General features: G+C 35.8%; 1 protein-coding gene, 2 long non-coding RNA genes and 1 pseudogene across 4 annotated transcripts; all 4 read right to left on the reverse strand.

Moving 5' to 3' along the window:
* Window positions 1-634: 634 nt before the first annotated feature.
* On the reverse strand, window positions 635-26,914 carry LOC142240400 (uncharacterized). 2 transcript variants are annotated; one of them, XM_075312114.1, is made up of 5 exons: window positions 26,754-26,914; window positions 17,517-17,724; window positions 17,253-17,439; window positions 17,069-17,185; window positions 635-1,640 (listed from the first exon to the last, which is right to left on the reverse strand). In XM_075312114.1, the coding sequence occupies exons 1-5, from the start codon at window positions 26,895-26,897 to the stop codon at window positions 677-679; spliced, it is 1,620 nt and encodes a 539-aa protein (XP_075168229.1). In that variant the 5' UTR covers window positions 26,898-26,914; the 3' UTR covers window positions 635-676. The 2 variants fall into 2 exon arrangements, with proteins under 2 accessions (XP_075168229.1, XP_075168230.1); XM_075312115.1 differs by lacking the exon at window positions 635-1,640 and adding an exon at window positions 4,902-5,928.
* A 16,878-nt stretch (window positions 26,915-43,792) lies between these two features.
* LOC142239964 (uncharacterized) lies at window positions 43,793-100,488 on the reverse strand (annotated as a pseudogene).
* A 2,533-nt stretch (window positions 100,489-103,021) lies between these two features.
* Window positions 103,022-104,295, reverse strand: LOC142240500 (uncharacterized). Its single transcript, XR_012723295.1, has 3 exons — window positions 104,220-104,295; window positions 103,919-104,149; window positions 103,022-103,845 (listed from the first exon to the last, which is right to left on the reverse strand). It is a non-coding gene; the product is annotated as an uncharacterized LOC142240500 (long non-coding RNA).
* An 8,231-nt stretch (window positions 104,296-112,526) lies between these two features.
* On the reverse strand, window positions 112,527-113,800 carry LOC142240502 (uncharacterized). Its single transcript, XR_012723296.1, has 3 exons — window positions 113,725-113,800; window positions 113,424-113,654; window positions 112,527-113,350 (listed from the first exon to the last, which is right to left on the reverse strand). It is a non-coding gene; the product is annotated as an uncharacterized LOC142240502 (long non-coding RNA).
* Between the last annotated feature and the right edge of the window lie 30,379 nt (window positions 113,801-144,179).

Below are 144,179 nucleotides of genomic sequence, written 5' to 3' on the forward strand. Positions count from 1 at the left end.
GGATTTTCTGCCAACTTTTCTAGGGCCCATTCACTGAAAATTCGACGTTGTGGCTCATTAGTAAGTCTATTCATGATGAAATGTCAAAGCATACTGAGCATCTTTCTCTTTGACACCATGTCTGAAATCCCACGTGATCTGTCAAATACTAATGCATGAAAATCCTAACCTCAAAAGAATCACCCTTTATAATGCAAATAAAATATTAGTACTCTTGGTCCTAATGAAATTCTCAGCCGACATTGCGATGCCCCTTCGTTCGGCGTTGAAATCACACTAACTTCCGAACAAACTAATTTATCGGCTTGAAAACTAGCACAATTAATTGCTACTTATATAGGTCGAATGGAATTGCAAGTCGGCTATATCGGACCACTTTTGGGCATAGCCCCCATATAAACCGATCCCCAGAATTGAAGTTTGCAGCCTCTTGGAGGAGTAAACTTCAACCGATATGCTTGAAATTTGTTACATATGCTTCTAAACCAATTCCCAGATTTCAAATCTCTAGAAGGCACATTGTTCAGAAGATAAAACTCACTACATTGTATCGCATCCATATAATAATTTATGGTATAATAATGACTCCAGATTTCATGTGACATTTTGTAGTAGGTTTAAAAATCAAAAACTCTTAAACTTAAAAATTTCGCATTTCTTTATTGAAAAAAAGTAACTATTTTTTGGCAATATCATCACTAATTAAAGATTGCAATATTTCCCTGGCTTCACGTTTCAGTATCTTTCCATTGTTATTACATGGTAGATTTTGCACAAAATACACACCATTATGAAGTTGTTTTTGTGGTTCCACTAAACGTTCCCGCACATAATTCACTATTTCATCGGCAGATAAATTCGAATCTTTCTGGCGCACAACAAGTGCTCCGGCAACATGACCAACATATTCATCAAAAATACCCACAACACAACAATCGACCACCTCTGGCAATTCTCTTATGGCATTCTCAATTTCTCCAGGCCAAAATTGTAGACTACGATATTTCAAAATATCCTTTTTGCGGTCAACAACAAAAAGGTAATCATTTTCATCCATATAGCCCAAGTCTCCAGTATGATACCATCCTTGTGAATCTAAAGCTTGGCTGGTTTCCTTGGGATTGCCATAGTAGCCGGCCCATTTGAATTTAGGTTTCACAACAATTTCACCGACTTCTTGATGGCCCAAATTTTTGCCTTCATCGTCAATAATGCGTAATTGAACATTTGGTACTATTTTTCCCACAGAGTTTCCACGCTCGAATCCCATATTTGCCGAAATACCTGTCATCTCTGTACAACCATAGCCAAAGGTAACCACACAATTGGGTACAGTATTTCGAAAATTGGTTAGAGTTTTTGCCGATATATAACCCCCACCGCACATTAGAAATTTCAATGTTGACATTCGGTCCGTAGTGAACTTTGGACATTGTGTTAGGAGCGGAATGTAGATGGGTGGAATTATAGCAGCATTTATTTCATATTTCACGACAAGCTCTACAAAATATTCCGGACTAAATGTTTTTCGGCTAATGATGCGAGTACAACTGGTATAGCAGTTGTATAAGAAACTTAAAACTCCAGTTGCCCAATCCATACCACTGGGACAAAAGTATATAGATTCACCATTCAAAAATCTGAAAAAGAAACAACAGTGCAGGAAAATTCAATAAAACAAATATATGAAGTTTGTTCAGGGACAAAAATGGGTGTTTTTGTATGCTACGGTGTAAAAATATATTTTTGAGAAACAATTTTGTTAAACGTCGGGTAATCATATAATGTTCGTATACTAGTATAGGTTAGGTTAGGTTATGTGGCAGCCCGATGTATCAGGCTCACTTAGACTATTCAGTCCATTGTGATACCACAGTGGTGAACTATACTAGTATAAAACTTTTGGAACATATATGTTAATGTTAATTAAACCATATTATGTTTGGGGGATTCAATTTCCTAAAATATAAGTTTGCGTACAAATATATAAAAATTTTGAAATTTCTCGTTAACATAAATATGTTTACAAATGTCAGAGAGAGAGAGAGAGAGAGAGAGAGAGAAATTTCTCGTTAACATAAATATGTTTAGAAATGTCAGAGAGAGAGAGAGAGAGAGAGAGAGAGAGAGAGAGAGAGAGAGAAAGAGTAGAGCTTCAAATAAAGTCGACGATGGAGAGAGTTGAGAGAACGAAATTTAAGACAAACTAAATTTTCTTTTGAAGCTAAAATATTTACTTGTGTTTTTTTATACCCACCACCATAGACTAGAATGGTGATAGGTGTATAATAAGTTTGCCATTCCGTTTGTAACACATCGCATATCGATGGGAGCTGTATCCAAATTTTAACCAAATTTGGCACACATTGCTAAAATATTAATACTACTCTCAGTGCAAAATTTCCGATGGTCCTATGAATTTAAATCGGGCGATGGCAGCTATATCTAAACCATTTTGAACGTCATTTAGTACACTTGACAATACCATCAGTTGTACTTTTTGTGCAAATAAAGGAAAAAATCTGGCCTCAGCGGCCAATCAAATCCATATCGACCGAAAGACATATATGGGAGCTATATTTAAATCTGAACAGATTTAAAAAAAAATTGGCACGTATAGCTAAAATGTCACTTCTACTCCCTATGCAAAAGTTTAGGTAAATAAGTGTAAAAATTACGCCTCTGCGGCCATATGAGTTTATATCGGGCGAAAGATATATACGGAAACTATATCTAAATCTGAACCGATTTCAACTAAATTTGTCACAATTGAAAACATTTAAAATTTTGACAAAATTTTCTATCCCAATAAAATTTTGGTAAATTATTTTTGGCTCGAGTGGTAATCGTGATTTATCTATGATTGGGGATCGGATTATTTGGGGGCTATATATAATATAGATCGATACGGACCAATTTTGGCATGGTTGTTATCGGGCATACACTAGCGAAATGTACCAAATTTCAACCGAATCGCATGAATTTTCCTCCTTCAAGAGTCTATATATAATCGTGAACCGATATAGACCAATTCTGGCATTGTTGCCAAATTTAAACCGGATCGCATGAAATTTGCTTCTCTTAGAGGCTCCGCAAGCCAAATCTGGGGATCGGTTTATATGGGGGCTATATATAATTATGAACCGATGTGAACCAATTTTTGCATTGTTGTTAGAGACTATATACCAACACCACGTTCCAAATTTCAGCCGGATCGCATGAAATTTGCTTCTCTTTGAGACTCCTCAAGCCAAATGTGGGGATCGGTTTATATGGGGACTATATATAATTATCGACCGATGTGGACCAATTTTTGCACGGTTATTAGAGACCACGTACTAACATCATGCACCAAATTTTAGCCGGATCGGATGAAATTTGCTTCTCTTTTAGGCTCCTCAAGCCAAATCTGGGGATCGGTTTATATGGGGGCTTTATATATTTATAGGCCGATGTGGACCAATTTTTGTATGTTTGATGGGGATCGTTTTATTTGGGGGCTATATATAATATAGATCGATACGGACCAATTTTGGCATGGTTGTTATCGGCCATACACTAGCGAAATATACCAAATTTCAACCGGCTCGGATGAATTTTGCTCCTTCAAGAGGCTATATATAATTTTGAAACGATATGGACCAATTCTGGCATGGTTGTTAGAGACCATATACTAACACCACGTACCAAATTTCATCGGAATCGGATGAATTTTGCTTCTCTTTGAGGCTCCGCAAGCCAAATCTGGGGATCGGCTTATATGGGGGCTATATATAATTATCGACCGATGTGGACCAATTTTTGCACGGTTATTAGAGACTATGTACCAACACCACGTACCAAATTTCCTAGGGATCGGATGAAATTTGCTTCTCTTTAAGGCTCCGCAAGCCAAATCTGGGGATCAGTTTATATGGGGGCAATATATAATTATGAACCGATGTGAATCAATTTTTGCATTGTTGTGAGAGACCATATACCAACACCACGTTCCAAATTTCAGCCGGATCGGATGAAATTTGCTTCTCTTAGAAACTCCGCAAGCCAAATCTGGGGATCGGCTTATATGGGGTCTATATATAATTATTGACCGATGTGTACCAATTTTTGCACGGTTATTAGAGACCATGTACCAACACCACGTACCAAATTTCATCGGGATCGGATGAAATTTGCTTCTCTTTGAGGCTCCGCAAGCCAAATCTGGGGATCGGTTTATATGGGGGCTATATATAATTATCGAACGATGTGGACCAATTTTTGCACGGTTATTAGAGACCATGTACCAACACCACATACCAAATTTCATCGGGACGGATGAAATTTGCTTCTCTTTGAGGCTCCGCAAGTCAAATCTGGGAATCGGTTTATATGGGGGCTATATATAATTATGGACCGATGTGGACCAAGTTTTGCATGTTTGTGAGAGACCATATACTAACACCATGTATCAAATTTCAACCGGATCGGATGAATTTTGCTCCTCCAAGAGGTGTGCCAAGTTTCAAGTCGATAGCTTGTTTCGTTCGGAAGTTACCGCGATTTCAACGGACGGACGGACATGCTTAGATCGATTCAGAATTTCACCACGACCCAGAATGCAACGGCTTTTGAAATGATGGACATCCGTCTTATGACAAGCCCATGTTAAATTTATCGCCTCTGCGTCAATTTTGCACCACTTCCGCATTCAAAAAAGAACATTTTCACTACTTTTATGTCGACGCTTTGTTTGCTGGGGACAGACGGACAGACAGACTTACATTGCTAAATCGACTCAGAATTGAATTTTATGTCGATCGGTATACTAAACGATTGGTCTCAGACTGGTATTTCTTGGCGTTACATACAAATGCACAAACTTATTATAATGACAAGAAATCTTTGTATTCACCACAATATTTTTGTTTCACTGTTTAAACTCTTAAACAGAAAGTTTCACATTTCTTTATTGGAAAATATTAACTAGTTTTCGCTTAATCATCTCTAATTAAAGTTTGTAATATTTCTTTGGCTTCACGTTTTAGAACCTTTCCATTGTTACTGCACGGTAGATGTTCCACAAAATAGACACCCTTGTGAAGCTGTTTTTCTGGTTCCACTAAACGTTCCCGCACATAATTCACTATCTTATCGGCAGACAACTTGGAATTTTTCTGTCGCACGACAAGGGCCCCAGCAGCATCACCAACATTTTCATCAGAAATACCCACAACACAACAATCGACCACCTCGGGCAATTCTCTTATGGTATTCTCAATTTCTCCAGGCCAAAAGTGTAAATTACGATATTTCAAAATATCTTTTTTGCGATCAACAATAAATAGGTAATCATCTTCATCCATGTAGCCCAAATCTCCAGTATGATACCATCCCTGAAAATCTAAAACTTGGCGTGTTACCATGGGATTACCATAGTAACCGGCCCATTTGAAGTTAGGTTTCACAACAATTTCACCGACTTCGCGATAGCCCAAGTTATTGCCTTTGTCGTCAACAATGCGTAATTGAACATTTGGTGCTACTTTTCCCGCTGAGTTTCCATGTGCTCCTCCCACATTTGCCGAAATCCCTCCAATCTCAGTACAACCATAGCCATAGGCAATCATACAATTGGGCATTGTATTTCGGAAATTGTTCAGAGTTTGTGTCGAAATACTACCCCCACCGCACATTAGCGCTTGCAGTGTGGACATTCGCTCCGTAGTGAACTGTGGACATTGTGTTAAGAGCAGTACATTGTAAGGTGGCATCATAGCAACATTAATTTTATATTTTGCTACAAGTTCTAGAAAATACTCCGGGGAAAATGTCGTACGACTAATGATGCGGGTACAACTGGTGTAGCAGTTCATTAAAACACTTGCCATTCCTGTCACCCAATCCACACAGCTAGGGCAATAGTACACAGATTCACCATTCACAATTCTGAAAATATAAAAAGAAAATAACAATGCAGGAAAATTTTATGGAAAAAATGCTTTTCAGATCATTGGAGACACAAACTCCTACGATTTTTTGCCTATTACTCGAAAGGGCTCGAAAATTACTTCGGAATTTCAAGCACTTTGAAAACATATACATGCCGTAAAGCGCTATATTTAACAAGTATATACAGCAGTAAGTTCGGCAGGGCCGAATCTTAAATAACCACCACCTTGAACCAAATATTAGGGTTTCCTTTGAAATTTCAGGAGGGTTTGAGGACTTGAGGACACTTCCCGAAGATAAATTTAAAGATTTCACCTATGAGGACTATATCAGATTCTGGATTTATAAGAACCATTTTTGTTTGAGTTTTAAAGGAATCATTAACATCTCTTGTAAGTGTGCAAGAAAATTATAAAATAACGTCTTGATTTGAAATCTTAAATCTGTAGAAGTAAAATCTGGAAATTTTACATTGAGTTTCAAGCAATTTTCATGCTCAGTGCGCTTTCTACACCTTCAAGAAGTGAAGTCGGTCTATATGGAGGCATTACCAAATGGACCGATAAAAACTTAATCCGATACACGTTTTTGCGAGCCTAAAATACAAGAGTATTTACAATTTCAGGCAAATCAGATAAACACTACGGTTTCTAGAAACCCAAGGAGTTAAATCGGGAGATCGTTCTTATGGGGCTATACTAAAATATGGACCGATACTCACCGTTTTCGGCACACCTCTGTATGGCCCGAAATACCTCTAGATTTCCAATTTCAGGCAAATAGGATAAAAACTTCGGATTCTAGAAGCCCAAGAAGTAAAATCGGGAAATCGGTCTATATGGGGGCTATACCAAAACATGGACCGATGCTCACGATTTTTGACACACCTCTTTACGGTTCTAAAGTACCTCTCGATTTCCAATTTCAGGTAAATTGTATAAAAACTGCGGATTCCATAAGCCCAAGAAGTAAAATCGGGAGATCGGTCTATATGGGGGCTATACCAAAATATGGACCGATACTAACAATTTTTGGCACACGTATTTGTGGTCCTACAATACCTCTAGATTTCAAATTTCAGGTAAATTGAATAAAAACTGCGGTTTATATAGGCCCAAGAAGTAAAATCGGGAGATCGGTCTATATGGGGGCTATACCAAAACATGGAGCGATACTCACCATTTTTGGCACACCTCTTTATGGTCATAAAATACCTCAAATTTCAGGCAAATTGGATAAAAACTACGATTTCTATAAGCCTAAGACCCCAAATCGGGAGGTCGGTTTATATGGGGACTATATCAAAACCTGGACCGATATAGCCCATCTTCGAACTTGACCTGCCTGCAGACAAAAGACGAGTTTATGCAAAATTTCAGCACGATTGTTTCATTATTGAAGACTGTAGCGTGATTACAACAGACAGACAGACGGACATCGTTATATCGTCTTAGAATTTCTCCCTGATCAAGAATATATATACTTTATATAGTCGGAAATCGATATTTCGATGTGTTACAAACGGAATTACAAACTTATTATACCCCCGTCACCATTCTATGGTGGTGGGTATAAAAATAAAATAAATTTTATTGTTCACAAGCAAAAACATTAAATTTTAAACTGAGTACAGATTTGTTCGAATTGGTTACTTTTGGCACGAATTATGTTCGGCAAAGTCATCACACGCTGCATGAAGGTTGCTATGTCCCGGCCCAACTCCGGCGAAGCGCCATCTTGGGATGATGGACACTTTAGCATTTTCAAGCGCCAACCATACTCTCCAAAATGCCATAGGCGCAAAAGTCGAACGGATTTAGATCCTAAGATTTTGGTTGCCACTGTGCGGTAGAAATGAAGCGAGAAAATTCCTTTTTATGTCATTCTTGGTTGACGCGTGTTGAGTGTGACTCAGGTTGGAATGATCATCGTCTGCGGCCGAAATATTTGTCTTTCTAGGGCTTCAATACTGTCTTCAGGACAGTATTTATTTTGACCCCATGGCCGATGAATATGAGCAGAGAGCCGTTACGTTGGCCCATACCTTTACCATCGGCAAAACTTGAGTTTGCGGATGTCAATTTTCAACTGATCTTTATGGCAATTAAACCCCAACAAATATCCCACGGATTTCGATACAAAGATTTGGGTGGCCTCTGTGTGGCAGAAATGAAGCGAGGAACTTCCTTTTTAAGCCGTTCTAGGATGACGCGAAATGTTATCTTTGGCACGAATTATGGCCGACAAAGCCATAATACGCTGCATGAAGGTGGCTCTGTCCCGGCTCAATCAAAGGTAAGAGCCATCCTGTGATGATCAACACTTTGGTATTCTTGAGCGCCAACCTAACTCTCCAAAATACCACAGACGCAAAAGTCCAGATTGAGATATGAAGATTTTGGTGACCACACGCAGAGAAGGAATATGATCACCTCAAACATGTTTCAAGAGCAAAATGTTATTTTTGTATGGTGACCATGTAACATGTTTGTCACTAAAATGTTATTTTCTCGTCAAATATAATCTGCTTGCCGAAATCAGATAGTTGCGATAACCATGTTACATGTTCACCACCCAAAAATAACATTTTGCTCTTAAAACATGTTTGAGGTGATCATATTCCTTCTCTGGGTGCACTGCGCGGTAGAAATGAAGTGAGGAAATACTTTTTTAGGTCATTCTGGTTGATTGGCGTGTTGAGTCCTGATGGAATATCCATGATTTGCGGATGAAATATTTGTCTTTACAGGGTTTCAATACTGCCGTTAGGACATTTTCCTTATAATATTGTTTGTCTTTATACCCTTCACCACTACTGTGGTACAGGGTATAATAAGTTTGTGCATTTGTATGTAACGCCAAGAAGGAAAAGTCTGAGACCCATCGTTTAGTATACCGATCGTCTTAGAATTAAATTCTGAGTAGATTTAGCGATGTCCGTCTGTCTGTCTGTCTGTCCGTCTGTCTGTCTGTTGATGTATTTTTGTGTGCAAAGTACAGCTCGCAGTTTTAGTCCGATTGTCCTAAAATTTGGTATAGGGTCCTGTTTCGGCTCAAAGACGATCCCTATTGATTTTGGAAAAAATCGGTTCAGATTTAGATATAGCTGCCATATATATTTTTCACCGATATGGTCATAATTGGCGTGTATATCAACCGATCTTCCTCAAATTCCGTACATCCGGATATTTTATGAGTCTCGAAAAACTTGCAAAATATCAGCCAAATCGGTTCAGATTTAGATATAGCTTTGCTCCGATTTAGTGAAATTTAGTGAAATTTTGCACAGGGAGTAGAATTAGCATTATAGCTATGCGTGCCAAATTTGGTTGAAATCGGTTCAGATTTAGATATAGCTCCCATATATAGCTTTCACCCGATTTACACTCAAATGACCTCAGAGGCCAATTTTTAACTCCGATTTATTTGAAATTTTGCACAGGGAGTAGAATTAGCATTGTAGCTATACGTGCCAAATTTGGTTGAAATCGGTTCAGATTTAGATATATCTCCCATATATAGCTTTCGCCCGATTTACACTCATATGACCACAGAGGCCAATTTTTAGCTCCGATTTAGTTGAAATTTTGCACAGGGAGTAGAATTAGCATTGTAGCTATGCGTGCCAAATTTGGTTGACATCGGTTCAGATTTAGATTTAGCTCCCATATATATGTTTTCTGATTTCGACCAACATTTTCCTTGTAAAATCGCCACTGCTTAGTCGAAAAGTTGTAAAAATGACTCTAATTTTCGTAAACTTCTAATATATATATCGAGCGATAAAGCATAAATAAACTTTTTCGAAGTTTCCTTAAAATTGCTTCAGATTTAAACGTTTCCCATATTTATACCCTTCACCACTACTGTGGTACAGGGTATAATAAGTTTGTGCATTTGTATGTAACGCCAAGAAGGAGTAATCATAGACCAACCTTTTAGTATACGGATCGGCTTAGAATTAAATTCTGAGTCGATTTAGCGATGTCCGTCTGTCTGTCTGTCTGTTGATGTTTTTTTGTGTGCAAAGTACAGCTCGCAGTGTTAGTCCGATTGTCCTAAAATTTGGTATAGGGTCCTGTTTCGGCTCAAAGACGATCCCTATTGATTTTGAAAAAAATCGGTTCAGATTTAGATATAGCTGCCATATATATTTTTCACCGATCTGGTCATAATTGGCGGTATATCAACCGATCTTCCTCAAATTCCGTACATCCGAATATTTTATGAGTCTCGAAAAACTTGCAAAATATCAGCAAAATCGGTTCAGATTTAGATATAGCTCCCATATATAGCTTTCGCCCGATTTACACTCATTTGCCCACAGAGGCCAATTTTTTGCTCCGATTTAGTTGAAATTTTGCATAGGGAGTAGAATTAGCGTTGTAACTATGCGTGCCAAATTTGCTTGAAATCGGTTCAGATTTGGATATATCTCCCATATAAAGCTTTCGCCCGATTTACACTCATATGACCACAGAGGCCAATTTTTAACTCCGATTTAGTTGACATTTTGCACAGGGAGTAGAATTAGCATTGTAGCTATGCGTGCAAAATTTGGTTGAAATCGGTTCAGATTTACATATAGCTCCCATATATATGTTTTTCTGATTTCGACAAAAATGGTCAAAATACCAACATTTTCCTTGTAAAATCGCCACTGCTTAGTCGAAAAGTTGTAAAAATGACTCTAATTTTCCTAAACTTCTAATACATATATATCGAGCGATAAATCATAAATAAACTTTTTCGAAGTTTCCTTAAAATTGCTTCAGATTTAAACGTTTCCCATATTTTTTTTACTAACATTGTGTTCCACCCTAGTGCATTAGCCGACTTAAATTTTGAGTCTATAGATTTTGTAGAAGTCTATCAAATTCTTCCAGATCGAGTGATATTTAAATTTATGTATTTGGGACAAACCTTTATATATAGCCCCCAACACATTTGACGGATGTGATATGGTATCGAAAATTTAGATCTACAAAGTGGTGCAGGGTTTAATATAGTCGGCCCCGCCCGACTTTAGACTTTCCGTACTTGTTTTTTACTAACATTGTGTTTCACCCTAGTGCATTAGCCGACTTAAGTTTTGAGTCTATAGATTTTGTAGAAGTCTATCAGATGTATGTATGTGGGACAAACCTTTATATATAGTCCCCCAACACATTTAACGGATGTGATATGGTATCGAACGTTTAGATCTACAAAGTGGTGCAGGGTATAATATAGTCGGCCCCGCCCGACTTTAGACTTTCCTTACTTGTCTTTACTATATGGATTGTCTTCTTTACTATATTTTCCCTATAATAGTCGACAATTGGTTTGATCCCACTTTTAATGAATATGAGCGAAGAGCTACCATCGGTCGTCCACACCCTTACCATCAGCGGTGCTTGAGTTCTGATGGGCAGTCGAAGGTGTAAATTGTCAGCTGACTTTGTGGTAAGTAACAAATGTCCAACGAATTAAGATACGAAGATTTTGGTGGCCATTTTGCGGTAGAAATGAAGAGGGTAATCTTCTCTGTAAGTCATTCTTGGTTGACGCGTCTTTGCTAGCTTTGGGCAGGAATTGTGGCCGACAAAGCCATCACACACTGCAGTAAAGTGGCTCCATCCCGGCGAAGCGCCATGATCGTCACTTTGGTATTTTTAAGTGACAACCTTAACCGCCGAACTAAGATCTTAAGATTTTGGTGGCCACTGTGCGGTAGAAATGAAGCGAGAAGCTTCAGTTTTAAGCCATTCTTAATAGTGTAATGGTGCTGAGTCCTGCAAGAATGACCATGATCTATGGCCGAATTGTGTATCTTTTCAGGGCTTCAATACTCTCTTCAGGACAGTATCGAATATTATTTCCCGATAATATTCGCTATTTATTTTGATACCACGGTTGTTTAATATGAGCGGGGTGATATTGTCGGCCGTTACGGCGGTTCTTGAATTCTGATGGCCAATCGAAGATGTAAATTTTGACCTCACCTCTTTGGCAAGTAATCCCGATCATTTTGATTGTTCAGAAACTGCTCAATTTGGAAAGGCTTCTCATCGGAGAAAAACAAATTCGGGAACTGGTCACTTTCGTGCGAAGCTAAGCAACACCTTGACTTTTTTCAGTTTAACTTTATTTGTGCATTGGCGAGCTCTTTCATATTTTGGAAGTTCAATGGCTGTAATCCAAGCTCATTTTATTAATATGTAATTCATCCATTATCGCGATATGTTCATCTAAAAAGGCCAAAGTTTCTACCAATGAGACGTATATTTCGTACAAATCTGGCCTTCAGTTTTTTTTGGTACAGTTACTGTGTTTTTTTCACTTTCTTCCAATTTTCGGATGCTAAAGGGCTGTACACGGATAGAAAAATATGTTTTTGATGTGTTCGGATGTAAACAACATATGTTTCGGGCTGAATGTTTGAAACACAATATATACTCGTACATGTGCAAAAATAAATAATCCCAAATTATCATAAAATGTTTTTGATAATATATGATAAATGTTTATCATAAAATGTTTATGATTAGAATATATTATGTGAGAGATTCAAATGAGAATAATTGGTAGTGGTTGTCAAACTGCTTGTATATTGTTTCGCAAATGTGTGCTTGTATGAGTGCATGCACTAGGCTTCCTTAAAAATTTGATCTACTTAAATCTAAATATTATTAAATTTGAATATTAAAATGTATATTCGGAGTAAAGGGAGCGATAAAGAGAACAGACATTTGGAAAAACATGAGTATGGGTTTTTACTTTAAGAGCCGCATTTTATGTATGTGTGTATTTATGTGTTTTGTTTACCTACATCTACATTAAGTTTTTCTTCTTGTGGCGTAAAAACAAATAATAACGTCCGAGGAGTAAGTCAAAACGTTCACAAAAAGGAAATTAAACAAGTATATACGGCCGTAGGTTCGGACAGGCCGAATCTTATATACCCTCCACCATGGATTGCATAGAAACTTCTACTGGAGACTGTCATCCACAATCGAATAACTTGGGTTGCGATAACACTAACCTAACACTAACCTAATTTGTAAGTTAGTCCATACGTGGTATATATTAAACAAAATTTTCTATATAAATAAAATTTTGACAAAAATTTCTATAGAAATAAATTTGTGACAAAATTTTCTATAGAAATAAATTTGTGACAAAATGTTCTATAGAAATAAATTTGTGACAAAATTTTCTATAGAAATAAAATTTTGGGCAGATTATTTTTGGCTCGAGTGGTAACCATTATTATGAACCGATATGGACCAATTTTTATGTGATCGGCATATAAAGGGTGATTCTTTTGAGGTTAGGATTTTCATGCATTAGTATTTGACAGATCACGTGGGATTTCAGACATGGTGTCAAAGAGAAAGATGCTCAGTATGCTTTGACATTTCATCATGAATAGACTTACTAACGAGCAACGCTTGCAAATCATTGAATTTTATTACCAAAATCAGTGTTCGGTTCGAAATGTGTTTATCGACAAATTTTGTTCAGCGATGAGGCTCATTTCTGGTTGAATGGCTACGTAAATAAGCAAAATTGCCGCATTTGGAGTGAAGAGCAACCAGAAGCCGTTCAAGAACTGCCCATGCATCCCGAAAAATGCACTGTTTGGTGTGGTTTGTACGCTGGTGGAATCATTGGACCGTATTTTTTCAAAGATGCTGTTGGACGCAACGTTACGGTGAATGGCGATCGCTATCGTTCGATGCTAACAAACTTTTTGTTGCCAAAAATGGAAGAACTGAACTTGGTTGACATGTGGTTTCAACAAGATGGCGCTACATGCCACACAGCTCGCGATTCTATGGCCATTTTGAGGGAAAACTTCGGAGAACAATTCATCTCAAGAAATGGACCGGTAAGTTGGCCACCAAGATCATGCGATTTGACGCCTTTAGACTATTTTTTGTGGGGCTACGTCAAGTCTAAAGTCTACAGAAATAAGCCAGCAACTATTCCAGCTTTGGAAGACAACATTTCCGAAGAAATTCGGGCTATTCCGGCCGAAATGCTCGAAAAAGTTGCCCAAAATTGGACTTTCCGAATGGACCACCTAAGACGCAGCCGCGGTCAACATTTAAATGAAATTATCTTCAAAAAGTAAATGTCATGGACCAATCTAACGTTTCAAATAAAGAACCGATGAGATTTTGCAAATTTTATGCGTTTTTTTTTTTAAAAAAAAGTTATCAAGCTCTTAACAAATCACCCTTTATAACTATAGATCGATATGAACCAATTTTGACATGGTTGTTAGCGGCCATATATTAACACCACGTTCCAAATTTCAACCGGATCTGATGAATTTTGCTCCTCCAAGAGGCTCCGGAGGTCAAATCTGGGGATCGGCTTATATGGCGGCTATATATAATTATGAACCGATATGGACCAATTTTTACATCGTTGTTAGAGACCATATAGTAACACTAGGTACCAAATTTCAGCCAGATCGGATGAATTTTGCTCCTCCAAGAGGCTCTGGAGGTCAAATCTAACACTACGTACCAAATTTCAGCCGGATCGGATGAAACTTGCTTCTCTAAGGGGCTCCGCAAGCCAAATCTGAGGGCCGGTTTATATCGGGGCTATATATAATTATTGATTGATATGGACCAATTTGTGCATGGTTGTTAGAGACCATATACTAACACCACGTACCAAATTTCAACCGGATCGGATAAAATTTGCTTCTGTAAGAGGCTCCGCAAGCCAAATGTGGGGGTCGGTTTATATTGGGGCTATACGTAAAAGTTTCAAGTCGATAGCTTGTTTCGTTCGGAAGTTAGCGTGATTTCAACAGGCGGACGGACGGACATGCTTAGATCGACTCAGCATTTCACCACGACCCAGAATATATATATATACTTTATGGGATCTTAGAGTAGATTAGGTTAGGTGAGGTGGCAGCCCGAAGTATCAGGCTCACTTAGACTATTCAGTCCATTGTGATACCACATTGGTGAACTTCCCTCTTATCACTGAGTGCTGCCCGATTCCATGTTAAGCTCAATGACAAGGGACTTCCTTTTTATAACCGAGTCCGAACGGCGTTCCACATTGCAGTGAAACCACTTAGAGAAGCTTTGAAACCCTCAGAAATGTCACCAGAATTACTGAGGTGGGATAATCCACCGCTGAAAAACTTTTTGGTGTTCGGTCGAAGCAGGGATCGAACCCACGACCCTTGGCATGTAAAGCGGACGTAGCAACCACTGCTCCACGGTGCCCAACTAAATGTACATTTTTGTTAAATAAAGTTTGTTTAATCGGTTCGTGGGCGCCGCAAGCTATGCTATATAAATATAACTTATATGGATAATTGTCTTTTCATGACAGCTACATAGCTCAGTGGATAGTGTGTTAGCCACGTACCAAATTTCAACTGAATCAGATGAATTTTGGTCTTCCAAGAGGCTCCGGAGGTCAAAATCTGGTGATCGGTTAATATGGGGGCTATATATAATTATGGACCGATGTGGACCAATTTTCACATGGTTGTTAGAGACCATATACCAACACCATGTACCAAATTTCAGCGGGATCGGAAGAAATTTGCTTCTCTTAGAGGCTCCGCAAGCCAAATCGTGGGATCGATTTATATGGGGGCTATATATGATTATGGACCGATGTGGACCAATTTTGTGAATAGGTTAGGTTAGGTTAGGTGGCAGCCCGATGTATCAGGCTCACTTAGACTATTCAGTCCATTGTGATACCACATTGGTGAACTTCTCTGTTATCACTGAGTGCTGCCCGATTCCATGTTAACCTCAATGACAAGGGACCTCCTTTTTATAGCCGAGTCCGAACGGCGCTCCACATTGCACTGAAACCACTTAGAGAAGCTTTGAAGCCCTCAGAAATGCATTACTGAGGTGGGATAATTCACCGCTGAAAAACTTTTTGGTGTTCGGTCGAAGCGGGAATCGAACCCACGACCTTGTGTATGCAAGGCGGGCATGCTAACCATTGCACCACGGTGGATCCCTAATTTTGTGAATGGTTGTTAGAGCCCATATACTAACACCACGTACCAAATTTCAGCCGGATCGGATGAAATTTGCTTCTCTTAGAGGATCGGCAAGCCAAATTTTTGGGGTCCGTTTATATGGGGGCTATACGTAAAAGTGGGCCGATAAGCCCATTTGCAATATCATCTGACCTACATCAATAACAACTACTTGTGCCAAGTTTCAAGTCGGTAGCTTGTTTCGTTCGGAAGTTAGCTTGATTTCAACAGACGGACGGACGGACATGGTCAGATCGACTGGGTCTTAAAGCAATATTTCGATGTGTTACAAACGGTATGACAAAGTTAATATACCCCCATCCTATGGTGGAGGGTATAAAAATCGGGCTGCCTCCATACCTAACCTATACTCACCTATGGGTGTTTCAAGATGCACCACTTCTGTGCAGGAGAAAATTTCACACGAGCCAGTTGAAATTTGGTACGCGATGTTACTATTTACATGCTCTCAAACAAATATGCACAATTTGGTCCATATCGGTTTCTTAATTTATAAAGCCCCCATATAAACTTGAAAGAGCACATTTTATACGATCAATAGTTGAGGGTACATAAGATTCGGCCTGGTCGAGCTTTGGGTCGTGTTTACTTGTTGAGCAATCGAAGCATTGATTTGACCGGTCATCCGCCGTATAGGCCTGACATGGCAGAGAATTTTTCCTTTCTTATCCTGTACGTAAAAAATAAAATGAGAGGTTTTCTACACTGAAGAAACGTTTGATGCCTTCAAAATGCGTATTTTGGATATACCTCAATCAAAGTGGCAAAAGTGCTTCGACAATTGGTTCAAACGCATGCAAAATTATATAAACCTTAAAGGTTGAGTAGCATTCCATGCGTTAATGCGTCAGTTGATTGAAGAGTTGAATTTTCTCTTTGAAAGTAACAGTTTTGTTAGAGTGCTTCATAACTCAACCCTTCCATCGACGCACGGATTAATGCATGATATGTAACTCAACCTTAATGGGGAATATTTGTTCTCTAATTGCGAAGTATAAAAGGCAACCCTCGTATAGTGGTTCAGAGAGTCTTAATCAATACCTGTACGATTTTGTCTGTCTTACTTATATTTTCTCTTAAGTTGAAACTCACGGATTTTCAGGAATTAATTTATGGGCTGACATAGTAACCGCTTTTGGTAAACCCGTGGTGCCTGAAGAGCACAGAACTGCTACAGTTTGATCGGCTCCAAAAGTAAGTTTCTCGGGTCTGTAAGAAAACAACAACATATTAAAAAACTAAAAAAAAACAACATCATAATAAATTTAAAACTCACTGATAAAGATATTCCCCGTCGGTGGGCTCCAGTAGCTCCATAACCGATGGAACTCCATCAATGTGATCGATCAAAGTGTAAATTTTAGGCTTAAAGGATAGGGTGGACTTGCGTATGATCTCATAATTAGAACCATCACAAAATATAATTCGAGGTTTAGTTATGCCAAAGCAGTGAGTAGTTGCAGCTATCACAATGAAATATTTATAAATGTAAAAAAAAAATTGTTTGAACATATTTTCATTTTCCAATAAATGCTAATACCTTCTTGGTAATTTGGATGTACGGTATGGAAGGGTGTACAGTTGAAAAGGCAACCCAATAATACCGGGCTGAGATAGGTGGTATTTTTTGCAGAAATTCCCACGATTTCTTCGTGACGAAAACCGGCCTTTTTCAAGTATTTGGCAATTCGTATGGCAAAGTTAAGCATTTCTTGGTTGGTCAAGGTTTTACCATCGACATCGTCAATCTGTGAATAAAGTAGAAATTAAATATGAGTAAGGAGGAATGAAATTAAGACACTACCGACAACAACAGTTTTAGAAGGAGTTATTTTAGTATCTGGTGCTTTTTATAATTGTCGATCTATACACCCTCAAAAAAATCGCTTCTTTAACATATGTTCCAAACATATTTTGCAGGAAGCACATATATTATTGAATACTGCCAAAACATTAATATGTTTGTTTTATGTGAACATATTATATGTTTGTAAGCATTTTGAGCCCAAAAATATTATATGCTTGGAAGAATTTTTCCCAAAGACGATTGTGCTCATTGCCCAACATACTTGTAATTTTCAATTCCACGAAATATTTTAGTTCTTGGCACCTTTTTCTGAAATACAAATAATGTTGAAGAAATTATTCACTTTTATAAAGTTTTTAAATTTTACCTTTCGCCTGTACGGAGAATCTAACCGAGGACCATACAGTTTGTAAGCCAACACACTATCCACTGGACTACGTAGCTGTTATAGTCACCAGTAGATAATTATCGTTATAAGTTACATTTATATAGCATAGTTTGCAGCGCCCACGAGCCCATGCAAACATAACATTATTTAACAGAAACATACATTTGTTTGCCACGTGGAGCCTTGCATGCAAAGGGTCGTGGGTTCAATGCCTGCTCCGACCGAACACTTTTTTTTAATTTACACATTTATATTCATACTATTTTATAATGAAACTTCGAAATGTGGATTATTAATCATTTTACTGTCCCAACTCTAAAAAGAGTATAGTGCCCTTTCGTTATTTTTATGGAGACCCCTAATTTCTTTTAACGAACCAAGAAAAAAATTGTGTCCATAATGCCAAAATGATAAACAAATCACATGTCTACATATACATAAAATGCTGCTCTCAAAGCGAAAACATATGCTGTTTGTTTTTCAAATGTCTATTCTCTTGGTTCCGAATGTCTCTTCTCTTTATTCAAATTAAATAATATTTAGACTTAAGCATATCAAATGTTTGGCCTTATCATAAAACAGTTTTCCAAAACAACATACAAGCGGTTTCACAGAAATTGTTATCTTTTGATTCTTTCGCTGTGTTATGTTGATATCTTTCGTCAACTCTCCCGGTTTCCATCTCTCTTTCTCTATACTCTCTCTGTCGCTTTGAATAAAATATCACAACATATGTATGTTTAGTCGATATTTGTAAATATATATAAGTTTGCATTCACACATATGATTTTTATGAAACATTCATGCCCCAAACCTAATATATTCTAACATATTAACATAGATGTCCCAAACATTTAGTGTTAGTTTAGGAATATTACATGTTTGCACTTAAATATATTGTGTTTTAAAATTGTGCCCGAAACACATTTTGTTTATATCGGAACATATGAAAAACATATTTTTCTAACAGTGTATGGACCACTACCGTCAATGCGTGGGGGTTGGAGACCATATACTGACATCGCGTACCAAATTCCAACTGGATCGAATGAAATTTGCACCTCCAGGAACTCCGAATAGGGATCGCTTTATATGGGAGCTATATATTATTATTGACCGATATGGCCCAAGTTTTTCATGGATTAACACCAGGTATCAAATTTCAACCGCTTGGAATGAAATTTTTTCCCCCAAGAGGCCCCGCATGTCAAATCTGGGGAACGGTTTGTATGGGGCCTTATATATATTTATGGACCAATATGAAACAAAATTTTTGCTTGATTGTTAGAGGGCACACTGACATCACATACCAAATTTCAACCGGATCGGATGAAATTTGTTCATTCAAGAAGCTCCATGAGCACGGTTGCCACAGTTGGTAGATTTCTACCAAAAATGGTAGATTTTTTATTGTTTGGTAAAATGGTAGAATAATTTATGTTTTGGTAATTTCAGGCAAATTTGATGAAAACTATGGTTTTTATAAGCCCAAGACCCCAAATCGGGAGGTCGGTTTATATGGGGACTATATCAAAACCTGGACGGATATAGCCCATCTTTTTATTTCTATACAAATAAAATTTTGACCAAATTTTCTTTAGAAATAGAATTTTTGATAGTAATAAAATTTTGAGAAAATTTTCTATAGAAATAAAAATTTTGACAAAATTTTCTATAGAAATAAAATTTTGTCAATATTTGCTATAGAAATATAATTTTGAGAAAATTTTCTATAGAGATAAAATTTTGAGAAAATTTTCTATACAAATAAAATTTTAACAAAACTTGCTATAGAAATAAAATTTTGACAAAATTTCCCATAGGAATAAAATTTTGACAAAATTTTCTATAGTAGTTCTATAGCCGTTGCAATGAATTTGCAGTTTTACTCCGACTTACATGGAATTTTGCACAGAGAGTAGAATTTCGTGAGGCCATAGATTTCATGTCCTTAAAATACGAATGCGAATTTTGCTTAGCATAGAAGACGCATTTCCCTGATATAAAGTTTTTTCTAATTTATTGAGAATAGAAGCAAATTGGTCTTAAATTTTAAATAAAGTTAATAAGTAAGATAATTTATATCGGTTCATTTTTATGGGGGGTACCCCATAGAATTTAGCTATATTATCCGGTGTCGATTCCGGAGTTGAGGCTGATGAAAAATGCTGGAGTCGGAGTCAAATCCGAGCAAAATTGGTTCGATTCTACAGTCCTGGGACGGATATTAATCATTTCAACAGCCGTTGCAATGAATTTGCATTACTTCTTAAGGTGTGATGCGATTTCAGTGTTGTTTTGGATGTGAATTAAAAAAATTGTATGATATTTTGCAAAATAATTGGCTTTATCATTTTTTTCGACAAAAATATGTGTACCACTCTATTAATTCTTACCACTTTATTAATTCTTACTCCTATTTGAAACAAAACAAATAAATTAAAATTACCCATTAAAAATATGAAAAATGCGAGTTATAAAAAATGAGAGATCATTTTCGGAAGTGCTTCAAAAGTTGTGCCACGCAAACAAGTTGGTTACACGCAAACAAAAAAAACAAAACAAGTATATACGACCGAAAAATCGGCCAGGCCGAAGCTTATGTATCCTCCACCATGGATTGCATAAAAACTTCTTCTACACAGAAAAAAATATTGTCGTGAGGTCAAAGATTTCATGTCTTTAAAATACGAATGCAAATTTTGCTTAGCATAGAAGATGAATTTCTCTAGTATAAAGTTTTTTTCCTTAACCAAAGGTCGATAAACTTTTCAATGAAGTCGTGTTGTCCTTATAATTAAGTGACTTGATTTAAAAATCGATATCATAACATGAAAAAAATGTTTGGGGTAAGGTCAACTTGACTTTAATAATTTAGAAAAAATCTTTAAATTTAATGAAATTGTCTTTAAATTTGTTGTCTTTTTGCATCTTGACTAGAAAGCAAAAAATCTTTCAAAGACTTTTTTTACTTGAAACGCAGCATAATTTCGAGTCTTCATTTGGAAAATAAAGTCGCCGTTAACTTGTTTTTAAAGGACTTTGATAGCATATGAAGCTGAAAAAGCGAAAAATTAAAATTTGCTTCCTAGAAGCAAGTACACAAAACCCGATTTTAAAAGAGAATTGTGTCTTAAAAGTATCCTTACTTGTATTCTCCGCTTCTTTGGCTCGGAATCAATACCAAATTTTTTAAAGTAAAGACAATATCTTTGGAACCGGGTATGCTTTTTTTTCAGTGTAAACACAGCCATCCACAATCGAATTACTTAAGTTGCGGTAACGCTTGCCGATGGCAAGGTATCATAAAACCTCCTACCACCGTCTTCTAAATTGTATGTAAGTCCATACGTGGTACACTGAAAAAAATGCATACTCGGTTCCAAAGATTTTGTCTTTACTTTAAAAAATTTGGTATTGATTCCGAGCCAAAGAAGCGGATAATACAAGTAAGGATACTTTTAAGACACAATTCTCTTTTAAAATCGGGATTTGTGTACATGCTTCTAGGAAGCAAATTTAAATTTTTTGCTTTTTCACCTTTTTTCTTTCATATGCTATCAAAGTCCTTTAAAAACAAGTTAACGACGACTTTATTTTCCAAATTAGGACTCGACTTCTAGTAGAAATTATGCTGTGTTTCAAGTAAAAAACGTCTTTAAAATAAAGTGTTGAAAAACATGTCCTATATTTGAACGATTTTTTGCTTTGTAGTCAAGATGCAAAAAGACAACAAATTTAAAGACAATTTCATTAAATTTAAAGATTTTTTCTAAATTATTAAAGTCAAGTTGACCTTAGCCCAAACATTTTTTCTTTCATGTTATGATATCCATTTTTAAATAAAATCACTTATTTATAAGGACAATACGACTTCATTGAAAAGTTTATCGACCTTTGGTCAAGGAAAAAAACTTTATACTAGAGAAATGCGTCTTCTATGCTAAGCAAAATTTGCATTCGTATTTTAAAGACATGAAATCTTTGACCTCACGACAATATTTTTTTCAGTGTATATATTAAATCAAACAAGTATATACGGCCGTAAGTTCGGCCAGGCCGAATCTTATGTACCCTCCACCATGGATTGCGTAGAAATTTCTACGAAAGACTGTCATCCACAAATTTCAACTCACGTGGTTGTTAAATATCATATACTACCACCACTTACCAAATTTCAACCAGATCGGATGAATTTTGCTTCTCCAAAAGGCACCGGAGTTCAAATGTGGGGATCGGTTTATATGGGAGCTATATATAATTATGGACCGATATGGACCAATTTTTGCATGGTCATTAGAGATCATATATTAACATCACGTACCAAATTTTAACCGAATCGGATAGATTTTGCTCTTCCAAGGGGCTCCGGAGGTCAAATCTGGGGATCGGTTTATATGGTGCATATATATAATTATGGACTGATATCGACCAACTTTTGCATGGGTGTTTGAGGCCATATATTAACATCACGTACCAAATTTCAACTGAATCAGCTGAATATTGGTCTTCCAAGAAGCTCCGGAGTTCAAATCTGGTGATCGGTTTATATGGGGGCTATATATAATTATAGACCGATATGGACCAATTTTTGCATGGTCAATAGAGACCATATACTAACACCATGTACCAAATTTCAGCCGGATCGGATGAAATTTTATTCTCTTAGAGGCATCGCAAGCCAAATTTGGGGGTCCGTTTATATGTGGGCTATACGTAAAAGTGGACCGATATGGCCCATTTGCAATACCATTAGACCTACATCAATAAAAACTACCTGTGCCAAGTTTCAAGTCGATAGCTTATTTCGTTCGGAAGTTAGCGTGATTTCAACAGACGGACGGACGAACGGACGGACGGACGGACATGCTCAGATCGACTCAGAATTTCACCACGACACAGAATATATATACTTTATAATTCAGTTTGACAAAATTTTCAATAGAAATAAAATTTTAACAAAATTTTCAATAGAAATAAAAAGTTGACAACATTTTCTATAAAAAAACTTTGACAAAATTTTCTATAGAAATAAAATTTTGGTAGATTATTTTGGCTCGAGTGGTATGGTTATGAACCGATATGGACCAATTTTTGTGTGACTGGAGATCGCTATATATATATATATATATATATATATATATATATATATATATATATATATATATATATATATATATATATATATATATATATATATATATATATATATATATATATATATATATATATATATATATATATATATATATATATATATATATATATATATATATATATATATATATATATATATATATATATATATATATATATATATATATATATATATATATATGGACCAATTTTGGTTGTTGGCGGCCATATACTAACACCACGTTCCAAATTTGAACCGGATCGGATGAAGTTTGCTCCTCCAAGAAGCTCCGGAGTTCAAATCTGGAGAACGGTTTCTATGGGGGGCTATATAAATTTATGGACCAATTTTGGCACGGTTGTTAAAGATTATATACTAACACCATGTTCCAAATTACAACCGGATTGGATGAAATTTTCTTCTCTTAGAGACTCCGCAAGCCAAATCTGCGGATCGGTTTATATGGGGGCTATATATAATAATGAAGCGAAGTGGACCAATTTTGCGTGGTTGTTAGAGACCATATACCAAGATCATGTACCAAATTTCAGTCGCATCGAATGAAATTTGCTTCTCTTTGAGGCTCCGCAAGCCAAATCTGGGGATCGGTTTATATGGGGGCTATATATAATTATAGACCGATGTGGACCAATTTTTGCATGGTTGTTAGAGACCATATACCAAGATCATGTATCAAATTTCAGCCGGATCGGATGAAATTTGCTTCTCTTTGAGGCTCCGCAAGCCAAATCGGGGGATCGATTTATATGGGGGCTATATATGATTATGGACTGATATGGACCACTTTTGACACGGATGTTAGGGATCATATGCTAACACCATGTACCAAATTTCAACCGGATCGGACGAAATTTGCTTCTCTTTGAGGCTCCGCAAGCCAAATCTGAGGATCGGTTTATATGGGGGCTATATATAATTATCTACCGATGTGGACCAATTTTTGCATGGTTGTTAGAGACCATATACCAACATCATGTACCAAATTTCAGCCGGATCGGATGAAATATGCTTCTGTTAGAGGCTCCATAAGCCAAATCTGAGGGTCCCTTTATAGGGGGGCTATACGCAATGGCCCGATATGACCCATTTGCAATACCGTCCGACCTACATCAATAACAACTACTTGTGCCAAGTTTCAAGTCGATAGCTTGTTTCGTTCGGAAGTTTGCGTGATTTCAACCGACGGACGGATATGCTTAGATCGTCTCAGAATTTCACCACGACCCATAATATATATACTTTATGGGGTCTTAGAGCAATATTTCGATGTGTTACAAACGGAATGACAAAGTTAATATAACCGCCATCCTATGGTGGAGGGTATAAAAAGATCGATCAAATACGTATATAATTCAGTTTGACAAAATTTTCTATAGACATAAAATTTTGACAAAATTTTCTATAGAAATAAAATTTTAACAAAATTTTCTATGGAAATAAAATTTTCACAAAATTTTCTATAGAAATAAAATTTTGACAAAATTTTCTATAGAAATATAATTTTGACAAAATTTTCTACAGAAATAAAAATTTAACAAAATTTTCTATAGAAATAAAATTTTAACAAAACTTTTCTATAGAAATACAATCTTAACAAAAATTTCTACAGAAATAAAATTTTGACAAAATTTTCTATAGAAATAAAATTTTGGTTGATTATTTTTGGCTCGAATGGCAACCATGATTATGAACCGAATAAAATTTTAACAAAATTTTCTATAGAAATAAAATTTTGACAAAATTTTCTATAGAAATAAAATCTTGACAAAATTTTCTATAGAAACAAAATTTTGACAAAATTTTCTATACAAATAAAATTTTGGTAGATTATCTTTGATTATCTTTGGCTCGAGTGGCAACCATGATTATGAACCGATATGGACCAATTTTTGTGTGATTGGAGATAGGCTACAAATAACTATAGACCGATATTGACCAATATTGGTATGGTTGTTAGCGGCCATATACTAACACCACGTTTCAAATTTGAACCGGATCGGATGAATTTTGCTCCTCCAAGAGGCTCCGGAGGTCAAACCTGGAGAACGGTTTATATGGGGGCAATATATAATTATGGACCGATATGGACCAATTCTGGCACGGTTGTTAAAGATCGTATACTAACATCATGTTCCAAATTACAACCTGATTGGATGAAATTTTCTTCTCTTAGAGACTCCGCAAGCCAAATCTGGGGATCGGTTTATATGGGGGCTATATATAATTATGAACCGATGTGGACCAATTTTTACATGGTTGTTAGAGACCATATGCCAACATAATGTATAAAATTTCAGCTGGATCGGATGAAATTTGCTTCTATTTGAGGCTCCGCAAGCCAAATCTGGGGATCGGTTTATATGGGGGCTATATATAATTATGGACCGTTGTGGACCAATTTGTGCATGGTTTTTAGAGACCGTATACCAACATCATGTACTAAATTTCAGCCGGATCGGATGAAATTTGCTTCTCGTTGAGGCTCCGCAAACCAAATCTGGGTTTCGGTTTATATGGGGGCAAGTTTCAAGTCGATAGATTGTTTCGTTCGGAAGTTAGCGTGATTTCAACAGACGGACGGACGGACGGACGGACATGCTCAGATCGACTTAGAATTTCACCACTACCCAGAATATATATACATTATGGGGTCTTAGAACAATATTTCAATGTGTTACAAACGGAATGACAAAGTTAATATACCCCCATCCTATGGTGAGGGTATAAAAAATAACGTTTGGAAAACGTGTACTGTTGATGGCTATAGCGATAATTGTCTATTGATGATAATAGCTACGTAGCCTAATGGATAGTGTGTTGGCTTACAAACTGTATGGTCCCCGAAACGATTCTCCGTCCAGACGAAAGGTAAAATTTATAAAATCGAAAAATCACTTCTACGTTATTTGTGTTACGAAAAATGCGTTAAAAAATAAAAAACATCGTGGAAGTGGGTAAGATGTGGGAGATGATACAAATAGCCGTAAGAAAACTTTTTGGGTCAGTCTTTAGGCTATTGTATTTGTATATCTTGTAAAAGAATAAACCTTAAACACAAAAAGTATATTTTTTTCTTCCAAATAAACTTCCTTACAGGGAAAAGCAAATGAGAAACCATTTTTGTTTGTCTAAATTTTCGTTTGGGAGGGAAGATTTTTTTTCGCGCGTACATACGATTCTTCCTGTCCGAACTTTCGGCAAAATTTACTTGTTTCTTTTAAGGTAAGGATTTCCTATGTCTATATAATTTTTTTATCAATAGCATAAATTTTGCTGTATTGCTTTTGAACAAAATTTTGATTTCTTTATATTGTAGTACCACCTTGACTTTAAAACCGACTGACATTCTAATGGTGATGATCGATTATCGTTTTTAATATTTTGCAGTAGGGAAAATATAACACAGAAGGGAAAATAAACTCACCTGGATCACTTTATTTGGTCTCAGTTTCATTTGAGAAAATAAAATTCGACCAATAGAGTGATATTCAATATTGTGCAGGGGTTCTATGGTCGCCCCACTCCATATTTTATTGACTTTGTCATATTTAGTTGTGAAAAAATCCATTACTGCTGCCACTTAGCTGTGCTTTCAAATCAAAACTAAATCCCCTAAATAGTTGAGTTATTTCATATCAATGACCGCAAGGTCTTAAGCCTATTGCTGTAGTTATCTTATCTGGAAATTTATTTGTTAGTAAATTTTGTTTGGTCATCATTACAATAACGTCAAAAAATTGTTGATATGGAATGTCATGCCCTCCGATATTTTTCAAAATTAAATTTTAATTATTACACAAAAAAATATCACACGTTTTCATATCTTTCGTAATATGTTGTCTAAAGCAAAATTGTTCATTGTACGATCAACGTTTATGTCGGATATGGATTGTTCCCAAAACGTAGAATGATTTTGAATTTTTCTAAGATATCAAGTATGAAAGATCTACACACAAAAAAATGTTTACGTGAATTCAAAATCGTTGATCTTACCTTACGGATTTAGGTACTGATTCCGAGCCAAAAAAGCTGCTTTTTTTTGAAATAAAGTATTTTATATAGTTTCACTCCGATGCATTGTTAGTAGTATTAATATTCTATCTACGCATACTGAATTTGATTGAAATATTCCTATAGGCGTACACCCAAAAAAATGTCTGATTCAATCACGAAATTAAAATTGATCCAATTAATTTTTTAATTGGAATGACTTTCAATCACGAAAATGATAGTATAAATCACAGTTTTAATTTCAATTATTAACTGATTCAATTAAAAACAAATAATTGATGTTAATTGTAAAATTCAATTATTATACCCACCACCATAGGATGGTGGGTATATTAACTTTGTCATTCCGTTTGTAACACATCGAAATATTGCTCTAAGACCCCATAAAGTATATATATTCTGGGTCGTGGTGAAATTCTGAGTCGATCTGAGCATGTCCGTCCGTCCGTCCGTCTGTTGAAATCACGCTAACTTCCGAAGGAAACAAGCTATCGACTTGAAACTTGGTACAAGTAGTTGCTATTGATGTAGGTCGGATGGTATTGAAAATGGGCCATATCGGTCCACTTTTACGTATAGCCCCCATATAAATGGACCCCAAAATTTGGATTGCGACGCCTCTAAGAGAAGCACATTTCATCCGATCTGGCTGAAATTTTGAACATGGTGTTAGAATATGGTCTATAACAACCATGCAAAAATTGGTCCACATCGGTCCATAATTATATATAGCCCCCATATAAACCGATCCCCCGATTTGGCTTGCGAGGCCGCTAAAAGAAGCAAATTTCATCCGATCCGGCTGAAATTTTGTACGTGATGTAAGTATATGGTCTATAACAACCATGCAAAAATTGGTCCACATCGGTTCATAATTATATATAGCCCCCATATAAACCGATCCCCAGATTTGACCTCCAGAGTCCCTTGGAAGAGCAAAATTCTTGCCATTCGGTTGAAATTTGGTACGTGATGTTAGTATATGGTATCCAACAACCATGCAGGAATTGGTTCCTATCAGTCCATAATTATATATGGCTCCCATATAAACCGATCCCCAGATTTGACCTCCGGTGCCTTTTGGAGAAGCTAAATTCATCCGATCTGCTTGAAATTTGGTACGTGGTGGTAGTATATGATATTTAACAACCATGCCAAAAGTGGTCCATATCAGTCCATAATCGTACATAGCCCCATATAAACCGATCCCGAGATTTGGTTTTGGAACCTCTTGGAGGATCAAATTTCCTCCGAGTGAGTTGAAATTTGGTACATTGTGCTAGTATATGGTCGTTAGCAACCATGCCTAACTAGGTCCATATCGATCTATAGTTATATATGGCCCTCAGACAAATCGATCCCCAATCACGCAAAAATTGGTCCATATCAAGTTCATAATTGTATATAGCCCCCATATAAGCGACCCCCATATTTCAATTCTGGCTCTCTACGTACAAAAAGTCCATATCGATTCGTAATTATTTGTAGACTTAACTATACATAACTTTTTTGTCTAATATATACCATGTATGGACTAAATCACAGTCTTTCGTAATCGCAATCCATGGTGGTGGGTACATAAGATTCGGCCTGGCCGAACTTGCGGCCGTATGTACTTGTTTCTTTCAATTTGAAATGTAACTATATTCAATCACTTTCGTAACTGACTTAGTCTTCGGAGTTTGATTAAAAATTTATTTTTATATTTTTAATTAAAAATTTTAAAAAATTCCAATCATTAACTTAATGTTTCTTAATTGTATCAATTAATTATACCCTAAACTACATAGTGGTCAGGATATAATGAAAATGTACCTACCAGAACTATTGATTTTAGACCCCCATAAGATATTACCAATAGACTCAGAATCCCATCCTGAGTCGATCTAGCGCTTGGTGTCTGTCTGTCCATGTGTTATTTGTTCACAGGATTCCGGTCGCAGTTATTAACCGATTTTGACGAATTTGGAAGAAATCGGGTCAAATTTAGATATAGCTCCATACAACAAAAAAAAAATACCCCAAACACTTTTTGCTTCAAGCATATATATTTTCAGGATTGGTTCAAACAAAATATTGTTTGTATTGTTCAAACATATTATGTTTCACCTTAGGGCATACACTGGTAATAAAAAATTTTAATGAATTTGTTTTTACTTCCATTATTTTACTTGTTGTATACTCTCGAGGTCTCTCTTTCTAAACATTTCCAAAATTAATTTCCAAATTAATATATGTTTGCATCTAAGCATATTATATTTACAAATATTTTATGTCCCAAACATAATATGTTCGAACATTTGTATATAGTTCCCCTATATACTTATCTCTCTATTTTTACAAATATGATCATACCGTTATTTATTTACTGTTTACATTCAATTTCCCGCACATTATTTCGGTAGGATACCCACTAATCGATGTAACTCAAAATTGATATAAGACATCCTTGTAAATTATCATTCATATTGAATTCAGGTATAACTCACAATTATGTATGTATATATGTAACCAAATTATTAAAAACAAGTAAGAAAAGTCTAAAGTCGGGCGGGGTCGACTATATTATACCATGCACCACTTGGTAGATCTAAATTTTCGATACCATATCACATCCGTCAAATGTGTTGGGGGCAATATATAAAGGTTTGTCCCAAATACATACATTTAATAAATATCACTCGATCTGGACAGAATTTGATAGACTTCTACAAAATCTATAGACTCAAAATTTAAGTCGGCTAATGCACTAGGGTGGAACACAATGTTAGTAAAAAAAATCTGAAGCAATTTTAAGGAAACTTCGCAGAAGTTTATTTATGATTTATCGCTCGATATATATGTATTAGAAGTTTAGGAAAATTAGAGTTATTTTTACAACTATTCCACTAAGCAGGGGCGATTTTACAAGGAAAATGTTGGTATTTTGACCATTTCTGTCGAAATCAGAAAAACATGTATATGGGAGCTATATCTAAATCTGAACCGATTTCAACCAAATTTGGCTCGAATAGCCACAATGCTAATTCAACTCCCTGTGCAAAATTATAACTAAATCGGAGTTAAAAATTGGCCTCTGTGGTCATATGAGTGTAAATCGGGCGAAAGCTATATATAGGAGCTATATCTAAATCTGAACCGATTTCAACCAAATTTGACACGCATAGCTACAATGCTAATTCTACTCCCTGTGCAAAATTTCAACTAAATCGGAGTTAAAAATTGGCCTCTGTGGTCATATGAGTTTAAATCGGGCGAAAGCTATATATAAATCTGATATATCTAAATCTGAACCGATTTCAACCAAATTTGGCACGCATAGCTATAATGCTAATTCTAATCCCTGTGCAAAATTTCAATTAAATCGGAGTAAAATATTGACCACTGTGGTCATATGAGTGTAAATCGGGCGAACGATATATATCTATATCTGAACCGATTTCAATAAAATTTGGCACACTTGACTATAGTACTAATCGTTCTTCTTGTGCAAAATTTTAAGCAAATTAGGGTAAAAATCTGGCTGGGAGCTATATCTAAATCTGAACCGATTTCTTCCAAAATCAATAGGGTTCTATTCTGAGCCAAAACACATACTTGTGCCAAATTTGAAGTCGATTGGACTAAAACTGCGACCTAGACTTTGATTACAAAAATGTGTTCTCGGTCAGACGGATATGGCTATGTAGACTTAGGAGCCCACCCTGAGCATTTTTGCCAAAGACACCATGTGTATACCTCGTCTCCTTCTGGGTGTTGCAAACATATGCACTAACTTATAATACCCTATTGCAGAGTGTAAAAATTTTACCATACCATCATTTATTTAAAATTTAGCACCAAATATCATGACTATCTGTTCAGACTTTTTTAATATTCTCATAAATTTGCACCGCTTAATGTTCTAAAACGCGGACATAGAATATAGAAGTGTCACGCATCAGCAACATAGTGTGAGATTTACAAAGTTATGACTATGACAATTGATACTACTAGATTATGCGCCAAATGTCGCGCACAATGTCTATAGCGATATTATTGATAAATTGTCTATAAATACAATTGAGACTATGCTAATTGACCATAACATAATTTCATGCTTATTCAGGGCACAAAAATATAGTCAGGAATTTTATAAATTGAAGAGTCTTTGAAGTTTGTACAAAGATAATTGAGTATAACAAGATTGAGCATTGTGCTCTTATCAAGAGAAGACAAATGTCAAGGTGTAGAGGGCTATGAGAAAAAAATTGTTTTATTTATCAATTTTTTCCAAAGCAGCTCTGCCCAAGAATAAATTTAAACGGCAATATTCACATAAAACCATAATGAATATTTGCTTTAAAATACACATACGTTTTATTTTAATTTTCTACAATCGTTTTGGTACTGCTTTTGTGGGTTTTTATTCAGAAATTTATGAAAAACACAAATGTTATGATATTTTCCGACGCAAACAGCAGTACATTTGACAGACACGTCGACGCAAACTTAATGATATTTTTTTGGCAGAGTCCTCTGGTGCTTCAGTTTTGCTATGACAAGACTGCATCTTCTTCTCAATTATCTTTGGTTTGTATCTGTGTCATGGTTGCCACTCGGGCCAAAAATAATCTGCCAACTTTTGGAGGAAATTTTACCAAAAACTTTCAAACAAAAAAACAAGTAACTAAAGTCAGGCGGGGCCGACTATATTATACCCTTCACCACTATGTAGATACCATCTCAACTCCCTCAAATTTGTTGGGAGTTATATAAAGGTTTAGATTCCCATATACAAATATTTCAATCATAACCGATTGGGAGAAGCATTTTTAAACTTCTACAAAATCTCTTGACTTTAATTTTAAATCGGCTAACGTCCTGAAACGAAACACAATAAAGTAAAAAAATATGGGAAATTTTCTCAAAATTTTATTTCTATAGAAAATTTTGTCAAAATTTTATAAAAATTTTATTTCTATAGAAAATATTGTCCAAATTGTATTTCTATAGAAAATTGTCTGAAAATGTTATTTTTATAGAAATTTTTCTCTAATTTCATACCTATGGAAAATTTTCTCTAAATTTTATGCTTATAGATTATGTTTTCTAAATTTTATATCTATAGAAAATTTTCTCTATACTCTGCGTCACAGAGTGGAACAGTTAGTCCATATGTTTGCAGCACCCAGACATATGGTGTCTTTGGTAATATTGCTCAGCGCCGGCCCCTGAGTCGATCTAGCCATGTCCGTCCGTCTGTCTGTGAACACACTTTTGTGTTCAAAGTCTAGGTCGCAGTTTAACTCCAATCGCCTTCAAATGTGGCACAAGTTTCTGTTTTGGGTCAAAAAAGAACCCTATTGATTTTGGAAGAAATCGGTTCAGATTTAGATATAGCTCCCATATATATCTTTCGCCCGATATGGAATTATATGACCCCAGAAGCCAGAGTTTTACCCTAATTTGCTTGAAATTTTGCACCAGGAGAACAATAACTACTATAGTCAGGTGTGCCAAATTTGATTGAAAATGGTTCAGATTGAAGTATAGCTCTCATATATATCTTTCGCCCGATATGCACTTATATGGACCCAGAAGCCAGAGTTTTACTCCGATTTACTTGAATTTTTGCACTAGACGCAAAGAAAAAACCGTTTGGAAAACTTTATTCGTTTGTTTTGAATTTCTTCGAAAATTTTGAACTTTTATCACCAAAAATATTCGTTTCTTATAAAATTTTTATTTTTTCAATAAAAAACAAGTACATACGGCCGCTAGTTCGGCCAGGCCGAATCTTATGTACCCACCACCATGGATTGCGTAGAAACTTCTACGAAAGACTGTGATTTAGTCCATACATGGTATATTTTAGACAAAAAAGTTATGTATAGTTAAGTCTACAAATAATTACGAATCGATATGGACCTTTTGTACGTAGAGAGCCAGAATTGAAATATGGGGGTCGCTTATATGGGGGCTATATACAATTATGAACTTGATATGGACCAATTTTTGTGTGATTGGGGATCGATTTATCTGAGGGCCATATATAAGTATAGACCGATATGGACCTAGTTAGGCATGGTTGTTAACGACCATATACTAGCACAATGTACAAAATTTTAACTCACTCGGATGAAATTTGCTCCTCCAAGAAGTTCCAAAACCAAATCTCGGGATCGGTTTATATGGGGCTATGTACGAGTATGGACTGATATGGACCACTTTTGGCATGGTTGTTAAATATCATATACTACCACCACGTACCAAATTTCAAGCAGATCGGATGAATTTTGCTTCTCCAAAAGGCACCGGAGGTCAAATCTAGGGATCGGTTTATATGGGAGCTATATATAATTATGGATTGATAGGAACCAATTCCTGCATGGTTGTTGGATACCATATACTAACATCACATACCAAATTTCAATCGAATGGCAAGAATTTTGCTCTTCCAAGGGGCTCTGGAGGTCAAACCTGGGGATCGGTTTATATGGGGCCTATATATAATTATGGACCGATATCGACCAATTTTTGCATGGGAGTTTGAGGCCATATATTAACACCACATACCAAATTTCAACTGAATCAGATGAATTTTGGTCTTCCAAGAGGTTCCGGAGGTCAAATCTGGTGATCGGTTTATATCGGGGCTATATATAATTATGATGCGATGTGGACCAATTTTTGCGTGGTTGTTATAGACCATATACTAACAGCACGTACAAAATTTCAGCCGGATCGGATGAAATTTGCTTCTCTTAGCGGCCTCGCAAGCCAAATCGGGGGATCGGTTTATATGGGGGCTATATATAATTATGGACCGATGTGGACCAATTTTTGCATGGTTGTTAGAGACCATATACTGACACCATGTACCATATTTCAGCCGGATCGGATGAAATTTGCTTCTCTTAGGGGCCTCGCAAGCCAAATCGGGCGATCGGTTTATATGGGGGCTATATATAATTATGGACCGATGTGGACCAATTTTTGCGTGGTTGTTAGAGACCATACACTTACACCATGTACCAAATTTCAGCCGGATCGGATGAAATTTGCTTCTCTTAGAGGCCTCGCACGCCAAATTTTGGGGTCCGTTTATAAGGGGGCTATACGTAAAAGTGGACGGACGGACATGCGCAGATCGACTCAGAATTTCACCACGACCCAGAATATATATACTTTATGGGGTCTTAGAGCAATATTTCGATGTGTTACAAACGGAATGACAAAGTTACTATACCCCCCATCCTATGGTGGTGGGTATAACCAACAACACATTCCGTTTCGTTTATATCAAGCACTGTTCTTTTCTAACTTTAAGTCTTTAATAAGACACATTTTACAGTTCATAGTAAAAATTTAATATAGTAGTACGTAATATTGAACATCTTTTCGGAATTTTCCGAACATATCTGGAATATATGTAACAAAAAACATGTTCGGTCGAAGCAGGGCTCGAACCCACGACCCTTGGCATGCAAGGCGGACGTAGCAACCACTGCTCCACGGCGCCCAACTAAATGTTTTCGGCTCATGGGCGCCGTAAGCTATGCTATATTAATATAACTTATATAGATAATTATCTATTAATGACAATAACAGCTACGTAGCTCAGTGGATAGTATGCTGGCTTAATTGCATGGTCCGCGGTTCGATTCTCCGTCCAGGCGAAAGGAGAAATTTTAAAACTTTATAAAATCGAATAATTTCTTCTACATTGTTTGTATTACAGAAAAAGGTGCTAAGAACTAAAAAACCTCGTGGAAGTGAGAAAAATGTGAGGGAAAATGAAATTAACCAAAAAAGATTGTTTTTTGAATTAGTCTTTATGAAATTGTTTTTACATCCTGGAAAAGAATAAACGTTTATCACAAAAAGTATACACTTTTCTCCCAAAGAAACTTCTTTACAGCGAAAAGCAAATGAGAAACGAACTTTGTCTAAAATTTAGTTTGGGAGGAAAGAATTATTTTTTTGTGTGTAGGAGTATCATTAGTACTCTAGTTAAGTGTGCTAAATTTTATTGAAATCGGTTCAGATTTAGATATAGCTCCCATATATATCTTTCGCCCAATTTTCCGTCATATGACCACAGAGGTCAAAGTTGTAGTCCGATTTATGTGAAATTTTGCACAGGGAGTAGAATTAAAATAGTAAGTATGCATGTCAAATTTGGTTGAAATCAGATTTCTATATAGCTTCCAAATATATGTATTTCCGATTTGGGCAAAAATGATAAAATACCCACATTTTCCTTATAAAATCGCCACTGCTAAGTCGAAAACTTATAAAAGTGACTCCAAATTTCCTTTATTTTTAATACATATCTACACCGAAAAAAAAGTTTACTATTTTTTATGAAAAATGAACTAACCCATAGTAAGAATGACCATGATTTGGCGCCAAAGATTTTTTTCATCTAGATAAGTTCATGATTTTCTTATAAATTAGTTCATGTATTGCATCGTATTTTAGTTCATTATTACTATGCTGTGGGAAGAATATAGTTAAACTAATTCAAAATATTCCTGCTATCCGGAAAAATGAACAATTTTTTGGGAAACTTGTATTAAGAAATTGGTTTGAAATAAACTGTTTGTCGGTATAATTTTCAAAAAAGTAGATAAATTGAGGAATCAAAGGTACAACAAGCCTGTATACAACTAAGAAATTTTTCGTACAAAACAAGTCAATTTTCTATAACCACCAGTATTTTATTTCAAAAAATTATTATTATATTACACAAAACTATGGCTTATGATATACAATAAAAGAAATATTTTTATTCGTACGTTGGATTCAGTTACTTGTCGGTAGTTAGTAATTGCTTATTCAAAAGAGTAATATTCAATGTTATTAGGACTAACTAATTAATTTAAATTTCCATGTTTTCTATCCATATGAAAGATATATGCGGCATAAGTTGCTATATTCATTGAATTGTTGTCCAATTTCATCGATTTTGGCTAACTTTTGTTGGGCGGATTTGTCTTATAAGCATCTGAAATTGCAAAGTTATACAAAATATAAGACAAATATTATCGAATTCTATTGTTCATATTTTTAACTTACGGCTTTCAAGAGTATTTTCTAGAGTCAATAAAGATGTCAGCTTAGTTAGCATTAAACAGTAAGAATACTCCAAACAATTACCATTACAAGGCCTGTCTACCTGCAAATAAAAATAAATATTTTTAATAAATTGAAATTTTGGTTTTATTAAAAACGGACAAAATACCGTTTATAGAAAAACTTACCACATTGAAAAATCCATCCAGTAGGTACATTATTAGAATCACATCCATGAACTAATGGGGCGTTATTGAAATTATTCTCAGAATATATTTGAAATAAAAAATATTATAAAATTAGACATAATTTCCACTTTTCAGTATAGCATTTAATATTTAAGGTGGATATTAATTTCGAGTTTAGCGGCTAAAATCGAAATTTTCATGATAAGTTTTCTTTAATAATCCATTATAAAAAAATAATCTTTATAAAAAACTTGGTTTGGGCTATTCTCCATCAAGTTTTATGTAAATTTGTATCGAAGACGTATAGTTTTATACTTTTCTTAGTGATTTTTTTTTTAATTTTAGCGGCTAAACTCGAACTTAGTACTCACCTGTAGGAATTGCTGTAACATAAAAAATATAGATTCAAAAACAATTGTTACATCTCCAACCTGTGATCCAGATGTAGAATAAATATAAATCATCCTATTACCACTCATGTTGTATATTTTTTATGTAAATCAATTAAAAATCCGCACTAATTTTAAACTATTAACAGAAATATACAGTTCCTTAATCTGTTATTTGTTTTTTATCAATAAAAAGCGTTTTTGATTACTCTAACATCACATCATTCACTTCTCAGTTTCTAAAATATATTTTCATTAATAAACACCAATACCGCACGTACAATTTTGCAAAATTAAATCCACGTGTGCACTTCATAAATGCATCAACAGAACTGAATGCAGCAATAAAACTCAAAGACACAAATAGTCATAAAGGATACATACCGTAAAGAAAAACAACTCCACACACACACACATCCCTTTCTGATCTTGCTATTGCAAAAAAACAACTCTCACCACAAAAGATACCAACAACACACAAGGAACATTCCATTGTCTCTAGAATCAAAACAACCAACAACAGCATAAATGACGCAATAACAAACACAAACAATCATACGAGATATACACAAAATGTCTCTAAAAACTCCCTCGCATGATGCACTCACATTTTCCAGTAGCACGTTTATTGATTAGTAGGAATTCTATCTATAAGTTAAGGTAAAATATATACCAAATCTATGAGGAATCTATAAAAATTATATACACCTGTCAAGGATTATATTAACTAATTTTTATTCTATTTTAACTAAAATTTTCAATGTGAGTAAAAACACTCCAACATATAATAAAAAGGGAAATAATCTGTAGGTAGTCATCGTACGAATCGGTAATGTCGTTAAGTTAATTTTTACTACAAAAAATTTTTTCCATACAAAATTTTGTCTTAGTAAATTGTCCACATTTCGTAGTAAGATTTTTATATTGCCCATGTATTTTTATAATAGAATCAACGATGCATTAACTACTGTGTTGGAAATTTATTTAAGGAAAAATCCTTCCCATTTCGTAGTTAGTGAACTAAAAAACATTTACTGAATTTTTATAAGTTTTGCTTTAGCTAAGTTAATTTTCGTTGTGGTTACGAAAAATGAACTATATTACAGTAAATTTGTTGAACTATGTGGAAGTCAAAATGGTCCTTAAATTTACAAGACACTTTTTTTTCTGTGTATCGACCGATAAATCATAAATACTTTTTGCGAAGTTTCCTCAAAATTGGTTCAGATTAAAATGTTTCCCATATATTTTTACTAACATAGTGTACCATCCAGGGTATTAGCCGATTTAAATTTTAAGTCTATAAATTATAAATTTTGTTCAAATGTAGTCAGATATAAATGTATGTATTTGGGACAAAAACCTTTATATATAGCACCCAAAACATTTGACGGATTTCATATAGTATCGAAAATGTGGATCTACAAAGTGGTGCAGGGTATAATATAGTCGGCCCCGCCCCACTTTAGACTTTCCTTAATCGTTTTTCAATAGACAAGTTTTTCAAAATTTTATTTCTATACAAACGTTTCTCAAAATTTTATTTGTATAAAAAATTTTCTCAAAATTTTATTTCTTTAGAAAATATAGAAAAATTTCTAAATTTTATTTCCATAGAAAATTTTGTAAAAAAAAAGTATTTCTATAGAAAAATTTGTTAGAATTCTACCAACTGTGGCAACCGTAATCTGTTTATGACAAGAAATACTAGTAGACTACTTGTGCCTAATATTTATTAACATTAAGTTCTGTTTTTTTAACCTGCCCCATTATAACTTAGTACATATGTTTGCAACGCCCATAAGAGACGTGATAGATACAGGGAGCCTTTGACAATAACGCTAGGTTAGGTTACGTTAGGTGGCAGCCCGATGCATCAGGCTCACTTAGACTATTCAGTCCATTGTGATACCACAGTGGTGAACTTCTCTCTTATCACTGAGTGCTGCCCGATTCCATGTTAAGCTCAATGACAAGGGACCTCCTTTTTATAGCCGAGTCCGATCGGCGTTCCACATTCCAGTGAAACCTCTTAGAGAAGCTTTTGAAACCCTCAGAAATGTCACCAGCATTACTGAGGTGGGATAATCCACCGCTGAAAAACTTTTTGGTGTTCGATCGTAGCAGGAATCGAATCCATGACCTCGTGTATCGGCATATGAGTAAAGTCTAGGTAGCAGTTTTAGTCCAATCATCTTCAAATTTTGGGCAAACATCCAATTTGGGTCAGATTAGAACCCTTTTGATTTGGGAAGAAATCGGTTTAAAATTAAATATAGCTCCCATACTGTTAGAAAAATATGTTTTTCATTTGTTCCAATATAAACAAAATGTGTTTCGGGCACAATTTTTAAACACAATATATTTAAGTGCAAACATGTAATGTTTCTAAGCTAACACTAAACGTTTGGGACATATATATGTTAGAATATATTATGTTTGGGGCATAAATGTTTCATAAAAATAATATGTGTGAATGTAAACATATATAAGTTTACAAATTTCGAGTAAACATATACATGTTGTGATATTTTATTCAGAGAGCGACAAAGAGAGAGAGAGAGAGAGTATAGAGTAGAGGTGTGCGCCTGAATGAAATTTCACTCACAATCACGCACATTCACGAAGTCAAATATTTATTCACGCACGCTCACGCACGATACGTGTGGTAGCCATTCCCACTCACACACATTCACGAAATAAAAACCAGTACTCACGCACGCTCACGCACGAACTAATTTTAAAGTCTCACGTTCACGAACGATTCACGACAATTCACGTGACTCATGATAAATTCACGAGACTCACGACATTTTCCAACCATGAATGAGCAAATGTAACAAATTTCATGAATAGAATGTAGTTCGACAGCTAAATTAATTTCAGTTAACATACGAGTACGAGTAAGAATTAAATCTTGATTTTTTTCGTGAGCGTGATTTTGCAGAAATTTTATTCACGCACATTCACAAACCGATTTTATTACTCACGCACGTTCACACACGACAGATTTCTTTTAGTCCCATTCACTCACATTCACGAAAGTTGCTTCAGATTTTATTCATGACTCACGTGATTCACGCGGGAATAACGCGTGTGACGACAATTTCATGTCACGCGCACACCTCTAGTATAAAGAAACAAAGAAAGAATGATGGAAACCGGGAGTGTTGACGAAAGATATCAACATAACACAGCGAAAGAACCGCTCGTATATTGTTTCGGGAAACTGTTTTATGGTAATGCCAAAAATTTGATATGCTTAAGTCTAAATATTATTTAATTTGAATATTAGAATGAGTATTCGGGGTAAAGAGAATATACATTCGGAACCAAGAGAATAGACATTTGAAAAAAAATGAAAACAAGTATATATGGCTGTAAGTTCGACCAGCCCGAATCTTATGTACCCTCCACCATGGATTGCATAGAAACTTCTACGAAAGACTGTCATCCACAATCGAATTACTTGGGTTGTGGTATCTTAAATCGTTTTCAAAATTGTGAGTTAGGTTAGGTTAGGTTAGGTTAAAGTGGCAGCCCGATTAAGATTCAGGCTCACTTAGACTATTCAGTCCATTGTGATACCACATTAACTAAAAGTACCTATTACATATGGGCACTTCTAGTTTTAACCGTTGAACCTTCTCGATTATTTTCTTCTGTTGAACCAACCAGATTGTTCCAAAAACATTAGCAGACTGCTTAAGTTAACGTTTTCCAGGTCCGCCAGTAATCTGAAGCTATATGCCCCTAAAATTTGCTTACGCTTTACACAAAATGCAGGACAATCACACAAGAGGTGTTTTATTGATTCCTTTTCATCTGCATCATGACAGCTCATAAAATAGTCATTATACTTCGCACCAATAGTTTTTGCAAAATCGCCTATCAGGCAGCAACCCGTTATAGCAGATATCAGAAGTGAAATCTGGCGTCTCGAGAACACTAGCATATCTAGTGTGCGGTTTACGTTTAAATGGGGCCATGTATGCTTGGTGTCGTTACAACCCTTACAATTCTCCCATCGAACATTTGCCATCATGCCAGCCTTCTCACGCAGTAAGAGCTTGCTGGTAGCCAGAGGCACACCAACAGATTCAAGTTCCCCTGGAATATGTAAGGTAGTTCCTAGCCTTGCTAGCTCATCTGATTCGCAGTTCCCCGGTATGTTCCTGTGGCCAGGCACCCATATTAGGTGAATATTGTGCTGCTCAGCCATCTCATTGAGAGATTTGCGGCAGTCGATGGCCTTTTTCGAGTTGAGGAACACAGAGTCCAAGGATTTCATTGCAGTTTGACTGTCTGAGTATATATTAATGCCAATATTGCGTGGAGCATTACTTCTCAGCCAATTCGCCACCTCTCTTATTGCTAATATTTCAGCCTGAAAAACACTACAGTGATCAGGTAATCTTTCGCTATTCGAAGTTCCAGATCATTAGAATATACTCCGAAACCCACTTGTCCATACAATTTGGAGCCATCAGTGTAGAAATCTATATATCTTTTATTCCCCGGGGTCCGTGTACACCGCGCCTCACTGTTGGGAATTAGAGTCTAAAAATTTTTGTTGAAAAGTGGACTCGCCACTACGTTAGGCACATCTGGCATTATTTTGAGGACCGAACTGTAACCGTAACTTTTTTCCGACCACAGCGAAGCTCGCGAAACCGCACAGCCGTTGTTGCAGCTGACTGTTTGGCCAAAATGTCTAAAGACAATAGATGCAGTATGACATTAAGGGAGTTTGTTCCTGTCTTGCTGAATGCACCCGAGATACACAAGCACGCCATACGCTGAACTTTGTCTAAACTTGTCGGCTGGTGAAGTGCCGGCCACCAGACTACAACACCATATAGTGTGAGTTAGTCCATACGTGGTATATATTAGACGAAAAAGGTATGTGTAAGTAAGTCTACAAATAATTACGAATCGATATGGACTTTTGCACTGTACGTAGGGATCCAGAATTGAAATATGGGGGTCACTTATATGGGGGCTATATACAATTACGAACTTTATATGGACCAATTTTTGGGTGATTGGGGATCGATTTATCTGAGAGCTATATATAACTATGGACCGATATGGACCTAGTTAGGCATGGTTGTTAACGGCCACATACTAGCACAATGTACAAAATTTCAACTGACTCGGATGACATTTGCTCCTCCCAGAGGCTCCAAAACCAAATCTCGGGATCGGTTTATATGGGGGCTATGGACTGATATGGACCACTTTTGCCATGGTTGTTAAATATCATATACTATTACCGCGTACCAAATTTCAACCAGATCGGATGAATTTTACTTCTCCAAAAGGCACCGGAGATCAACTCTGGGAATCGATTTATATTGGGGCTATATACAATTATGGACTGATATGAACCAATTCCTGCATGGTTGTTGGATACCATATACTAACATCACGTACCAAATTTCAACCGAATCGGATGAATACTGGTCTTCCAAGGGGCTCCGGAGGTCAAATTATATGGAGGCTACATATAATTATGGACCGATTGCTACCAATTTTTGCATGGGTGTTTGAGGCCATATATTAACACCACGTACCAAATATCAACTGAATCAGATGAATTTTGGTCTTCCAAGAGGCTCCGGAGGTCACATCTGGTAATCGGTTTATATGGGGGCTATATATAATTATGCACCGATGTGGACCAATTTTGGCATGGTCATTAGAGAACATATACCAACACCATGTACCAAATTTCAGCCGGATCGGATGAAATTTTCTTCTCTTAGACGCTCCGCAAGCCAAATTATATGTAGCCCCCATATAAACCGATCCCCAGGGTTTATATGGGGGCTATATATAATTATGAACCGATATGGACCAATTTTGGCATGATTGTTAGAGAGCATATACTTACATCATGTACCAAATTTCAACCGGATCGGATGAATTTTGCTCCTCCAAGAGGCTCCGCAAACCAAATCTGGGCGTCGGTTTATATGGGGGCTATACGTAAAAGTGGCCCGATATGACCCATTTGCACTTCGATCCGACTTACATCAATAACAACTACTTGTGCCAAGTTTCAAGTCGATAGCTTGTTTCGTTCGGAAGTTAGCGTGATTTCAACGGACGGACGGACGGACGGATATGCTTAGATCGACTCAGAATTTCACCACGACCCAGAATATATAACTTTATGGGGTCTTAGAGAAATATTTCGATGTGTTACAAACGGAATGACAAAGTTAATCTACCCCCCATCCTATGGTAGAGGGTATAAAAAATGAAATGAAACTATGCCCGAAAATTAAAAAAATACAAATTGGAGAATAATTAATTTTTAGCAGAAATAAAAGGAATGTTGGTGAAAAATTTGTGTACTGTAAAACTATCTCTACTACAACTAAATTGTTTATTTGTAAACAAAAACTTAGTTTAATACGCACTGTATCCTTTAAGATACAACCACTAGTTTTACAAAAACAAAAAAAACGCAAACAAAAATTTTTGTAAAAAATGTGCTAGGCATTTTTGCTTGACATACCATTCTTGTGCATTTAAGGGTTAATTAAGTAGCATGTTAAGAATTTTTAAGATTGTTTTTTATATTTTTTAAGGAAAATGTTACTTCAGTTTTATTGAATTTTCTTTTATGCAAACATACTCAGTTTATAGTCGAAACGGCTTCATTGGAAGGTTTTGGTAAATGAGAAAAACTTTGTATCAGATACATGCGTTGTCTATGCTAAGCAAAATTCACTAGGAAAAGAAATTTTTTTACATACGAAAATATTTTTATTTCCGTGTAGTAGGATCAATTAAAAACTCTTCAATTTTTAAAAATTCATATATATATTTATTGGAAAAAACTTAACTAGTTTTCGCTAAATCATCTCTAATTAAAGATTGCAATATTTCCTTGGCCTCACGTTTTAGAACCTTTCCGTTGTTATTGGATGGTAGAAGTTCCACAAAATATACACCATTATGAAGCTGTTTTGCCGGTTCCACTAAACGTTCCCGCACATACTTCACTATCTCATCGGCGGACAACTTTGAAGCTTTCTGTCTCACGACAAGTGCCCCAGCAACATCACCAACATTGTCATCGAAAATACCCACAACACAACAATCGGCCAATAGTGTAGATTACGATATTTCAAAATATCCTTTTTGCGATCAACAACAAAAAGGTAATCATTATCATCCATGCAACCCAAATCTCCAGTATGGTACCATCCCTTTGAATCTAAAACTTGGCTAGTTTCATCGGGATTGCCATAGTAACCGGCCCATTTGAAGTTAGTTTTCACAACAATTTCACCGATTTCTTGATAGCTCAAATTTTTGCCTTCATCGTCAACAATGCGTAATTGAACATTTGGCACTATTTTTCCCACAGAGTTTCCTTGCTCCACACCCACATTGCACGATATACCTCCCATCTCTGTACAACCATAGCCAAAGCAAATCGTACAATTGGGTACATTATTTTGGAAATTGATTAGAGTTTTTGTGGAGATATTACCCCCACCGCACATTAGTGTTTTTAGTGAGGACATTCTGTCCGTAGTGAACAGTGGACATTGTGTTAAAAGTTGAACATTGTAAGGTGGCATCATGACAACATTAATTTCATATTTAGCTACAAGATCAATAAAATACTCCGGGGCAAATGTTTTGCCACTAATGATGCGGGTACAACTCGTATAGCAGTTGTATAGAAAACTAGCAAGTCCAGTTACCCAATCAACAGTGCTGGGACAATAGTACACGGATTCACCGCTCAAAAGTCTGTAAAAACAAAAAACAACAATGTGAGAAAATTGTATAAAAATATAAATTATATAATATTGTTTGTTCAATACTCGAATGCTTACGACAAAATAAGGTAATCTACACCATATTTGATGTTTCTGTGACCTAAAGAATTAAAATCAGATGACTGGTATATATATATATATATATATGTATATATATATATATATATATATATATATATATATATATATATATATATATATATATATATATATATATATATATATATATATATATATATATATATAAATAAGGTAATCTACACCATATTTGATGTTTCTGTGACCTAAAGAATTAAAATCAGATGACTGGTATATATATATATATGTATATATATATATATATATATATATATATATATATATATATATATATATATATATATATATATATATATATATATATATATATATATATATATATATATATATATATATATATATATACTCAAAAGTCCGCTGGAAAAGTAATGGCCTCTGTTTTTTGGGATGCGCATGAAATAATTTGTATCGGTTATCTTGAGAAGGGAAAAACCATCAACAGTGACTATTATATGGCGTTTTTGGAGCGTTTGAAGATCGAAATCGCGGCAAAACGGCCCCATATGAAGATGAAAAAAGTGTTGTTCCACCATGACAATGCACCGTGCCACAAGTCATTGAGAACGATGGCAAAAATTCATGAATTGGGCTTCGAATTGCTACCCCACCCACCGTATTCTCCAGATCTGGCCCCCAGCAACTTTTTCTTGTTCTCAGACCTTAAAAGGATGCTCGCAGGGAAAAAAATTTGCCTGCAATGAAAAGGTGATCGCCGAAACTGAGGCCTATTTTGAGGCAAAACCGAAGGAGTACTACCAAAATGGTATCAAAAAATTGGAAGGTCGTTATAATCGTTGTATCGCTCTTGAAGGGAACTGTTGAATAATAAAAACGAATTTCTTTGTTAAGCCGGGGACTTATCAGCCAACGTGTTATATTCTGGGTCGTGGTGAAATTCTGAGTCGATAGAAACATGTCCGTCCGTCCGTCCGTCTGTTGAAATCACGCTAACTTCCGAACGAAACAAGCTATCGACTTGAAACTTGGCACAAGTTGTTGTAATTGATGTAGGTCGGATGGTATTGCAAATGGGCCATATCGGACCATTTTTACGTATAGCCCCCATATAAACAAACGCTCAGCTTTGGTTTTCGGAGCCTCTTAGAGGAGAAAAATTCATCTGATCCGGTTGAAATTTGGTACATGATGTGAGTATATGCTCTGTAACAACTACGCAAAAATTGGTCCATATCGGTCCATAATTATATATAGCCCCCATATAAACCGATCCCCAGATTTGGCTTGCGGAGCCTCTAAGAGCAGCAAATTACATCCGATCCGGTTGAAATTTAATATATGGTCTCTAACAACCATGCGAAAATTGATCCACATCGGTTCATAATTATATTAAGCCCCCATATAAACCGATTCCCCGATTTGACTTGAGGAGCCTCTAAAAGAAACAAATTTCATCCGATCCGGCTGAAATTTGGTACATGGTGTTAGTATATGGCCTCTAACAAACATGCAAAAATTTGTCCGCATCGGTCCATAAATATATATAGCCCCCATATAAACTGATCTCCAGATTTGACCTCCGAAGCCTCATTGATGAGCATGGTCTCTAACAAACATGCAAAAATTGGTCCATAACGGTCTTAATTATATTTAACCCACATTTAAACCGATTTCCAGATTTGACCTCCGGAGCTCTTCGAGGAGCAAAATTCATCCGGTCCGGTTGAAATTAGATATGTGGTGAAATTTGGTACATTGCGCAAGTATATGGCCGCTAACAGCCATGCCAAAATTGGTCCATATCGGTCTATAGTTATATATAGCTGAGCCCCAACAAGTATATACGGCCGTAAGTTCGGCCAGGCATAAGCTTATGTACCCTCCACCATGGATTGCGTAGAAACTTCTACTGAAAACTGTCATCCACAATCGAATTACTTGGGTTGCGGTAACACTTGCCTTAAAACTTCCTAACACCGTAATATATACTACATAGTTCATACGTGGTATATATTAAACTAAAATAAAAAAGGCCGATTAAATACGTATATAATTAAGTTTAAAGTTTCTATAGAAATAAAATTTTGACAAAATAAAATTTTGACAACATTTTCTATAGAAGTAAAATTTGGAAAATATTTTCTATAGAAATAAAATTTGGAAAAAATGTTCTATAAAAATAAAATTGTGACAAAATTTTCAATAGAAATGAAATTTTGACAAAATTTTCTATAGAAATAACATTTTGACAATGTTTTATATAAAAATAAAGTTTTGGTAGATTATTTTTGGCTCGAGTGGCAACCATGATTATGTACCGATATGGACCAATTTTTGTGTGACTGGGGATCGGCTATATATAACTATAGACCGATATGGACCAATAATGACATGGTTATAACCGGCCTTATACTAACACCACGTTGCAAATTTCAACCGGATCGGATGAATTTTGCTCCTCCAAGAGGCTCCGGAGATCAAATCTGGGGAACGGTTTATATGGGGGCTATATATAATTAAGGACCGATATTGACCAATTCTTGCATGGTTGTTAGAGACCATACACTAACACCACGTACCACATTTCAGCCGGATCGGACGAATTTTGCTCCTCTAAGAGGCTCCGGAGGTCAAATCTGGGGATCCGTTTATATGGGGGTTATATATAATTATGGGCCGATGTGGACCAATTTTTGCATGGTCATTAGATAACATATACTAACACCATATACCAAATTTCAGCCGGATCGGATGAAATTTGGTTCTCTTAGAGGCTCCGCAAGCCAAATCGGGGGATCGGTTTATATGGGGGCTATATGTAATTATGGACCGATATGGACCAATTTTTGCGTGGTTGATAGAGACCATATACTAACACCATGCACCAAATTTCAGCCGGATCGGATGAAATTTGCTTCTCTTAGAGCAATCGCAAGCTAAATTTGGGGGTCCGTTTATATGGGGGCTATACGTAAAAGTGGACCGATATGGCCCATTTGCAATACCATCTGACCTACATCGATAACAACTACTTGTGCCAAGTTTCAAGTCGATAGCTTGTTTCGTTCGGAAGTTAGCGTGATTTCAACAGACGGACGGACGGACGGACATGCTCAGATCAACTCAGAATTTCACCACGACCCAGAATATATATACTTTATGGGGACTTAGAGCAATATTTCGATGTGTTACAAACGGAATGACAAAGTTAATATACCCCCATTCTATGGTGGAGGGTATAAAAATGTAGTTTTTTTGTTTTAATTCCAAAACAAGTATAAACGGCGGTAAGTTCGGCCAGGCCGAATCTTATGTACCCTACACCATGTACCATCCACAATCGAGTTACTTGGGTTGTGGTATCTTAAATCGTTTTCTAAATTGTGAGTTAGTCCATACGTGGTATACATTAGACAAAAAAAGTATGTGTAGGTAAGTCTACAAATAATTACGAATCGATATGGACTTTAGCACGGTACGTAGGGAGCCAGAATTGAAATATGGGGGTCGCTTATATGGGGGCTATATACAATTATTCATATGGACCAATTTTTGTGTGATTGGGCATCGATTTATCTAAGGGCTATATATAACTATAGACCGATATGGACCTCGTTAGGTATGGTTGTTAACGGCCATATACTAGCACAATGTACCAAATTTCAACTGACTCGGATGAAATTTTCTCCTCCAAGAGGCTCCAAAACCAAATCTGGTGATCGGTTTATATGGGGGCTATATATAATTATGGACCGATGTGGACCAATTTTTGCATGGTTGTTAGAGACCATATACTAACACTATGTACCAAATTTCAGCCGGATCGGATGAAATTTGCTTCTCTTAGAGGCCTTGCAAGCCAAATCGGGGGATCAGTTTATATGGGGGCTATATATAAATATGGACCGATGTGGACCAATTTCTGCATGGTTGTTAGAGACCATAACTAACACCATGTACCAAATTTCAGCCGGATCGGATGAAATTTGCTTCTCTTAGAGGCCTTGCAAGCCAAATTGGGTTATCGGTTTATGTGGGGGCTATATATAAATATGGACCGATGTGGACCAATTTTTGCATGGTTGTTAGAGACCATATATTAAATTTCAACCGGATCGGATGAAATTTGCTGCTCTTAGAGGCTCCGCAAGCCAAATCTGGGGATCGGTTTATATGGGGGCTATATATAATTATGGACCGATATGGACCAATTTTTGCATAGTTGTTACAGAACATATTCTCAAATCATGTACCAAATTTCAACCGGATCAGATGAATTTTGCTCCTCCAAGAGGCTCCGCAAACCAAAGCTGAGTGTTTGTTTATATGGGGGCTATACGTAAAAATGGTCCGATATGGCCCATTTGCAATACCATCCGACCTACATCAATAACAACTTGTGTCAAGTTTCAAGTCGATAGCTTGTTTCGTTCGGAAGTTAGCGTGATTTAAACAGACGGACGGACGGACATGCTTAGATCGACTCAGAATTTCACCACGACCCAGAATATAACAGGTTGGCTGATAAGTCCCCGGTCTAACAAAGAAAAACACATTTTTTTTGTCAAAATTCGTTTTTATTATTCAACATAGTTCCCTTCGAGAGCGACACAATGATTATTGGTAGTACTCCTTCGGTTTTGCCTCAAAATAGGCTTCAGTTTCGGCGATCACCTCTTCATTGCAGCCAATTTTTTCCCTGCGAGCATCCTTTTGAGGTCTGAGAACAAGAAAAAGTCGCTGGGGGCCAGATCTGGAGAATACGGTGGGTGGGGAAGCAATTCGAAGCCCAATTCATGAATTTTTGCCATCGTTCTCAATGACTTATGGTACGGTGCGTTGTCTTGGTGGAACAACACTTTTTTCTTCTTCATATGGGGCCGTTTTGCCGCGATTTCGACCTTCAAACGCTCCAATAACGCCATATAATAGTCACTGTTGATGGTATTTCCCTTCTCAAGATAATCGATAAAAATTATTCCATGCGCATCCCAAAAAAAAGAGGCCATTATTTGCCAGCGGACTTTTGAGTCTTTCCACGCTTCGGAGACGGTTCACCGGTCGCTGTCCACTCAGCCGACTGTCCATTGGACTCAGGAGTGTAGTGATGGAGCCATGTTTCATCCATTGTCACATATCGACGGAAAAACTCGGGTGTATTACGAGTTAACAGCTGCAAACACCGCTCAGAATCATCAACACCCCAGCAAAAAAAGCGTCGCCAAAAAAGTAATGAAAATGTTCTTTTTGGATCCGGAAGTGGTGCAAAATTGACGCAGAAGCGATGAATTTAACATGGGCTTCTCATAGGACGGAAGTCCTCCATTTCAACAGCCGATGCACTGAATTTGCATCACTTCTTTAGGTGTGATTCGAATTCAATGTTTTGGATGTAAATTAAAAAATTCTGTGATATTTTGTCAAATAAATAATTTTTATAATTTTTTTATAATTTTTAATGGCTTGTAAGGCTTGTCTGAAACGTTTGACCTCAAATATTTTCAAAAATTCGCAATTTTTTCAGATTGGATCTAGCACTATTTTCGACAAAATTTAAATAATTTACCATTTTATGCATTCTTAAATTGTTTTTAGCCAATTTGAAACAAAAAAAGTTAAAATAACCCATTAAAAATATGAAAAATGCAGGTTATAAAAAATTGAATGAAAAGAACTTCCTGTGTAGTTAAAATAAAGAACATCATTGGGAGTACATCTTCTGGAAGTGCTTTTAAAGTTGTGCATTTGGAAGAACTTCCAAATTTTTTTGCTGGGACGTTGTTGTTTTTGGTCAAATGTGAGCTCGCGCGGCACCCGTTTTGCACAGAGCTTCCGCATATCCAAATATTGATGAATGATACGACCAACATGTTCCTTTGATATCTTTAAGGCCTCTGCTATCTCGATCAACTTCAGTTTACGGTCATTCAATATCATTTTGTGGATTTTTCTGATGTTTTCGTCGGTAACCACCTCTTTCGGGCGTCCACTGCGTTCACCGTTCACCGTCCTCCGTGCTCATTTCACCACGCTTGAATTTTGCATACCAATCATTTATTGTTGGGGCAGAGTCCGGAAACTCATTATCAAGCCAAGTTTTTGCTTCCACCGTATTTTTTCCCTTCAGAAACCAGTATTTTATCAAAACACGAAATTCCTTTTTTTTAATTTTTTTCACAATAACAAAAGTTGCTTCATAAAAGTAACTTTTGTTATCTCACAAACTAATTGACTTACAGACGTCAAATTTTGACACGAATCATTTGAAGGTTGGTACTATATAAAAATAATATGCATTTAATACTAGCGACGCCATCTATGTGTCAGACCGGGGACTTATCAACCAACCTGTTATGTAATTCCACCTTAAAGGAGGGATAATGACAACTAAAATTAACGATACTGTCAAGTAATGTCGAAGAAAATTTTGAGTAAAAATTTTAAAATTTTCATGTTGGTTTGAATTGAATTAAGAAAATAAAATCTTTGGACCTGCGACAATTTTTCGGTGCACTATCACGCTTAAATTCCATTATGAATAATTTAATTTCTGAATGCCATAGATCAAAATGATTGATAAGATTATAAACAATTACTGGCATTTTTTGACAGTTTTGTGCGTTTTGAAATTATAGCAATCTGAAGTTAGGTTAGGTTAGGTTAGGTTAGGTTAGGTTAGGTTAGGTTAGGTGGCAGCCCGATGTATCAAGCTCACTTAGACTATTCAGTCCATTGTGATACCACATTGGTGAACTTCTCTCTTATCACTGAGTGCTGCCCGATTCCATGTTAAGCTCAATGACAAGGGACCTCCTTTTTATAGCCGAGTCCGAACGGCGTTCCACATTGCAGTGAAACCACTTAGAGAAGCTTTGAAACCCTCAGAAATGTCACCAGCATTACTGAGGTGGGATAATCCACCGCTGAAAAACTTTTTGGTGTTCGGTCGAAGCAGGAATCGAACCCACGACCTTGTGAATGCAAGGCGGGCATGCTAACCATTGCACCACGGTGGCTTCTGAAGTCGGTCCCCCTCAACTTTAAATGTTCTTTACATGTTATACTCTAGGTTATGCAGATTTCAGTAAGATGTTGAAGGGTTTTGGCATTCGCTTCAAAACGTGCTTGATGTCCTGTCTAAATATTTAAGTGGATTGGAAGGGAGGGACTGAGTTACTCTATCACTAAATCAAATTTAGTGTTATGCCATTCGACTTGTTGTATAGATATTCTTCATATACCACTTTTATATGTAGAAAAAAAAATTAAGATCCTACTAAAACAAAATTAAAATAATATTTCTTACTACAGACGCAATCATGGAGGGAAATTCACTAGGGTCACGTATATCTCACACTATATTCACATGCAATAATATGACCATATAAACATTCTATCAGGATTATCATCGCCTACACAACAACTTTCCAGAATATGGTCATAAAGAAAACATAAATTCCATATTTCTTTGTTACATTTCATTTTGCCATTTTCTCTTTCTTTGTGTTTTTTTTTTTTCAAATAACCACAACTGAAGTTGGAATCATAAAATATAACCACAAACTTGAGTCGAGCTTTCAGTTTTATTCTTTTTTAAAATGGTGTGCCTCAGAAAAATTACTCATAAATTACCCAGACCAAATGTGTGCAACAGTTGTAGAAGTAGCTCGACAAGATTAGGGGAAAATCAACTTTGATTTATGAGCACATAGAAATGTAATACACTGGGAAATGTTTGTTGTTATTTATGTAGGTCGGATGGTGTGCAAATATGCCGTATCGGACCATTTCTAGGTATAGCACACATATAAATCTACCCCCACCCTTTTCATACCCTAAACCACCCACATATCGGTCAGGGTATAATAACATTGATCTGCCAAAAAATGTGCCTACCAGAAATATTGATCGAAGTCACCTCTTGAGTCGATCTAGCACTTGGTGTCCGTCCGTTCGCCCGTCTGTCCATGTTTTTTTTTGTTCGCAGGATTCCGGTCGCTATTATCAACCGATTTTAATGAAATTTAGTACAGGGTGTTCTTCTGGTACAGGGATGAAAATAAGCCCAATTTCGTATTGGGCTTATTTATTAACCGATCGCAGTAAAATTTGGAACAAAGTACTCTAATTCATTTCATATTTAGATATAGCTCCCATACCCAGCAAAAACTCTCATTACCCGGTAATCTTATAGGTAAACCTGCTTAAAAAGTAATAACCACTTCTTAATTAGCATCGTTCCGGATTACATTTACATACACTGAAAAATATATTGACCTAATATGGAAGATTATGCAACTTAAATTTTAGGACTCGAAATTTACGCAATGATAAGCACAAAACTCTTTAAAATAATGACATTTTAATTAAAAGAAAGTTTATAATCCTTGCTTCAAACATTTTTTTCATTAAATTTAGGACACAAGTCTTGAAATTTTGCGTCCCTCTGTTGAAGTTATAGATCTTTGAAGTAAGGCAAATGTTTCTTAAAATAATGAAAAACATTTTTAATTTAAAGAAATCGTCTTTAACTCAACTGACATATTGAATTTTTAAATTTAAGATAAAAATGCTTCAAATATAGGCTAAGATTTATTTTAAGGATTTGCATCTTTGGTTTAAAGTTTTTTTCGTATTAAGAAAACAGTTTTTACTTTGAAGTACTTGGCACAATTTGGATTTTGAAACTGGAATTTGTTTGTACATGAATACCTTTATTAATATATCGCAATCTGAGAATAAAAATTCCATGAATGAGATCTGTATCCAATTTAATTTTATCGATCCTAGATTTAAAGCCAGGGAGGTCTGTAAAAAATGTTTTTATTTTAAAGAAGCCGCATCTTTGGCCCGGAATCAATACCAAAGTCCTTAAAGGAAGGTCAAATTCTTTGAATCCAAGTAAACTTTTTTTGAGTGTACGCATGGAAAGTACTTCACCGCAGGCATACCATCGGCTATGAAATAGGTTGTGTAGTAAGAGCATGTGATCACCAAGTATGTAATCAGTTATTCATAGTTTAAAATATAACTTCTTATTTTCTCAGGTATATGCGGCCGTGAGTTCGGCCCTCCACCATGGATTGCGTAGGAACTTCTACTAAAGACTGTCATCCACAATCGAATTTCTTGTATTGTGGTAATACTTACCCGATGGCAAAGTATCTTAAAACTTCTAAACATTGTCTTCTAAACTGTAAGTTAGTCCATACATAACAGGTTGGCTGATAAGTCCCCGGTCTGACACATAGATGGCGTCGCTAGTATTAAATGCATATTATTTTATTTGATGTCTGTAAGTCAATTAGTTTGTGAGATAGAGCGTCTTTTGTGAAGCAACTTTTGTTATTGTGGAAAAAAATGGAAAAAAGGAATTTCGTGTTTTGATAAAATACTGTTTTCTGAAGGGGAAAAATACGATGGAAGCAAAAAATTGGCTTGATAATGAGTTTCCGGACTCTGCCCCAGGGAAATCAACAATAATTGATTGGTATGCAAAATTCAAGCGTGGTGAAATGAATACGGAGGACGGTGAACGCAGTGGATGCCCGAAAGAGGCGGTTACTGACGAAAACATCAAAAAATCCACAAAATGATTTTGAATGACCGTAAAATGAAGTTAATCGAGATAGCAGAGGCCTTAAAGATATCAAAGGAACGTGTTTGTCATATCATTCATTAATATTTGGATATGCGGAAGCTCAGTGCAAAATGGGTGCCGCGCGAGCTCACATTTGACCAAAAACAACAACGTGTTGATTATTCTTAGCGGTGTTTGCAGCTGTTAACTCGTAATACACCCGAGTTTTTCCGTCGATATGTGACAATGGATGAAACATGGCCGCATCACTACACTCCTGAGTCCAATCGACAGTCGGCTGAGTGGACAGCAACCGGTGAACCGTCTCCGAAGCGTGGAAAGACTCAAAAGTCCGCTGGCAAAGTAATGGCCTCTGTTTTTTGGATGCGCATGGAATAATTTTTATCGATTATCTTGAGAAGGGAAATACCATCAACAGTGACTATTATATGGCGTTATTGGAGCGTTTGAAGGTCGAAATCGCGGCAAAACGGCCCCATACGAAGAAGAAAAAAGTGTTGTTCTACCAAGACAACGCACCGTGCCACAAGTCATTGAGAACGATGGCAAAAATTCATGAATTGGGCTTCGAATTGCTTCCCCACCCATCGTATTCTCCAGATCTGGCCCCAGCGACTTTTTCTTGTTCTCAGACCTCAAAAGGATACTCGCAGGGAAAAAATTTGGCTGCAATGAAGAGGTGATTGCCGAAACTGAGGCCTATTTTGAGGCAAAACCGAAGGAGTACTACCAAAATGGTTTCAAAAAATTGGAAGGTCATTATAATCGTAGTATCGCTCTTGAAGGGAATTATGTTGAATAATAAAAACGAATTTTGACAAAGAAAATGTGTTTTTCTTTGATAGACCGGGGACTTATCAGCCATCCTGTTATATGGGGGCTATATACAATTTTGAACCTATATGGACCAATTTTTGTGTGATTGGGGATTGGTTTATCTAGTAACAAATTTCAACCGGATCGGATGAAATTTTCTCCTTCAAGAGGCTCCGGAGGTCAAATTTGGGGATCGGTTTATATGGGGACTATATATAATTATGGACCGATATGGACCAACTTTTGCGTGGTTATTAGATACCATATACTAACACCACGTACCAAATTTCAACCGCATCGGAAGAAATTTGCCGCTCTAAGACGCTCCGCAAGCCATATCTGGGGGGTCGGTTTATATGGGGGTATACGTAAACGTGGTCCAATATGGCCCATTTGCAATACCATCCGACCTATGTTACATCAATAACAACTACTTGTGCAAAGTTTCAAGTCGATAGCTTGTTTCATTCGGATTGATTTCCGTCTATTGATTTCAACGAACGGACGGACATGCTTGGATCAACTCTGAATTTCACCACGACCCAGAATATATATACTTTATGGGTTCTTAGAGCAATATTTCGATGTGTTACAAACGTAATGACATTTTTCTAATGAGGATATAATAAATTTGTGCATTTGTATGTAACGCCAGGAAGGTAAAGTCTGAGACCCATCGTTTAGAATACCTGTCTGTATATGTAATTATGTGTACAAAGTACATCTCGCAGTTTAAGTCGTCCTGGTACGGAGTTTTATTTTTGGCCGACTATATTCACCGCTATGTAGACCAACATTTTTGATACCATCTCAACTCCTTCCAATTTGTTGGGAGCTATATGAAGTTTTGATTCCCATATACAAATATTTGAAAACTTCTACAAAATCTCTTGACTTTAAATTTAAATCGGTTAACGCCCTGAAACGAAATACAATTAAGTAAAAACAAGTATATACAGAAGTATGTTAGGTCGGGCCGAATCTTAAATACCCACCACCATGAATGAAATATAATAGTTTCCTTGGGAAACTCTTCGATTAGCGGGTTGATAATAGATAGAATTTCAGGAGTTTTGAGGACAGATATTCTCCTAAGCAGTCAATTTCAACCAGTAAGCTTCCTGAATATAAATTTGAAGATTCTACCTATGATGACTAGATCAGATCGTGGATTTATAAGAACCATCTTTAGTTGAGTTTTTGGGGAATCATAAACATCTCGTGTAAGTATGCAAGAAAAATGATGAAATTACGCCTTCATTTGAAATCTAAAATCTGAAGATGTTTACCCCCATTATTCACATGATTACGAGAAGTAAAATCTGGAAATTTTACTTTCAGTTTCAAGCAACTTTCATGATCAGTGCGCCTTCTACACTCTCAGGAAGTGAAATTGGTCTATATGGAGGCCTTACTAAATGGACCTATAAAAAATAAATCCGATACAGGTTTGTGGCCAGTATATTTACAATTTCAGACAAATCGGATAAAAACTATGGTTTCTAGAAGCTCAAGAAGTCGATCGGGAGATCGGTCTATATGGGGGCTATACCAAAACATGGACCCATACATCGCATTTTCGACACATCTATTAGTGGTTCCAAAATACCTCTAGATTTCCAATTTCAGGCAAATCGGATAAAAAATACGGTTTCTAGAAGCCCAAGAAGTAAAATCGGAAGATCGGTCTATATGGGCGCTATACCAAAATATGGACCGATAGGCACCATTTTCGGCACACCTATTTATGATCGCTAAATACTTCTAGATTTCTATTTTCAGGCAAATCGGATAAAAAATGCGGTTTCTAGAAGCCCAAGACCCCAAATCGGGGGGTGGGTTTATATCAATCAAAACTTGGACCGATATAGCCCATCTTCGAACTTGACCTTCCTGCAAACAAAAAACGAATCTGTGCCAAATTGCACGACGATAGCACCATTATTGAAAGCTGTAGAGTGATTACAACAGACAGAGGGACATGCTTATATTGTCTTAGAATTTCTCCCTGGTCAAGAATATATATACTTTATATAGTCAGAAATCGATATTTCGATGCGTAGCAAACGAAATGATAAACATATTATAACCCCATCACCATTCTATGGTGGTGGCTATAAAAATATGGGAAATATAAAGCTAAAGCCATTTTATTGCACAAATGAGCATTTACAATTTATCCGACGATAGACATCTATTAGAGGTATATGACAATTTGAGGAATTTTTATTTTTGCTCCTAAGCAGTGGTGAGTTCACAAGGATATTGGCTAAATTTCACCAAGATATGTGGTCAATTGTCAGGATCGTGACAATATTTGGCCACATCGAACAACAATTACACCAGGGCTGTGGAGCCGGAGTCGGAGTCTTGGAGTCGGAGTCTGAAGATTTTGCTGGAGTCGGAGTCCTAAAAATTTTGCTAGACTCCGACTCTGGCTAAAGCAAATTTTTTAAAACACTTCACATTTTTGTAACTAAGAAAGTTTTTACGCAAATTAGTTTCCATTGCGTTATTCCTTCGATCAATGTACAGCATGATTGTAAATGAAAATCAACTTCCAATTACGGCTATCTTTTTATGTTTCCTAGAATGTTAGACTAGCAGATGGGCTGGATCGATCCATTTTAATGCCCATATTAATTTATTTGAAATATTTCGAACAATCGAAATTATTTTTTTTTAATTTTATTTTAAGGCCATATACATATGTGGAATATTGACAGAAAATTTTTTCAAAGTTGTTTTTTATAGAAAATTTTGTCAAAATGTTATTTCTATAAAAAGTTTTGTCAAAATTTTATTTCTATAAAAATTTATTCAAAATTTTATTACTATAGAAATATTTTTTCTATAGAAAATTTAGACAAAATTTTATTTCTATAGAAAATTGAGTCAAAATTTTGTTTCTATAGAATATTTTGCAAAATTTTATTTCTATAGAAAATTTAGCAAAATTTTGCTTGTTACACAAAAGTTTTTTCAAAATTTTATTTCTATAGATAATTTTATTTCTATAAAAATTTAAGTCAACATTTTATTTCTATAGAAAATTGTGCCAAAATTTTATAGTAATAGATTTTTTTATTAGAAAATGTGGCCAAAATTTTATTTGTATAGAAAGTTTTGACAAAATTTTATAGTAATAGATTTTTTTATTAGAAAATTTTCTCAAAATTTTATTTCTATAGAAAATTTTCTCAATATTTTATTTCTATAGAACATGTAGTCAAAATTTTGTTTCTGTAGAATATTTTGCAGAATTTTATTTACTACACAAAAATTTTACTAAAATTGTATTTTTATTGATAATTTTTTCAAAATTTTACTTCTATAAGAAAAAATTGTCAAATTTTATTTCTATAGCAAATTTTCTCAAAATTTTATATAATAACTTTGTCATTATTAACTTTGTCATTCCGTTTGTAACACACCGAAATATTGCTCTAAGACCTCATAAAATATATGTATTCTGGGTCGTGGTGAAATTCTGAGTCGATTTGAGCATGTCCGTCCGTTCGTCCGTCTGTTGAAATCACGCACAAGTAGTTGTTATTGATGTAGGTCGGATGGTATTGCAAATGGGCCATATCGGTTCACTTTTACGTATAGTCCCCATATAAACGGACCCCCAGATTTGGCTTGCGGAGCCTCTAAGAGTAGCATATTTCATCCAATCTGGCTGAAATTTGGTACGTAGTGTAAGTATATGGTCTCTAGCAACCATGCAAAAATTAGTCCATATCGGTCCATAATAATATATAGCCCCCATATAAACCGATCCCCAGATTTGACCTCCGGAGCCTCTTGCAGGAACAAAATTCATCCGATCCTTTTGAAATTTGGTACGTGGTGTTAGTATATGGTCTCTAACAACCATACAAAAATTGGTCCATATCGGTCCATAATTATATATAGCCCCCATATAAACCGTTCCCTAGATTTGATCTCCGGAGCCTCTTGGAGAAGCAAAATTCATCCGATCCAGTTCAAATTTGGAACGTGGTGTTAGTATATGGTTGCTAATAACCCTGCCAAAATTGGTCCATATCGGTTTATAGTTATATATAGCCGATCCCCAATCACACAAAAATTGGTCCATATCGGTTCGTAATCATAGCTGCCGCTCGAGCCAAAAATAATCTACCAAAATTTTAATTCTATAAGAATGTTGTCAAAATTTTGACATTTTTGGCAAAATTTTATTTCTATAGAAAATTTTGTCAAAATTTTATTTCTATAGAAAATTTTGGCAAAATTTTATTTCTATAGAAAATTTTGTCAAAATTTTATTTCTATCGAAAATTTTGTCAAAATTTTATTTCTATAGAAAATTTTGTCAAAATTTTATTTCTATAGAAAATTTTGTAAAAATTTTATTTCTATAGAAAATTTTGTCAAAATTTTATTTCTATAGAAAATTTTGTCAAAATTTTATTTCTATAGAAAATTTTGTCAAAATTTTATTTCTATCGAAAATTTTGTCAAAATTTTATTTCTATAGAAAATTTTGTCAAAATTTTATTTCTATAGAAAATTTTGTAAAAATTTTATTTCTATAGAAAATTTTGTAAAAATTTTATTTCTATAGAAAATTTTGTAAGACTTTATTATATACGTATTTAATCGGCCTTTTTTAGTTCAATATATACCACGTATGGACTACCTTGCAATTTAGAAGACGGCGTTAGGAAGTTTTAAGATACCTTGCCATCGGCAACTGTTACCGCAACCCAAGTAATTCGATTGTGGATGACAATCTTCCGTAGAAGTTTCTACGCAATCCATGGTGGAGGGTACATAAGCTACGGCCTGGCCGAACTTACGGCCGTACACGCAGAGAAGAAACATGATTGTCACAATCATATTCGAAGAGCAAAATAATATGATTGGAGCTATTTTTGCGGCGACCATGTAACATTTTAACCTGCAACCATGTTGGCTCAGTGAACATGGTTCTAAGAAAAATTTAATTGTCCTCATCTAAAATGTTATTATATTGATAAAAAAAAGAATTTTGTTTGAATGAAAAGACAATGGTCACGATTTATAATTATATGGTATTCATTAAAAATGTTTTTCTCCTAGTTAAAAGAACATGGTCACAACCTAAAATGTTTTGATTTTTATGAAAAAACTTTTTTCATCGTCGAAAAAAGGACGCCTCTTGAGAAAAGAAAACACAAAATTAATTTTATTTGTTTGTTTTTATTTATTTATAAACTAATTCATTATTTATTTGTATTTATAATGCCGTTCAAGCAAACATCATATATTTTTACACACTCTATTTTATTTAAATTTCAATAATAAGTAATTATTCCATATTTACATCGAACTCATCAAATGTACAAACGCAGACATCATGTAACTGCAAATAAAAATAAATTATACCATATAGCAAAATGCAGAACAAAGAACCAGGTACATTTTTTCAATTATACTTTCCTTTTTTGTGTTCACATAAAACCACGTGCCACTTCTAAATAAGTAAATTAACACAAAACACAGTAAATCCGTATTCTCCGTCCATTCCAAGAAACAATCAACACACGACTGACGCGCAAAATGAAAATCGTGTGTACCTGCTCAATGTTTTTACAAAATTCTTTTCGCTGCAAACAAGTTAAAAAATTAAATGGTCACGAAAAAATTTAAATGGTCTTTATGGCCATGTAATGGTCATTAGCGTAGCTAGACAATTTTCCTAGGGGGGGCTATAGCCCCCCTAGCTTAAACTTTATAGACTGAACTTATAGGTTCAACTAATGTTTTATTTCATAAAATTTAATAAAAAATAGACATCAAAATAACTCGAGAATCAATTTATAATAAAGCAACTAAAAGTACCCTACGGGAAATTGGTGCAAATTGTGAAATAAAATTTAGTGAAATAAAATTATCAGAATAACCTTTTGTTCGATATATTTCAATTTTTTTTTTCATTTCGGGTTCGATTAGGAGCCCAAATTGAAAGAGATTTCTAAGAGTTTGTCCGAGACTGGTTCCTGAGGACCTGTTTATGGGTTGCTCCTGCTAAATTATTCCAGGACATGTCCTTTGGGGTGAGTCCAAGACGCGTCCTAAAATGTAAGTTTACTCCGTCAATGACAAACCCATGTAAAGGTGGACGGTCCCTTCCATACGTTTTGATCGAAACTGGGACCAGTCCATACACACCAGGGACTAGTCCTGTACCAGTTCTGTGGTTGATCCATTTCCCGTAGGGTAGTTCCACATTTTCCCCAGCAAAAAATTGGGAGTTGTTCTAAAGGCACAACTGTAAAAGCACTTCCAAAAATGTCCTCACAAAGAAGTTAACTATTTTAACTACACAGAAAGTTTTTTACTTCATTTTTTTTTTATATTTTAATGCGTAATTTTTTGTTTTCTTTTTTCAAATAGTTTAAAAAAAGAGTAAAAGAGTAAGTAAGAGTGTACCACTTCCAGAAAGAATAGTTCTAATATCAATTACTATTTTTTATTCAACAAAATCATAAGTTCAACCACAGCTTTATTTCATAAATATCAGACTTCTACCACAACCCAAGTAATTCGATTGTGCATGAAAGTCTTTAGTGGAACTTTGTGCGTTGTATGAGTATATACTTGCTTAATTTTTATAAAAATGTAAAATCGTAAATAGGTTTTCAAATTCTGGGGGGGGCTAAAATTTTTCTGGGGGGGTCTAAGCCCCCTCCCCAGAGGCCTTCCTACGCTTATGGTAATGGTTCTAGACATGTCTATACTTAACCTATAAAAATACTTTTTTCCCTGTAAAAAAGTAAAAAAAAAAAATTGAATGGTCAGGTACATGATTTTCCCAACCATTTAATGGTCTCAAATTCTATCATTTAAATGATAGAACATGTTTGCGGTATTTGAGAACCATTCAAATGCTTATTGCCACCATACATTTTTCTCCGCTCGAAAACTATTTTTACAAAGACAAAATACATGGTTTTCGCGGCAATTAAATGCTCTAGATAAGCATTAAATGGATGCGGCAACCATGTCCAAACATGGTTTTTCTGTGCGTGTATATACTTGTTTTTAGATTATTTTCTCTTCTCATATATTCATGTTATATTTGCTCATGTTATAATTAGATTAAATTCGACCCAAGCTAATGTTCACATATTTTGTTGGTATCACATTACAATTAACAGGTTAATCAAGAGGCATATCTCGTTGAACATTAAATATTTATCCAACTAAGAGCATTTATTAATTAATCATTTGTGATATGTAGACAATAGATGGCACCCCTTCACCCATCATTCCCTGTTCCATGCTTAAACATTATCATCTTACATAGACGTAATGCATAAGTTATGTATTGTCAGCTATTGCAAGATGTAAAAACAAAATCCAAGACAACGAAAATATTTGAAGATTAACTTTCATTTACCAAGAACTATCAATATAAATGTCATAATCAATAATGGTTTTACTAGTATTCAATGGAAATATACTTGAAGTTCTACACAAGCCCATCACTCTTGCTAACGCCATATGACTACAATCTTGGGCAGATGTTTGAAATAAAATCAATTCATTTCTTTCTTTAGAAGATTCTCTTAATATCAACCACTTTATGATATCAAAAGAGCTTGGAAAATATGTCCCTAATAGATTTCGTTTATCTGGTTGCTGCTTGCTCCTTTTATTGAATCGTGTAATATGGTTGACATTGCCATGGCCATATATCATAATCAAGGCAAACAGTATCATGTATATGCGACTACTAAGTAATGGCTCCTGTAAATGCCAGATGACAACGTAAGAATAAGTTTGTCAACTTCAGAATCTTCTTCTTGCCATTTTGGTTTTGCCATTTCCTTATATATTAATTTTTTTATTTTGGTCTTTGTTAAAATATTTCCTTTGAAATTTCTGTGCAATTTATTGGTGTACATAATTTAAGTAATGCTGTGGTACTATATAGATGAACAAAAATGTACATATATCGTTTCTCGGAAATGGACGCTCAAAACGGAGATTCTCAAGCCATATTGACTTTATTTTAGTTCATGGAAATGTTTATGGATTAGTTAAAATTTCTCAAATTAATAAAGCTTCCTTTAATACTTATTTGCTCTCGTAGTTAACATGGACTGAAATAAAAACATACAGCTGAAATTTCGGCCAGGCCGAATCTTATGTCTCCCTATGATTATATTGGCGGTAGGTTAGGTTGAGTTAAAGTGGTAGCCCGATTTATTTTCAGGCTCACTTAGACTATTATGTCCATTGATGATTCAAAATTAAAAAAAAAACAAGTATATACGGCCGTAAGTTCGGCCAGGCCGAATCTTATGTACCCTCCACCATGGATTGCGTTGAAACTTCTACGAAAGACTGTCATCCACAATCGAATTAATTGGGTTGTGGTATCTTAAAACTTCTTAACATCGTTTTCTAAATTGTTAGTTAGTCCATACGCGGTATAACAGGTTGGCTGATAAGTCCACGGTCTGACACATAGATGGCGTCGGTAGTATTAAATGCATATTGTTTTTATATAGTACTAACTTCAAATGATTCGTGTCAAAATTTGACGTCTGTAAGTCAATTAGTTTGTGAGATAGAGCGTCTTTTGTGAAGCAACTTTTGTTATTGGGAAAAAATGGAAAAAATGAATTTCGTGTTTTGATAAAATACTGTTTTCTGAAGGGAAAAAAACGGTGGAAGCAAAAACTTGGCTTGATAATGAGTTTCCGAACTCTGCTCCAAGGAAATCAACAATAATTGATTGGTATGCAAAATTCAAGTGGTGAAATGAGCACGGAAGACGGTGATCGCAGTGGACGCCCGAAGGAGGTGGTTACCGACGAAAACATCAAAAAAATCCACAAAATGATTTTGAATGACCGTAAAATGAAGTTGATTGAGATAGCAGAGGCCTTAAAGATATCAAAGGAACGTGTTGGTCATATCATTCATCAATATTTGGATATGCGGAAGCTCTGTGCAAAATGGGTGCCGCGCGAGCTCACATTTGACCAAAAACAACAACGTGTTGATGATTCTGAGCGGTGTTTGCAGCTGATAACTCGTAACACACCCGAGTTTTTCCGTCGATATGTGACAATGGATGAAACATGGCTCCATCACTACACTCCTGAGTCCAATCGACAGTCGGCTGAGTGGACAGCGACCGGTGAACCGTCTCCGAAGCGTGGAAAGACTCAAAAGTCCGCTGGCAAAGTAATGGCCTCTGTTTTATTGGGATGCGCATGGAGTAATTCTTATCGATTATCTTGAGAAGGGAAAAACCATCAACAGTGACTATTATATGGTGTTATTGGAGCGTTTGAGAAAAAAGTGTTGTTCCACCAAGACAACGCACCGTGCCACAAGTCATTGAGAACGATGGCAAAAATTCATGAATTGGGCTTCGAATTGCTTCCCCACCCATCGTATTCTCCAGATCTGGCCCCCAGCGACTTTTTCTTGTTCTCAGACCTCAAAAGGATGCTCGCAGGGAAAAAATTTGGCTGCAATGAAGAGGTGATCGCCGAAACTGAGGCCTATTTTGAGGCAAAACCGAAGGAGTACTACCAAAATGGTATCAAAAAATTGGAAGGTCGTTATAATCGTTGTATCGCTCTTGAAGGAAACTATGTTGAATAATAAAAACGAGTTTTGACAAAAAATATGTTTTTCTTTGTTAGACCGGGGACTTATCAGCTTAGACAAAAAAGGTATGTAAAGGTAATTCTACAAATAATTACGAATTGATATGGACTTTTGCACGGTACGTAGAGCCAGAATTGAAATATGGGGGTCGCTTATATGTGGGCTATATACAATTATGAACTTGATATGGACCAATTTTTGTGTAATTGGGGATCAATTTATCTGAGGGCTATATATAACTATAGATATAGTTATATATATAGATATGGACCTAGTTAGGCATGGTTGTTAACGGCCATATACTAGCACAATGTACCAAATTTCAACTGACTCGGATGAAATTTGCTCCTCCAAGTGGCTCCAAAACCAAATCTCGGGATCGGTTTATATGGGGGCTATATATGATTATGGACTGATATGGACCACTTTTGGGATGGTTGTTAAATATCATATACTACCACCACGTACCAAATTTCAACCAGATCGGATGAATTTTGCTTCTCCGAAAGGCACCCGGTGTCAAATCTGGGGATCGGTTTATATGGGGGCTATATATAATTATGGACTGATATGAACCAATTACTGCATGGTCGTTGGATACCATATACTAACATCGCGTACCAAATTTCAACCGAATCGGACGAATTTTGCTCTTCCAAGGGGCTCCGGAGATCGAATCTGGGGATCTGTTTATATGGGGGCTATATATAATTATGGACCGATGTGAACCAATTTCTGCATGGTTATTAGAGACCATATACCAACATCATGTACCAAATTTCAGCCGGATCGGATGGAATTTGCTTCTCTTAGAGGCTCCGCAAGCCAAATCGGGGGATCGGTTTATATGGGGGCTATATATAGAATTATGGAGCGATGTGGACCAATTTTTGCATGGTTGTTAGAGACCATATACCAACACCAAGTACTAAAATTCAGCCGGATCGGACAAAATTTGCTTCTCTTAGAGGCTCCGCAAGCCAAATCGGGGGATCGGTTTATATGGGGGCTATATATAATTAAGGACAGATGTGAACCAGTTTGTGCATGGTTGTTAGAGACCATATACTAACACCATGTATCAAATTTCAGCCGGATCGGATGAAATTGGCTTCTTTTAGAGGTCTCGCAAGCCAAATTTGGGGGTCCGTTTATATGGGGGCTATACGTAAAAGTGGACCGATATGGCCCATTTGCAATACCATCCGACCTACATCAATAACAACTACTTGAGCCAGGTTTCAAGTCGATAGCAATATTTTCGTGTTACATTTCGATGTGTTACAAGCGGAATGACAAAGTTAATATACCCCCATCCTATGGTGGAGCTATAGTTGATTTTGCAACTATTATTGGGTCCATTATTAAAAAAAGAGGAAATCGCTCAATTTGTGTGGGCAAAAATCCAAATTTGTGAAAACCGGAAAATATATTTATGTACGAGCTACATGTAAGTCTAACTACTATCGGCTAATACATAAAAAATTTAAATTTGATTTATATTGGTTAAAAAATAAGAGTGTTATGACCAAATTTCATAAAAATCAGATGACAATTGCGACCGGAATCAGTAAATACGAACAACAAATACATGGAGAGACTTACGGACGGACACCAAGCGCTAGATCGACTCAGGAGGTGATTCTCGATCGGTATATATTTTATAGGGTCTAAAACCAATATTTCTCATAGGCACTTTTTTCGGCAGATCAAAAATATTATACCCTGACCACTATGTGGTCATATCGTTCGCCCGATTTACACTCATATGACCACAGTGGCCAATCTTTTACTCCGATTTAATTGAAAGTTTGCACAGAGAGTAGAATTAGCATTGTAGCTATGCGTGCCAAATTTGGTTGAAATCGGTTCAGATTTAGATATGGCTCCCATATATATGTTTTTCTGATTTCGACAAAAATGGTCAAGATACCAACATTTTCCTTGTAAAATCGCCACCGCTTAGTTTAAAAGTTGTAAAAATGACTCTAATTTTCCTAAAGTTCTAATACATATATATCGAGCGATAAATCATAAATAAACTTTTGCGAAGTTTCCTTAAAATTGCTTCAGATTTAAATGTTTCCCATATTTTGTTTACTAACATTGTGTTCCACCCTAGTGCATCAGCCGACTTAAATTTTGAGTATATAGATTTTGAAGAAGTCTATCAAATTCTGTCCAGATCGAGTGATATTTATATGTATGTATTTGGGACAAACATTTATATATAGCACCCAACACATTTGACGGATGTGATATGGAATCGAAAATTTAGATCTACAAAGTGGCGCAGGGTATAATATAGTCGGCCCCGCCCGACTTTAGACTTTCCTAACTTGTTTTTACTAACATTGTGTTCCACCCTAGTGGAACGTTACAATATTAGCTTCTGATATATTACCATATGTCGGATATGGCAAGAGCGGATGCGGACGAAAAGCGCTATAAATAGGTGATGAATCAAATTGTGCTTGGAGGAATTCGAATTCGATACAGTCTATTTCCAATTTTAGACAAATCGGTACTCAGCAGCCCAAGAAGCCAAACGGAAAATTGATCTATATGGGGGCTTAAGCAATACATGAACCGATATAAATCATATTCGATACATATATTTAAGGTTCTAAACTACCGTATATTTGCAATCTCAGGCAAATCGGATAAAATATTCGGTGTATAGAAGACCAAAAATAAAATTGGTGTATATGGGGGCTATACCAAAACATAAGGAGATCGGTCTATATGGACACCATACATCGATAGAAACCTAATGAGAGACAGGGCACAAAAAAATCAATTAATTTTCTTGTAAATACAATTATAATTATATTTAAATTTGAGCTAACAACTAATGGGAGCCACCGTGGTGCAATGGTTAGCATGCCCGCCTTGCACACACAAGGTCGTGGGTTCGATTCCTGCTTCGACCGAACACCAAAAAGTTTTTCAGTGGTGGATTATCCCACCTCAGTAATGCTGGTGACATTTCCGAGGGTTTCAAAGCTTCTCTAAGTGGTTTCACTGCAATGTGCAACGCCGTTCGGACTCGGCTATAAAAAGGAGGTCCCTTGTCATTGAGCTTAACATGGAATCGGGCAGCACTCAGTGATAAGAGAGAAGTTCGCCACTGTGGTATCACAATAGACTGAATAGTCTAAGTGAGCCTGATACATCGGGCTGCCACCTAGGTTAGGTTAGGGCTGCCACCTAACCTAACCTATCAACAAAAATTTTGTTTAACTTAAAAATTTTCTTTAACAACAACTTATTGTAAGTTCAAAAATTATAAAATTATTTTGTATGTGTCCTCTACCATAGGATGGGGGGAATATTAACTTTGTCATTCCGTTTGTAATACATCGAAATAATGGTCTAAAACTATATATTCTGGGTCGTGGTGAATTCTGATAATATAACCCTCATATATTATACTTTGGCGAATCCACTTTTCGACAAAAGTTTGAGACTCTAATCCCCAACAGTGAGGCGTGGTGCACACAGACCCCGGGGAATAAAGAATATATAGATTTCTTTACTGATGGCTCCAAATTGGATGGACAAGTGGGGTTCGGAGTATATTCTAATGATCTGGAACTTCGAATAGCGAAAAGATTACTGTAGTGTTTTTCAGGCTGAAATATTAGCAATAAGAGAGGTGGCGAATTAGCTGAGATGTAATATTCCAAAAATGTGGGCATTAATATATACTCAGACAGTCAACCTGCAATAAAATCCTTGGACTCTGTGTTCCTCAAGTCGAAAACGGCCATTGACTGAAGCAAATCTCTCAATGAGATGGCTGAGCAGTACAATATTCACCTAATATGGGTGCCTGGCCATAGGAACATACCGGGGAACTGCGAAGCGGATGAGTTGGCAAGGATAGGGACTACCTTACATATTTCAGAGGATATAGAATTTGTTGGTATGTCCCTAGCTACCTGCAAGCTCATACTGCGTGAGAAGGCTGTTATGATGGCAAATGATCGATGGGAGAATTGCAAGGGTTGTAACGACACCATTGCCGTATCTAGACATTTTTAACTAAGGGGGCTATAGCCCCCCTATCTATTCTACAGTAACAGTATATAGATATGCTAATGTTCTCGAGACGTCAGATATCACTCCAGATATCTGCTATAACGGGTCGCTGCCTGATAGGCGATTTTGCAAAAACTATTGGCGCGAAGTATAATGACTATTGTATGAGCTGTCATGATGCGGAGGAAAAAGAATCAATTAAACACCTCTTGTGTGAGTGTCCTGCATTTTGTGTAAAGCGCAAGCAACTTTTAGGAGCATATAGCTTCAGATTACTGGGGCATCTGGAAAACGTTAACTTAAGCAGTCTGCTAATGTTTTTGGAACAATCTTGTTGGTTCAGCGGAGAAAAATAATCGAGAAGGTTCAGCGGTTAAAACTAGAAGTGCCCATATGTAATAGGTACTTTTAGTTAATGTGGTATCACAATCGACTGAATAGTCTAAGTGAGCCTGAATCTTAATCGGGCTGCCACTTTAACCTAACCTAACCTAGCCCTCATATATACCGATCTCCAGAGCCTCTTGGAAGAGCAAAATTCATCCGATCCCGTTGAAATTTGGTACATGGTGTTAGTATATGATCTCCAACAACCATGCAAAAATGTATCCATAGCGGTCCATAATTATATATAGCCCCCATATAAACCGGTCCCCAGATTGGCCTCCTGAGCCTCTTGGAGGAGCAAATTCAATCCAATTGGGTTGAAATGTTGTATGTTGTGTTAGTATATGGACACTAACAACCATGCAAAAATTAGTTCAATTAGGTTAAATTTGACCTCCGGAACCTCTTGGAGGAGCAAAATTCATCCGATTCGGTTGAAATGTGGTACATTGTGCTAGTATATGGCTGCGAACAACCATGCCAAACAAGGTCCATATCAATCTATAGTTACATATAGCCCCCAGATAAACCGTTCCCCAATCACAGAAAAATTCATATCGGTTCGTAATTATTTTTAAACTTTCGTATATATACCGGTCCAAAACTGGATTATATACGCATTTAATCTGCTATTTTGTCTAATTTAGAAGACGATGTTAAGAAGTTTGCCATCGGTAAGTATTACCGCAACTCAATTCGATTGTCGATGCCAGCCGTTAGTAGAAGTTTCTACGCAATAAGATTCGGCCTAGTTGAACTTACGGCCGAATATACTTGATTGACCTAATGTACATCTAGTTTTCCCAAGCTCAAGAAGTCAAATCAGGGATTAGTTTATGTGGGGGCCATATCGAAACATGGACCGATGAAGTCCATCTTCGAACATGACTTGCCGCAGACAAAAAGTTTGTTGTAGTTTCATTATTGTAGCGTGAATACAAAAGACCGACAGCCAGACATCTTTAAGTCGTCTTAGAATTTCTCTCTGATATCAGATTTATATAGTGGGATACTTCGATATTTTATGATGGTGGGTGTAAATAACTACCCCTTTTGCGAGATTTTACTACACGAAAGTAAATTCCACTTATATCAGGTGGTGAGGTTGATTGACTTATGGGATCAACCTCGTATATAAATATTGCAGTTTCATACGATTTGTCAGAAATATGGGATGGGGCGTTCCTTGGGACCAATAAAACGATGTCATTCTGTTTGCATTGCATGGAAATATTGATTTGAGAAATCCTAAAATTCATATATTTTTGATTGTGGCGAAATTCAGAGTAGATCTTATCTTATCCGTATACTACATATCAGAGATTTAAATTTTCTTTAGTTCGTATATTTACTATATAGTGTACATAAGCTTGAATGCGACCAAACTTTAAATTGGCTTATTCATTACTACTAAACCAATAGTTGACTACATATGTTATGATAAATGTCCATAAAATTTCCAAATTTTCTAAATATTCTTATAATTCTTAGTCATGACTTTTAATTAACTATAAATGTCATTTAAAGAAGTGTAAAAGAATGTGTTCTCAAATAACACAAGCCATGTAAATTCTTCAAGGATTAGTGCCTAGAACCAAATTTTCTAGGAAACATTTTTTTTTTTTTACTCTCGATGATACTCGTAAACTTCATCATCATTTCATGGTTTCTTTTCAAATTTTCATTTATGTTGAATTTATTTTATTCATTCTTATTGTCGAGTTTACTGGTGACGTGGATTTGTTTCTTGCCCGTCTTAAAATATTACTCTATCGTGCCTATATTAAATTATGATGACAGCTAGTCATTCACTCAACAAACAAAAAGTAAATGTTCCTAATCATAAATAAATGTACATTAGATGGGATCGATTGTGGAATGCTGTTGGATTTGCAGGGTGGCTGATATATGATGCAACAAAGAAGAGCCCTATATTTTTTTACGTTTTTTATTTCCATACATTATATGGTGGTGGTGGTAGGTTTATTATGTTTGGCATCCGGAATTTTGGTTTTATACCCTGCGCCACACTGTTAGTACAATCGGTGAAATCGTTTATTTAAAAAATCAAATTAAATTTCTTTTTCAAGTTCAATTAGTATAAAATTCAGGAAAAATATTCAGTTAGGCTTTCGCTTTTCCAAATCCGAATTGCCGGGCCTCACGCTTGACACCTGCCATCATATTTTGTACAGCCACATTGTCCACCTTCTTCGCCGCAGAAAGCCAGTTTGCCTTGAACTGCTGCTCGTCCTTAGCAGGTTTTTTGGTCTTCGTTAGGTTCCGCTTGACAATAGTCCGGTATGTCTCAATTGGGCGGAGCTCTGGCGTGTTGGGAGGGTTCTTGTCCTTGGGAACCACCTGCACGTTGTTGGCGGCGTACCACTCCATGGCCTTTTTACCGTAATGGCAAGATGCCAAATCCGGCCAAAATAGTACGGAACAACCGTGTTTCTTCAGGAAAGGCAGCAGACGTTTATTCAAACACTCTTTCACGTAAATTTCTTGGTTGACAGTCCCGGAAGCTATGAAGAGGCTGCTTTTCAAGCCACAGGTACAGATGGCTTGCCAAACCAGATATTTCTTTGCGAACTTTGACAGTTTTATGTGCTTGAAAATATCTGCTACCTTTCCCCTTCCTTTTGCCGTATAAAACTCCTGTCCCGGAAGCTGCTTGTAGTCGGCTTTGACGTAGGTTTCGTCGTCCATTACCACGCAGTCAAACTTCGTCAGCATCGTCGTGTACAGCCTCCGGGATCGCGCTTTGGCCGTCGTATTTTGTTTATCATCGCGATTTGGAGTCACTACCTTCTTGTAAGTCGATAGTCTGGCTCGTTTTTTGGCTCGATGCACGGTTGTAGACGATACACCCAGCTTGTTTGCGGCATCTCGGAGAGAGAGGTTAGGGTTTCGCTTGAAACTACCGGCAACTCTCTTTGTCGTCTCAGCGGCTTCCGGTTTTCGATTTCCCCCCGATCCACACTTCCTGGCTGTCGACAAACGTTCCCCAAACACTTTAATTACATTTGTAACGGTTGATTTGGCAACTTTTAGCGATTTTGCCAGCTTTGCGTGCGAGTAGCTCGGATTTTCGCGATGCGCGAGCAAAATTTTGATACGCTGCTCTTCTTGCTTGGACGGCATTTTGACAACTGAAGAGTGAATTCCAAAATCAAAGTAGGAGCAACATTCTACACACACACCTTCAAAATGAGGGGTGTTCAGTTTTTTTAAATGCAAAATTGAAAGAAATACGTCAAGTTTATATTGACCAAATTTTGACCGTATCACCCTTTATCAAGCTGAAATTTTGCACAAGCTCGTATTTTGTCTGCATTCAGGTCAATATCGAAGATAGGCTATATCGGTGCAGGTTCTGATATAGTCCCCATATAAACCGACCTCCAGATTTGGGATATTGGGCTTATAGAAACCGTAGTTTTTATCCAATTTACCAGAAATTAGAAATCTAGAGGTAGTTTAGGGCCATAAAGAGGTGTGTCGAAAATGGTGATTATCGGTCCATGTTTTGGTATAGCCCCTATATAGACCGATCTCCCGATTTTATGTCTTGAGCTTCTAGAATCCGTAGTTTTGCTCCAATTTGCCTAAAATGGGAAATCAACAGCTATTTAACGACCACAAATACGTTTTCCGAAAATGGTGATTATCGGACCATGTTTTGGTATAGCCCCTATATAGACCGATCTCCCAATTTTACTTGTTGGGCTTCTAGTTTAGTTTTTATCCAATTTCCTCTAAAACTCAAACAAAAATGGTTCTTATAAATCCAGAATCTAGTCTTCATGGGTAGAATTTTTAAATGTATCTTAGGGAAGCTTATTGGTTGAACTGATCTGCTTGGGAGAATATTTCTATATATTATCAAATAATCCGCTACGACGATGAATTGTCAATTGTCAAATGAAACTATTATATTTGAGCCATGGTGGTGAGTATTTAAGATTCGGCCAGCCGAACTTACTGCTGTATATACTTCTTTTAATTTAGTAATTTCTAAAACAATGGTAAATAAAAATTTAGAATCAGTTTGATTATTTCGAATGGGCTATTTTTGGGACGAGTGTTGGCCTTCAAACGGCCGAAAAAAATCACAAGACGCAACACAGTGGTTCGAAATCGCTTTTTTGGAAATAATTCTGCATCTTTTGAACGGATAAATATATCAAAATAGTTTTTTTCTTTTTGTGAAAGCTGAGATGTTTTCCTTTAAGTTTGCAAGTTTGTGAGTCCGTAGTGGGTACACGGACGGACCTGTAGGTGTTGAATTGCCACTTCGGGTGATTCAATGATTTTTTCTTGTCTGGATAGAACCTGTAAAACTCTTCAAAAGTTTGGTTGAAATTCGATATGCATCGCTAGAATGTTAATTCTACTACCTGTGCATAATTTCAAGTAAATCGAGTGAAAAGTGGTCTCAGAGTGAAAATTTGTTTTCCGGAGTTCAAACTTAGAGGAAAACATCTCAGCTTTCACACAAAGAAATTATGTTGATATCTTTATCCGTTCAAAAGTTGCAGAATTATTTCCAAGAACAGCGATTAGGAGCCACTGTGCGCTGTGTGAAAGTGGTTCTGCGGTAACACTTTGTCTCCTACGTGGCATACAATAACGGCGACCCCACTCTATATACAATTGAAATTTCACATTTTGAATGACATGTCAATGTAAGTGTATTCACTCATTCCCTTCGATTCAGGCTTGTGTTAATGGAATCCACATGTATGCATCCTAATACTAAAAGAGAGCAGGAACCACAATGATAATGCTCTTGATGGTCTAGAGATCCTATTTCACGTAGGCGAATTTTTGCTTGTACAAGTCATTGTGAGTTTTCTCTGCATAAGATGACATGCGACATTTGTGACATATGGCACAACAACAACATCTTCACAGTTGTTAATGATGAACGATTACATTGGCTTCAAAGTAAATTCTCATTAATTATTCATATGCAAATGGAGCAAAGATGAGAAAGAGAAATTCATATAAATAATCATTAGAGTATTTTTCTTTAAATGCGAAAAATGAGGACATACTACAACTTTTATTAACTTTGTCATTCCGTTTGTAACACATCGAAATATTGCTCCAAGACCCCATAAAGTATATATATTTTGTGTCGTGGTGAAATTCGTGTTCGTCCGTCCGTGCGTCTGATGAAATCACGCTAACTTCCGAACGAAACAAGCTATCGACTTGAATCTTAGCATAAGTAGTTGTTATTGATGTAGGTCGGATGGTATTGCAAATGGGCTATATAGGACCACTTTTGCGTATAATCCTCATATACACCGACCCCCAGATTTGGCTTGCGGAGCCTCTTAGAGAAGCAAATTTCATCTGATCGGTTTGAAATTTGGTACGTGGTGTCAGTATACGGTATCTAACAACCATGCAAAACTTGGCCCATATCGGTCCATAATTATATATAGTCCCCATATAAACCGAACCCAAAATTTGACCTCCGGAGCTTCTTGGAGCAGCAAAATTCATCCGATTCGGTTGAAATTTGGTACGTGGTGTTGGTATATGGCCACTAACAACTGGTCCATATCGGTGTATAGTTATATATGCCGATCCCCAATCACACAAAAATTGGTCCATATCGGTTTATAATCATGGTTGCCACTCGAGCCAAAAATAATATACGAAAATGTTGTTTCTATAGAAAATTTTGTCAGGATTTTATTTCTATAGAAAATTTTGTCAAAATTTTATTTCTGTTGTTGTTTTTGATTTCAGCTTAAAACCATGCATTGACTAAACTACAAGTGTAGCTTAACCAACAGAGGAAAAGTATGCTGGGCAAAGCCCTATAGACTACAAGATGGTTGGATGTACAGCTGTTTCGGAATTACCACATTCCTCATCAGCATCCTCTACTTGCAGCAAAACTATCAACCAATTATCAGAATAAATTCGGATAGTTCACTAAACCCAAAGTGAATCACACTCGAACCTTCCGAAAAAAGGTTTATGATAGTTGGCCTTTGCCTAAATAAATCTTTGTATAAACAGTGTTTATTAAACAATATTTATTAAACATCTCTCTTTTCCTTTGCCACTGTCAAATCATCTATTTGAGTGCAATTGGCTGGTTTTATTTTGAGTGTACTTCCTCTTACTTCATTCGTTTTTATACCCTCCATCATAGGATAACACTTCGAAATATTGCTCTAAGACCCCATAAAGTATACATATTCTGGGTCGTGGTAAAATTCTGAGTCGATCTAAGCATGTCCGTCCGTCCGTCCGTCCGTCTGTTGAAATCACGCTAACTTCCGAATGAAACATGCTATCGACTTGAAACTTGGCACAAGTAGTTGTTATCGATGTAGGTCGGATGGTATTGAAAATGGGCCATATCGGTCCACTTTTACGTATAGCCCCCATATAAAGGGACCCTCAGATTTGGCTTGTGGAGCCTCTAACAGAAGCATATTTCATCCGATCCGGCTGAAATTTGGTATTTGGTGTTGGTATTTGGTCTCTAACAACCACGCAAAAACTGGTCCACATCGGTCCATAATTATATATAGCCCCCATATAAACCGATCCCCAGATTTGGCTTGCGGAGCCTCAAAGAGAAGAAAATTTCATCCGATCCGGCTGAAATTTGGTACGTGATGTTGGCATATGGTCTCTAACAATCATGCAAAAATTGGTCCACATCGGTCCATAATTATATATAGCCCCCATATAAACCGATCTCCAGATTTGGCTTGCGAAGCCTTAAAGAGGAGCATATTGCATCCGATCCGGCAGAAATTTGGTACATGATATTGGTATATGATCTCTAAAAACCGTGCAAAAATTAGTCCACATCGGTCCATAATTATATATGGCGCCCATATAAACCGATCCCCAGATTTGGGTTGCGGAGCCTCAAAGAGAAGCAAATTTCATCCGATCCGGCTGAAATTTGGTACATGATTTGGAACATGGTGTTAGTATATGATCTTTAACAACCGTGCCAGAATTGGTCCATATCTGTCCATAATTATATATAGCCCCCATATAAAACATTCTCCAGATTTGACCTCCGGAGCCTCTTGGAGGAGCAAAATTCATCCGATCCGGTTCAAATTAGGCACGTGGTGTTAGTATATGGTCGCTAACAACCATACCAAAATTGGTCCACTCACACAAAAATTGGTCCATATCGGTTCATAATCATGGTTGCCACTAGAGCCAAAAATAATCTACCAAAATTTTATTTCTATAGAAAATTTTGTCAAAATTTTATTTCTATAGAAAATTTTGTCAAAATTTTATTTCTACAGAAAATTTTGTTAAAATTTTATTCGGTTCATAATCATGGTTGCCACTCGAGCCAAAAATAATCTACCAAGAATTTATTTCTATAGAAAAGTTTGTCAAAAGTTTATTTCTATAGAAAATTCTGTTAAAATTTTATTTCTGTAGAAATTTTTGTCAAAATTTTCTTTCCATAGAAAATTTTGTCGAAATTTTTATTTCTATAGAAAATTTTGTGAAAATTTTATTTTTATAGAAAATTTTGTTAAAATTTTATTTCTGTAGAAAATTTTGCCAAAATTTTATGTCTACTTTGTCAAATTGAATTATATACGTATTGGATCGATCTTTTTTGATTTAATATATACCACATATGGACTTACATACAATTTAGAAACGGTGTTAGGAGGTTTTAAGATACCTTGCCATCGGCAAGCGTTACCGCAACTTAAGTGATTCGATTGTGGATGGCAGTGTTTAGATGAAGTTTCTACGCAATCCATGATGGAGGGTACATAAGCTTCGGCCTGGCCGAACTTACGGCCGTATATACTTGTTTTTTACTAAAATTGTGTTCCACGCTAGTGCATTAGCCAACTTAAATTTTGAGTTTATAGATTTTGTAAAAGTCTATCAAATTCTGTCCAAATCGAGTGATATTTAAATGTATGTATTTGGGACAAACCTTTATATATAGCACCCAACACATTTGACGGATGTAATATGGTATCGAAAATTTAGATCTACAAAGTGGTGCAGGGTATAATATAGTCGGCCCCGACCGACTTTAGACTTTCCTTACTTGTTGTTTTTTATTGTCTTATTTTTACAAAATTTTTCTATAGAAATCAAATTTGGACAAAATTTTTTAATGAACTAAAATTTTGACAAAAACTTCTAATGAACTAATATGTGGGCAAAATTTTCTAATGAACTAAAATTTTGACAAAAATTTCTAATGATTTAAAATTTTGACAAAAAATTCTAATGAACTAAAATTTTGACAAAATATTCTAATGAATTTAAATTTTGACAAAAATTTCTAATGAACTAAAATTTTGACAAAATTTTCTACAGAAATAAAATTTTGTCAAAATTTTCTATAGAAATAAAATTTTCAGAAAATTTTCTATAGAAATAAAATTTTCACAAAAATTTCTATAGAAATTAAATTTTGTCAAAATCTTCTATAGAAATAAAATTTTGACAAAATTTTCTATAGAAATAAAATTTTGTAAAAATTTTCTATAGAAATGAACTTCGTAAAGAAATGAAATTTTTACAAAATTTTCTATAGAAGTAAAATTTGGACAAAAATTCTAATAAACTAAAATTTTTACAAAAATGTCTAATGAATTAAAATTTTGACACAAATTTGTAATGAACTAAAATGTTGACAAAAATTTCTAATGAACTAAAATTTTGACAATATTTTCCACAGAAATAAAATTTTGTTAAAATTTTCTATAGAAATTAAATTTTTCTAATGAACGAAAAATTTGTCAAAATTTTCTATACAAATAAATTTTCTATAGAAATAAAATTTTGACAATATGTTCTATAGAAATAAAATTTGGACAAAAATCCTAATAAACTAGAATTTGGACAAAAATTTCTAATGAATTAAAATGTTGACAAAATTATCTATAGAAATAACATTTTGACAAAATCTTTTATAGAAATAACATTTTTGACAAAATTTTCTATAGAAATAAAATGGAAACTTTCTTAAAACGTAGTAATTAATAAAATATAATTAATTCGGCTTTAGTGAAATATAGAGTTCACTGTTTTTGAGTGCAAGCTCACATTTTAGAGACAACCTGTAGTTCCTCTTACCATACCATAAAATTTTTATATTAAAATAATATATGTTTGATGTTTTAATCCTTCCTTTGCAATGAAACCATAAGATGCCTCCCTCCTGCCCCTTTTCTAATTTCTGTGAAAACTTCTTCTTCTTTAACCTCTTCTGCTTTGACCATGATTGGCAAACTTTGGCCTTTTAGAATGCGGGTGGCATGAAACCACACTGTTATCATAGCAAAACAACAGGCAGCATTGTCGTAACCACTAAAGTCAGTGTGCTATGAGATGATAACGGATGCTGTGCTGTGAAAATGTGTGACCAAAATCCTAATTTGATGATACATGGTCAAGCCTGTGGTTCTTCATAAATTCACGCTGTTTCATTCACAAAGCATGAACTTCACTAAAGGCCTCTAACGTACGCAATGGAAGATGCTATAGCAAAAGCAATGGGATTAATATAGCTCACGTTGTCGCTGCTCTGCCTTTTACACTTTTCAATTACATATATATTGGGAAAAAACAGTTTGTATGATTGTTGAACAAAAGATTTTCAAGCAAAAAACTTTTTGTCTCGACTTCAACTACATGTCGCGAAAAAGAACTAAAACTCGTTAAGCCTATGAAACCCAGCGGCCATTATATATCTTACTAAGAAGAGGATTAATCGATTTTTAAATCTCACATCACTATGAGTCAGTTGCATAAAGCACGACCGAACACACTAAAAGTCCTTACACACAGGCACATGTATATAAAGCTCCACTACTTTTTACCTGCATTGAAAAACAAGTAACGAAAGTCTAAAGTCGGGCGGGGCCGACAATATTATACCCTGCACCACTTTGTAGATCTAAATTTTCGATACCATATCACATCCGTCAAATGTGTTGGGTTCTATATATAAAGGTTTGTCCCAAATACATACATTTAAATATCACTCGATTTGGACAGAATTTGATAGACTTTTACAAAATCTATAGACTCAAAATTTAAGTTGGCTAATGCACTAGGGTGGAACACAATTTCAGTAAAAAACAAGTATATACAGCAGTAAGTTCGGCCGGGCCGAATCTTAAATACCCACCACCATGAACCAAATATTAGGATTTCCTTTGAAATTTCAGGAGGGCTTGAGGACTTGAGGACACTTCCCGAAGATACATTTAAAGATTTCACCTATGAGGACTATATCAGATTCTGGATTTATAAGAACCATTTTGTTTGAGTTTTAGAGGAATCATTAACATCTCTTGTAAGTGTGCAAGAAAATTATAAAATAACGTCTTGATTTGAAATTTTAAATCTGTAGATTTTCACCCGAAAAATAAAATCTGGAAATTTTACATTGAGTTTCAAGCAATTTTCATGATCAGTGCGCCTTCTATACTCACAAGAAGTGAAATTGGTCTATATGGAGGCATTACCAAATGGACCGATAAAAACTTAATCCGATACACGTTTTTTGTGAGCCTTAAATACGAGAATATTTACAATTTCAGGCAAATCGGATAAAAACTACGGTTTCTAGAAACCTAAGGAGTTAAATCGGGAAATCGTTCTTATGGGGGCTATACTAAAATACCGACCGATACTAACCGTTTTCGGCACACCTCTTTGTGGCCCAAAAATACCTCTAGATTTCCAATTTCAGGCAAATTGTATAAAAACTACGGTTTCTATAAGCCCAAGAAGTAAAATCGGGAGGTCGGTTTATATGGGGGCTATACCAAAACATGGACCGACACTCACCATTTTTGGCACACCTCTTCAAGGTCCCAAAATATCTCTAGATTTTCAATTTCGCGCAAATTGGATGAAAACTACGGTTTCTATAAGCGAAAGACCCCAAATCGGGAGGTCGGTTTATATGGGGGCTATACCAAAACATGGACCGACACTCACCATTTTTGGCACACCTCTTCAAGGTCCCAAAATATTTCTAGATTTTCAATTTCGCGCAAATTGGATGAAAACTGCGGTTTCTATAAGCGAAAGACCCCAAATCGGGAGGTCGGTTTATATGGGGGCTATACCAAAACATGGACCGACACTCACCATTTTTGGCACACCTCTTCAAGGTCCCAAAATATCTCTAGATTTTCAATTTCGCGCAAATTGGATGAAAACTACGGTTTCTATAAGCGAAAGACCCCAAATCGGGAGGTCGGTTTATATGGGGGCTATACCAAAACATGGACCGACACTCACCATTTTTGGCACACCTCTTCAAGGTCCCAAAATATCTCTAGATTTTCAATTTCGCGCAAATTGGATGAAAACTACGGTTTCTATAAGCGAAAGACCCCAAATCGGGAGGTCGGTTTATATGGGGGCTATACCAAACCATGGACCGACACTCACCATTTTTGGCACACCTCTTCAAGGTCCCAAAATCCCTCTAGATTTTCAATTTCGCGCAAATTGGATGAATACTACGGTTTCTATAAGCGAAAGACCCCAAATCGGGAGGTCGGTTTATATGGGGGCTATACCAAAACATGGACCGACACTCACCATTTTTGGCACACCTCTTCAAGGTCCCAAAATATCTCTAGATTTTCAATTTCGCGCAAATTGGATGAAAACTACGGTTTCTATAAGCGAAAGACCCCAAATCGGGAGGTCGGTTTATATGGGGGCTATACCAAAACATGGCCCAATATAGCCCATCTTCGAACTTGACCTGCGCGCAGACAAAAGACGATTCTGTGCCAAATTTCAGGACGATAGCTCTATTATTGAATGCTGTAGTGTGATTACAACAGACAGCCAGACAGACGGACAGACGGACATGCTTATATCGTCTTAGAATTTCTCCCTGATCAAGAATATATATACTTTATATAGTCGGAAATCGATATTTCGATGCGTTACAAACGGAATGACAAACTTATTATACCCCGTCACCATTCTATGGTGGTGGGTATAACAAGTAAGGAATGTCTAAAGTCGGGCGGGGCCGACTATATTATACCCTGCACCACTTTGTAGATATAAATTTTCGATACCATATCACATCCGTCAAATGTGTTGGGGGCTATATATAAAGGTTTGTCCCAAATACATACAATTAAATATCACTCGATCTGGACAGAATTTTATAGACTTCTACAAAATCTTTAGACTCAAAATTTAAGTCGTCTAATGAACTATGGTGGAACGCAATGTTATTAAGCAAATATGGGAAACATTTAAATCTGAAGCAATTTTAAGGAAACTTCGCAAAAGTTTATTTATGATTTATCGCTCGATATATATGTATTAGAAGTTTAGGAAAATTAGAGTCATTTTTACAACGAAAATGTTGGTATTTTGACCATTTTTGTCGAAATCAGAAAATATATATGTATATATATATATATATATATATATATATATATATATATATATATATATATATATATATATATATATATATATATATATATATATATATACAGTCGAAGCTCTGTTTAACGAATGTCCCATTTAGCGAAAATCCAATTTAACGAACGTCTAAATTCCTAACATTGAGTATTCTAAATAACGAACGGTTGAGCAAAATGTACGTTCGATTTAACGAAAACGCTTTTAATCTTAGGAAAATTAACAACTAAAATTGAGCAATATTTCACGATTGTGAGAGTGTCGAAAGTCCTTCGGAAATGTCCACAAAGTACGGCATTCCCAAAATATTTAGATTCCATCAAATGTTTGGAAACACAAATTCAATGGCCGGGTAAACTTAGGTTAGATAGAGAGACAGCTCCGCTACGGAAAATTGATATACCCCAGAACCGGTATAGGACTATTCCCTGATGTGAATGGACCAGTCCCAGGCCTGGTTTAAACGTATGGACGGGATCGGTCACTCTAACACGGGTTTGTCATTGAAGGATAAATTTACACTGTAGGACACGGCTTGGACTCATTCCAAAGGACATGACCAAATTTTCGTATGATCGCCAGTTGGGCAGGTGGTGAATTTTTTCTTATTAATGAATTCTACCCGATTGTATATTTATCTCAATGACAAGGAACCTCCTTCTTATAGCTGAAGAGAAACTATGACATACACAGGAATATCAGCATAATTACATAGAGGCATAAATTACCGCTGAAAAACTTTCTTGGTGCTCGGTCGAAACTGTAATCTAGCGTTGAGAGTACATCTATGCCGACAGGAGCAGCAGAATAAGGGTGTATGTTGGACATTTTAGGAAGATGTTAGTATGAACACAATCTATGCCTGGCCCATCTTGAAACTGGGACTGGAAACAAATTAGGGACTTCGTCTAAGAAGGTACAGCACACATCGAGGCGAATATTGTCATGGGTGTATACAGACTCTCCTGAGACAGCGAATCTTGGATCCTCTTTTCAAGGTAACCTAGATATATCATGTTCATCTGTTTTTAAGGATTATTTAAAGTAAGAATTTCTTAAATACCTCTGTAGTTTAATTTTGCCACAGTCTTCTTAATTTCTACTCATCTGGTAAAAAAACTACGATTTTCAATAAAAGATAACATTTAATATTCCCGTTCGATTTAACGAATATTTCTAAATAACGAAAGGGCCTGACAATATATCGTTCGTTAAACCGAGCTTCAACTGTATATATATATATATATATATATATATATATATATATATATATATATATATATATATATATATATATATATATATATATATATATATATATATATATATATATATATATATATATATATATATATATATGTATTAGAAGTTTAGGAAAATTAGAGTCATTTCTACAACTTTTCGACTAAGCAGTGGCGATTTTACAAGGATACTGTTGGTATTTTTACCATTTTTATTATGGGAGCTATATCTAAATCTGAACCGATTTCAATCAAATTTTGCACACTTTACTATACTACTAATTGTACTCCTAGTGCAAAATTTCAACCAAATTCGGCCAAAAATCTGGCTTCTGGGGCCAATAAGTCCATATCGGGCGAAAGATATATATGGGAGCTATATCTAAATCTTAACCGATTTCAATCAAATTTTGCACACTTGACTATACGACTAAGTGTTATGTTTGCACAAAATTTCAAGCAAATCGGTATAAAACTCTGGCTGCTGGGTCCATATTAATGCATATCGGGCGAAAGATATATATGGGAGCTATATCTAAATATGAACCTATTTCTTCCAAAATCAATAGGGTTCTATTCTGACCCAAATTAGGAACATGTGCCAAATGTGAAGGCGATTGGACTTAAATTGCGACCTAGACTTTGATCACAAAAATGTGTTCACAGACAGACGGATGGACACACGGACAGACGGACATGGTTATATCGACTCAGGGACCCATCCTGAGCATTATTGCCAAAGACACCATCTGTCTATCTCGTCTCCTTCTGGGTGTTACAAAAATATGCACTAACTTATAATACCCTGTTCCACAGTGTGGCGCAGGGTATAAAAAGTAAGTAGGAAGTCGGCAGCTCCGACTATATCATACCAATTTGTGGGGTATCATTGGTATAGGTTTGGAAGATAAACCGCATTTCTATATTTAAGAACATAAAGAGGTACATGTTTATGGGAGTTTTATTACAATCTGAACAGAAAAGTCTGATTTTAGGAGCTATCGTGGATTTTGCAGCTACAGAGTTAATATACCAGTAACATTGAGTTCATTATAAATAAAAGAGGATATCGCTCCATTAGTGTCGGTAATAAGTCCAAATGTAAGAAAATCAGGAAATATATTTATGTAAGAGCTACATGTAAGTCTAAATACGATCGGCTAAAACATCAAAATTTGATATTTGAGTAACACTGGTTAATAAAAAAGAGTACACTGGACAAATTTAGGAAAATCTAAATCTGAAGCTATATAGATATTATAGGAGATTACTTTGTGATAAATTTGAATAAGATCGGTTACTAAATGAGGTCACTTTGCTCAAAATAAGGTTATCAGGGGAAATTTTTAAAAATCGGGCGCTACATATATATGGGAGCTATATCTAGATCCGAAACTATTTGAATGATGTTTTGCAGATTTGGTTGATACCACAGAAAGTTACCTTGTGCTGAATTTCAGTGAGATCGGTTAATAATAAGGCTATTATAACCATATTTTATAAAATCGGGAAATGCAAATATATGGGAGCTATATCTAAATTTCAAGCGATTTCCACGATTTTTTTGCACATATAGGTAGTACTATAGAAAATTAGATTTGCCCAAGTTTGAGTACGATCGGTAGATAAATAAGGCACTTATGGCCAAATTTGGGATAATCGGTAGATACATATATATGGGAGCTGTAGCTACATCTGAACGGCGTGAGTGTTCGTGAGCGTGATTAACAAACCAAAATGTCGTGCGTGAGTCACGAAAACAATATCTTCGTGAGTGTGCGTGAGTATATAGATTTAAATGTTTCCCATATAAAGGGTGATTCTTTTGAGGTTAGGATTTTCATGCATTAGTATTTGACAGATCACGTGGGATTTCAGACATGGTGTCAAAGAGAAAGATGCTCAGTATGCTTTGACATTTCATCATGAATAGCCGAACGATCTGCCACAACGTCGAATTTTCAGTGAATGGGCCCTAGAAAAGTTGGCAGAAAATCCGCTTTTTTATCGACAAAATTGCCGCATTTGGAGTGAAAAGCAACCAGAAGCCGTTCAAGAACTGCCCATGCATCCCGAAAAATGCACTGTTTGGTGTGGTTTGTACGCTGGTGGAATCATTGGACCGTATTTTTTCAAAGATGCTGTTGGACGCAACGTTACGGTGAATGGCGATCGCTATCGTTCGATGCTAACAAACATTTTGTTGCCAAAAATGGAAGAACTGAACTTGGTTGACATGTGGTTTCAACAAGATGGCGCTACATGCCACACAGCTCGCGATTCTATGGCCATTTTGAGGGAAAACTTCGGAGAACAATTCATCTCAAGAAATGGACCGGTAAGTTGGCCACCAAGATCATGCGATTTGACGCCTTTAGACTATTTTTTGTGGGGCTACGTCAAGTCTAAAGTCTACAGAAATAAGCCAGCAACTATTCCAGCTTTGGACAACATTTCCGAAGAAATTCGGGCTATTCCGGCCGAAATGCTCGAAAAAGTTGCCCAAAATTGGACTTTCCGAATGGACCACCTAAGACGCAGCCGCGGTCAACATTTAAATGAAATTATCTTCAAAAAGTAAATGTCATGGACCAATCTAACGTTTCAAATAAAGAACCGATGAGATTTTGCAAATTTCATGCGTTTTTTTTAAAAAAAAAGTTATCAAGCTCTTAACAAATCACCCTTTAGTAAACAAATATGGGAAACATTTAAATCTGAAGCAATTTTAAGGAAACTTCGCAAAAGTTTATTTATGATTTATCGCTCGATATATATGTATTAGAAGTTTAGGAAAATTAAAGTTATTTTTACAACTTTTCGACTAAGCAGTGGCGATTTTACAAGGAAAATGTAAAAATATGGGAGCTAAATCTAAATCTGAACCGATGTCAACCAAATATGGCACGCATAGCTACAATGCTAATTCTACTCCCTGTGCATAATTTCAACTAAATCGGAGTTAAAAATTGGCCTCTGTGGTTATATGAGAGTAAATCGGGCGAAAGCTATATATGGGAGATATATCTAAATCTGAACCGATTTCAACCAAATTTGGTACGCATAGCTATAATGCTAATTCTACTCCCTGTGCAAAATTTCAATTAAATCGGACTAAAAGATTGGCCGCTGTGGTCATATGAGTGTAAATTTGGCGAACGATACATATGGGAGCTATATCTAAATCTGAACCGATTTCAATAAAATTTGGCATACTTGACTACACTACTAATTGTTCTCCTAGTGCAAAATTTCAACCAAATTGGGGTAAAACTCTGGCTTCTGGGACCGTATTAGTCCATATCGGGAGAAAGATATATATGGGAGATATATCTAAATCTGAACCGATTTGAATAAAATTTGGCACATTTGACTATAGTTTTAATTGTTCTTCTTGTGCAAAATTTTAAGCAAATTAGGGTAAAACTCTGGCTTCTGGGGCCATATAAGTCCATATAGGGCGAAATATATATATGGGAGCTATATCTAAATCTGAACCGATTTCTTCCAAAAATCAATAGGGTTCTATTCTGAGCCAAAGCACATACTTGTGCCAAATTTGAAGTCGATTGGACTAAAATTGCGACCTAGACTTTGATTACAAAAATTTTACGGACAGACGGACATGGCTATATCGACTCAGGAGCCCACCCTGAGCATTTTTGCCAAAGACACTATGTGTCTATCTCGTCTCCTTCTGGGTGTTGCAAACATATGCACTAACTTATAATACCCTGTTCCACAGTGTGGCGCAGGGTATAGACATTGAATGAAAAGAACTTCCTGAGTAGTTAAAATAAAGAACATCTATGCGAGGACATTTTTGGAAGAGTGTTTAAAGTTGTGCCTTTAGAAGTACTTCAAAATTTTTTTGCCTTGTCCAATAGTCGATTAACTTTTCATCAAAATCGTTTTGGAGGAGATGGATAGGAGATGTTTTTCACCATTTTTGTAAAGACTTGAAGCCTTGCATAATATCTACTTGAGGTGGACGAACTCTGAATTTGGAAATTAATTTTTAAAAGACTTAATATCGTTAATATATTTTTAAAGTACTTTGATAGCACATAAGGAAAGAAGATGACAAAAAAAAAACAAGTATATACGGCCGTAAGTTTGGCCAGACCGAAGCTTATGTACCCTCCACCATGGATTGCGTAGAAACTTCTACTGAAGACTGTCATCCACAATCGAATTACTTGGGTTGCGGTAACTTTTGCCGATGACAAGGTATCTTAAAGCTTCCTAATACCGTAATATATACCACGTAGCCCATACGTGGTATATATTAAACTTAAAATGGCCGATTAAATACGTATATAATTAAGTTTGACAAAATTTTCTATAGAAATAAAATTTTGACAAAATAAAATTTTGACAACATTTTCTATAGAAGTAAAATTTGGACAAAATTTTCTATAGAAATACGATTTTAACAAAATTTTCTATAGAAATAACATTATGACAAAATTTTCTATAGACATAAAATTTTTACTAAATTTTCAAAAGATTTAAAATTTTGACAACATTCTCTATAGAATTTAAATTTTGACAACATTTTCTACAGAAATACAATTTTGCCAACATTTTCTATAGAAAACTCAAATTTTAAAGAGAATTGTGTCCTAAAATTATCCTAACCAATACCAAAATCATTGGTCTAATGACAATATCTTTGGAACAGGGCAAGTTCTTTTTCCAGTTTGATTAAGGTTTAAAACGGTATCGCTTACATAATGGTTTAACTTACTAAATATCGTGATTACATTTTATCCTGCGTTAATTTTAATTTTTATCCTTATATACATTTCAAAAATTTTCCTTTGTTTTCATTAAAAAACTTTGTTCAAACAACCCTTACTTTTAAACTTCCTGAGATCTAATCCATTCATGATTATATTCATTACGCTTTGGTTTTGTTATTTTGTTGGAGAGTTCTTTAAATTTATGATAAATTATCACTTAAAAATCCATCATAACCCAAAGAAAATTGTATTTTAAGTAATATGGCTCAATAAGTGAAAGTTCATAACGGAGAGGAAGAGGAAAACGTACTGAGATATACATATAAACGAATCTCCAACATGACCATAAAACGGAATTCGTTTATTATGGGCTGACACGAAATTTATGACCATGTGGGCTATAAACCCCATCACATCACATTACAGTTAGGCGGTTTGCCATCATGTGAAATTCACTTTTTTGCTGCTATGCCTATAAAAAATCATAAAGATTTGGAAGAAACAAAGAAGAAGAAAAAAAAAACTGAAACATAAAGAGAACAGCTTGGAATGGTGGATGTGGATGTCAGGGACGTTGTTAAGAAATAAGCGAATATATCCAAAAACCAAGTAACTCCACTTTGTATGACAATAATCTTATAGACCCGTTTCAATGATCATTAAAGATCCGTTCCTGGCACACTGAAAAAAATATTGTCGTGAGGCCAAAGATGTCATGTCCTTAAAATGCGAATGCAAATTTTGTTTAGCTTAGAAGACGCATTTCACTAATATAAAGTTTTTTCCTTGTCCAAAAGTCGATAAGCGATTTGACTTAAAAATGGGTATCATAAAATGAAAGAAAAAAATTTAGGGCTAAGGTCAACTTGACTTTAATAATTCATAAAAATTCTTTAAAATTAATGAAATTGTCTTTAAATTTGTTGTACATGATTTTCAACACTTTTTTTAAAGACGTTTTTTACTTGAAACATTGCATAATTTCTAGTGGAAGTCGAGTCTTAATTTAGAAAATAAAGTTGTTGTTAACTCTTTTTTAAAGGACTCTGATAGCATATGATAGCATAAGAAAAAACGCTGAAAAAACGAAAAATCAAAATTTGCTTCCTAGAAGCAAGTACACAAAACCCAAATTTAAAAGAGAATTGTGTCTTAAAAGTATCCTTACTTGTATTCTCCGCTTCTTTGGCTCGGAATCAATACCAAAATTGTTAAAGTAAAGACAAAATCTTTAGAACCGGGCATGCTTTCTTTTCAGTGTATATGGTACAATGGATGAGTACGCTTATGTGTATTTATGTACATATTGGCAACAATGGCATTTAAGGATAACTGAAATAAAAAAGGGACTAGAAAGATTCTAATGGGGAGCTGTAGTCTGTCCCATTCTGTGTCAGTCAGTATTGACAGTGAACTTCATTTAGTAGGTATGAGTTTATATGGTGGCTATATTAACAAAAAACAAGTATATACGGTCGTAAGTTCGGCCAAGCCGAAGCTTATGTACCCTCCATCATGGATTGCGTAGAAACTTCTTCTAAACACTGCCATCCACAATCGAATTACTTAAGTTGCGGTAACGCTTGCCGATGGCAAGGTATCTTAAAACCTCCTAACACCATCTTCTAAATTGTATGTAAGTCCAAACGTGGTATATATTAAATCAAAAAAGATCGATCCAATACGTATATAATTCAGTTTGACAAAGTAGACATAAAATTTTGACAAAATTTTCTACAGAAATAAAATGTTCTATAGAAATAAAATTTTCACAAAATTTTCTATAGAAATAAAAATTTTCACAAAATTTTCTATAGAAAGAAAATTTTGACAAAAATTTCTACAGCAATAAAATTGTAACAAAATTTTCTATAGAAATAAAATCTTGGTAGATTATTTTTGGCTCGAGCGGCAACCATGATTATGAACCGAATAAAATTTGAACAAAATTTTCTATAGAAATAAAATTTTGACAAAATTTTCTATAGAAATAAAATTTTGACGATGATGAACATTTCATTATGAACCGAATAAAATTTTGACAAAATTTTCTATAGAAATAAAATTTTGACAAAATTTTCTATAGAAATAAAATTTTGGTAGATTATTTTTGGCTCTAGTGGCAACCATGATTATGAACCGATATGGACCAATTTTTGTGTGATTTGACCAATTGTTGTATGGTTGTTAGCGACCATATACTAACACCACGTTCCAAATTTGAACCGGATCGGATGAATTTTTCTCCTCCAAGAGGAGGTCAAATCTGGAGAACGTTTTATATGGGGGCTATATATAATTATGGACCGATATGGACCAAATCTGGCACGGTTGTTAAAGATCATATACTAACACCATGTTCAAAATTACAACCGGATTGGATGAAATTTGCTTTTCTTGGAGACTTCGCAAGCCAAATCTGGGGATCGGCTTATATGGGGGCTATATATAATTATGAACCGATGTGGACCAATTTTTGCATGGTTATTAGAGACAATATAACAATATCATGTACCAAATTTCAGGCGGATCGGATGAAATTTGCTTCTCTTTGAGGCTCCGCAACCCAAATCTGGGGATCGGTTTATATGGGCGCTATATATAATTATGGACCGATGTGGAACAATTTTTGCACAGTTGTTAGAGACCATATACCAATACCATGTACCAAATTTCAGCCGGATCGGATGCAATTTGCTTCTCTTTGAGGCTTCACAAGCCAAATCAGGAGATCGGTTTATATGGGGTCCATATATAATTATGGACCGATGTGGACCAATTTTTGCATGGTTCTTAGAGACCATATACCAACATCATGTACCAAATTTCAGCCGGATCGGATGCAATTTGCTTCTCTTTGAGGCTTCGCAAGCCAAATCTGGAGATCGGTTTATATGGGGTCTATATATAATTATGGACCGATGTGGACCAATTTTTGCATGGTTGTTAGAGACCATATACCAACATCATGTACCAAATTTTAGCCGGAACGGATGAAATATGCTTCTCTTAGAGGCTCCACAAGCCAAATCTGGGGATCGGTTTATATGGGGGCTATATATAATTATGGACCGATGTGGACAAATTTTTGCACGATTGTTAGAGACCATCTACCAACACCATGTACCAAATTTCAGCCGGATCGGATGAAATATGCTTCTCTTAGAGGCTCCACAAGCCAAATCTGGGGATCGGTTTATATGGGGGCTATATATAATTATGGACCGATGTGGACCAATTTTTGCATGGTTTTTAGAAACCATATACCAACACCATATACCAAATTTCAGCCCGATCGGATGAAATATGCTTCTATTAGAGGCTCCACAAGCCAAATCTGAGGGTCCCTTTATATGGGGGCTATACGTAAAAGTGGACCGATATGGCCCATTTTCAATACCGTCCGACCTACATCGATAACAACTACTTGTGCCAAGTTTCAAGTCGATAGCTTGTTTCGTTCGGAAGTTAGCGTGATTTCAACAGACGGACGGACGGACGGACGGACGGACGGACGGACGGACGGACGGACGGACATGCTTAGATCGACTCAGAATTTCACCACGACCCAGAATATATATACTTTATGGGGTCTTAGAGCTATATTTCGATGTGTTACAAACGGAATGACAAAGTTAATATACCCCCATCCTATGATGGAGGGTATAATAATATACCCCCATCCTATGATGGAGGGTATAAAAAAACAAGTGTATACGGCCGTAAGTTCGGCCAGGCCGAATCTTATGTTCCCTCCACCATGGACTGTCATCCTCAATCGAATTAATTGGGTTGTGGTATCTTAAAACTTCTTAACATCGTTTTCTAAATTGTGAGTTAGTCCATACGTGGTATATAAAGGGTGATTCTTTTGAGGTTAGGATTTTCATGCATTAGTATTTGACAGATCACGTGGGATTTCAGACATGGTGTCAAAGAGAAAGATGCTCAGTATGCTTTGACATTTCATCATGAATAGACTTACTAACGAGCAACGCTTGCAAATCATTGAATTTTATTACCAAAATAAGTGGCAGAAAATCCGCTTTTTTATCGACAAATTTTGTTCAGCGATGAGGCTCATTTCTGGTTGAATGGCTACGTAAATAAGCAAAATTGCCGCATTTGGAGTGAAGAGCAACCAGAAGCCGTTCAAGAACTGCCCATGCATCCCGAAAAATGCACTGTTTGGTGTGGTTTGTACGCTGGTGGAATCATTGGACCGTATTTTTTCAAAGATGCTGTTGGACGCAACGTTACGGTGAATGGCGATCGCTATCGTTCGATGCTAACAAACTTTTTGTTGCCAAAAATGGAAGAACTGAACTTGGTTGACATGTGGTTTCAACAAGATGGCGCTACATGCCACACAGCTCGCGATTCTATGGCCATTTTGAGGGAAAACTTCGGAGAACAATTCATCTCAAGAAATGGACCGGTAAGTTGGCCACCAAGATCATGCGATTTGACGCCTTTAGACTATTTTTTGTGGGGCTACGTCAAGTCTAAAGTCTACAGAAATAAGCCAGCAACTATTCCAGCTTTGGAAAACAACATTTCCGAAGAAATTCGGGCTATTCCGGCCGAAATGCTCGAAAAAGTTGCCCAAAATTGGACTTTCGGAATGGACCACCTAAGACGCAGCCGCGGTCAACATTTAAATGAAATTATCTTCAAAAAGTAAATGTCATGGACCAATCTAACGTTTCAAATAAAGAACCGATGAGATTTTGCAAATTTTATGCGTTTTTTTTAAAAAAAAAGTTATCAAGCTCTTAACAAATCACCCTTTATTAGACACAAAAGGTATGTATAGGTAAGTCTACAAATAATCGATATGGACTTTTGCACGGTACGTAGAGAGCCAGAATTGAAATAGGGGGGTCGCTTATATGTGGGTTATATACAATTATGAATTTGATATGGACCAATTGTTGTGTGATTGGGGATCGATTTATCTGAGGGATATATATAACTATTGACCGATATGGACCTAGTTAGGCATGGTTGTTAACGGCTATATACTAGCACAATGTACCAAATTTCAACGGACTCGGATGAAATTTGCTCCTCCAAGTGGATCCAAACCCAAATCTAGGGATCGGTTTATATGGGGGCAATATATGACTATGGACTGATATGGACCACTGGCATAGTTGTTAAATATCATATACTACCACCACGTACCAAATTTCAACCAGATCGGATGAAATTTGCTTTTCCAAAAGGCACTGGAGGTCAAATCTGAGGATCTGTTTATATGGGACTATATAAATATAATTATGGAATGATATGAACGAATTCCTGCATGGTTGTTGGATACCATATACTAACATCACGTACCAAATTTCAACCGAATCGGATGAATTTTGGTCTTCCAAGGGGCTCCGGATGTCAAATCTGGGGATCGGTTTATATGGGGTCAAATCTGGTGATCGGTTTATATGGGGGCTATATATAATTATGGACCGATGTGAACCAATTTTTGCACGGTCATTAGAGACCTTATACTAACACCATGTACAGAATTTCAGCCGGATCGGATTAAATTTTCTTCTCTTAGAGGCTCCGCAAGCCAAATCGGGCGATCGGTTTATATGAGGGCTATATATAATTATTGACCGATGTGGACCAATTTTTGCATAGTTGTTAGAGACCATAAACAAACACCATATACAGAATTTCAACCGGATCGGATGAAATTTGCTTCTCTTAGAGGATCGGCAAGCCAAATTTGGGGGCCCGTTTATATGGGGGCTATACATTTGCAATACCATCTGACCTACATCAATAACAATTACTTGTTTCAGGTCGATAGCTTGTTTCGGACGGACATGCTCAGATCGACTCAGAATTTCACCACGACCCAGAATATATACTTTCTGGGTTCTTAGAGCAATATTTCGATGTGTTACAAACGGAATGACAAAGTTAATATACCCCCATCCTATGGTGGAGGGTATAACAATACAATCATTTTTTGGAACATTGTTTTTGAGGTCCGCAAAACAAACCTATTTCAAGGCAAATTAGAGGTAAGAAGAAATCATTATAAAACTAAATCTTAGCCAATAAGCTTTGTTTTATTTATTCATTTATATTGAGATATTGAATCTTTGAAATAAATATAACAAGTAAATACGGCGAAAAGTTTGGCCAGGCCGAATCCAATGTCCCCTCAGTCATGGTTTGCGAAGAAAGTTCGTCTAAAAACTGGCAACCACAATCGAAATACTTGGGTTTTGGTAACGTATGGAGTCTTTGTTAAATAACAAGAATAACATAACGGTTGGCTGATAAGTCCCCGGTCTAACATAGAAAAACACATTTTTTTGTCAAAATTCGTTTTTATTATTCAACATAGTTCCCTTCAAGAGCGATACAACGACTATAACGACCTTCCAATTTTTTGATACCATTTTGGTAGTACTCCTTCGGTTTTGCCTCAAAATAGGCCTCCGTTTCGGCGATCACCTCTTCATTGCAGCCAAATTTTTTCCCTGCGAGCATCCTTTTGAGCTCTGAGAACAAGAAAAAGTCGCTGGGGCCAGATCTGGTGGGGAAGCAATTCGAATCCCAATTCATGAATTTTTTCCATCGTTCTCAATGACTTGTGGCACGGTGCGTTGTCTTGGTGGAACAACACTTTTTTCTTCTTCATATGGGGCCGTTTTTCCGCGATTTTGAACTTCAAACGCTCCAATAACGCCATATAATAGTCACTGTTGATGGTTTTTCCCTTCTCAAGATAATCGATAAAAATTATTCCATGCGCATCCCAAAAAACAGAGGCCATTACTTTGCCAGCGAACTTTTGAGTCTTTCCACGCTTCGGAGACGGTTCACCGGTCGCTGTCCACTCAGCCGACTGTCGATTGGACTCAGGAGTGTAGTGATGGAACTGTGTTTCATCCATTGTCGCACACCGACGGAAAAACTCGGGTGTATTACTAGTTAACAGCTGCAAACACCGCTCAGAATCATCAACACGTTGTTGTTTTTGGTCAAATGTGAGCTCGCGCGGCACTCATTTTGCACAGAGCTTCCGCATATCCAAATATTGATGAATGATATGACCAACACGTTCCTTTGATATCTTTAAGGCCTCTGCTATCTCGATCAACTTCATTTTACGGTCATTCAAAATAATTTTGTGGAGTTTTTTGATGTTTTCGTCGGTAACCACCTCTTTCGGGCGTCCACTGCGTTCACCGACCTCCGTGCTCATTTAACCACGCTTGAATTTTGCATACCAATCAATTATTATTGATTTCCCTGGGGCAGAGTCCGGAAACTCATTATCAAACCAAGTTTTTGCTTCCACCGTATTTTTTCCCTTCAGAAAACAGTATTTTATCAAAACACGAAATTCCTTTTTTCCCATTTTTTCACAATAACAAAAGACGCTCTATCTCACAAACTAATTCACTTACAGACGTAAAATTTTGATACGAATCATTTGAAGGTTGGTACTATATAAAAATAATATGCATTTAATACTAGCGACGCCATCTATGTGGCAGACCGGGGACTTATCAGCCAACCTGTTATATTTAAAATTTCCCAAAAAACTCCAGATTTTCAATTTCAGAAAATTGGACAAAGACTACGGTTTCTAGAAGTTCAAAAAGTCCAATTGGGGGATTGGTATATATGGGCGTTATACTAGACCATGGACCGACACTCATCATTTTCGGCGCATCTCTTTATGGTCCTAAAATACTTCTAGTTTTCTCATTTCAGGAAAATTGGAGAAGAACCCCGGTTTCTACAAGCCTAAGAATTAAAATCGGGAGATCGGGCTATGGTCCTAAAATACTTCTAGATTTAAATTTTCAGGCAAATTGGATAAAAACTACGGGTTCTAGGAGCCAAAGAAGTAAAATCGGGAGATCGGTCCATATGGGGGCTATGCCAAAATATGGGCCGATATTCACCATTTTCAGGCAAATTGGAAAACAACTACGGTTTAAAATCGGCCTATATGGGAGCTATATTTTCGGCACACCTCTTCAGGGTCCAAAAATACCTCTAGATTTCCAATTACAGGCAAATTGGATAAAAGCTACGGTTTATAGAAGCCCAAGACCCCAAATCGGGAGGTCAGTTTATATGGGGACTATATCAAAACATGGACCGATATAGCCCATTTGCGAACTTAACTTGCCTGCAGACAAAATATGAGTTTGTTTCAGCGCGATTGCTTCATTATTGAAGACTCTAGCGTGATTAAGACAGACAACCAGATAGACGGACATGGTTATATCGTCTTAGAATTTCTCCCAGATCAAGAATATATATACTTTGTTTAGCGGGAAATCGAAATTTCGATGTGTTACAAACGGAATGATATACTTATTATACCAACATCACCATTCTATGGTGGTGGGTATAAAAATACATTTCCCATATATAATGTTCTCAATAATTTTTGTCCCAAACATAAAAAATTTTGCGCTGAACCATATCACAAAAAAAAAACTGCTCCACTGTGCGAACATACATACATATGTGATTTCAACTTTCACTAACAAATATTCCGTTAAGGGATTTTGAAACAAACACATGCAAGTAGTCACACACACACACACACACGAGTACGTAGGATTATGTTTTATGACTTTCGGTTTTTCGTTTAGAGAAGAACAGTTCGCACGTATTGTCAGTTTGTTGCGACGATGTGCGTCAAACGTTTTTATGCAATCCCCACGTCTAATGAGTAAAACACAAAAGTGCAAAAAACAAGGACCTCCCTCCACAAACCACAAATATGTCTGCGTGCCTGCCTGACTGACTGACTATTATGGCCGTTTGGTTGTCTATTTCAATTTTCTATTGGCAAGAGAACTCGAAAATGTAGACTCAAACAATGTCTCTTTTTTTATTTATTTGTAGACAAAAAGAACGGCTATGAAAGCAAAAAAAAAGCAAAATAGCAAAATGGCAAAAAAAAAAAACAAATGGTAGGTGGAACGGATGTCTGGTTACAACAATAATTTATCAACAGAAAACCAGAAAACAATAAGTCGGCTGGGAAAGGGGAAATTCAAACATCCAAACAAACAAAGAATGAAGGGATCAGTAAAAAAATTTTGCGAACATTAAAATGAAAGTGTAACAAGCACTGCTTATGTGTCTATTGATTTTTCTTTTGCGAATACTCCTCCTACACATAAAGGTCAACAAGGAAGGGAAAAATTAATAGCAGAACTTTCAACTCTCCACTTCTTCCACAGGCAAGAGTGTTATCTCATAGGCCAATCTTTGGACCCCTTCTACACTTAATATATTCGCAAGATCTACCTCACCAAGTTGAGCATATTAAAATGTACACCGATTTTTATACCCTCCACCATAGGATGGGGGTATATTAACTTTGTCATTCCGTTTGTAACACATCGAAATATTGCTCTAATATTCTAGGTCTTGGTGAAATTCTGAGTCGATCTGCGCATGTCCCTCCGTCCGTCTGTTGAAATCACGCTAACTTCCGAACGAAACAAGCTATCGACTTGAAACTTGGCACAATTAGTTGTTATTGATTTAGGTCGGATGGTATTGCAAATGGGCCATATCGGTCCACTTTTACCTAAGAGAAGCAAATTTCACCCGATCCGGTACATGGTGTTAGTATATGGTCTCTAACAACCATGAAAAAATTGGTATGCATCGGTCCATAATTATATATAAAGTGTGATATGGTCAAAATTTGGTCAAGAGAAAACGCGTGTAAATCGGTGAAATCGTTTATTTAAAAAATCAAATTAAATTTCTTTTTCAAGTTCAATTAGTATAAAATTCAGGAAAAATATTCAGTTAGGCTTTCGCTTTTCCAAATCCGAATTGCCGGGCCTCACGCTTGACACCTGCCATCAGATTTTGTACAGCCACCTTGTCCACCTTCTTCGCCGCAGAAAGCCAGTTTGCCTTGAACTGCTGCTAGTCCTTAGCAGTTTTTTTGGTCTTCTTTAGTTTCCGCTTGACAATAGCCCAGTATTTCTCAATTGGGCGGAGCTCTGGAGTTTTGGGAGGGTTCTTGTCCTTGGGAAGCACCTGCACGTTGTTGGCGGCGTACCACTCCATGGCCTTTTTACCGTAATGGCAAGATGCCAAATCTGGCCAAAACAGTACGGAACAACCGTGTTTCTTCAGGAAAGGCAGCAGACGTTTATTCAAACAATCTTTCACGTAAATTTCTTGGTTGACAGTCCCGGAAGCTATGAAAATGCTGCTTTTCAAGCCACAGGTACAGATGACTTGCCAAACCAGATATTTCTTTGCGAACTTTGACAGTTTTATGTGCTTGAAAATATCTGCTACCTTTCCCCTTCCTTTTGCCGTATAAAACTCCTGTCCCGAAAGCTACTTGTAGTCGGCTTTGACGTAGGTTTCGTCGTCCATTACCACGCAGTCAAACTTCGTCAGCATCGTCGTGTACAGCCACCGGGATCGCGCTTTGGCCGTCGTATTTTGTTTATCATCGCGATTTGGAGTCACTACCTTCTTGTCAGTCGATAGTCCGGCTCGTTTTTTGGCTCGATGCAGGGTTGTAGACGATACACCCAGCTTATTTGCGGCATCTCGGAGAGAGAGGTTAGGGTTTCGCTTGAAACTACCGGCAACTCTTTATGTCGTCTCAGCGGCTTCCGGTTTTCGATTTCCCCCCGATCCAGACTTCCTGGCTGTCGACAAACGTTCCCCAAACACTTTAATTACATTTGTAACGGTTGATTTGGCAACTTTTAGCGATTTTGCCAGCTTTGCGTGCGAGTAGCTCGGATTTTCGCGATGCGAGAGCAAAATTTTGATACGCTGCTCTTCTTGCTTGGACGGCATTTTTACAACTGAAGAGTAAATTCCAATATCAAAACAGGAGCAACATTCTACACACACATCTTCAAAATGAGGTTCAGGTTTTTTAAATGCAAAATTGAAAGAAATACGTCAAGTTTATATTGACCAAATTTTGACCGTATCACCCTTTATTGTACTGCTCAGCCATCTCGTTGATAGATTTGCGGCAGTCTATGGCCGTTTTCGAGTTAAGGAACACAGAGTCCAAGGATTTTATTGCAGGTTGACTGTCTGAGTATATATTAATGCCAATATTTGTTGGAACATTACTTCTCAGCCAATTCACCACCTCTCTTATTGCCAATATTTCAACCTGAAAAACACTTCAGTGATTAGGTAATCTTTTCGCTATTCGAATTTCCAGATCTTTAGAATATACTCCGAACCCCACTTGTCCATTCAATTTGGAGCCATCAGTATAGAAATCTATATATCTTTTATTCCCCGGGGTCTGTGTACACCACGCCTCACTGTTGGGAATTAGAGTTTCAAACTTTTTGTCGAAAGGTGGTTTTGCCAGGGTGTAATCCACTACGTTAGGCTCATCTGGCATTACTTTGAGGACCGAACTATGACCGTAAATTTTTTCCGACCACAGCCATAGCTCGCGCAACCGCACAGCCGTTGTTGCAGCTGGCTGTTTGGCCAAAATGTCTAAAGGCAGTAGATGTAGCATGACATTAAGGGAGTCTGTTCCTGTCTTACTAAATGCGCCTGAAATACATAAGCTCGCCATACGCTGAACTTTATCTAAACAAGTCGGTTTCTGAAGTGCCGGCCACCAGACTACAACACCATATAGCATTATAGCTCTAACCACTGCCAATGCACAATTTTTGGTTTTAGTCCCCACTTTTTTCCTATTGCCTTTTTGCACGAGTACAAAGCTACCGTGGCTTTTCTCGCCCTCTCTTCAATATTAAGCCTAAAATTCAGCTTGCTGTCCAAAATAACGCCAAGGTATTTTGCACACTCACCAAAGGGAATATACTTGTTTTTATTAAATTTAAGATAAAAGTTTTGGAAATTTGCGTCCTTCCGGTAAAGTCGTATATCTCTGAACGAAGGCAAATTTTCCTTTAATCTTTGGAACGAAGTAACATTTTTTATGAGTTTATAAAGGAATATAAGCCTTTATGATATAAAAAATTCTAGTCTAGAAAATTGACTTTAGACTCTGTTTATATATGGCTCCAAAAAAAATTGGAAGGACATCGGATAGTATCATATATTTTGGACTTCAGTATGGTGAAGTTTATAATATACACCCAGAGAAGGAATATGATCAGCTCCTAGAGCAAAGTGTTATTTTTGGACTGTGAAATTTTTCTCGGAAATTATGTTTCTGATTTCGAAAACCATTTTATGTTTGGCAAGAGAACAAATTGGGCAAAACTGTTCCATGTTCTCCATCCAAATATAATTTTTTGCTCTAGGAGGTGATCATACTCGTTCTCTGCGTGTTGTCGTTGCCACTCGACATTAGACATCCCTTAGTTGTATTTCTAGGTGGATGTTCTTTAGATTGTTGACATTGGTCCGTTTTTCAGCTCATTTAAAGTAGAAATTCTCAATATAGCTACATGGTGCACATTTTTCTTTTCACTTAGACTCATCATCATCGTATTGTTGCATGAGATTCATTTATGAAAGTTAATTTTTATGGCATATGCGTTACAGCTGTATGAGTTATATAAAAGATTTCAACAAACACACACATGGACAGACAGTAAATCAGGCAAACATGTGAGTGACAATCTTTTCAACTAAAGTGACAGTATCAGCGACAGCCATATCAACATCAACATCCAATGGATGTGTGCGCTCAAACGGTGGAAGTCTTTTGTGAACAAGAAACATGACTAGAATGAACTTTTTGCAACAGCTCCAATGGAGCATAGTGTTTGAAAACCCAAAATATTTAATTAAATCACTAAACTTAAATACTAAGATAAGTTACTGTGTTTAGAATTAAGTACAGTCAGAGTTATCGTGTGTAAATGTTAACTTGAGAGAATGAAAGCAGTAGAAGACAAAACAATGAGATCATGAACCATGTTGATCGGAACACACCAAAAACATTTTTTCTGATTTAATCATGAACTTGATTGATCCAGTTAATTTTTTATTGAAATGTCTTCAATCACAGAAATTATAGTATTAATTAAAAAAATTAATTGACAGCCAATTAAAAAGTTAATTGATCCAATTAAAAAATTAATTGATAATATTAATTTGTGTGATTGATTTTTGATTCAATTAAAAAATTTGTTGAATCAATTAAATTTTTAATTGAATATTTTTTAAAACTCAATTAAGATTTCAATTTAATTGGAAAAATGTTCGTGAAATTTTTTTCTGTGAACGGTGGGAAGGCTGAGAAAAATGTATCGCCCAGACCAATAAACAATGGAAAAATACTAAAAGAGGGTAAGACGACAGTTGGAAGGCTCATGGGAATAATTACCAGATATTCACAGTTTCCGGAGCATCACGTGATGTGTCTTTGTCCTTGTAGCTATAGGTATGAACGTGACACGAAATTGTGTTCGCATTCGTATTTAAAGGATAAGACATCTTTGGCCTCACTACAATATTTTTTTCAGTGTAGGCTCACGAAAATAATCCCGCTCACGAACATAATAACATTTGCTAGTTGAATTCGCTTGTAATTTTAGTGACACCTATAATGTTAGGAGTTTAATAACTCTCCCGATTTTGTAGCATACAACGTTCTAGGAATTCCTAATAGTGGCAAGTCTGCTCTGAACCAATATGTAGTGGCACGCATCTGGTATCCGGCCTCTGCTCGTCGGCTATCGGTGGGGTTCAAACTTAACTACCAGGTTCAGTATGTGCCAAAAAAACCACAGAATAACTATTACTTAAAATATGCGTGCGATAAAATAAGATGGATAGGATAGAAAGAATCGGGAAAAAATTAAGAAAACTCGATGCTAAGCAGATGTGTGGATGTTGACATCTGATATTACCCCTCCCAACCTTGACCATGAGCCGTATGCAATGAATTTATACATGGTCCCAAACAACCTTCAACCCATCTCCCAGTTAGGAAATCAAAAAAAATATATATTTAGTGCTCCATAATTATTTATTCAACCGAATAATTCATAGAAAACATTTCAACTTAAAATCAAGGCAACTTGCAAAGGAATTCAATTAATATTTCGAAATAATCCAAAAGCATTTAATACGAAACGAAATTTGTAAAAAAAAAAAAATACTGAATTATACCAATACAAAATTTCCTTAACACTAATCATTATATTCCTAATATTCTATTTTATCCCAAAAAAGTGCAAATGCAAAGCAAGGAAAAAAAAAATACACTATTGATATGCAGAGATCGGTTATTTCACGAGTAATTACAGAAACAAAATAGCTGAAAAAGAATATATCCAGTTCGGATATCATGGTATATATAAATATGTATATGTATATGTATATGAGTGGTTAAATATATTTGTACCGCGAAAAATCCAATAATATTCAAAGATAAACCGAAATCATTTTTAATAACGAAAAAAAAGTAAATTAAACCAAAACCAGATTTAAATTAATTTTTAACTTTTACTTTTACTAATTTTTAGGTTTTCCGAAATTTAAAATAATAAAAAAACGAAAAAATCAAGTTTAAGCAAAATATAAAATTATTTTTTTTCAACACGATAGGATTCGATAGCAAAACCCTCTCTCACACTAGGGCTTAGGATCACGATATTGAATCTCAATTTCCAAGATACGCGTTATTTTAAATTGTCGAATCATAAAAAAACGAGAAAAACCGAAAATTAAAGAAAATTAATTTTCACTCAACTGAGCCGGGATTCGATAGTGTGGCTTTATACGTCCATACAACAACAACAATACAAGATACACTTTACATATAATCAAAATCAAAACTTTGTCACCGTTATCGAGATTTTATATCAATCACTGCTATTTTTACTTTCAAAATCATATAAAACAATTTCTAATAAGATAAAAATGCGTTACTTTGCACAAAAGAAATAAAACCACATCACCCAAACCGGGCTCGAACCTACGACCTCACGATTGCAAGCCGCGAATCTTACCACTAGGCTAACTAATGACTTATGGGTGGTTGGCCAAATGCACAATTATAATGAGTGGCAAATACTGTTTTTAATTACACTAAAATATATATTCACCACACCATCATAAAAGTCCGTAATAAATAATATTTGATTTTATATAAATAAAAAAAAGTATTTATTTTATTAATTAACAAAACAACATAATAAAAAAAAATAAAACCAAAATGAAATTAAAAACAAGGAAATTGAAAATAAAAAAAAAAAAAATGACCGAAAGCGGGCTCGATCCCCCAACCTTCTGGTTGGAAGTCGTGAGTGCTCTCACTGGGCTATCAACGGATTTTTTGTTCTTTGGCAAACTAACTATGTCAGCATTGGGGTGACTTTTGATCGTGGTTACATGTAAAAAGATATTCACCTACACACCAAACATCAATATTAGGAGAAAATTCCCCTTCTTGGTGACTTTGCAAAATAATGATTTTTGTTGCAAAACTAAAACCAGTGTTTTGATGGTTGGTAATGCCGGGAATATGTATAGGAAAAGGAAATAAATGACTTACTACTTATTGGTTCCAACGATGAAGGATCCTTCATGGGATATCCGGTAAATCACTAAATTTTTGAATTTTAATTATATTGGTGTTGTTGGTGTTGTTGGTGTCGTAAATGTTGAAATATAATTGTATTTAATTGTCTTTGTGGGTTTTGGTTGATCTTAACTAATTAATTTACGACCGATTTTCACTCACATACATACGAAACCGAAACGATTTAAAAACACGATATCTGCATATTTACAACTCTTTAACTAAAAAAAATTAAATTAACTACTTTTAAACTAAGAACTTTTCCGGATTCAATTCAAATTTAATGTCTTTGTTTTACTTTAAACCGGACAGCAAAAACTATAAAAACTGTAGCGAACACTTTTCTTTTCACACAATCACTCCACAATATTCGTGGTTCGATCTGGACCAGCCAAAAAATCTATGGTATCCTCAGGAGAAAATAATAAAGATCATATAGGGGTCAATTCGGAAAATGTTGCGGGTTTTTCGCTGAGGGTTGCCCGTACCCATGCAGAGTGCTTCCAAGTCGGATATGCCCAAGGAAAATTCAAAAAAAAATAGGATGCCTAAAACACAAACAAGGTTTCCAAAAATAAGCATCGATGCTTGGATGGGACGAAACCAATACATGTATATTACCTTTTAGCGAAATAAAACAGCTTATGGTTTTCCTGCGCTCCTGGTATGGAAAAATGGTAAACCCGGTAAAATCAGGATAATTTTGTCCTGGCCCAAATCACAGGCCGGTGAAATGACTATTGGAGGCCAAAATACAGGAGAAATGCCACCGAATATCCTCTGGGAAAAATCCAAAAACCAAGGAATGTCCACAAATAGAAGAAATTTCGTCCAAATCCAATTTATCTCGTCCTAATTAATAACATACAAGTTTTCAATCCAAAGAACAAAGCACAGTCAATTCTTTTATTTTCATACTTACAAAATGAAAATACAAATTTTTAGTTCAGGATACAAAAAATTTAAATGTTCGCTGCGCTGTCCGATTTCAAATTGAACAATTGACGAGATAAACTGAGAATTTGGGCAAAAGAACTCCTATTTATAGCAAGAAAACGCAATGGAAAGCCAGCGTTAGTAGGCTGGATTTTTCCAAAAAAAATGTTGGAAAATTCCTGCTATTTCGAAAATGGTATGAACACCCACAAATCCAAAAAAAAGAAAAACATATTCAAGAACGCGATCAATAAATCAAGCTAGCAATTCTAGCGTTATCAATAGAGGGAATCACTATGAAAATAGTCAAGTCGTCCTTCAAGCTTTCGATAGCCCAGTGGACAACACCTTCGACTATGGTCACACACGCCCAGGTTCGGATCCTGGCAAAAACTCATTTTAGGATACTATTTTTTTATTTTATTTTATTTTATTTTATTTTATTTTACTTTATTTCATTTTATTTTATTTTATTTCATTTCCCCGAAAATATACTTAATTTACATCTATCTCATTCTGTAACACTACCTTCAACCTGAGTCTACCATATCGTAGACTAAGTTTTAAGTACTATTCAAATCCAAGCTTTATTTATGAAATCATAAAACCAATATTATAACCAAATTATTCGAATTACATGAAAGTGTAACAAAATGAATCCAAGTGCTACAAGCGACCCTACAATTCCCCCCCGCTAAAATCAGGTTTGGGGATCCGGAGGAGACACAAAGCTGATCCCGCTTGTAGCAAGAGGGATCAAATGAATCCAAAATTAAAACTATTGCCTTATATCTTTTGCATGATAAATACCAATTGCACGACCGTTCAAGTCTTCTAACTCATAGTAAACGTTGCCAATTTTCTTCCTTATTCTGGCCTTCAGGAAAGGTGGAGCCAATTTTGCATTATAACCCTTTTCAAAGTTGCTTTGTTTGAAATTCCTCCTATATACCTCCTGACCTTCTACGTAATTCACCACTCTGGAACGCAAGTTATACTGCCTCTCGTTTTGCTCCTGCCTTTTCGCCATATTCCTAGACGCATTTTCCCGAACAACATCCAAAGTATCATCCCTATCATAACGAACACCCCGATCTTCCAGCATTTCAAGCCTTCGCAAAAGGGAGTATGTCTTACCATTTGTGATCATATTCTGACCAAAAGCCATATAATATGGTGAGCTACCAATGGATGTGTGAAACGAAGATCGCAGAGAACAACTGATGCTGCTAAGGTATTCATCCCAAGAGCTATGGTCGTGCTTAAGGTAGGATCTAATCGCAGCTAGTACTGAACGATTCACTCGCTCCGAAGCATTAGCTTGGGGCGAATGTACCGCAGTACAAACATGATTGACACCATACGTTCCCATTAACTTCGCAAACTGAGAAGATTTAAATTGTGACCCGTTGTCGGATACAACAGTTTCGGGGGTACCAAAAGTGTGAAACAGTTCTTGCTCCATATATTTAACGACAACATCCGCAGTGAACTTCTTCACAGGCTTCAGAAAACAAAATTTACTGAAATGATCGACAACAATAAAAATTCCAATATTCCCTGCCTTGGAACGTGGGTAAGGACCGAGGAAATCAACGTATAATTTTTGGAAAAATCTGAATGTCTCGCTAGTCTTCCCCATTGGTGGTCGCATAGTAAAATTGGGATGTTTCGTACTCTTGCAAATCTCACACGAGTTAATGTACTCGCGAACATCGTTCACCAGATTAGGCCAAAAATAAAAACGACGAATCCTCTCCAAGGTCTTGTTTATACCGCAGTGGGACGAAAGTGGACTATCATGTGCCTTCCTAAGAAGCTCCAAAACTAATTCTTTGGGCACCCATAGTTTCCAAGCGAAATAATCTCGCAATTGATCTCCGGTGCAGTGTTCTGTCCGTCTGTAAAGAAAGCCATCGACTATCTTTAAATCTGGCGTCTTGTCAATTGTCTTACCAACTCTATCTAGTAAATCCAAATATTGTTGGCTCTTGAAATGTTCGGAATTCAAATCCACGAAAACTCCAGTCCTGTCTACATCGGACAATTCGAATATCTCGAGTTCGGACAAATCCTCACAGTTAGTACGCGAAAGTGCATCAGGAACTATATTTCTCGAACCTTTACGGTGCTCTATTTTAAACTTAAACCCTTGAAGCTTTAATGCCCATCGTGCCAACCTTGAATTGAGATCTGTTTGGGACATGAGCCACTTCAGTGAAGCGTGATCGGTCACTATAGTAAACTCATGTCCTTCCACATAAGCTCTAAATTTTTTTATGCTTAGCACAGCAGCTAAACATTCCTGTTCGGTGACTGTATATTTGCGTTGGGCTTGGTTCAGTTTCTTTGACATAAAGGCAATAGGAACTTCATCACCCTCCGCTGATTTTTGCACCAAAACGCCTCCTATACCAGTACTGCTAGCATCGCAATGAATATAAAATGGTTGCGAAAAATCTGGACTATGCAGCACTGGGGCGGTTGACATTACGGATTTTAATTCTTCAAAAGCTTTTTGAGCTTCTTCATTCCATACAAATTTCCTGTTAGCCTTTTGTAAATCCGTTAAAGGACTAGTAACCGACGCGTAATTCCTGATAAACTTTCGGTACCAACCAGACATACCCAAAAATCGTCTAAGTTGCTTAACAGACCGAGGTGTCGGGAAATCAACAATCGCTGAAACTTTCTCTGGATCTGTCTGAATAACCCCATGTCCAATAAGGTGACCAAGATAACGAACTTCAGGAACACAAAATTTCGACTTTTCAATATTAATTGTCAACCCTGCACTTTTGATCTGTTGCGAGATAATTAGCAAAACCTCTAAATGACGATCGAAAGAATCGGATACTATTAACAAATCGTCCAGATAGACAAACACCTCCGTTCGCAAATTCGCCGGTACCACCTTGTCCATCAGCCGTGACATGGTCTGAGGAGCATTGCATAAGCCAAAAGGCATAACTTTAAATTGATACAAGGGGCGGCCAGGAACGGTAAATGCTGTCTTATCTTTCGACGATTTGTTAAGAGGAATTTGCCAGAAGGCGTCCTTAAGGTCCAAGCTCGTTATGTACTCAGCACGAGGAAGTCGACTCAAAATGCCGTCAATATTGGGCAGAGGATAAGCATCCTTGACGGTAACTGAATTTACTTTCCGGCTGTCCAAACAGAGTCGAACTTTCCCCGGCTTGCGTACTAGAACCATGGGAGAAGACCACGCGCTATCTGACTCCTCTATGATGTCCATTGCTAGCATCCGATCAATCTCGTCATAAATTAGTTTCTCCATAGCAGGCGAAACGGGAAAATGGCGTTGCTTGATCGGCGTAGCATTACCTACATCAATCGTGTGAGAAATAACAGAGGTACGACCAAGTCCTTGCCTCGCAAACGATGGTATCATATCAACCACAGCCTGTAAACGACGTGTATCTAAATCTGACAATGGCTGTTGAATAGAAATCTCAGAAACCTGATTTGGACTAGGTTGCAAAACTAAAGAAGATAGTAAATCGGGCGGCAATAAATTAAACATTTTCCAGAAATCCATACCTAAATATAGATTTTGAGACAAATCCGGTACAATATAAAGGGAAATAGCTTTCGAAACCCCTTTAAATTCAATATCAGTATCCACTTTGCCCAGAACAGTAATACCCTTACCATCTGCGGTATGAACAAACGTCCTAAATCTCCTAAAAACCCGTTTAGAATCCAAAAATTCTTTAGCAGCATCAGATCCCAAACAGCTTACAGTTGCACCCGTGTCCAATAAACCACTAATAGTCCTACCAAAAAGTACAACAGGAGCATATGGCCTAACATCATCGTGTTTATCAGAACGAACAGACAGCAGTTCCCTACGCGTATGTTTAATAACATTCCAGAAATCACGCATACGCTCCGTAGAACGAGATTGCTTTTTAGTGAGTGGTGAACTGTTAAAAATCTCAGCCCGTTTAGCCTCATACTCAGCTAATCGTACATGGAAAGGCTTAAAGTAAGTCGGTGGATGTTTCCCAACTTCACCCCTTTTAGGTGAAAATCGATTAAAATTGGTCAAATCAGAAGAAACATAATCGCTATTAACTTGATTATTAGCATCCGTTAAAATAGAATTTGTCGATATAATTGGTTTTAAAATTTTTACTGGGGAAATAGAAATCGGAAAATCAGTTCCAGTATTCGGTCGTATAATTGGATCTTCAACATAAAAAGATTTTAATCGGTGTTCGTGCTCGATGATTTCGTCAGTTTGCGTGCACTTTTCAGCGCACTGGGCTGGCCGTTTTTTGGATTACAGGTAGAACAATTGGGCTTATAAATATTTGGAGCACCACAACCAAAGCAAAATATGGAACGATCTTCCAAACAATCCTGGTAACGGTGGCCACTTTTACGGCAATTCCAACAAACTAATGAAAGAGCGGATATTTCATCAAAATCCCCTAAAAGATCATCTGAATCTGCCAATAATTCATGAACGTTCTTACGAAAATTTGTCGGTTTTGACGGAAAATGTCGCTTACTAATATCCTGCAAAAAAAATTCTCTACGACGACATATATCCCTCAAATGCGCTATGGAATCAATCCGAACATTGAGTATCTCATGCTGAATTTCCGGTAAAAGATTTCGCCTAAGAATTTCGACAAGAACCTTCTCGTCTAAAGGCTGAGACAACCTGTCACTAATATTGACAATGGCCTCGTAGAACGAATCAAAACTCTCATTCGACATTTGCTTTCGATCACGAATCAGTTCTCTCCAATCAACATCAGTACGAGAGTCTTTATATTGGGTTTTCAAAGCCGAACATAAACTAGACCAACGAATAGTTGAAACAGATTTATGGTATCTCCAGTACCACTCGCTAGCCTTTGCCTCAAATAATGTAGAAATATGTTGGCAAAGCAATTCGAAATTTCCTCCAAGGGTTTCCCTAGTCAAAGCCTCTACTCTATAGAGAAAATTTTCAATAGACATCCCATTTCGGTCACCAGAAAACTTGAGTTTCCAGTTACTAATAATGTGACCAACTTTATCAGGCCGAATAGACGAAGCTAAACTCGGGGTATTAGAAACGTTTGAGCCGGCCAGATTTCGAGCTGGCAAATTTGACGACCGGTTCGTATCATTCGGTATTCCTAACAATTGTTCCAAAGTTTGAACTGACAAAGGATCCGCAGGAGAAGTATTAGCAGGCCGAGAAATCGACGCAACAGGTGACGAAATTTGATTTGTGTGAGGGGGTTGATTAAATCGACTTAAACTGGACTGAATGCTTGAATCAATCATTCTAGCTAATTGTTCTGTAATTCGGTTCATCATCTCTTCCTGTTGAGCATTTACAGCAGCAGTAATCAAGCTACGAATATTTACCTGATCAACTGTACGATTCATCACCGGAGACTGAGTGTCCCCCACGCCTAATGTTTCCTGGACAACAGATCTCTCTTGACCCTGATTTTGTGACGACGGTGAAGTTTCGCCAGCAGCCTGTAAACCTACACGACTGGTATCGAAATCTAAAGCTCTCTGCGATTGAAGACGAGTCATCATAGGCGAAGGTTGGTTAGCTACAGTTATTATCACACCACAGGAAGGGCAATTTTTATTTTTCTTAATATATTTAGCAAGACACGACTTGTGAAAAGTATGTGAACAAGATGAAGCAATGCCATAAAGTGGACTAGTAATCAAATGATTACAAAGTGGACATTCAGATCCAGTAGGCAATGACAAATTTTCCGTATCTTGCGACATTCCCAAAAGAAACAAAATAAAACCTTAAAAAAAATAAATACGGAACAAAATATAACTACAAAATAACCTAAATTTCAAATTCCAAAAAAAAAAAAAAATTAAAATCCCAACAAAATTCTTATAAACACCTAATAATAATAAATAATATTAGCAGTGAGTGGTGAAATAAATACGGTAGATACTCGACAGAAAAAAATGAACAATATCATAAAATTTGAAATCCATCACTGGTGATGGGTTGAGAATTATTTTGCATCGAAAATTCCTTAAAAATAGAAGAAAATTAAAAGAAAAGCCATAGACGGTACTAAATTGAAAAAAATAAATCCAATTAAGTAATTTCCTGTCTTGCTTAGAAAAGTATTAGAAGAGAATCATGTTTCCTAAAACTACGTAAACGGTTTGCTACTAGCTTAATGTATCCAATAACAAAAATCCTGAAAACTAGCTCTTTTAAAAAACATAAAACCAAAAACGATGAGGGTACTATAAATGTTATCACAAACGAAGACGGTTTGCCATTAGCCATATAAAATCCAATAACAACTATTCCAGAATTCGTCAATGAAAAGATCTATAACACAAAAATATAGAGTATAAGATATAATAGATCGGTTTGAGCACAAAGTCTAAAAAGTTACAAGCCAAAAATTACGACAATCTATCACATCTATACAAATGGTGAAAAAAATAGTTAAAAAGAAAAATAGAATGAAAGGAGAAAAAAAAATCTAGGTGAAGCCACACGAAATATTTTGAATTATTCAAAGATGGAAAAAAAATAATTTAAAAAAATTTAAAACTGTGTTGGCCACACTTGTTGGGCGCCATATATAATAAATTATCTGTAGCATACAACGTTCTAGGAATTCCTAATAGTGGCAAGTCTGCTCTGAACCAATATGTAGTGGCACGCATCTGGTATCCGGCCTCTGCTCGTCGGCTATCGGTGGGGTTCAAACTTAACTACCAGGTTCAGTATGTGCCAAAAAAACCACAGAATAACTATTACTTAAAATATGCGTGCGATAAAATAAGATGGATAGGATAGAAAGAATCGGGAAAAAATTAAGAAAACTCGATGCTAAGCAGATGTGTGGATGTTGACATCTGATATTACCCCTCCCAACCTTGACCATGAGCCGTATGCAATGAATTTATACATGGTCCCAAACAACCTTCAACCCATCTCCCAGTTAGGAAATCAAAAAAAATATATATTTAGTGCTCCATAATTATTTATTCAACCGAATAATTCATAGAAAACATTTCAACTTAAAATCAAGGCAACTTGCAAAGGAATTCAATTAATATTTCGAAATAATCCAAAAGCATTTAATACGAAACGAAATTTGTAAAAAAAAAAAATACTGAATTATACCAATACAAAATTTCCTTAACACTAATCATTATATTCCTAATATTCTATTTTATCCCAAAAAAGTGCAAATGCAAAGCAAGGAAAAAAAAATACACTATTGATATGCAGAGATCGGTTATTTCACGAGTAATTACAGAAACAAAATAGCTGAAAAAGAATATATCCAGTTCGGATATCATGGTATATATAAATATGTATATGTATATGTATATGAGTGGTTAAATATATTTGTACCGCGAAAAATCCAATAATATTCAAAGATAAACCGAAATCATTTTTAATAACGAAAAAAAAGTAAATTAAACCAAAACCAGATTTAAATTAATTTTTAACTTTTACTTTTACTAATTTTTAGGTTTTCCGAAATTTAAAATAATAAAAAAACGAAAAAATCAAGTTTAAGCAAAATATAAAATTATTTTTTTTCAACACGATAGGATTCGATAGCAAAACCCTCTCTCACACTAGGGCTTAGGATCACGATATTGAATCTCAATTTCCAAGATACGCGTTATTTTAAATTGTCGAATCATAAAAAAACGAGAAAAACCGAAAATTAAAGAAAATTAATTTTCACTCAACTGAGCCGGGATTCGATAGTGTGGCTTTATACGTCCATACAACAACAACAATACAAGATACACTTTACATATAATCAAAATCAAAACTTTGTCACCGTTATCGAGATTTTATATCAATCACTGCTATTTTTACTTTCAAAATCATATAAAACAATTTCTAATAAGATAAAAATGCGTTACTTTGCACAAAAGAAATAAAACCACATCACCCAAACCGGGCTCGAACCTACGACCTCACGATTGCAAGCCGCGAATCTTACCACTAGGCTAACTAATGACTTATGGGTGGTTGGCCAAATGCACAATTATAATGAGTGGCAAATACTGTTTTTAATTACACTAAAATATATATTCACCACACCATCATAAAAGTCCGTAATAAATAATATTTGATTTTATATAAATAAAAAAAAGTATTTATTTTATTAATTAACAAAACAACATAATAAAAAAAAATAAAACCAAAATGAAATTAAAAACAAGGAAATTGAAAATAAAAAAAAAAAAAATGACCGAAAGCGGGCTCGATCCCCCAACCTTCTGGTTGGAAGTCGTGAGTGCTCTCACTGGGCTATCAACGGATTTTTTGTTCTTTGGCAAACTAACTATGTCAGCATTGGGGTGACTTTTGATCGTGGTTACATGTAAAAAGATATTCACCTACACACCAAACATCAATATTAGGAGAAAATTCCCCTTCTTGGTGACTTTGCAAAATAATGATTTTTGTTGCAAAACTAAAACCAGTGTTTTGATGGTTGGTAATGCCGGGAATATGTATAGGAAAAGGAAATAAATGACTTACTACTTATTGGTTCCAACGATGAAGGATCCTTCATGGGATATCCGGTAAATCACTAAATTTTTGAATTTTAATTATATTGGTGTTGTTGGTGTTGTTGGTGTCGTAAATGTTGAAATATAATTGTATTTAATTGTCTTTGTGGGTTTTGGTTGATCTTAACTAATTAATTTACGACCGATTTTCACTCACATACATACGAAACCGAAACGATTTAAAAACACGATATCTGCATATTTACAACTCTTTAACTAAAAAAAATTAAATTAACTACTTTTAAACTAAGAACTTTTCCGGATTCAATTCAAATTTAATGTCTTTGTTTTACTTTAAACCGGACAGCAAAAACTATAAAAACTGTAGCGAACACTTTTCTTTTCACACAATCACTCCACAATATTCGTGGTTCGATCTGGACCAGCCAAAAAATCTATGGTATCCTCAGGAGAAAATAATAAAGATCATATAGGGGTCAATTCGGAAAATGTTGCGGGTTTTTCGCTGAGGGTTGCCCGTACCCATGCAGAGTGCTTCCAAGTCGGATATGCCCAAGGAAAATTCAAAAAAAAATAGGATGCCTAAAACACAAACAAGGTTTCCAAAAATAAGCATCGATGCTTGGATGGGACGAAACCAATACATGTATATTACCTTTTAGCGAAATAAAACAGCTTATGGTTTTCCTGCGCTCCTGGTATGGAAAAATGGTAAACCCGGTAAAATCAGGATAATTTTGTCCTGGCCCAAATCACAGGCCGGTGAAATGACTATTGGAGGCCAAAATACAGGAGAAATGCCACCGAATATCCTCTGGGAAAAATCCAAAAACCAAGGAATGTCCACAAATAGAAGAAATTTCGTCCAAATCCAATTTATCTCGTCCTAATTAATAACATACAAGTTTTCAATCCAAAGAACAAAGCACAGTCAATTCTTTTATTTTCATACTTACAAAATGAAAATACAAATTTTTAGTTCAGGATACAAAAAATTTAAATGTTCGCTGCGCTGTCCGATTTCAAATTGAACAATTGACGAGATAAACTGAGAATTTGGGCAAAAGAACTCCTATTTATAGCAAGAAAACGCAATGGAAAGCCAGCGTTAGTAGGCTGGATTTTTCCAAAAAAAATGTTGGAAAATTCCTGCTATTTCGAAAATGGTATGAACACCCACAAATCCAAAAAAAAGAAAAACATATTCAAGAACGCGATCAATAAATCAAGCTAGCAATTCTAGCGTTATCAATAGAGGGAATCACTATGAAAATAGTCAAGTCGTCCTTCAAGCTTTCGATAGCCCAGTGGACAACACCTTCGACTATGGTCACACACGCCCAGGTTCGGATCCTGGCAAAAACTCATTTTAGGATACTATTTTTTTATTTTATTTTATTTTATTTTATTTTATTTTACTTTATTTCATTTTATTTTATTTTATTTCATTTCCCCGAAAATATACTTAATTTACATCTATCTCATTCTGTAACACTACCTTCAACCTGAGTCTACCATATCGTAGACTAAGTTTTAAGTACTATTCAAATCCAAGCTTTATTTATGAAATCATAAAACCAATATTATAACCAAATTATTCGAATTACATGAAAGTGTAACAAAATGAATCCAAGTGCTACAAGCGACCCTACAATTTTAATAATGCTCATATTTTAAATCGGTATTGTCCATATACACTGAAAAAATATTGTCGTGAGGTCCAAGATTTCATGTCTTTAAAATACGAATGCAAATTTTGCTTAGCATGGAAGACGAAATTCTCTACTGTAAAGTTTTTTTCCTTGTCCAAAAGTCGATAAACTTTTCAATGAAGTCGTATTGTTCTTATAATTAAGTGATTTCACTTAAAAATGGGTATCATAACGTGAAAGAAAAAATGTTTGGTCTAAGGTCAGCTTGACTTGAATAATTCAGAAAACTTCTTTAAAATCAATGAAATTGTCTTTAAATTTGTTGTCTTTTTGCATCTTTACTACAAAGCAAAAAATCGTTTAAATATAGGACATGTTTTTCAAAACTTTATTTTAAAGAAGTTTTTTACTTGAAACATAGCAAATTTCTACAAGAAGTCGCGTCTTAATTTGGAAAATAAAGTTGTCGTTAACTCGTTTTTAAAGCACTTTGATAGCATATGAAGAAAAAAAGCTCAAAAAGCGAAAAATTAAAATTTGCTTCCTAGAAGCAAGTACACAAAACCCAAATTTAAAAGAGAATTGTGTCTTAAAAGTATCCTTACTTGTATTTTCCGCTTCTTTGGCTCGGAATCAATACCAACATTTTTAAAGTAAAGACAAAATCTTTGGAACCGGGCATGCTTTTTTTTTCAGTGTACCTAATGACTACCACATTATTCTCGTCCACGAAGTTTTTTGGCTCTTATTTGTACTTAAGCATTTTCAAAAGTAAACTTCACCCTTAACATACGACTTAATGACGATTCACTAAAATTTTCTTGAAGTTTGAGATTTTTCATGAGTCACTTTTTAAGCTTTTTTCACATATGTCCCCACTTTGGGTCCTTTGTGGTCATATGTTCTTGCAATATTAACTGTATTCTGCCCATAATTTCATGATAGGTCACATGACGATCATGCAAAGTCAGTTGGAGCACTGTATTAATGGTTTCCGAAACAACAACTGATTTTTACCGACTTTGACTTTATGAAATTCGTCTTGCAGTGAACTACAACTTCCGTCGTTTTCAGTTTGCCTTGACAGAGCTTCATTGCAAGAATTGAATAATGTTCATCAATGTACTCTTGTTCACAGAAAAAATCTTTATTTAAATCTACTATATAAGTCGGGTTTTCTTTCCGGACGCAATAACTCCAGAACTCACGAACCGTTTTCCATGGGTTTGAATTCGTTGGTAAGATCTCGGGCTCTGCGAGGTTTATATACATAGAAAGTTTCAACGGAAAAGCCGGAAAATCTTTTTTACATACAGCGTACATTACAAAAATTTATAATTTGAATTCATTGCTTTTGTTATAAAATAATTTTATTTTTTCACATGAACAATGTACGGAGAACGTTGAGGGAAATCATGTGATGAAAATTGGGTACCTCAGTTTTTGATATCTGGTGGGGGAGGGGGACATCCCCTGCCCGACTTTTTCAAAATTGGGCCAAAATCCTCCGATTATAGTGAAATTTCCAAGGAAGATTAGGGGTGATGTCTAGACAAAGACCCGTTACTTTATTTTTCGATATTTGGTCGCCGAGGTGGACCACCCCTTTTATATGATTTATGTTTAAAATACAGTACAAAAACAAAAATTCTCAGATTTACTTGATTTACAGAGAACACGCAGTGAGGTTATGAATGTATTATGAGTTACCTGATTTTTTAATATTTTGGACGCAAAGAACAGCTACTTTATTTTTTGATATTTGGTCGAGGAGGGGGGACTCCCTTTGTCCGACTTTTTTTAAGTACAGTGAAAAAACGTAGAATTTGGGGGAGATTATGAAATTTATATGAGGTATATGATTGTTTAATATTTCGTCCTCAAGTACATTCCGTGAAACAATTAAACTTTTCTAATTTACTTGAAATTTACAGAGGATTTGGGGTAGGTTATATTATTATAATGGATATCTGATTTTCTGATATTCGGAAAGGAAGAGGGGCCTTCCCTTCCCTTTCCTTCCGAATCCGAATTGCGCTTATAATTTGCTTGAGATTTTCTGGGACGTCTACACAATATATTTTTCGATACTGGGAGGGGGAGGGAGACGTCCTCTAAAACTGAAAAAAAAACTGGAATTCTCAAGTTTACTTGAAATTTACAAAGGCCGTAGAGGAAGGTTATGGTGTAGTTGATATTTTGGTACTTGGACGGGAACCTTCTCGTTGTCCAACACTAAGAAACTTGAAGGAAAGTTTACAGATTTTTTTGGAATTTGCAGAGAAAGTGATATCTCTTTACAAAAAATGAAGCAAAATATAACCTTCTCCGATTTACTTGATATTGAGAGGAGATAATTAAATTTATACAGGAAACGTGATTTTTCAATGTCTGGTTGGGGAAGGGGAATAGTGAAGTTGGGTAGTTTGTGAAATGAATATAGGGTACGTGAATTTACAATATCTGGTCGGGGAGGAGGGTTTCCTTTCGCCCAATTTGTTGAAAATAGAAAGCAGAGGATTGTCGATAGATGGGTAGTCGGTACATAATTTTATGATTTCATAAGTTAATTTTATGATTTTTTTAGTTTTGTCAGACTTTTTTAAATAAAAAAATTTAAATTTACATGAAGTTGAAAGGAAACGTAGAGGGTGCTTCATTTTCCGGTATATGTTTGGGAAAGGCATGTTCTCCATGCCCAACACTTTAATGTTTATAGTGTCAAATTTTAAGTGTTTTTACTTTTTCCGATGTATTGGACGGTATGTTGAGGAGAAGTATACCTCCCCTTGACAAACCACGCTTGAAATTCACAGAAAATGTAGAAGAGTGTCCAACGATTTGAATACATAACAATTAAAAAACAAAAAAGTTGGTTGAATGGGAACACCCTCTACCCGCGAAGCGGGCCGGATTACTCTAGTTAATGCAAAATTTAACTCAGTTTTATTCTTTTTTGTAATTTAATTGCATTATGTTTTCGAAAATTTCCACAGGCCAATGAAATTTTTTGTTTTTTAAGTACACCTAGACCTCGCTTTGCGTTGTTTCGTTTTGCGTTGTTTCGAAGTTGCGTCGCTGCTGAATTAGTACTAGTTTTCACTTTGCGTCGTTAGATTTTCGAAGTTGCGTTGTTATCTATCTCCAAACTTTGCCACAGAAACTCACAATTCACTTTGCTTCGTTTCAGTTTGCGTTGTTTTTTTTTTTTTTTTTTTTTTGGAACGTATATGCGACGCAAAGCGAGGTCTAGGTGTATGTCATTTTATGTACTAAACGTGGGTATAAATTTCAATGGTCGTACACGTAAGTTCAATAAGAACTAAAACAAATGAAAATGGTTGGAATGAACGACTGTTTGGTTAAAATGGTCATGATTTGGCGCTTGCGATTTCGTTCATTAATTTTAGTTCATTTTTATACCCTTCACCACTACTGTGGTACAGGGTATAATAAGTTTGTGCATTAGTATGTAACGTCGAGAAGGAGTAGTCATAGACCCATCTTTTAGTATACCGTCTGTCTGCCTGTCTGTCCGTCTGTCTGTTGATGTATTTTTGTGTGCAAAGTCCAGGTCGCAGTTTAAGTCCGATTGTCCTCAAATTTGGCATAGGGTCTTTTTTCGTCTCAAAAACGATCCCTATTGATTTTGGAAAAAATCTGTTCAGATTTAGATATAGCTGCCAAAATATCAGTCAAATCGATTCAGCTTTCATATATAGCTTTCGCCCGATTTACACTCCTATTGCCCCAGAGGCCAAAGGTTTACCCCGAGTTACATGAACAGGGAGTAGAATTAACATTATAAATATGCGTACCGAATTCGGTTTAAATCGGTTCAGATTTAGATATAGCTCCCATATATAGCATTCGCCCAATTTAAACTCCTATGGCCCCAGAGGCCAAAGTTTTACCCCGAGTTACGTAAAATTTTGCACAAGGAGTAGAACTAATATTATACATATGCATACAGAATTTGGTTGAAATCGGTTCAGATTTACATATAGCTCGCATATATATCTGTCGTCCGATTTACAGATATGACCACCGTCGATCAAAATTTTCGTCCGATTAAATTAAAATTGTGCACAGGGAATGGAAATAACATTTTTACTATGCATGCACAAATTTAGTTGAAATTGATTCAGATTTAAATATAGCTGCCATATATATCTTTCGCCCGATTTAGATTCATATGACCACGGAGGCCAAAGTTTTATTTCGAAAATTTTGAAGTTTTGCACTGAGAGTTCAATTAAAATTTTAGCAATGTGCGCCAAATTTTATCAAAATCGGCTCAGAATTAGACATATTCCCCACATATATATATGCTTCCGATTTTAGCAAATATAGCCAAATTACCCACATGTTCCTTGTAAAATCGTCACTTTTAAATCGAAAACTCGCAAAAATGATTCAAATTTACCTATATTCTAATTCGTATATATCGACATATAAGTCATAAATGTAGATTTGCGAAATTTTATGCGATTTAAATATTTCAAATATGGTTTTACTAACATTTTGGTCCGTCCCGTCATTAATCAATTAAATTTTTGAGTCTAGACATTTTGTGAAAGTTTAAAAAAAATTGTCCAAATCGCTTCATATTTAAATACTTGTTTATGGGAAAATAAAACTTTATATAGCTCCTAACAAATTTGAAGGTGTTAAGTTGTTGGTATACATAGTGGTGAAGGGTAAAGGGCGATACGGTCAAAATTTGGTCAATATAAACTTGACGTATTTCTTTCAATTTTGCATTTAAAAAACCTGAACACCCGTCATTTTGAAGGTATGTGTGTGTGTAGAATGTTGCTCCTATTTTGATTTTGGAATTCACTCTTCAGTTGTCAAAATGCCGTCCAAGCAAGAAGAGCAGCGTATCAAAAGTTTGCTCGCGCATCGCGAAAATCCGAGCTACTCGCACGCAAAGCTGGCAAAATCGCTAAAAGTTGCCAAATCAACCGTTACAAATGTAAATAAAGTGTTTGGGGAACGTTTGTCGACAGCCAGGAAGTCTGGATCGGGGGGAAATCGAAAACCGGAAGCCGTTGAGACGACAAAGAGAGTTGCCGGAAGTTTCAAGCGAAACCCTAACATCTCTCTCTCCGAGATGCCGCAATTAAGCTGGGTGTATCGTCTACAACCGTGCATCGAGCCAAAAAACGAGCCGGACTATCGACTTACAACAAGGTAGTGACTTCACATCGCGATGATAAACAAAATACGACGGCCAAAGCGCGATTCCGGAGGCTGTACACGACGATGCTGACGAAGTTTGACTGCGTGGTAATGGACGACGAAACCTAAGTCAAAGCCGACTACAAGCAGCTTCCAGGACAGGAGTTTTATACGGCAATAGGAAGGGGAAAGGTCAGATATTTTCAAACACATAAAACTGTCAAAGTTCGAAAAGAAATATCTGGTTTGGCAAGCCATCTGTACCTGTGGCTTGAAAAGCAGCATTTTCATAGCTTCCGGGACTGTCAACCAAGAAATTTACGTGAAAGAGTGTTTGAATAAACGTCTGCTGCCTTTCCTGAAGAAACACGGTTGTTCCGTACTGTTTTGGCCGGATTTGGCATCTTGCCATTACGGCAAAAAGGCCATGGAGTGGTACGCCGCCAACAACGTGCAGGTGGTTCCCAAGGACAAGAACCCTCCCAACACGCCAGAGCTCCGCCCAATTGAGAAATACTGGGCTATTGTCAAGCGGAACCTAAAGAAGACCAAAAAAACTGCTAAGGACGCGCAGCAGTTCAAGGCAAACTGGCTTTCTGCGGCGAAGAAAGTGGACAAGGTGGCTGTACAAAATCTGATGGCAGGTGTCAAGCGTGAGGCCCGGCAATTCGGATTTGGAAAAGCGAAAGCCTAACTGAATATTTTTCCTGAATTTTATACTAATTGAACTTGAAAAAGAAATTTAATTTGATTTTTTTAAATGAACGATTTCACCGATTTATACGCGTTTTCCCTTGACCAAATTTTGACCGCATCACCATTTACACTCAAAAAAAAGTTTACTTGGATCCAAACATTTTGACCTTCCTTTAAGGATATTGGTATTGATTCCGAGCCAAAGATGCGGCTTCTTTAAAATAAAGAAATTTTTTAGGGCTCCTTTAGGGAGCCACCGTGGTGCAATGGTTAGCATGCCCGCCTTGCATACACAAGGTCGTGGGATCGATTCCTGCTTCGACCGAACACCAAAAAGTTTTTCAGCGGTGGATTATCCCACCTCAGTAATGCTGGTGACATTTCTGAGGGTTTCAAAGCTTCTCTAAGTGGTTTCACTGCAATGTGGAACGCCGTTCGGACTCGGCTATAAAAAGGAGGTCCCTTATCATTGAGCTTAACATGGAATCGGGCAGCACTCAGTGATAAGAGAGAAGTTCACCAATGTGGTATCACAATGGACTGAATAGTCTAAGTGAGCCTGATACATCGGGCTGCCACATAACCTAACCTAACCTAACCTAGGGACCTCCCTGGCTTTAAATCTAGGATCGATAAAATTAAAATTGGATACAGATCTCATTCATCGAATTTTTATTCTCTGTTTGCGATATATTAATAAAGGTATTCATGTACAAACAAATACCAGTTTCAAAATCCAAATTATGCCAAGTACTTCACAGTAAAAACTGTTTTCTCAATGCTAAAAAAAAAACTTTAAACCAAAGATGAAAATCCTTAAAATAAGTCTTAGCCTATATTTGAAGCATTTTTATCTTAAATTTAAAATTCAATATGTCAGCAGAGTTAAAGACGATTTCTTTAAATTAAAAATGTTTTTAATTATTTTAAGGAACATTTGCCTTACTTCAAAGATCTGCAACTTCAACAGAGGGACGCAAAATTTCAAGATTTGTGTCCTAAATTTAATAAAAAATTTTTTGAAGCAAGGATTATAAACTTTCTTTTAATTAAAATGTCATTATTTTAAAGAAATGTGTCCTTTGCATTGCGTAAATTTCGAGTCCTAAAAGTTAAGTTGCATAATCTCCCATATTAGGTCAATATTTTTTTGCAGTGTATAATATAGTCGTCCCCGCCCGACTTTAGACTTTCCTTACTTGTTTCTTCTATGAGAGGGTGTAATTTCGTGAACTGCCGTTAAAAAAGTATACCAGTGCATTAAATTTTTCTGCTTTTAACACACTGAACAAAATATTGACGTGAGGTCAAAGATTTCATGTCTTTAAAATACGAATGCAAATTTTGCTTAGCATAGAAGACTCATTTCTCTAATGTAAAGTTTTTTTCCTTGTCCAAAAGTCGATAAATTTTTCAATGAAGTCGTATTGTCCTTGTAATTAAATGATTTGACTTAAAAATGGGTATCATAACATGAAAGAAAAAATATTTGGGCTAAGGTCAACTTGACTTTAATAATTCAGAAAAATTCTTTAAATTTAATGAAAATGTCTTTAAATTTGTGGCCTTTTTGCATCTTGACTACAAAGCTAAAAATCGTTCAAATATAGGACATGTTTTTTAAACTTTATTTTAAAGAAGTTTTTTACTTGAAACATAGCATAATTTCTACTAGTCGAGTCTTAATTTGGGAAATAAAGTTGTCGTTAACTCGTTTTTAAAGGACTTTGATAACATATGAAGAAAAAAAGCTGTACCCTCCACCATAGGTTAGGTTAGGTTAGGTGGCAGCCCGATATATCAGGCTCACTTAGACTATTCAGTCCATTGTGATACCACATTGGTGAACTTCTCTCTTATCACTGAGTGCTGCCCGATTCCATGTTAAGCTCAATGACAAAGGACCTCCTTTTTATAGCCGAGTCCGGACGGCGTTCCACATTGCAGTGAAACCACTTAGAGAAGCTTTGAAACCCTCAGAAATGTCGCCAGCATTACTGAGGTGGGATAATCCACCGCTGAAAAACTTTTTGGTGGTTTTTGGTCGAAGCAGGAATCGAACCCACGACCTTGTGTATACAAGGCGGGCATGCTAATCATTGCACCACGGTGGCTTCCTCCACCATGGATTGTGTAGAAAATTCTAGTAAAAACGTTTATCCACAAATTACTTGGGTTGCGCCCGATGGCAAGGCATCTTAAAACTTCTTAACATCACCTTCTAAATTGTAAGTTAGTCCATGCGGGATATATAGTAGATAAAAGAAATGCCGATTAAATACGTATATAATCAGTTCTTCACCGGTATATAGGGAAGAAATATTCGTAATTACGAACCGGTATGAACTTTTGTGCGGTAATTATAGAGCCAGATTTGAAATATCGGGGTCGCTACCAAACAGTAAAAAATCCGCCATTTTTGGTAGACTCATGTTCATAATTGTATATAGCCCCCCTATATAAAATTATGAACACGAGTCTACCAAAAATGCAGATTTTTTACTGTTTGGTAGATTGGTAGAATTCTTGATTTTTTAGCAGATTTTGCCAAATAATCCTCTCCAAATATGAAATGCTTTATAAATTTTCTATACAAAAAATATTTTGACAACATTTATTACAGAAATAAAATTCTGACAAAATTTTGTATAGAAATAAAATTTTGACAAAATTTTCTATAGAAATAAAGTTTTGACAAAATTTTCTATAGAAATAAACTTTTGACAAAATTTTGTATTGAAATTATATTTTGACAAAATTTCCTAAAGACATACAATGTTGACAAAATTTTCTATAGAAATATAAATTTTTGACAAAATTTTTTATAGAAATATAAAATTTTGACAAAATTTTCTATGGCAATAAAATTTTGGTAGATTATTTTTGGCTCCAGTGGCAATCATGATTTTTCTGTGATTGGGGATCGGTTTATTTGGGGGCTATATATAATATAGATCGATACGGAACAATTTTGGCATGGTTGTTATCGGCCATACACTAGCGACATGCATCAAATTTCAACTGGATCGGATGAATTTTGCTCCTCCAAGAGGCTCCGGAGATCAAATCTGGGGATCGGTTTATATGGGGGCTATATATAATTATGGACCGAAATGGACCAATTTTTGCATTGTTTTTAAACACCATACATCAACATCATGTACTAAATTTCAGCCGGATCGGATGAAATTTGCTTCTCTTTGAGGCTCCGCAAGCCAAATCTGGGGATCGGTTTATATGGGGGCTATATATAATTATGGACCGATATGGACCAATTCTGGCATGGTTGTTAAATACCATATACTAACACCACGTACCAAATTTCAGCCGGATCGTATGCCAAATCCGCAAGCCAAATCTGGGGATCGGTTTATATGGGGGCTATATATAATTATGGACCGATATAGACCAATTTTTGCATGGTAGGTAGAGACCATATATCAACATCATGTACCAAATTTCAGCCGGATCTGATGAACTTTGCTTCTATTTGAAGCTCCGCAAGCCAAATCTGGGGATCGGTTTATATTAGGGCTATATATAATTATGGGCCGATGTGGACCAATTTTTGCATGGTAGTTAGAGACCATATACCAACATCATGTACCAAATTTCAGCCGGATCGGATGAAATTTGCTTCTAAAGGGTGATACGGTCAAAATAAACTTGACGTATTTCTTTCAATTTTGCATTTAAAAAACCTGAACACCCCTCATTTTGCGGCCGATGGCATGGCATCTTAAAACTTCTTAACATCACCTTCTAAATTGTAAGTTAGTCCATGCGGGATATATAGTAGATAAAAGAAATGCCGATTAAATACGTATATAATCAGTTCTTCACCGGTATATAGGGAAGAAATATTCGTAATTACGAACCGGTATGAACTTTTGTGCGGTAATTATAGAGCCAGATTTGAAATATCGGGGTCGCTACCAAACAGTAAAAAATCCGCCATTTTTGGTAGACTCATGTTCATAATTGTATATAGCCCCCCTATATAAAATTATGAACACGAGTCTACCAAAAATGCAGATTTTTTACTGTTTGGTAGATTGGTAGAATTCTTGATTTTTTAGCAGATTTTGCCAAATAATCCTCTCCAAATATGAAATGCTTTATAAATTTTCTATACAAAAAATATTTTGACAACATTTATTACAGAAATAAAATTCTGACAAAATTTTGTATAGAAATAAAATTTTGACAAAATTTTCTATAGAAATAAAGTTTTGACAAAATTTTCTATAGAAATAAACTTTTGACAAAATTTTGTATTGAAATTATATTTTGACAAAATTTCCTAAAGACATACAATGTTGACAAAATTTTCTATAGAAATATAAATTTTTGACAAAATTTTTTATAGAAATATAAAATTTTGACAAAATTTTCTATGGCAATAAAATTTTGGTAGATTATTTTTGGCTCCAGTGGCAATCATGATTTTTCTGTGATTGGGGATCGGTTTATTTGGGGGCTATATATAATATAGATCGATACGGAACAATTTTGGCATGGTTGTTATCGGCCATACACTAGCGACATGCATCAAATTTCAACTGGATCGGATGAATTTTGCTCCTCCAAGAGGCTCCGGAGATCAAATCTGGGGATCGGTTTATATGGGGGCTATATATAATTATGGACCGAAATGGACCAATTTTTGCATTGTTTTTAAACACCATACATCAACATCATGTACTAAATTTCAGCCGGATCGGATGAAATTTGCTTCTCTTTGAGGCTCCGCAAGCCAAATCTGGGGATCGGTTTATATGGGGGCTATATATAATTATGGACCGATATGGACCAATTCTGGCATGGTTGTTAAATACCATATACTAACACCACGTACCAAATTTCAGCCGGATCGTATGCCAAATCCGCAAGCCAAATCTGGGGATCGGTTTATATGGGGGCTATATATAATTATGGACCGATATAGACCAATTTTTGCATGGTAGGTAGAGACCATATATCAACATCATGTACCAAATTTCAGCCGGATCTGATGAACTTTGCTTCTATTTGAAGCTCCGCAAGCCAAATCTGGGGATCGGTTTATATTAGGGCTATATATAATTATGGGCCGATGTGGACCAATTTTTGCATGGTAGTTAGAGACCATATACCAACATCATGTACCAAATTTCAGCCGGATCGGATGAAATTTGCTTCTAAAGGGTGATACGGTCAAAATAAACTTGACGTATTTCTTTCAATTTTGCATTTAAAAAACCTGAACACCCCTCATTTTGAAGGTGTGTGTGAGTAGAATGTTGCTGCTGTTTTGATTTTGGAATTCACTCTTCAGTTTTCAAAATGCCGTCCAAGCAAGGAGAGCAGCGTATCAAAATTTTGCTCGCGCATCGCGAAAATCCGAGCTACTCGCACGCAAAGCTGGCAAAATCGCTAAAAGTTGCCAAATCAACCGTTACAAATGTAATTAAAGTGTTTGGGGAACGTTTTTCGACAGCCAGGAAGTCTGGATCGGGGGGAAATCGAAAACCGGAAGCCGCTGAGACGACATAAAGAGTTGCCGGTAGTTTCAAGCGAAACCCTAACCTCTCTCTCCGAGATGCCGCAAATAAGCTGGGTGTATCGTCCACAACCGTGCATCGAGCCAAAAAACGAGCCGGACTATCGACTGACAAGAAGGTAGTGACTCCAAATTGCGATGATAAACAAAATACGACGGCCAAAGCGCGATCCCGGTGGCTGTACACGACGATGCTGACGAAGTTTGACTGCGTGGTAATGGACGACGAAACCTACGTCAAAGCCGACTACAAGCAGCTTCCGGGACAGGAGTTTTATACGGCAAAAGGAAGGGGAAAGGTAGCAGATATTTTCAAGCACATAAAACTGTCAAAGTTCGCAAAGAAATATCTGGTTTGGTAAGCCATCTGTACTTGTGGCTTGAAAAGCAGCATTTTCATAGCTTCCGGGACTGTCAACCAAGAAATTTACGTGAAAGAGTGTTTGAATAAACGTCTGCTGCCTTTCCTGAAGAAACACGGTTGTTCCGTACTGTTTTGGCCGGATTTGGTATCTTGCCATTACGGTAAAAAGGCCATGGAGTGGTATGCCGCCAACAACGTGCAGGTGGTTCCCAAGGACAAGAAGCCTCCTGCGGCGAAGAAGGTGGACAAGGTGGCTGTACAAAATCTGATGGCAGGTGTCAAGCGTGAGGCCCGGCAATTTGGTTTGGATAAGCGAAAGCCTAACTGAATATTTTTCCTGAATTTTATACTAATTGAACTTGAAAAAGAAATTTAAATTGATTTTTAAATAAACGATTTCACCGATTTACACGTGTTTTCCCTTGACCAAATTTTGACCGTACCACCCTTTATTTGAGACTCCGCAAGCCAAATCTGGGGATCGGTTTATATGGGTGCTATATATAATTATGGACCGATGTGGACCAATTTTTGCGTGGTAGTTAGATACCATATATCAACATCATGTACTAAATTTCAGCCGGATCAGATGAAATTTGCTTCTCTTTGAGGCTCCGCAAGCCAAGTCTGGGGATCGGTTTATATGGGGGCTATACGTAAAAGTGAACCGATAGGGCCCATTTGCAATACCATCCGATCTACATCAATAACAACTACTTGTGCCAAGTTTCAAGTCAATAGCTTGTTTCGTTCGGAAGTTAGCGTGATTTCAACAGACGGACGGACGGACGGACGGACGGACATGCTTAGATCGACTCAGAATTTCACCACGACCCAGAATATATATACTTTATGGGGTCTTAGAGCAATATTTCGATGTGCTACAAATGGAATGACAAAGTTAATATACCCCACATCCTATGGTGGAGGGTATAAAAATAGTGTGCATAATTTAGAGGAGTTATGCACTTTGAGCTGATGCCAATTTCTGTTTTTTAATTAGAATATTTCGTAGAAGTTTCATATATTCGTAAAATGTTCTTCGTAAAATTTACGGAAATGAATGAAAATTTCGTTGTTTTAGTGAAGAATTCACGAAGAAGGGAATTCTTTCGGTATAGTCGTTTTTAGTCTCTTGTATCCTTAGTTGAAGATCAGATAAATTCAACTTTTATATATCCAAATAGGACCTATATCTGAATGGGACCTTAGTCTCCCAAACCATCGAAGGTATATGCTTTTTGATCCAACTGCAACATTCAGCATCACCCTGATTTATTTTCACCACACATATATCCTGTAGTAGTTTTTTAAACAATTTATTACTCTCCGTTAGATTTTATGTATATACGTGTATAATATGTCAATAAATTATCTCGTGTGTTATGTAGTCGAATGTGTGTAGTCATGTGTGCCCATTTTGATTTTGTTTCTTCTTCTCAAATGATTTATTCGAATTGTTTTTTTTTTGTTTTATTCTTTTCTTTGTTGCTATCATGGGAAATTAAAATAGCAACAAGAAAATTTAGTCGGTTTCATATGACAACAATCACATATACGCACCCACACTTAGGGTCGACTAATGGTCCAGGCCTACTTTTTTGGAGTGACGACAAATGGCAAATCTCTGAACAAGATAAAATAGAAAATTTCTGTAGACAAATGTATCGATGTTGTGTCAGTTTCATTACCACTTTATTTTGTTTCAAGTTTTTTTTTCTTCTTTTTTTGGATTTTTTGCTTGTATGTGTTTGAGCCTTTGGCTGTGTTATTGATGGACCTTTTGTGATTGACTTATGTGATGGATGAATGGTTGGATTGAAACATTTTTTGTAGGACAATTTTCCATCGCAATATCCTAAATAATCAAAATAATTTTTTTTTTCGGTTTATTGAAACTAGAGATTGGATGTTTCAATATTATCCATGTGGAATGAGGCCAAAATAGATTAAGTCCTTTAGAGTAATCATTAATTGTATTTTTATATCCTTTCTGAACATATGAAAGTATAATTAATTTATTGCAAACAAATAGTTAAAAAAAAATATTTAAACATTGTAATATGAAAGTACCAAAGATGCGTTGTAAACAATTAAAACAAGTATATACGGCCGTAAGCTCGGTCAGGCCGAATCTTATATACTCTCCACCATGGATTGCGTAGAAACTTCTACTAAAGACTGTCATCCACAATCGAATTACTTGGGTTGCGGTAACACTTGCCGATGGCAAGGTATCTTAAAAAATCCTTAACACCGTCTTCTACATTGTAAGTTAGTACATACGTGGAATATATGGGCCGATTAACGATTAAATACGTATATAATTCAGTTCGACAAAATTTTCTATAGAAATAAAATGTTGACATAATTATCTATAGAAATAAAATTTTGACAAAATTTTCTATAGAAATAAAATTTTGACAAAATTTTCTATAGAAATAAAATTTTGACAAAATTTTCTATAGAAATAAAATTTTGACAAAATTTTCTATAGAAAAAAAATTTTGACAAAGTTATCTATAGAAGTAAAATTTTGATAAAATTTTCTATAGAAATAAAATTTTGACAAAATTTTCTACAGAACTTAAAATTTTAGCAAAATTTTCTACAAAAATAAAATTTTGACAAAACTTTCTATAGTAATAAAATTTTGACAAAATTTTCTATAGTAATAAAATTTTGACAAAATTTTCTATAGAAATAAAATTTTGGTTCATTAGTTTTGGCGCTATGGACCAATTTTTGTGTGATTGGCCATTGGCTATATATAACTATAGACCGATATGGACCAATTTTTGATTGGTTGTTAGATACCATATACTAACACCACATACCAAATTTTAATCGGATCGGATTAAATTTGCTCTTCCAAGAGGCTCCGGAGTTGAAATCTGGTGATCGGTTTATATGGGGTCTATATATAATTATATACCGATATGGACCAATTTTTGCATGGTTGTTAATGACCATATACGAACACCACGTACCAAATTTCAACCGGGTCGGATGAATTTTGCTCCTCCAAGAGGCTCCGGAGGTCAAATCTGGTGATCGGTTTATATGGGGGCTATATATAATTATGGATCGATATGGACCAATTATTGCATGGTTATTGTAGACCATATACTAACACCACATACCAAATTTCAACCGGATCGGATGCTCCTTTAAGAGGAGCTATATATAATTATGGACCTATATGGACCAATTTTTGCTTGGTTATTAGAGACCATATACTGACACTACGTACCAAATTTCAATTGGATCGGATGTATTTTGCTCCTCGTAGAGGCTTCGGAGGTCTAATCTGGGGATCGGTTTATATGGGGGCTATATATAATTATGGACCGATATGGACCAATTATTGCATGGTTGTTATAGACCATATACTAACACCACATACCAAATTTCAACCGGATCGGATGAATTTTGCTCCTCCAAGAGGCTCCGGAGTTCAAATCTGGGGATCGGCTTATATGGAGGCTATATATAATTATGGGCCGATATGGACCAATTTTTGCATGGTTGTTACAGACCATATACTAACACCACGTACCAAATTTCAATCGGATCGTATGAATTGTGCTTCTCCAAGAGGCTATGCAAGCCAAATCTGAGGGTCCCTTTATATGGGGGCTATACGTAAAAGTGGACCGATATGGCCCATTTGCAATACCGTCCGACCTACATCAATAACAACAACTTGTGCCAAGTTTCAAGTCGATAGCTTGTTTTGTTCGGAAGTTAGCGTGATTTCAACAGACGGACGGACGGACGTACATGCTCAGATCGACTCAGAATTTCACCACGACCCAGAATATATATACTTTATGAGGTCTTAGACCAATATTTCGATGTGTTACAAACGGAATGACAAAGTTAATATACCCCCATCCTATGGTGGAGGGTATAAAAATACTGCCATGAATACAAGGATTTCTTTGCCTTAAAATACTACCGGGAATTTTGATAAGCATAGAAGACGCATTTTTCTGATAAAAAACATTTTCACATCCCGGCAACAAAAATTGGAAGTTGTTCTAGAGGCATAACTTTAAAAGCACTTCCAAAAATGATGTTCTTTTGTTACTTTAACTACACAGGAAGTTCTTTTAAATCAATTTTTATAATTCGATGTTTTCATATTGCTAAATCCACTCTAGAAAAATTGCGAATTGCAAGCGTTAGAATGTATTAAAAATCGTAAAAATATTTATTTTGCAAAATATCGCAAAACTTTTGAAGCCACTTCGATAATACTGAATTCGGTTCACACCTTAAGAAGTGATGCAAATTCAATACAACGGCTGTTGAAATTTGCACTACTTCCGGATCCAAAAACAACATTTTCACTACTTTTTGGTGACGCTTTTTTAGCTGGGATCGGATTAAAATCCCAGCCAAAAAATTTGAAATTTCTGCTAAAGGCACTAGTTTTAAAGCACTTCCAAAAATGTCGTCCCAAAGAAGTTCTTCATTTTAACTACCCAGGAAGTTTTTTAATACAATTTATAATTTGCATTTTTTATATTTTTAATGGGTAATTCTAACTTTTTTTGTTTAAAATAGCTTAAAAACAGAGTAATAATTAATAAATTGGTACAAATTATTACATTTTGCCAAAAAATTATAAATCCACACGAATTTCTGTTCTTTTTCTCTGTGTGTAGTTTCTCAAAAGCTTAAATAGGGAATTCTCTCTACAATGGGCACACGGACAAACGGGCCTCGTTAGATCATCTTAAAATTTCATATATAGAAATCGATATTTGAATCGGCTACAAACGGAATGCCGTATATACGGCCGTAAGTTCGGCTCGGAAGGTTCAAGTGTGGTAAACTTTGAACTTTGCCTGAATTTAGTCTGATAATTGGTTGATAGTTTTGCCGCAAGTAGAGGATGCTGATGATGAATGTGGTAATTCCGAAACGAGCGTCCATCAACCATCTTGCAGTCTAAATATAGGGCTTTGTCCAAATAAATTTGACAAACATTCTTTTCCTCTGTTGGTTATTTAAGCTACACTTATAGTTTAGTCAATGCATGGTTTTAAGCTGAAATCAAAAACAGCAACAATGATTAAAGGAAAAAAAACCAACAATAACAAAACAAAACGAAGAAAAAAAGGGGAAGCACGCTCAAAATAAACCCAGCCAACTGCACTCAAATCGGTGATTTGACGATGGCAAAGGAAAATAGATACGATCGTACGAATTTATTTCGGCATAAGCCGGCTATCGTGTAAACCTTTTTTCAGAAGGTTCAAGTGTGGTACACTTTTGGGTTTAGTGAACTGCCTGAATTTATTCTGATAATTGGTTGATAGTTTTGCTGCAAGTAGAGGATGCTGATGAAGAATGTGGTAATTCCGAAACGAGCGTCCATCCAACCATCTTGCAGTCGATAGGGCTTTGCCCAAATAAATTTGACAAACATTCTTTTCCTCTGTTGGTTAAACTATACTTGTAGCTTAGTCAATGCATGGTTTTAAGCTGAAATCAAAAACAACAACAACAACGAAATAAAATTTTGACAACATTTTCTATTGAAATAAAATTTTGACAAAATTTTCTATAGAAATAAAATTTTGACAAAATTTTCTAAAGAAATAAATTTTTTACAACATTTTCTATAAAAAAAAAATTATGACAAAATTTTCTATAGAAATATAATTTTGACAAATTTTTCTATAGAAATATAATTTTGACAAAATTTTCTATAGAAATACAATTTTAACAAAATATTCTATAGTAATAAAGTTTTGGTAGATTACACTAGGCAACAAATAACAAACTTTTCTCTGTGAATTGTTTCTAGCATATTTTTTCTTATTGATTATGACCTACTAAACACGAAAATGATTTTTAAAAAATTTTCTGTCGATTGGTTTTCGAGATACAATTTTTTTTTTTTAATTTTTGGAGGTACACTTCCAATTTTGAGCATATCTTTCGTTTTCTTTAACCTTTTTGATCTTAATACTACTCAAATTAAAGAAAAGTGAGTCGTCTACAACTCATTCTCAGAAAATTTTCAAATCGGGTAAGTAGTTTGGATGTTGGCGGCTTAAAAAGGTTAAAAAACGGCGTTTTTTTAGTAAAAATGTGGCAGAAAAAACCATATAAAGATTCATATAAAATATAAAAAAATTGCTAACAGCAATTTTGGTTTTTTACGTACAAAGAAAATAAGCCCTTACTTAACAAAATCGAACAACAAATAGCGGAGTTATAATTTTGGTAAAAGACCGAAAAGGCCAAATCAACCCCCAAAAAAAAAAAAAAAACAAATGAGTAGAAACAAAAGTATAACTGTACATTTTATGCCATGTGGAAAACAGCGTTGATGCGTTGATTTGGTCTTTTCGGTCTTTTACCAAAAAATTATAAGTCCGCTATTTGTTGTTCGATTTTGTTAAGTAAGAGCTTATTTTCTTTGCAAAAATTTCAGCTATACGTAAAAAAACCAAAATTGCTGTTAGCAATTTTTTTTATATTTTATATGAATCTTTATATGGTTTTTTCTGCCACATTTTTACTAAAAAAACGCCGTTTTTTAACCTTTTTAAGCCGCCAACATCCAAACTACTTACCCGATTTGAAAATTTTCTGAGAATGAGTTGTAGACGACTCACTTTTCTTTAATTTGAGTAGTATTAAGATCAAAAAGGTTAAAGAAAACGAAAGATATGCTCAAAATTGGAAGTGTACCTCCAAAAATTAAAAAAAAAATTGTATCTCGAAAACCAATCGACAGAAAATTTTTTAAAAATCATTTTTGTGTTTAGTAGGTCATAATCAATAAGAAAAAATATGCTAGAAACAATTCACAAAATGGCTGTTGGCTAGTGTTATTTTTGGCAAGAGTGGCAACCATGATTACGAGCCGATATGGACCAATTTTTGTGTGATTGCGGATCGGCTATATATAACTATAGCGCGATATGGACCAGTTTTTGTATGGTTGTTAGCGGCCATATACTAGCGCAAGCAATGTACCAAATTTCAACCGAATCGGATGAATTTTGCTCCTCCAAGAGGTTCCGGAGGTCAAATCTGGGGATCGGTTTATATGGGGTCCATATATAATTATGGACCGATATGGACCAATATGGACGGACATACTTACACCCATAGAAAAAATCATGAACGACGTGGTCATTTCGAAACGATCCGTTCATGAAAGTGAATCAACACACTTGTGTTCTCAAACTGAGAACAGATGGGGTCAATCTGACAACGTAAAAATGACACCATACGTTGTCAAAACAACAACCTGCGTTCATGATCTGAAAACGTAATGGTTACGAATTTATAAACAAAATTTAAAAAAAGATTTCCGCTACCATGACTCGAACCTGTGTTGCCTGCACGATACGCGTTAACAGTCGCCTTAGCACATTGCACCAACGATGGAGTTGCCATAATAACGTCTAGCGATTATTTTAAGACTTTTCATGGCCCAAGAAAAACGAATGCCGTTCATGAAGTTGTGAACGCCCGTGGACGAAATCTTGAACATTCCGTTTTGATTTTTTGTGAACGTTTCCGTTTCATTTTGACAACGTCCGTTCACGATTGTGAAACGCAATTTTTTCTATTAGTATAGATCGACTCAGAATTTCACCACGCCCGAGAATATATATACTTTATGGAGCCTTAGAGCAATATTTCGATGTGTTACAAACGGAAGGACAAAGATAATATACTCCACATCCTATGGTGGAGGGTATAAAAATCGTGTGCATAATTTAGAGGACTTATGCACTTTGAGCTGATGCCAATTTCTGTTTTTTAATTACTCCTTAAGAGGAATATTTTCTTGTCATAATGTAAGTTCCAAACTTTAACTTCTCAGAATGTTATTAAATTCAATTGAGCACATTTACATAAGGCACTATTCCAATTTTCCCATGAATCTTGATACCAACATTAAAACATCTATACCTATATCCTGCATTCATTTCGAATCCTTGACACCGACAGGAGCATCGTATGCAGATAATATGCCCACAACAGCAACATAAGAGCCTGACATCCGAAATGTTCATTTCGTTAATTAAAGTGCGAGATAACATGAATACTACGCTCTGTTAAGCAGTTAATTAAAAATCTGCTTACAAATGGGTTGAGAGTAGAGTACGGCCAAACAACAGTTTGGTAACATGAATGAAAGTCACTACGAAGCAAATAAATTCTATGGAAAATTTTGTTAGTTTTGAATGGATATTGTACCCACTAATAATAGGTTGAACTTTCCAATATATTCAGCACAGGAAAGATTATTTGAATTTGAATGACCATTAGAACAGATTGGAAGATTATTCAAACTTAATAAAAACAATCATCTGGATTACATATACGAGGGTAGTCCGACAAGTATATACTAGTACCTTATGATGTTGGTTAGAACATTCTGGTAAAACAAAATATGGAAAATGTCGGACACCAAATTATGGGAGGTATACGAACTTTATTATTCCGTTTGTAATACATTGCAGACCAACACTAACTCTGTAGTTATACAATCAAGTCTTAAATATTACATATTTATACGGTTTATTTCCCAAACCTACTTCAATGATACCTCAGAAATGCATATGTTTACTAATAGAGTACGGCAGATTCAGGGTGTGATATATTCGGCTCCGCCATACTTTCTATTTCACTTACTTGTTTTTTTTTTTTTTTTTTTTTTGAGAGTGAAGGACCAAGTTTCTGTTTGATGTATTTTCATGCACATTATAAGTCTGACCGCATATTGATTTATGGAGGATATAATTATAAAAATACAAATTCTATTAAAATCTACACACAAAGAAAAAAATATGGAAAACTTGATATAATTATAAAAATACAAATTCTATTAAAACCTACACACAAAGAAAAAAATATAGAAAACTTGTATCGAAAACGTTTATCCTTTGTTTGCTCAAACTTTTATCACAAAAAAAAAATTGTTACCAAATGTTTATTTCTGAAATAAAAAACATAATTTTTGATCCAAGAAAAAAACTCCATTTTGTTTACATGAAGTTCTGTTCTTTTCTGACTTTAAGTCTTTAATAAGTATCACAGTAAAAATTGTATATTGTAGTATGTAATGTTCGACATATTTTCGGAATCTTCCGAACATTTTTGGAATATGTGTAAAAAAACGTTTTGGTGTTCGCTCGAAGCAGGGTGCAATCCCTGCTTCAATTTTTTTTATACACGGCGTGCATGCTAACCGTTATTCCACGGTTGAAAATTACATGTATGTTTCTGTCAAATTAAGCTTCTTTTCATCATGGGCGCCGAAAACTATACTTTATAAACATAATTGCTTTACTATTTGCGTTGCTTTTGATGAAAATAACAGTAAGGTGTGCGGTTCGATTCTACGTCCAGGCGAAAGGTAATATAAAAAAAACATGTATATACGGCCGTAAGTTCGGCCAGGCCGAAACTTATGTACCCTCCACCTTGGATTGCGTAGAAACTTCTACGAAAGACTGTCATCCACAATCGAATTACTTGGGTTGTGGTATCTTAAAACTTCTTAACATCGTCTTCTAAATTGTGAGTTAGTCCATACGTGGTATATATTATACAAAAAAGTTATGTGTAGGTAAGTCTACAAATAATTACGAATCGACATGGACTTTTGCAAGGTACGTAGAGAGCCAGAATTGAAATATGGGGGTCGCTTATATGGGGGGCTATATAGAATTATGAACTTGATATGAAACAATTTTTGTGTGATTGGGGATCGATTTATCTGAGGGCTATATATAACTATAGACCGATATGGACCTAGTAAGGCATGGTTGTTAACGGCCATATACTAGCACAATGTACCAAATTTCAACTGACTCGGATGAAATTTGCTTCTCCAAGACGATCCAAAACCAAATCTCGGGATCGGTTTTTATGGGGGCTATATATGATTATGGACTGATATGGACCACTTATGGCATGGTTGCTAAATATCATATACTACCACCACGTACCAAATTTCAACCGGATCGGATGAATTTTGCTTCTCCAAAAGGCACCGGAGGTCAAATCGGGGGATCGGTTTATATGGGGGCTATATATAATTATGGACCGATGTGGACCAATTTCTGCATGCTTGTTAGAGACCATATACTAACACCATGTACCAAATTTCAGCGGGATCGGATGAAATTTGCTTCTCTTAGAGGCTCCGCAAGCCAAATCGGGGGATCGGTTTATATGGGGGCTATATATAATTATGGACCGATGTGGACCAATTTCTGCATGCTTATTAGAGACCATATACTAACACCATGTACCAAATTTCAGCCGGATCGAATGGAATTTGCTTGTATTAGAGTCTCCGCAAGCCAAATTTGGTGATGGGATTATATGGGGCTATATGTAATTATGGACCGATGTGGACCAATTTTTGAAAAGGTTGTTAGAGACCATATACTAACACCATGTACAAAATTTCAGCCGGATCGGATGAAATTTGCTTCTCTTAGAGCAATCGCAAGCCAAATTTGGGGGTCCGTTTATATGGGGGCTATACGTAAAAGTGGACCGATATGGCCCATTTGCAATACTATCCGACCTACATTAATAACAACTACTTGTGCACATACTTAGATCGACTCAGAATTTCACCACGACCCAGAATATGTATACTTTATGGAGTCTTAAAGCAATATTTCGATGTGTTACAAACGGAATGACAAAGTTACTATACCCCCCATCCTATGGTGGAGGGTATAAAAATTATAAAATCGAATTTCTTCTACATTGTTTGTAACATATTACAGAAAAAGGGGCTAAGAACTAAAACTCTCGTGCAAGTGAGAAAGATTTCGAGGAAGATGCAAAAAATTATTTTTTTTTTTTGAGTTAGTCCTTATGAAATTTTTATACCCTAAACCACTAGTGGTCAGGGTATAATAAGTTTGATCGGCCAAAAAATGTGCCTACCAGAAATATTGATTTTAGACCCCATAAAATATATACCGATCGACTCAGAATCACCTCCTGAGTCGATCTATCGCTTGGTGTCCGTCCGTCCGTCCGTCTGTCCATGTATTTGTTGTTCACAGGATTGCGGTCGCAATTATTAACCGATTTTGATGAAATTTGGTACAGGGAGTTTTTTGGGCACAAGGACGAACACTATTGAAGTTGGAAAAAATCGGATCAAATTTAGATATAGCTCCCATATATATGTATCGCTCGATTTCGACAAATGGGGTCACGTTGCGCGTTTTTTCAAACGGATCGTCACCAAATTAAGCAAAAGGTAATCTTTTCCATCGCCCTTCAAGTCTGCAAAATTTCAACCAAATCGGTTCAGATTTAGATATAGCTCTCATATATATGTATCGCCCGATTTTCCCAAATTTGGCCACAAAACCTTTATTTATCAACCGATCTTACTCAAATTTGGCTAAATATAATCCTCTATAGCACTAACTATATGTGCAAAAAATTATCGAAATCGGTTCAGATTTAGCTATAGCTCCCATATATTTGCACCGCCCGATTTTTCTAAATTTGGCCAATTGTAGTATTCTATAGCACTTACTATATGTGCAAAAAACCATCGAAATCGGTTCAGATTTAGATATAGCTCCCATATATATGTATAGCCCGATTTTCCCAAATTTGGCCATAGAACCCGTATTTATTAACCGATCTTACTAAAAGTTGGCTAGATCCAGTCCTCTATAGTACTAACTATATGTGCAAAATTTCATCGAAATCGGTTCAGATGTAGATATAGCTCCCATATATGTATCACCCGATTTTGAAAAATTCGCCCCTAATAACCTTATGTTTGACCATACAGGCCTCATTTCTTAACTGATCTTACTCAAATCTGGCACAAGGTAACCTTTTGTGGTATTAATCAAACCCGCAAAATATTATGCAAATTGGTTCAGATTTAGATATAGCTTTCATATATAAACATCACTTGATTTTCCCAAATTTGGCCATAGTACTCTTATTTATTAACCAATATTACTCAAATTTCAAATTTTGATGTACTAGCCGATCGTACTTATACTTATACTCTTACATAAGAATATTGCTCGGTTTTTACAAATTTGTATTTATTACCCACACTAATTTAACGATTTTCTCTTTTTTAATAATGGGCTTAATATTAGTGGCATACTATAGAACATTTTGTCAAAATTGTATTTCTATAGAAATTTTTTTCAAAATATTATTTCTATAAAACATTTTCTCAAAATTTTATTTCTGTGGAAATTTTTCTCAAAATTTTATTTCTATAGAATTTATTGTCAAAATTTTTTTTCTATAGAAAAATTTCTCACAAAAATTTTTTTATAGAAACTTTTTCCAAAATTTAATTTTTATAGAGATTTAACAAAAAAGATTACTAATTTGGGTAGAATTCTACCAACTGTGGCAACCGTGGTGGTAATACAAATTTATATTCTAAGTTATATAAGTTGCATATTCATGTTTTGAGATAATAAAGTTCTTAGAACCATTTTTGTTTTGTGAAATTTTTTAAATTTAAATTGTTTGGGAATGTATGGAAAAGTAGGGAACTTTTTTTGTTCTTGTAGGGTAAACCGAACATTTTCCCTGACAACATTGACTATGAGCTATATTCAGATTGACACAAAGCACCCATAAGCATGTACCCCTTAATTTTCTTAAATATGCATCTGCGGTTGATCTCCCATACCTATATCAATGTTACCCCACAAATGCTTATGATTACTAATTCAGTAAGGGTGGTTTAGGGTATGATATAGTCGGCCTCGCCCGACTTTCTACTTTACTTACTTGTTTTTATATCTTTTAAAATAAATCAACATTGATGACGAAAAATAATATACAGTCGAAGCTCGATTTTACGAATGTTATATTGTCAGGAACTTTCGTAATTTTATATGTTAAATTTTATGGAAAATCGTAGGTTTTTATCTGTTGGGATAAAAATTGTGAAAATTAAAATACTACAAAGGCACTTAAGCATTTAATAATAAGATTCAGAATTAAGAATGTTCACTACATGTGCACACAAAGAAAATTTCATTAAAAATCAGCCAACGAAATATTTTCATTTATATAACGTTTTCATTAATACAATGAAAGCATTCGTTAATAGTACGAAATGTTACGTTGATTTGCAGAAAATTCGTTATATTAACGAAAAAAAAGTCGTTGTATTAACGAATTTGTTTCATTGGCTGACTTTTAACGACAAATTTCGTTAATATAACGAACCTTTTTCTATTAGTGTGGTATTCAATAGTTAGTCTATCTCAATATTCAGTCCAAATAATGAACCTACTGAAACATGGTGCAAATTTCCACTAACAGGTCGATCACAAGACTAGTTCCACAACTCCAGTTTGTCGCAGTTTTTAAATTTTCATATAATTTATTGACTTCTATACTCCCTTGATTTGAAAGTATCTTTGGTTCAACATATTCCAATCATTTCTCCTTGCTTAAGAGTTACTGGTTCATGAGGACCTGTCAAAGTTCTCCCAGGACATGACCTTGGGAATGAGTTCTTGTCATGTCATACGGTATAAAATTTATCAATGACAAACACATCATAAAATGACTGGTCCCTTCCAGAAATTTTGACCAGAACTGGGACTGGTCCATTCACATCAGGGTTCCAAATATTAGAAATGCTGTACTTTATATATGTTTCGAAGGCCTTAAACAATTCTTACAATCGGCAAATATTGCTGATATTGTTGTTGTTTATTTTCTTACAATTAAAAGCATTTTCCTTAAATCGAACGTAAATTTTCTTCAACCGTTCATTATTTAGAATACTCAATGTTAAGAATTTGGACATAAAATTGGATATTCACTAAAAGGGGTATTCGTTAAACAGAGCTTCGACTGTACTTTGCTTCCAAACAAACTACCCTACAGCGAAAAACAAATGGGAAACGATATTTGTTTGTTTATTTTCATTTGTGAGGAAAGAATTATTATTTTACGTGTATTTCGTTGATATTTCATGCGGGTAACATTAAGTTATTAAATAAACTTTCACTTTAACCACATATTTTCAATTTGTAAACCACAGACACCACACATAATATACATTTTTATTCATAGTTGGATACGTGAGTATTTAGAGTCAACTATGCACCTGAGACTAACACTGTAAACACAACACAAAACACTCACACCTACTCATAATGAAAATAAACATACACAACATCAACTAAATGGTATGTGGACTAATAGTAGATGGGTTGATATATGTGTCGCAGGTGAGAGAGAGAGAGGGAGAGAGAATTGTTAACCCATAAGAATTCCCATAAGAAGTGGTATGCACACACACAGCCTTAAGGTATTTTACCTCATTCACTTTTTCCACCCACAAAACAATGCACGTACACGATGTTTGTATAACCCCTAGGCCAAAAACTTTGAAAACACAAAACCCACTCCTCGCTCTGTTTCCCACGCACTCACACACATCTTAAGGAAGAAAAAAAAACGAAACTAAGTGAAATAAATGCAGCAGCAGAAATAATAGAACAAACAAACAAGGGCAAAGGTTGTACGTCGAGCGAGGCCGACAATATGATACTACACAATAATTATATAAATAAATTTGCACAATTAAAGTTAAATGGAGTCGCTATACTATACACTACCACTATGCACTGCACTATCGTAAGAACCTTAAAATACATATGCCATTTTCGCGTAGCATAGAAGACGCATATCTTTGATTCAAGGATATTTTCATTGGACCAAAAGTCCATAAACTCTTCATTGAGATAGTTTATCTTTAGATTTAAACCATACGACCTTAAACTGTCTACCTTAATATAAAAGAAAATTCTTTTGAATAGTACCAGCACTTTCAAAAACATGCTCCAAATAAAGTACTTTATTTTGATTCATTTTGATACCCTCCACTATACACTCAAGAAAAAGCTTAATTGGATCGAAAGGTTTTAATCTTTCCTCAGGGATTTTGGTATTGATTCCGAGCCAAAGATGCGACTTCTTTATAATAATGACATGTTTTAGAGACCTTTCTAACTTTAAATCTAGGAAAAATGAAATCACAATTCACATGCAGATCTTGTTTATCCAATTTTCATTCTCTGTTTTCGATATATTTATAAAGCTGTTCACATGCGATATGCTAGTTTAAAAAACCTAATCCTAAGCCAAAGAAGCAAATTCCTCAAAATAAGTCTTAGCCTATATTTGAAGATTTATTTTCTTAAATCTAAATATTCAATATATCAGTTAATTTAAAGACGATTTATTTAAATCAAAAATGTTTTCCTTTACAATAATGCAACTTTATCTTATCTCAAAGACATACGACTTTAACGGAGAAACGAAAATTTCCTAACCCCCATTTTCATGAAGTTACGTTAGCTAACGAACTTTTAAACCGCACTATGGTAATATCTGTCACCTTGCCTATATATTCACTATGTCAGTTAAGAACTTAACTGCTATCAATTTTTCTGTTAAAGTTATCCGGAGAGAAAATATTTCCAATTTACTTTGTGTTAACTGACAATTAAAGCCTAACGGGGCTACATGAAAATGGCCGTAAATGACATAAAATTTTAAACCAAAAATTATAGACCTTCTGTTAATTAAAATTACATTAATTCAAAGAAATTTGTCCTTAATATTGTGTAAATTTCGTCTCCTAAAATTTAGGTTGCATACTATATAAGAGAGAAGTCCCCCACTGTGGTATCACAATGAACTGAATAGTCTAAGTGACCCTGATACATCGGGCTGCCACCTAACCTAACATAACCTAACCATATATACTTTATGGGGTCTTAGAGCAAACATGTAATGTTCCTAAGCTAACACTAAATGTTTGGAACATATATGTTAATATGTTAGATATGACAATGGACTGAATAGTCTAAGTGAGCCTGAATCTTAATCGGGCTGCCACTTTAACCTAACCTAATATGTTAGAATATATTATGTTTGGGGCATATATGTTTCATAAAAATAATATGTGTGAAGGGAGCCACCGTGGTGCAATGGTTAGCATGCCCGCCTTGCATACACAAGGTCGTGCGTTCGATTCCTGCTTCGACCGAACACCAAAAAGTTTTTCAGCGGTGGATTATCCCACCTCAGTAATGCTGGTGACATTTATGAGTGTTTCAAAGCTTTTCTAAGTAGTTTCAATGCAATGTGGAACGCCGTTTCCCTTGTCATTGAGCCTAACATGGAATCGGGCAGCACCCAGTGATAAGTGAGAAGTTCACTACTGTGGTATCACAATGGACTGAATAGTCTAAGTGAACCTGATACATCTGGCTGTCACCGGGGACTATACCTAGGTTAGGTTAGGTTAGGTTATGTGGCAGTCCGATGTATCAAGCTCACTTAGACTATTCAGTCCATTGTGATACCACAGTGGTGAACTTCTCTCTTATCACTGAGTGCTGCCCGATTCCATGTTAAACTCAATGACAAGGGACCTCCTTTTTATAGCCGAGTCCGAACGGCGTTCCACATTCTAGTGAAACCACTTAGAGAAGCTTTGAAACCCTCAGAAATGTCACCAGCATTACTGAGGTGGGATAATCCACCGCTGAAAAACTTTTTTTTTGGTTTTCGGTCGTAGCAGGAATCGAACCCACGACCTTGTGTATGCAAGGCGGGCATGCTAACCATTGCACCACGGTGGCTCCCGGGACTATACCTAAAAGTGGTCTAATATGGCCCATTTGCAATACCATCTGACCTTTATCAGTAACAACTATTTATGCCAAGTTTCAAGTCGATAGCTTGTTTCGTTCGGAAGTTAGCGTGATTTCATGCTTAGGTCGACTCAGAATTTCACCACGACCCACAATATATATACTTTATCACCAATGTGGTATCACAATGGACTAAATAGTCTATGTGAGCCTGACACATCGGGCTGCCACCTAACCTAACCTAACCATATATACTTTATGGGGTCTTAGAGCAATATTTCGATGTATTACAAACGGAATGGCAAAGTTAAGGGTATAAAAATCAGATACCTCATATAAATTTCATAACTTTACCCAGATTCTAAGTAATATTTCAGTAAGTTGGAGAATTTTAGTTTTTTCACTCTACTTACGTGTCGAGTCGAGGTTCCCCTCCCTGATCAGAGATAGAAATATAAAGTAACCATTCTTTGTCTAGATGCCCCCTTTAACCTTATATGAACATTTCAATCAAACCGGATAATTTTGTTCTAATTTGCAAAAAGTCGGCCTAGGACGAGGTCTCCTTCCTCGTTCAAATATTAACAATTCAGGTAATTCATAAGATCACGGCATGTTCTATGTAATCCTCAAGTAAATCAGAGAATTTTTCAAAGGGGTCAAAGGATAGGTCCCCCTACGAAAACAAAAAAAAAATGGACTACTGAATTTAAGCCTTCATGTCACCCTACATCAAAATTAATGCCTCTATAGATTACATGTGAGCTACCCAATATATATTTCTCCATTTCAATTTGATAAAAAGAAAAATTCCCTCAGTTTCTTGGGTCTTGGCTTCTTAGAAGTTCTTGTGAAGAAGCATTTCGTTAGAGTTGTACCCTAGGGACCACAATGTGATGACAGAAGTCAGTGGAGGCAGTTGAAAGAGCGAAGATTTAATACCATCTGCATCATCATGTTATACTCGTATCATCTCTTGGCCTGGCTTTTGTCAAAAAGCTTGTCATTCCCCCGTGATTTCGTTATATCCTTTTTCCTTCGCAAAATATAATTCTGTTGATATTTACCCATAAGAAATTCATCATTTTAATTTTCCGTTTATTATTGTTCCTTCTCTGTTTCCCATGTGATATCATATCATGTTCCTGCCCTTTGCTTTACTCCATATGGAGGTCTTTGATTGCTTTCGCAAACATATATTATTCTGCGCCAAAAAGGGAAGTGCTATAATCAAGAGAGTAAAAAAATTTCAAATATTTTCCAAGAAAAACGCTTCACT

The sequence above is a fragment of the Haematobia irritans genome, chromosome 5, assembly GCF_050003625.1.
Source record: "Haematobia irritans isolate KBUSLIRL chromosome 5, ASM5000362v1, whole genome shotgun sequence".
NCBI lineage: Eukaryota > Metazoa > Arthropoda > Insecta > Diptera > Muscidae > Haematobia > Haematobia irritans.

Coding starts and splice junctions, on each gene's coding strand:
- LOC142240400 (XM_075312114.1), bottom strand. CDS start 26,897: ATGGATTTTTTCACAACTAAATATGACAAAGTCAATAAAATATGGAGT. Junction 17,725..26,753: donor GACCAAATAAAGTGATCCAG/GTGAGTTTATTT, acceptor CTTTATTCACAG/ATTGACGATGTCGATGGTAA. Junction 1,641..17,068: donor AAATTAATTCCTGAAAATCC/GTGAGTTTCAAC, acceptor TTTCTTTTTCAG/ATTTTTGAATGGTGAATCTA.